Raw genomic sequence first — 139,633 nt, forward strand, 5'->3', positions numbered from 1 at the left:
ATCGTGCCCTGGGCCAAAGGCAGGCGCTAAACCGCTGCGCCACCCAGGGATCCCTAATTTTTATTTATTTATGATAGTCACACAGAGAGAGAGAGAGGCAGAGACATAGGCAGAGGGAGAAGCAGGCTCCATGCACCGGGAGCCCGATGTGGGATTCAATCCCGGGTCTCCAGGATCGCGCCCTGGGCCAAAGGCAGGCGCTAACCTGCTGCGCCACCCAGGGATCCCTAGAACCTGGAATTCTTGTAGGATTTCTCTGACTTCTGGCCAGCAGGTGTTTCACCAGGACACACAGGTTACTTCCACTTCTTTTTCAGCAGGTCCAATGAACAGAACATCCTCAGTAAATGAACCCATGAGACGTCCATCAGATGTGCAGGGAGTGAGGGCCCCGTGTGCCATATTGTAACAGCAAGGGAGAGCTCACCCAGCGCTAGGGCAGGACAGCAGTCTGGGCACACTCAACTGTCCATAGGCAGAGTGGGTGTAACACAGTGACTGGAGCAATCTGCACACCTAGAAGCAGAGGCTATCCTTGGCAGACACCCTTGCCGGCTCCAGGGCATTGGAGTTGCTGCCCTGTTCCGCTTACTGCCCTCCATCCGGTTTGTTCAAAGGCCGTGCCAGCGGCCTGAATGGGAATGTGAAGGGGGCACCACTCCCGAATTCTCTGTCTTTGAGGTTGGCGTTCGCATCTGTCCTTCAACCTGGAAGAAGTGTTTCCAAGTCACTGTCTCTGCTGGGGAATGAGGGCAGCTTCACACGGTGACTGGGCTTTCTCTACCACAGGGCACTCACCCCTCAGGATAGGAAACATGAGAGGACTCTGGCAGCTGCCAAATAAATCCACCATGAAGCAGGTGGGAACCAGGGAATGATCATAGGATGTGTCCACAAGCCTGCTGGATCGACTCTGAGGGGGACATGGGCCAGGACTCCATCCATCACTCGACATTCATAAGCCCTCGTACCACCTGGGGGCCAGTTTTGACATCTTGGGTCTCTTGGTACCACTGTCAACCCAGACCCTGTATCAAAAAGTCCTTCAACAGGACGCCTGGGTGGCTCAGCGGTTGAGTGTCTGCCTTTTGCTCAGGGCGTGATCCCGCGGTTCCGGGATTGAGTCCCGTATCAGGCTCTCTGCATGAAGCCTGCTTCTCCCTCTGCCTCTGAGAGTCTCTGCCCCTCTCGCTGTCTCTCATGAATGAATAAAACCTTTAAAAAAAAGTCCTTCAAAATTATGGGTATCTTTTGTCCAGAGTAGAGTTACTCCAGGGGAATGTGTGGCACATATGCGTGTGGGGTAGTGTGGAGCCCTTCCGTGAGGCGCTGGAACCTCTCTAAGCAACAGGGGTGTGGACTGGAATGCTGGTCCCTCCAGGAAGGAGTGTTGACATCAGCCTTGGACATCCCAGTGCTTGATTATCCTTGTTCATGCAAGTCAGGCGATGCCCTAGTTAGTTGCTCATCCGTCCACCCGGGGCTGCCAGGGTCTCTGAGCCAGCGCCACAGATTCCCACAGGCACCTGGCTTCCCTCTAGAGTCTCTTCCCATCACCATCACGGCCCCACCTTGACCCTGATCACGCACAGCCACACCCCTCCTGCTGCAGCTCTCATGGTGGCTTTCTACCTGTTACACTGGCCATTTGGATCAGCCCTGGCTGAGCTTCTTGGCAATGCTGGTACCCTTTCCTGTTACGTTAGTGGAAGGCATGTCTTCCAAGCCCCCTTGGGGACCCAGTAAGCTGCTGGTTCCCATGAACTCATCCCAATAGCCCCCCTCCTGGCCTTGGGCCCATACCTCACACTCTTCCAAAGATACTCTGGTGTTTCTGCCTCATATGTATTGGCCACCATCACGGCCCAGCTTCTGAGAGCCACCCCAAGTGTATTAAGGCTGGCTCCATCTGCGGAGATGTTAATGCTTAGTTGTAGGTGACTGCCCCTGTATCAGTACACTCTCCCCTGCCCAGCCTCAGATTCCATACACCCCCATCCAACAGTCTCCAGAGCTGCTCCCATGCTTGACCTCAGGTTCCTGCCAGTACCTAGTCAGGAGCTGCCTAGCCAGGAGCTGCAATCCCTCTGGGAGGAAGCTACTCCCTCCCATGAGGTACTCAACATCCCTGCTCAGACCAAGCCTGGTCCCAGCTACTGGTCTGGATGCAAAGAGGGAAGGCAGGGGCAGATTCTGGAGACAACAAGTATAATAGGTTGAAAGATGTGTTAAGTCCTCATCCCGGCACCTGTGAATGTGATGTTCTTTGGAAGTAGGGTCTCTGAAGATGTAATGAAGATGTAGGTTAGGATGAGGTCATGCTGGAAGGGGGTGGGTCCTTAAATCCAGCCACTGGTATCCTTATATGGGAGGACACACGGAGGGACACAGAAAAGAAGTTCGTGTGAAGACAGAGGCAGAGATTGAACTGACATGTCTATCAGCCAGGGAGCATCAAGGGTTGCCAGCAGCACCAGAAGCTGGGGAAAGGCCAGGAACAGATGGCCACTGGGGCCTCCAGAAGGACCCAGCCTGCTGGCACCTTGATCTCAGACTTGAGCCTCCAGCCTGGGACACAGTAAAGTTCTGTGGCTTTCAGTCCCACAGTCTGTGGTCATTGTTACAGCAGCCACCATGAACTCACACCACAAGTGTCATTTTGCAGAAGCTACAAATACCACATTTGGTAATTTTGAGTGGGGCATACAGGGCAAAAGACAGCAGGACCAGCTGGGTGCAAGCTTTCCTGTGTCTTCTTGTCTTTCCTTCTGGCTGGAAGTCCAGTGGAGCTCAAGAGGCCTGTGGTGGGTCTCTGCAAGCTCCCATCGGAAAGCGTCAAGGAAGGCCCCCTGGGATGGTGAGCAAATTCACCTGGGAGTTGTCCTCCCATTTCATGTCCCATTTGTTTCAGGAGAGGAAGCTTCTCTTGTCTGGAGTTGCAGAAAATACCTCACAATGACCCCAAACCAGGCCCAGGCTGGACACCTTCCCCTCAGGAACCTGTCAAGGCCACCCACCATTCTTCCCTGGGATTTCTCACTCATATGACTGTACCTGTGGCCTAATTTTCAGCACCACCTGCCCTCTGGCTGGAGGCAGCAAGGCTTCCTTAAATGCTGGGGAGAACTTCTTGGCTTTCACAGCATGCCATACATGGTTCTGCAGCCCACCACAGCGAGGGCTCTGCAGGCTGGTTACCATCCCACGTCCCACTGGCAGGCATCATACTCTGTCATCATACTAGTGGGTGACCTAACCCTACATACATACATACTCTGTCATCATACTAGTGGGTGACCTAACCCTACACTTGCATGGTACCTGAAGGCAGAGTTGGCCATGACTTCAGTTCCCGGTATCACCTGAGAAGGGCCCAGGAGGGAGCAGTGAGCCAGTGCAGAGAGATGGCAAGGAGGGAAAAGCCGTGGGGTCTGTGTTCCTGAGCTGGCTGGGTACTGGGGGCAGCTCACATGGATAGGGGTATTGTCTGCACCTCCCGGAGACCCCCTGAGGAGCCACGTAGAAACACCTTCTAAGGATGGATTGCCATACTCCAGGGCTTGACTGTTGCCCCCAGGGGTATTAACTTCCCACCCTTTCAGGCTGCCCTGGGCTGAGCAGGTCAGACACGGTCCTGGCGCAGGCCAGCGATGGGACAAGACAGGACACTGCCCGTGCGCTGGAGGACCACCTACCCCGCTGCTCTGAAATCAGAGGTGAGCCCAGGGATGTGGCACAGGGCACCAACAGCATCTCTGGCCAAGAAGTCAGGGATTTTCAGTAGAAGAGATGCAGCCGTCTGGGCAGGGTGACAGAAGAGCTTATCCCTTTCTTGGGCCTTCCTGGGTGGGACTTCCTCTTGAGAAGTCCTGTGATGCTCCTGCTGGCAGCGCAGGCTCTGGAGCCAGACTACCTGGCATGCTAGCACTTCTGTCTACCTAACCTCAGGCAAGGAACTCACCATCCTAGGACCTCAACATCCTCTTCTGTAGAATGGGGTCATGATGGTTCACAGTTGTGAGAACTGACTGGTCACATAGGTAATAAAAAGCACTTAGAGCAGAGCCTATAGTTCACGCCACTCAGTAAATGCTATTATTTTTTATGGGTCAGCTCAAGGCCCCCACCTGCCTGGTTTGGGGGTGATAAGCCTTGTTGAAGAAGAAATGAAAAAAGAAGGCTACTGTCAGTATTTGGGTTTAGATATTCAAGATAGGATTTGCAGCAAGAGTGTAACCTGGCAGTCCAGCTGTGCCTTGGACATTTCCTAAACACTTTCAGCTGCCATTGGGCTCAGGAGGGCGGTTCTAGGAGACTCAGACTTACTCCTCAGGGTGGCAGAGCACAGGCCTCAGGCCTGCTGTCCCAGGGGAGCAGCAGTGAGCCTGAGGAATGGGGAAGGCCAGGGGGCTGCAGGGAGAAGGCATTCAGAGTATGGAGGAGGCAGGGAAGGGTCATAGGCTCACGGGAGCTGACTGCTTGTCCAACCCCAGGGCCAGTGACTTGATACCATGGGATTTGGGAAACACTGTAATTGGGGCTTTGACTTTTCAGACAGCTGGTTTCCCAGGATGGCATGTGATGTGTGCTGTGCATGGAGGAGGGACATGCATCAGGGCACATTTGCTCCCATTCTCGGCTCAGTTCAGGGGGAAGTGTGCTGCGGACAGACAACAAGGACAGGACAGGCAGGTTGTGTGGCCTGCTCTCCTGAACCTCTGGGGTGCCTGCTCTGGGTCCACTGAGGCTGGAGCTCCACCTGAAAAGGCAGAGGTTTGGAAGAGCCAGCAAGGACCATAGAGAGGCCGCCCCTCCTGGGGTGTTGCTGGGACTTGCTGGGTCCAGAAGCAGCACCCCAAGTTCCTGCTGGGAGACAGTTTCCTGTCTCTGTTTCTGCACATCTTATTGGCAAGATGCCGACTGCCTCTTGCTCTGGACCATGTCTTCAAGGAGGTTTGTTGAATGAACAGTTTGGAATTATCTCCCCCCTGAGAAAGGGTGGGTTTTTTTTTTCCTGCCCAGATATTGTGATATACCTGGGTTCCCTGAGCTCGGGGTTCACTTCCTGTCACAGAACCCACTGCACACAGAGTATTCTCCTGTGGGGCTCGGGGGCAAGCAGGTTGAGGCAAATTCACTGTTCCCACTACTCTCTGTACTGAGAGCAATCAGGTTGTCTCTGAACCCGGACTCTCATGTCTTCTGATGTCTCTTCACAACGGCCTCATGATCCCAGAAAGTGCCTCAGCTGTGGGTGCAGATGGGATGGTGGGGTCAGAGCTGCCTACTCTTGCTCACTTTGCTCGCCACAGCCAGCCCAGCAAGGGTCTGACGGCCCCTCCTGCGACCGCCCGTGAGTTAGCAGCAGTCCCCTCCCACAGCACCCAGATGCGTCTTTGTAGGGGAGGCAAGTATAGAGATGAGGGAGCCCACGCAGAACCTAGGAGGCTGTTTGAATCAACGGTTCAGGTGAAAACTTGAGTCATTTTGTCATTCTGCCGCTGAGTGCACAGGCTTGGGAGGAAGGCCGGAGAAGACGGAGGTAAAGTTACAGAAGGTTAGGTGGCCTCTGATACCCACAGGAGAGGCTGAGAGCTGCCCCAGCACAGGGGGCTCCCTTGGGGCTGGTCGGCAGCCCCAGTCCTGCCTGGGACCTGGTGGCATCAACTGTGCATGTGTCTGTGCACAACATCAGCTCTCAAAGGTCATGTGGGGCCTGTGGTGGACTTTGCCTTTGTTCTGCAGCCAGCCATGTCACCTCCTGCCCCTGACCCTGCAAACATCAGGACAGCTGCCTGGGACTCATAGAGGTTTGCACACCCAGTTCTCTCCTTACAACGGATTTCCTGAACTGGAATGATGAGATCTAAAGGCTCTGGATGCACACTGTCACCTTGCTTTCTAGAAAGTGATCCCAGCTGCACCTTCCAGTCCCTTCCCAGGAAGGGGTTACTGGACACCATGGCAGCCTGGAAGCCTAACTCCAGAGCAGTTTACACATAATGCCAAGCTCTGTGGCCCGCTGGGGGGCCCCCATCTCAGTCTTTGAGTAAAAGGCAAAGAAGACAGTGGAGGGTGGGCTCGGCCAGGTGGAGTTACCAAGGCCCAGTGTGTCCCCTGCCCCCACAGCTGTGCATGGACAGGCTTCCACCTGGGCGGACAGACAAAGGGCTCGGCCAGGCAGCTGGAGGCCTGTCTCACTCTGTCATCGTGTCTCCCTGTGATGCTTCTAGTTAACTATGGTTTTCTTATGGCTAAAATAGCACCCATATGCAGCCCCCGTGGAGTGGCATTGCCATGGTGACCGTGGTTTTGGGTGCTGCCTCCTCAAATGCATGTCAGGCTTGCTTGGGGTTTTAAATATAATCCCAGGCAGCTGAGGGGATTAAAAGTGGGAGAGATTCCATTTCCCAGGAGGGGAAGGGCCTCACCCTCCGTGGTGCCCTGGCCCTGCTTGTCAGGGGCCCCAAGGAAAGTAGACACATCCAGCAGGAAAGGAGAGATGTGCAGTGTGCCCCCATTGGCCCAGGCTGTCCTGGCCCCACACCTTGCCAGCCCCACGACCATGGACAAAGCACTGGGACACCCAGACCCTCAAGTCCTCATTCAGAAAATGGACCTGTGATACCCACGTCCCAGGGACTGTCCCAGGCAGCACCCAGGGGTGCTGGTGCCTCAGTGTTCTTCGCTTGGATGATGGGACAATGTCAGCTGCAGGCCTCTGTGTGAGAGTTGGTTGGATGTAGGAGTGGCTGGCACAGTGGCATCCAGATCTCTGGAGCAGTCAGTGTCTCTGCAGCCCCTGGACCTAGGAACCCACCCTCCTAGCTGTTCTGCCTCAGCCAGACAATGTCTCTCCCAGCACCTGCACCAGTGCATGCACACTGAAACACACATGGTGCACAAGCACGCACACGCAGCACACACACACACACACACACACACACACGCAGACCATGCCCACCCAGGTCTAGCCAGTGACTGAACAGGGACCACTTGATACAATGGACAATGAAGCTGTGGACAGTGACTGCAGGTAGAGACAGGCCTAGCACCCTGGGGCTGAGGGGGCGCCTCTCCTCAGGCAGGAGTTGAGCTGTGTTCTGGGCCTGGGCGGGGGGGGGTGGGTGGGTGGGGGGTGGGTGGGTGTGTGTCAGGATGCCCTCAGCCCACACCCCGCCCACCTGCCCTGACCAGGCGGCACCCCTCCTCCGGCCGCGTCCCTCTGGCGCCCTCTGCTGGGACAGTGCAGCATCGCGCCGTGGTGGGAGGAGAGGGGCTGGCTGGGGCCGCCGCTGCACCTGCCGCGCTCAGGCTGGCCCCGCTGCGATGAACGGTCCTGCAGTGCCCGGAGCCAGAAACCCGCACCCTTGGCCCGAAGGAATGCCATCTATACTCACAGGTAGGAAATGGTGAACCTGGATCAGAGAAGTAATACATTGGTCCCTGGCACGTCGATGCACACCATTGCCTCGGACACATCCATACAGAAACACACAAATGCGATACACACTCTGCGTTAATAAGATACTCACACAATACACACAGACACACATGGAGACAGACACACACTCAGGCCCAGAAGCCCATAGAGATGAAGACACACCTCTCCCTCTCCCTCTGGCCAGGACCTTGCCCAGGGAACGGGGCAACCTTTTCTGGAAGCTCCCAGGGCTGCCACTGGCTCCCCCACTCTCCTTAACATGGTCCTAGAGGCCCCTCAGGGTCTGTTCCAGCAGCTTCTGCAGCCTTGCTTTGACACCTCCACACAACCGTGCTTCCTGGGGCCACAGAGCCTTTGCACGAGCCACCCAACCTGCCTGTCCTGCTCTCCTGCTTCACCGCACACATCCTCATCCCATTGTCACACTGTCTCCCAGGGACCTGGTCAGACTGGGCTCTCTCCAATAAACTGCCCTGTCATGTGACCAATGACAGTGGTCTGTCTCTCCACCAGTGTGCAGTTCCCATGACAGAGCCGCCATGTCTGCCTGAGTCCCCTCTGTATCCTGGCACCCAGTAGGCCCTTGGTCAACATCTGCTGAACAAATTAATGAGCCAGTGAAGTGAATGTTGTCTCTTGAACCAGTTTTTCCAAATCCCGTGATCTATGACAAAGAAAGGAAACACCTGCTGCCCTGCTCCTCCCACAGCTGTGCGCCAAGCACACACCCTGGGTTTCCTGAGACTCTGCTGTGGTCCTCACTGCCTGGGGCAGTGTCACACCTGGCAGGAGGACGAGGGGTCTCCACCCCACAGGCTCCCAGACATGCCAGCCCCTGATAGCCACCTCTTTCTGGGCAGTCCCAAGCTGGCACAAATGCAGTCCGTGAGCTCTGATGAGGAAGACAGACCTCTGGGGGGGTTCTGCAGGAAGGTCCCATTGGGAGGCACCCCATGGGAGGCCTTTGCTTGTGTCTGATGTGTCTCACGGAGCATACACTTCGCCTGGCTTTCACCCTTCCCCTAAAGCATCTCAATGTCATTTGAAAGCATTCTCATAAAGAACATTCACATTAGAAAATCAGGGTAAGCTAGCTGGGGCCTGGCCACCCTCTTCCCCCACCAGCACCGCACCTGCTCTGGGGTCCCAGTTGACAAGAGAGGGGACACCACCCCAGGGGAATCTGTTAGGAGAGGAGGGAGGTGGGGTAGCAGAGTTCTCCTGACACCCTTCTGTGATGTTGAAGCTTTCCAGCAAGCCTCTATCACTTTTATAATCCCTTTTAAAAAAACCACACCTTCGTATTTTTTCATTTTGGAAATAAATGTTTGTCATTTTGAAAGCACATGATGTGTTTGCAGGGAGATCTGGGAAACACAGAAGCTGCTGAGAGGTGGAAGGGACCTGCCCTCAGCCCCGGGGCCTTTGGCAGGTCTGTCCGTGGGCGACCAAGGCCACCTCCCTGCCTCACACTCCCCAGCTCCCTTACTTGGCAGACTGCAGAAGCAGGAACCCTGCCCAGTGCCCCTCAGAGCAGGGCCTGGCGTGGCAATTCTGAGGGTTCCCTGCCTACTCACTGCTTCACTCATTCATCCCACAATGTGCCAGACACCCAGGCCCTGTGGAGACACAGCAGTGGCCTATGCTGACTGGGTCCCAACCTCTGTCACGTGTGGAGTGGGGAGTGGTTGGAAAATTTGGGAACAAACAGCCTGTGTCTGCTGCCAGAGCACAAGGCCTGCACTACCACCTGCCTGCTGGTCAGGACCACACCCTCTAATGGTAGGGTGGGAAAGGATAGGGGCTTAGGGCAGGTGGCTGCCCACCGTCTGGAGATTGTCTACAGGCCTGGTGGGGAGGTGGGACCCCTTGTTTTGCAGAGCTGTTTGGTGAAGACAATGAAAATCCAAAGCCCTCCATGCTTGGGGGCAGTCCTGTGAGGTGTCTGGAGACCAGGTTAGTTTTCTGGGCATGGCAGATGACCCCTGTGCCCTCACCCCAGCCTGGGGCAGGATGTGTAAGAGACCAAAGAGTGGAGCCTTCCCCTGGCCCTCCCTCTGGAGTATGCCTCTCCCCACCCCCACCCTTACAGAGAACAGACACCCCAGCCTCCCGTATTCACCCTCCCCCACTCCTGGCCCTCAAGCTCAGCACCTCAGGCTCTCCTCCTGACTTCCCCCAAAAAGGATTGGGGGCAAGGCAGTACCAGACGCTGGTCCCAGCTGCCAGGATAGAGGTTCCACATGTCAGCTGGGATCTGCAGGTGAAGTCAGTTCCTTCACGGCTCCTACCCTAGCAAGAGCTTCCCTGGTGAGAAAGGACTCTGGGGCCAGACTTGGGCTGTCGTGTCTGGTGGGGCGTGTGGGAGAAATGGTCATGCAGTGGGATGGCTGTCCACCAAGAACTGCCTCCTTCCCTGCCTTAAGGGCAGGAGGTCAGAGTACCAGGGAGATGCTGTAGGGGATCAGAGGACCCCTCTCCATTCGGTGACAGCCTGTGCCCACTGAGATGTAACTGTGCTCATCTCCACCAGCCAGCCCTGCCTAGGGCACGTGCCAGGCTGGGCTCTGGACAGCTGTGGGGACGAGGCCACAGTGCTGGCCATGGGCTGCTTGGTGGGCCAGGCACAGGAAGAGGTGCCTCCCACACACTTGCCTTCTCTGGTCCTGCTCATCCCCATGAGCACCACACTGCTCCCCTGGCATGGCAAACCCTCATACTCCATTTCCCTTCATGCCCAACTGACAGCCAAGAGCTCTACATGCCCATGCTGGGGCTATGGAGGAATAACCAATGGGGTGGGATGGGGGAGCAGAGCAATACAGGCATCAGGGATATTAAGTGGAGACTCAAAGGAAGTGTGGGTCTGAGCAAAGGTGCTTCTGGGAGAGGGAACAACATGTGCAAAGGCCCTGAGGCAAGGGGAAGCAAAGTGGCTAGGTATCTGGAGGTGAGTGAGACAGGATGAGAATGGTGGGAGATAAAGGAATGGGGCCTCACATCTTGTAGGACCTATGATCTTTTCCTGAGAACAGTGGGAATCCCTGGGGGTCTTGAACCCCTGATAGATGGACATGGACTGACTTACATTTTTAAGGACATTGGGGGATTGCTGCAAAAATCCCTGCACAAAGGATATAGCAGGGACTAGGTGGTAGCAGCAGAGGTGGTGAGATGTGTAGGAATCTGGAAATACATGTGGGGTATAAGAGGGAGAGGAGGTTTTCTGAGTGAGCACCTAGAAAAGTGGGGTTGGCACTGACAGAGATGGGGAAGAACATGGCTGAGGGGCTTCTGCTGGGATGAGAGGTGTGTGTGTGGGGAATCAGGCTCAGGAGTCCAGGGGAGCAATTTAGCTTAGGTTGGTGTTGGGAGCAGCCCTAAGCAGGAGAGAGAAGCTGGGGCAGTAGGGGATTTGAGAGTGAGACCAGGAGGAAGCAGCGGAGGGAGACGTAGGAGAGAGCAGGGTGAAACAGCAGAAAGCAGCATCTTGGGGTCAGACCTTCTAGGAGGGGTCAGACCACTGCCAAGAGCCAATCAAGAAAAAGTCTTGAGAACTAACCATTGTATTTAAAACACAGGAGTCAGTGATGATGGTGTGTGTGTGTGTGTGTGTGTGTGTGTAGGGAGATTGTGGGGAGGTGCTCAAGAGAATGTGGCAGGGATGCTGGCTGCAGAGGCTCCTGGCAGTTTTGTTGTAAAGAGAGCAGAGAATGGACAGATGTGACCTGTAGAGCCCTTTGCTGTGTTTTACCAAGGGAGAGTTGACAGCATCCTAAGTAGGTGAGAGATGGGCTTTCAACAGGTTTCTCTGTGTCCATCCCTCTGGAGATGATGAGTTCCACGACCATAAATCACCGTCCACTTGGTTCTCCAGGCTCACCCCAGAGCCTAGTACCAAGGAGGTACCAGGAAGCCTCCGTGGAATGGGAGTGTGAGTACCCAGTACCAGAAGCCTGTCCAGGTGAGGAGTGAAGGCTTGGCGGGCCTGGAGTCCCAGGTCAGAGGTTGCCCCCTGGGTGGTGTGGGGAAGGGGAGGAGGGGGCTTGGCGGGGAGGAGCGAGTGCAGACCCGAATCTGGGGTGCCCACGTGGTGCCCAGGTGAGGTCCTACAAACAAACGCCGGTGTGGGCCACGTGGAGGCAACCAGGCAGCGACACGACCGCTGAGGAGCGGGCAGGGAGGGTGTTCAGAGGCGCTAATCCGGATCAAGTGCAGCAGTTATGACGACCCACGGAGGTGTGGACTCAAAAATGAAGATCGTGGGGCAGCCCGGGTGGCTCAGCGGTTTAGCGCCACCTTCGGCCCAGGGCCTGATCCTGGGGACCCGGGATCGAGTCCCACGTCGGGCTCCCTGCATGGAACCTGCTTCTCTCTCTGCCTGTGTCTCTGCCTCTCTCTCTCTCTCTCTCTCTCTCTCTGTCTCTCATGAGTAAATAAATAAAATCTTAAAACAAAAAACAAAACAAAAATGAAGATCGTGGGCGACGTGGGCAAACGCAGGGTCCTCGTCCCGGCCAAAGAGTCAACCGGAGCAGAGGCAACCGCCAGCTAGTGTAGACAGCGGGATCTTGGGTTCGGCACGGGGAGGAGGGCGGCCGGGGCCAGGGAACCAGCGGGGCCGGACCGTCCTCGTGACGCTGGCTCCGCGGCTCAAACCTCTCGGACTCGAGCTCGCCCCGGGTCCCGCAGCGCGCGTCCGCGCGGACTGCCGGAGTTTCGGTTGCGTGAGTCTGGGATGGGGCAGTCCCCACGGCCCGCCTTCGCAGCGGGCTCCCGGGCGCGGCGGCGGAGGGGCCCCCCCGGGGAGCGCGGCCCCGGGAGCCCACCTCGCCGAGGGGCCAGAGCGCGGGGCCCGCAGCGCGCCGCCTCCCGTTGCCGGGCAGAGCCGGGCCGCGCGCGCTTCCATTGGCCGCAGGTGGGCCGCGCCCCGCCCGACAGGTAGACCGCCCCGCGCCGAGCCATTGGGTCGCGGCCGCGGGGACCCCCGGGGATTGGCCCAGGTGGCGGCCCCGCCTCGCCCTCATTGGCCGCAGGTGCCACCGCCCCCGCCCCGGGACCGCCCGTCCCGCCGATTGGCCGCCCGCCGGGCCCCGGGTCGGCCATATTCGGACCCTCCGCACCCCCCGCCCCCGGGCCTGGCGCCGGGAGTCCGTGCGCTCCCGTCGCGCGCCCCCGCGGGCCGAGCCCCCCGCCCGCCCGCCGTCCAGGTTCCGCGGAGGTGGCCGGCCCCGCGCCCTGGGGCCCCGCGCCGCGCGCGCCCTTCCGCGTTCCGCCGCCGGCCCCATCCTGGCGCCCCGGCCGGCCGCCGGGTGCCCATGGCCCGCGCGCTGACGGCTGACGGCTGACGGCTGACCGCGGCCGGCCGAGCGCGCCATGCCCAGCAGGACCGGCCCCAAGATGCACGGGAGCGGCTGCCGCGTCCGCCTGAAGGCGCACCACAGCGGGTGAGCGCGCCCGCCGTCGGGGCCCGAGCGGCCGCCGCTGCGCGCGGGAGGGAGGGGGCGCCCCGGGCGGGCGGGGTCGCCGGTGGGGGCCGCGCCGGGCCCTCGCTCCCCGGGTCCGTGCGGCGCTGGCGCGGCGCTGCCACTGCCTCTGCGAAGGTGGCCGGACGTGAAGGCCACGGACCTGTGAGCACTGAAGTTTTTGTCACATGAAAACCGCCGGCCGAGCTGTAAAAATCCGGGTTTCCTAGGCGTTTCCCAGTTTACCCGGCCGGAGGGCTCGGCGGCACGATCCCGGGGAAGGTGAGGGGCACCGGGCAGCCCGCGGGCGCGCCCACTGGGGCGGGGCGGGGCGGGGCGGGGGCCCCCTAAGTCCCTAGGCGCCGCTCTGTTGGAGCCGATCTTTCGGACTCTGATCCGCTCCGCGCCCGCGCGGCGCCCTGGACTCGATGTGCCCGCGGTAAAATGGGGCGAGCGGGCACCGCTCAGGGGTCAGAGGCCGGGCGCGCCGGGCCACGCCCGGGAGCGCGCACCCTCCGCCGCCGCGGGGCAGCCCTGCTGGTGGTGCGGGGGGTGGCGCGGCGCCCGCGGCCCGGCCGGGATCCGGCCTCAGCCCCCAGCGCTCGGGGGCAGCGGAAACCCTGCTGCTGCGGCTGCTTGACGCCCGTGGTCTCCCCAGAGGTGCGCCTCCTGCTGCATCCTCCAGATTGAGGAGGAGCCTGGGGCTCTTGACTCGGTGAGGGCACCTCTTTTGGGGTCTCAGGTCACACCTGTCCTGTGCCTTCTGCCATGGTCATCTGGGTCACCTGGCAGAGTGGGTGACAGGGCTCTGGGGAGGAGTGATTTCTGGGGGGACCGTGGCCAGCCCACCTGAAGAGGTCTGCCTGTGGACTCATGCAGGGCCAGAACAGGTTGGCTCTCTGGCTGGTGAACCCGGTGGAAAGCCTGTCCCCATATCTGACAGTCCTCTTCCCAGCCAGGAACTGTGGGATTGAGCAATAAGCCACTTTGTGAAAAATCAGAGTTGGTCCTCAGGGTGAGGAAGTCCACACCCCAGCCGCTTGGCCCGGGGTGGGTGGAGATGGGACCCCCCACCCCCCAGCCCCCCAGCCTGCCCCCAGGCTGGGCTCAAGGAAGCAGTGTCAGGCACTGGGTGGAGGGGTGGGGGCAGGCAAAGTGGACTGGAGCCTGGGAGTTCTGGAGGGAGCCTGCTGCCCCCAGCCCTGCCCCCTACTTTGGCCCCTGGAGAGTGCTTTGGTTACTGCCAGTAATGTGACCTGTTGGGTTTGGTTCCTGGGCTGATGAGGCGTCCACTCATCCTGTTCTCTTCCTCATCCCCTCCCTCTTCCTCCTCCTCCTCCCACACTCTTCCTTTCTCCCTTGGTGGTAGGTAGTACCTGGACTGTACTGAGGTTCCTGCCTTACCCCTGCTCCCCACTCCCTCCTGCTGCCCCTGCCCTGGTCCCTCCCCCAAGGGGCTCACTTATCCAGGCCTCCAGGGTCCTGGTACTCCGGATGGACTATGCTGCCGCCTGGCTGCTGGGAGGTTGTTTTGGACAGCGGGGCCACAACAGAAGGTCAGACCCATTGAAGATGTCATTGTTAAAAATAGGGAGCCCCCAAGTTGGCCTTTGGAGGATGTGCCGTCACCAGGGTCTGAGTGGGGTCCAAGCAGGATGCAGCAGTACCGTGTTTTGAGGGTATTTCCAGGTAATGAATGTACCATGGAGGTGGAGACCCTGCTTTGCCAGATTGAGTCTCAGCCCTTGTCTAACTAAGCTCACAGAAACAACCACATGGGGGTCTTCCTCTTTCCAGCTCCAGTCTGGTCTGCTGTTCACACCATCAGCTTTGGGGGAAGGTCTGATGAAGCCAGTGGGCTTGAACTGGACGCACTGTCCACCCCACCTGTACCCCTCCTATGTGACCTTTTGAGTGGAATTTGAACTTGATGCCTGAGCAAGTGCTTGCCCGGCTTCCACAGTCCATGCTTTCTGATACCCCCACTTCTCCATCTAGGCACATCTAGGCACAGGATAGATCTTTCCTTTCTGTGCTGGGGCATCCATGAGACTGGTCAGTAGTTCTGTTGAGAGGCCTGTAATATTTTGTTTGCGAGAATTTTCATTTATGTAACCAATAACTCAATCAGTAGTATTTAATTTGATTTAAATGTGCTCCTTGGTGAAGCATGTCCATCCTCTTTGCCCTAGGGACATCCTGATCACCAGCCTAGATGCAGCAATGACCTTCGAGGAGCTCTGTGATGAAGTGCGAGAGATGTGCAGTCTCCGTCAGGGGCACCCGCTCACCCTTAAGTGGGTGGACAATGAAGGTAGGCCTGGGTCATGTGTCTGTCAGACTATAAATCTCTAAATCTTCTGTGTGGATGAAGTGAGATCAGCCCCCTTAAAATGATGGCATTAAGCTAGTTAACACCTGTCTTTGGGGTCAGGATGCTGGAAATCACTTATTGGAGTGGTTACTGGAAAGGAAGCTGTGTTTTCGGGGGTCGGGAGGGAGGAGAGTCCCCTGCAGGGCAGATGGGGAAGGGGCGGCAGAGGTCTCCCGGTCCCCCTGGGACCAGCTCTGGCCATCTTTCCCTGTTCTTCCGTTCTGTCCTGGGCTTTCCAGTGGCTGATTTGGAAGGATAAGTCTTTCTTATTTTCATCTTGTCAGGGAAAGGGGGAGGGTAAGTTGCTCGGGCGCCAGAGTCCTTCCCTCCCTGTCCAGCCTTCTCCCTCTAAGTCACACAGGCGTCTGAGAAGGCTGGGGATGGGAACACAGTCCAGCTGGCTGCAGACAGCATAGGGGAGCAGCAGTTGGGCCCTGGTGCAGGGGCTCTGTGTGTTTCTATGTTCCCATCCAGGATGGGGGCAGGGAGCCTTTCCTTTCATCTAGGACCAACCTAAGAACACCCTTATCCTTGCCCAAGCCGGGAAGATTGGCAGAGTTTAGCTCTCTAGGTGGACTTCTGGGGGCTCTGGGTGGACTCCTTCCCTCCTGCTGTGGGTCCCTGGAAGTCAGACGTACTTCCAGGCCCAGCCAGCTGTTCTTGGATTCCCCCAACTCTGCGGTGGGTGCCTGGCCGGGAGCAGCCAGGCTCTGCCCTTCCCTACTTGAATTGTACTCCTTTGCCTTAGGCCTCTGGCAGCCTCAGTGATGTCTCTTGCCCTACCTAGGTGACCCCTGCACTGTGTCCTCCCAAATGGAGCTGGAGGAGGCCTTCCGCCTGGCCTGTCAGCGCAGGGATGAAGGGCTCATCATTCACGGTCAGTGGTGGCTGGAGGGGAGGAGTGGTCTCCTTGTGGTCTGGGGAGATGGGAGATGGCCTGGGGACTGGAAGCTGCGTGGAAGATTGTGATTTAAAATCTTAGGATTCCAAAAAAATAAAATAAATAAATAAATAAATAAATAAGTAAATAAATAAATAAAAACAAAAATAAATAAATAAGTAAATAAATAAATAAACAAAAATAAGTAAATAAATAAATAAATAAAAATAAATAAATACATAAATAAGTAAATAAAATCTTAGGATTCCAGGGCAGCCCTGGTGGCCCAGAGGTTTAGTGCCGCCTTTGGCCCAGGGTGTGATCCTGGGGACCTGGGATGGAGTCCCACGTCAGGCTCCCTGCATGGAGCCTGCTTCTCCCTCTGCCTGTGTCTCTGCCTTTCTCTCTTTCTCTGTGTCTGTCGTGAATGAAAAATAAAATCTTTTTTAAAGAAAATCTTAGAATTCCAGATAATTTAATGATGTTGAATCTAGTGCAATTTGGGTTTGTTTTTGATCTTATATTTTATTGACCCAAATAGAAGTTGCTGTAGCTGATAAAGTCAGAAAGGCTCCTTCTCTCTGGAATACAGCGGCCTGGGTTCTGGGTGCTGGTCCTCGTCCCCATTCTCTGGAGGCTGGCTTCACTGGGTGCATCAGAAGCCTGGGCTCTCTCATTGGCTTCTGCCTTTTCAGAATGTGAAAGGGTCCCAATCCAGAGTGTATGAGGGCAGGCAGGGCAGGGGACTGTGCCTGGATCTGCACAGGGGTGGCCGTGACCCTGCTGTGTTGTCTCCTGGCTCACAACTGTCCTCAGCTTGTTAAGCTCAGAGCTGTGTCATAAATTGAGTCATGAGAAATAAGAATTGTTCTGATTTCAGTATAGTCTAAAAATTGGGAGTTTCAGCCTGCCCCCCAGCACTCGGGGTTCTGTAGGGTGTCTGAGTGTAGTTCTGACCAGTGATGTCTGCATTCACTCTTGTGCAGCCCAGGCTTGTGGCTGGGGGTAGGGTGAGTGGGCAGGGACGGACGATCCCAAGCACTTGACCAGAGCTCCAACCCAGTGGTTTTCTGCGGGCTCCTCATTTTCCCTGGTGCAGGGCTAGGAGTTGGTTACATTTCCAGCTTCTGTAGCTCTTTATGTAAATGTGGTTTACACTAAGGACCTAGCCTGGCCCCGCTCCTGATTATGGCAGTGAGTCTTTCAACACCAAAAGCTCTGATGCTTTAAAAACCCCGTTTTATTTTCTACATTAAGGGAATGGTTGCTTCAGCTAAGTTTTAATACTTTTTAAGCTTCTGTTTTAATAATCTGTTATGGAAGCCCAGGGTATATTTTAAGATACTTAATTTTGAACTCTACCTTGAGTGCGAAATGGAAGCTAATGTGCTTTCAGAAGTCCATTCTCCAGGTAGGTGCAGCTCCTGACTTCCCATGTTAATTTACTGCCCACAGAAGGAGCATTCTGGGGGCAGCTCTGCCATTGAGGTCCCCCGATGGCTTTTCCCCCTGTGTTTTTCACTGCATTTTGAAGTCCTTTAAAAGGAGATTTGACACCAGCTTCCTTGGGCTGCCAAAATTTTGCCACAGGGAGCATCTCCTGAGAGTAGGTGTATCAGCAGCAGAGTTTGTGTGACGGTTCATCGGGGTAGCCTGCCTGGCACAGGGCCTGGCACAAGGATGCACCAAATGACACACTGCTCTTTCTCCTCTATCCAGTGTTCCCTAGCACCCCTGAGCAGCCAGGCATGCCGTGTCCAGGAGAAGACAGTGAGTACTGCTGTTTTCCTATGACTCGTGTTGCATGTTATGGCTTGAATTCTGATCTGTTATGTTGGGAAGGTGGAGACGGGCACCTTTAGTGGCCATGGCTTAGGAGCGGTTATCCTTGCACAGAGACCAGAGGCAGAGCAGTAGTGGATAGTGTGACCTGACGTCGAGTTTTCATGGTGTGCTTGCCTCTGCCTGCGTGTGAGTGCATTCTGGTTAACAGATGCTGCCTTTGGGGCACTGGCTTGGTGCCTTGGCGCCGTCAGGAAAAGTCCCTGAGGAGGGAAGGGCCCAGTCTGGGACAACTGGATGCTGCTCCCAGGCATTTGCCGCGGCTATGGCCACCCCAGACCTGGTTGTACACTGGCTCCCAGGGACAAGGTAGGAGCCTCCACTCCATCTCCACGTGGGCCTGTTGTAGGGGCTGAAGTCCCAGGGGCCATCGGACCCCAAACAGGTCAGAGAAGTTTGTCCCCCTGTGTCCCCGAGGGCAGATCACCCAGATGGGGCTCACCAACCACCCGGACCCTCTGTTGGCCTGGTCCTGTGCTGTCTCTGTTGTGTGAGTAAGGACCTTGGGGCAAAGGTGGCTTCTTGCTCCGCCTGGGGGACCTGGCTCAGCCCCTTCTCAGCAGGTCCCTGGGATGGGCTCTGGGCTAGCCTCTTGTTACTGAGGCAGGTGCCTCTGCCTGGGAGCAGGTTCTGGCAGAGGCTGTGCCTAGTTCCTGTTGCTTACCAGGCCTGGGGGAGATGGTAGGTGGGCAGGTGTCTGTGCATGCATCTAGGGTTTAGGAAAGCAGTGTGGCTGAAGGTAGGTTTGGGGTTCCTCAGCAAAGAGAGAGCAACTGGCAGTTGGGGCCTGGCCTTGGGGCTCCCACAGAGAACAGGGGACCCTGAAGGGGCAGCCAGCAAGGCCATGAGAAACGTGGACTATAGACTCCTGGTGGGAGTCATACAAGGTGGTCTGAGGCTGGAGCTGCCCCCAGGCAGGCTGGACATGCTGCCGGGGTGAGCTGATGTGGTAGTGGACGTGAGGGGTGGTTTCGGGGGGAATGTAAGGAGGCACAGGGACTGGTGCTTCCCTCGGTGCTGCGCGGGCATTACAAGCCTGGGTAGGGTCAGTGGGAGCCCCTTGGGAGGAGATGACAGGCCAGACAGTGACAAATGCCGGGGTAGTGGGGGCAGAAGCTGCATTGAGCGGGTAGTGGGAGAAGAGCTGTCCATGGAGAATGTTCCAGCAATGGCGCCTCCCGGCTGTGGGGTCTAGACAGGTGCACCTGGGCCAGAGCAGTGGATACTTGTGTGCTTGTGTGGCTTTGCTGAGCGTGGGACCTGGGAGCTGCCAGGGTGTGGGTCCAGAGAGGTTTGTGGGGTGGGACATGCAGTGGGCTCCAGAATAGACAGGGTGGGCCAGCGAGGAGCAGACGTAATAAGAACTGCCTGCAGGGGCCTGGACTCACCATCACACCAGGCCTTCTGTGGGCTCATCAGCCTCTGCAATGCAGGAAGGGGTCTTGGGTCTCCGAGGCAGGTAGAAGGGGGAGTGGCCCGGCACCGATGGTGTCACTGTGGGGGAATGTCGGGAATGTGGTGAGCTTCACCAAAGTGCCATCCTGTCTTGGCCTGCAAGTGGGTCCTTGAGATGCTTACCAGGGGCCGCCCTGAGGCTTTCATGACTACTCAGTATTGTTGACCGTTCTCCCAGGCCCTCAGAGGTGGCAGGTCCTGGGGAGGGGCTGAGGGTGGTTGACAGGTGCTGTCACTCCCTGCCCACAGATCCCAAGCACCGTGCACACAGGGGAAGGGTGGCCTCATCTCACTGGCCAGGGGTGTGTGAGCAGAATGCCTTCCTCACGAGGGGGCTCCTGGGCTCTTTGTAGGTGTTCTCCCCAGTATTTTACTCTTGTGGCTTGATTTTAAGGCTAATCTTGGATGGTCAGGGTTAGTGTGTTCTGGTCACTGATGGCCATGGTGAACAGGCATGCTGTGTGGTCCATTTTTTGGCTTTGAGCAATGTGCCTGATGCCAGGGCAGTGAGAAGGATCAGACAGGTGCCATGTGAATGGTGCCCTTGACCTATATCAGGACCGTGTGAAGAGGGCTGGATGGGTTGATAGACTGGCCGGAGATGGACAGGCAGTAGAAATGCAGCCCCATGGTGGCACCTGGGCACGTCCACCTGTAAGGGCCACCTTGCACTATCTGGGCCTGTGTCTACTCTCAGCAAAACACCTTCCAGAACATTCTGCTCAGGTTGTGAATATGAATTTAATCGGTTTTATAGTTTTAAAAAATTGTATAAAGTGGGGTGCCTGGGTGGCTCAGTCAGTTGAGTGTATGACTCTTGGTTTCAGTTTGGGTCATGATCTTGGGGTCATGGGATCAAGACCCACCATAGGCTCTGTGCTCAGCAGGGAGTCTGCTTGGGGTTCTCTCTCTCCCTCTGCCCCTCCCTCGCGTGCATGTCTGTGTTGTATTCTGTCTGTCTCTGGAATAAATAAATCTTTAAAAAATTTGTGTAAAGTACACATAACAAAATTTAATATTTAACCACTGTAAAGTGAATGATTCTGTGGCACTTAGTATACTCATAGTGCTGTGCAACACCGCCTCTCCCTACTTCTGGAACATCTCTGGAGAGGAAACCTCACATCCATCAGCAGCCACTCCCCGTCCCGCCTCCACCCAACCCCCAACAGTCTCTGTGGGTTTACCTGGTTTGGATGCTTCCCATAATGGAACCCTAGGTGTCTTTTACTTAGCATGGTGTCTACGGAGTTTACACCTGTTTTAGCATGTGCCAAAACTAAATTCCTTTCTTTTCCAAATTTTTTACTGTGGTAAATTACATCTAACATAAAACTATCTTGACCATGTTTACATGTACAGTTTGTTGATATTAATTAACATTGTTGTGCAACCATCACTACCGTCCACCTCCAGAACTTCTCTCATCTTATAAAATTGCAGCTCTGCCCCCAATAAACACTAACTCCCAGCCCCTGGCTCCCACCCTCCCACCTTCTGTGCTGTGATTTTGACTACTCTGGGTACCTCATATAAACGGAATCAAACTGGATTTGTCCTTTTGTGACTGGTTCTTCTACTCAGCATAACGTTCTCTGGGTTCATCGATGTCGAAGTGTATGTCAGGATTTTCTTCTAGGGTTGAATAGTAAGTATTCCATTGTACATATAGACTACATCTGGTTTCTCCATTCTTCCGTGGATGGACACCTGGGTTGCTTCCCTGCTTTAGCTTTTGGGAATCATGCTGCTGTGAGCATGGGTGTGCAGATATCTCTTCGAGACCCTGCTTTCAACTTCTGAGGGGTATATACTCACAAGTGGAACTTCTGTATTGTGTGGTAGTTTTTTGTTTAAGTTTTGGAGGAGCCTTCCCACTGTCTCCCATAGTGGCTGCACCAATCTGCATTCCTACTAGCAGTGCATGGGTTCCTGATTTCCCCACGTCCTCATCCTCACTTGCAGTTTTCTGGCCATACTCAGGAGTGTGAGGTCATCTTTCCCCTGCAGTGCCAGTTTGCATCTCCCTGATGAAGAGGGATGTCAAGCATCTTTTCCTGTGCTTATTGGCCATCTGTATGTCTTCTTTGGAGAAATGTCTGTTCAAGTCCTTTGCTCATCTTGGAGCCGATTGTTAATTTTTTTTAATACTGGGTTTTGGGAGATTTCTTTATATTCTGGGGTTTTTGTTTTTTAAAATATTTTATTTATTTATTCATGAGAGACCCACAGAGAGAGAGGCAGAGACATAGGCAGAGGGAGAAGCAGGCTATTTGCAGGGAACCCAATGCGGGACTCGATCCTGGGTCTCCAGGATCATGCCTTGAGCTGAAGGCAGACCCTAAACTGCTGAGCCACCCAGGGATCCCTATATTCTGGGTTTTAATCCCCTATCAGTCATATGATTTGCAAATATTTTCTCCCATCCTGTGGGTTGCTGTTTTCCTCTGTGGATCATGTCTCTTGATGCACATAATTTTTAAGTTTTCAAGTCCCATTTGTGTGTTTTTGGTTTTGTTGCCTGTGCTGTCACATGCAGGAAATCATTGTCAAATACAATGTGGTGAAGTTTTATCCTATAGTTTCTTCTCAGAGTTTTATAATTTTAGGCCTTACATTTAGGTCTTTGATGGATTTTGGGTTCAGTTTTGTATATGGTGTGAGGTAGGGGTCCAACTTCATTCTTTTGCATATAGATATCCAGTTTTCTCAGTACCATTCGTTGAAAAGACCAGCCTTTCCCCCACTGAATGGGGGGGAATGATTTGAGTGCCCCCGTCAAAAATCATCTTACGGGGGTGCTGGGGAGGATTGGTTTCTGGGCTCTCTATTCTCTTGGACTTCATATGTTTGTTTTTATGCCAACTTCACATTTTTTTGGTTACTGTAGTAAGTTTTGAAATCATGGAGCGTGAGGCCTTTAGCTTTGTTCTTTTTCAAGATGGTTTGGCTGTTCTGGGTCCCTTGAGATGATTTTTAGGATGGGTATTTCTATTCCTGCAAAACATATCATTGGGATTTTGGGATTGCATGGAATCTGTAGGTTGGTTTGGGTGGTATTAACACCAAGACAGCATTATGCCTTCTAACCCATACACATGGGATATCTTACTTATTTTTGTCACATTTCATTTCTTTCAGCGTTTTTGTAGTTTTCAGTATGCACATCTTTCACCTCCTTGGTAGGTTTATTCTTAAGTATTTTATTCTCGATGCTATCGTAAATGGAACTGTTTTCTTAATTTCTTTTTTGGGTTGGGTTGTTACTGCTCTCGTATAAAAATGCAACTGATTTCTGTGTGTTGGCTTTGTGTCCTCTTTTGCTGGATTTATTAGTTCTGACAACTTTTTTGTGGAATCATGAGGGTTTTCTGTATCATCAGCAAACAGAGATCATTTTACTTATCCCTTTCTAATTTGTGCTCTTATTTTTTTTCTTGCCTAATTGCTCCTGCTAGAACTTCTACTACAATGTTGAATAGAAGAGTGAGCATCCTTGTCTTGTTTTCTAAGATCCTCCTGATCTTGGATGAAAAGCTTTCAGTCTTGCACCACTCAGTGAGATGTTTGCTGAGGGGTTTCATACATGGCTTTTACTCTGTTGAGGTAGTTTCCATTTGTGCTATAATGGGATGTGTATAGGGTTTTGTCCTCAGTTTCTGGCAGAGCTCCTAAATTCCCTGGAGTCTCTTGGGTGATGGGAGTGTCTTTTGTCATTCATTCAGAGTCCCTTTGGAACACACTTGTGTGTGTGCTGATAAGGTACTTTAGGGTGGGGCCTCTAGATAGCCTCAGGATGGGGTGGTGACCAGAAAGACCTTGTTGCCTGAGGATTGGAGGTGCCAGCCCTCCCCGCTGACCTGTGCGGAGAAGGGACAGGCTGCAGGTTGAATCAATCTTCCCTGCGAAAGAACCTCCCTAAAACCCCAAAAGGAGCGTTCACAGAACTTCTGGGTTCACGAACACATGGAGATGCGGGGAGAGTGGCTTGTCCGGAGAGCGTGGAAGCTCCATGCCCTTCCCCAGTACCTTTCCCTACATGGGTCTGTTCCTGAGTTAATCCAGCCACTCTAGCAAATTAATCACACCCAGAAAGGGGTTGTGGGAATGTCCAGTCTGTAGCCATTGTGTCAGAAACACAGGTGACAACCTGGATTGGTGACTGACCTCTGAAGTCTGGGAGGAGGGAAGGCCTTGAGCGTTCACCTGTGGGATTGGATTCTATCTCCAGGTAGAGGCCGGGACAGAACTGAGTTCATTGTGTGTTGGTATGAGGGGGAAGAGACACATAGTGACTTCTGTGCTTTGTTGAGTATTGTTTTTTGTTTTGAAAGTTGAGTAACTTTTTTATCAAAATGATATGGGACTACATTGTAGTCAGGAACTCTGCCATTTAGAAATTCTGTAGCAACTTTAGCCTTAGGTCTTCCAACACCTTTAGGCCTAAATAAAAGCTACTTATTTATGCATTTGTTTGTTTGCCTTTTTAAATTTTTATTTTAAAAATTAATTAATTTATTATTTTTTTAATTTAATTTACTTATTCATGACAGACACAGAGAGAGAGAGAGAGAGGCAGAGACACAGGCAGAAGGAGAAGCAGGCTCCATGCAGGGAGCCTGATGTGGGACTCGATCCCCGGTCTCTAAGATCACAGCCCGGGCTGAAGGCCGGTGCTAAACTGCTGGGCCACCCGGGCTGCCCAAATTAATTTACTTGACAGAGAGAGAGTGAGCACAAGCAGGGGGAGTGGCAGGGAGAGGCAGAAGGAGAAGCAGACTCCCCACTGAGCAAGGAGCCTGATGTGGGGTCCATTCCCAGGACCCTGGGATCATGACCTAAGCCAAAGGCAGGTACTTAACCACCTGAGCCACCCAGGTGCCCCTGCTTGTTTGTTTTTAGAGTACACGCATATGAGCAGTGGGGAGGAGCAGAGGGAGAAGGAGAATCCCAAGCAGGCTCCTTCCCCATCGCAGAGCCTGACTCAGGACTTGATCTCATGGTCCTGAGATTACAACCTGAGCTGAAATCTGGAATCACATGCCCAACCCGACTGAGGCATTGGACACCCGCAAAACTGCCTATTTAGATTGGAAATATTTGTACTATTTTTGTAACATGAATCTGTCTAAACCTAGACAGTGACTAGTCTGGTCTTCAATGACTAGAACTTGACATGCGTCTAAGAGAGACTGGAGAGGTTCAATGCTTGGCTGGAAGTCAGGGTGTGTGAAGGGTCCAGGTTCCTCAAGGAATTCCTTATTGGGATCCTTATTACTCCCTTACTTCTACGGCTTTGGGAATGATTTTTCTGCAAGTCACGAAGTTAGCTGTTCGTGACTGGTCGTGGTTCAGGTTGCAGTTTTGGAGTTGGCTGTCACAGCTGCATGCCCCTGGCCCATGACCCCTGCCCTGTGGCCCTAGACCCCAGAAGTTCTGATTGCTGTGCTTCTGGATTCATGTGTCTCTAAGTTTGCTTTATTTCCCCTGTGATTCCTCCTTTGATCCGTTGGTTGTTCAAGGCTGTGTTTAATTTGCAGACCCTGGTGACTTTTCTAGTTGTCCTTCTGTCATTCATGTCAGACTTCATCCTGTGGTGGTTGCAGAAGACACTTTGTATATTTATCTTTTAAAATCCAGTGAGACTTGTGGCCACTGGTGTGGGCTGTCCTGAGAATGGCCTGTGAGCTCTCGGGAAGAACATGTGTGCAGCTGTCCGGCCGTGTCAGTTTATTGTGCTGATGCCATTGTGTGGATTTCCTGCAGCTCGCTTATCCGTTTGTGTATCAATGGACCCTTGGCTGTCCCCATGTCCTAGATTGTGTTAATCATGCTGCTGTGGCAATCATGCAGGTTCGAGGGTTCGAAAGTACTAAACGAGTAGCCTGGTTTTGGCCACACCATAAAGTCTAATGGAGTTTGTCTATGTTGAGGCATCGCCAGGATAAACGATCAGTGGGGCCCCATGAGGCCAGTTTTGGGCCCACATGAGCTGACCTCAGCTGGCCATGTGCTGCCCATCAGGTGTGAGCGATGGAGGTGACCATGCGTGGAGATTCAGCTGGGAGGCCGGGATTCCTGCTATCAGCAGCAAGGGCCCCATCGGAGCTGGGAGACCCAGGAGGACCCCTCCCACCAAGTGGTAGTACATTTCCAGGCATGCCAGGACTGCACGTGTGACATGATAAGGAACTGAGAATCCTGGCAGTTTGGTGGGCCAATGACTCTGTGGGAACCCAAAGTGTGGCACACCTCTGGTGGCTCTAGGTGGTTGGCTGAAGCACAGGAGTAACATGGCAGCTCCAGTGTCTGCGGGAGGTGCACCTGCTGGCTCCAGGAGGAGTGTGCCAGGCAGCACAGAGGGCTTTGTGGCCTCATGGGTCCCCTCCAGGCCACGAGGGCCTTGGGCCTCACCCCCTGCCTTTACCCCCTGTGTGCACAGTCTGTTCCCAGCTGTGCCCATCCCCAGGCTGGCCATGCTCTTCGGGGGTCCTGGTGCACACTGCAGACATTTTCTTCCAAACCGCTTCTCTGTCACGTGCCTTTTAATGCCTCAGGTCACACGGAAATGTTAACGTTTGAGGTTTGCATGTTCAAATCTGTTAATATTTTCCTTTCTGGCTACCCCAAAGGGTAGAAAAAAAATGTTTCTTGCATTTTAGTCTGGAATGTGAGTCTGTGTCTGGGATAGTGTTGGCCTGGTGTCTGGTGTGACACAGTCTCTTTGTCTTGAGTGGTCAGAGCTCTTGGACTCCACATGCAGCAAACCCAAGACTATGTGTTCTGCCGGGCCCTGCAGGGAGCCTGCATCTCTTCACCTGTAAGATGCAGCAAATGCCTTACTTGGGGGCTGTGGGGAATTGATAATGCACTGCACACACCTGGGCCATGGCCCCCGAAACAAATAACAGAGCAGTCCCCTACACTGGTGGTGTCACTGGGTGGATGGGGTGGGGCTGGTCTTGTGAAGGAGAGACCCAGAGAAAGGTGGCACTTGGCAGTGAGAGGGGTCTGAGGTCTCTCCCTGACCTCAGTCTCTCCCTGACCGTGGTGTGGTTCCCTGACAGTGTCTACCCCTGGGTCTGTAGCAAAGGGCTGCAAGCTCAGAAGAGTGTTGCCCTGTCTCAGTCTGGAGGCGTTTGTCCTCTGATATAGGATGCCTTCCAATGCTCCGCTTCTGGTGGGGGACACAGGCCCCTGTTGGCACTTTGCTCCAACTCTCTTCTGCTCTGTCTTCACATGGCGCCTCCCACGTGTATGTCTGTGACTCCAATTCTTGCCTGCAAAATAGGAATAATGGGATCATGTATAAAATAGTGTTTGCAAGGGGGTGCTGGCGGGGCTCACTCAGTAAAGCACCCAACTCTTGATTTCAACTCAGGTCATGAGCTCAGGGTTGTGAGATTAAGCCCACCTGTGTCTTGACACTCAGCATGGAGTCTGCTTGAGATTCTCTCTCTCTCTCTCTCTTTGTCTTTCGCCCCTACTCATGCACACGCTGTCTCTCAAATACATAAATAAATATCTAGAAAAAATACTTTGCAAAAGCGCAGAGCAAATGGTTAATCAGTGTGTCTCTAAAGGGCAGCTGGTAGCACTTACAGGGTAGCAGACCTAATGCAATTAATAAGAGGGGTCCCCACCCTGGCAGTGAGAACGGCTCCTACTACCTGGTGCCTCCGTGATGGTCCTGAGGGGGCTTCCTGGAGGAGGAGTCTCACCTGCCGGCAGGACTTTCCACATGGAGCTGGATGCAGGCCCTGCAGCCAACTCTCCCTCATTAGTCCAGGCATCTCTGTGCCCCTTCTCCTAGGCTTCGGGAACCCTTGGTGGGTGGCTGCTGGCCCTGGCAGCCTGTGGTGGGGCAGGGTGGCCCCACCCCCTCAGCTAAGGCCCCCCCCTGGCCTCCCTGTGGCCTGTGGTGAAGACTCAAGGCACCTACCAGGGCAAGGGTAACTGTACAAAGGCTGAGCAGGGACAGTGGAGTTGGTCCTGAGAGTCCATGGAGAACATAGAAGTCGGGGGGGTTTGGTGGCAGCAGATCCTGTCTTCAAAGCAAGCAGTGTCCCAAAAGGCCATTGAAATCTGGCACATCCTGTGCTCTGTGGGCCTGATCCTGGCCTGTCTTCACACTTGGGTGACACAGATGCCCCTGGGTGGGCTGGTGGCTGTGGGATCAGCTCCCTCGGGAGAGGTGTCCCATGTTCTACTGCACTGGCAGCACCCAGCACACTACAGAGGCCTATCTGGTCACCCAGGATGGCTGTGGGGGTGGGTTCTGGGGCTGAGCCCAGCATCTGGGGAAGGATGACCCCAAGAAGTGGGCCTTCTCTAGCTGTGTGGTGTCAGGCAGGTGGGTGCGGCTCCCTGACTTCCCTTCCCTGTAGGGGGTCTGTGGTCATAGCCACTTCATGGGGCTATGTGGACATTAACAGCGTTTCCAAGGGCTCCAGGGACATGCTAAGCACCCAGTGAGGCCAGCTCACCCCCACCGCCAGCCGGGCAGGTGTGTTGAAGGGCCGGTGGTGTCATCTGCATGAGGAACGAAGCAGAGCTCTAGGGTATGTGGAGCTTGGCCTGGGGGCTGAAGCCCTCAGGGAGCATCCTCCAGGCCCCGGTGGGCGGGTTACCTTGGAATCCTCCTGAGATATGCCTATTTTTCCCTGGTATTTATAGGTATGTCTATTGTTTTATTTAAAATCTAGTTTCATTCAGCTTTGTCTCAAATTACTTGCAACAAACTGGAAAAGCTAGTTATCCACCCAAAATAGGCTTCCATTAAAATTAGCAATCTGCCAGTTTAGCCTGGGTTTTCTAGAGTTCTTTGAAACTGGTGTTTTGCTCTGCATTGGACGTGCATGCTCTTGGCTGGAGGTCAGGCTTGGGCCATAAAGCTCTTGGTGGGTGAGGCTTTATGGTGGACCTGGGAGGTGTTTGCCCTTCCCTTTGGGTGCCCTGGAGACATGGTGGTTCAGTTACTTTATGATTCTGAAGTCTCAGTCAGGGGTCTGCAGACATTCTGGAAAGGCCCAGGTAGTAAATGTGTGGTCTGTGCTGCAGCAGCTGCGCTGCCGTAGTCAAACAAATGGGCCATGATAAACTTTATTTCGGGCACTGAAATTTGTGAGATTTGTGTTTCGTGCGATTTCCACGTGTCTAAGAAATTACAAGCCATCCTTAGCGTGTTGCTCAGGGCACCAAGCCCTGCTGTTCTCCAGCCCTCGCTGCCAGTGGCAGAGCCTTGGGGCCCTCGGCCTCTACCTGTTATATTCTCAAGACACGGTGTGTGAAATGCCCTCGCACAGCTGGTTGGCTGCCGGGCAATTGGAGCTCTGAAGTGACTTTAGGCCCCGCTTCAAACAACTGAAGGAGCTGGAGCTTGAACCCAGAGCTTTGGCCTTGACTCTGTGCCATGCACAGGAGCGAGCACAGATCTGGGGGCCTGGCACCTGCTTATAGGTGATGCACAGTGGTGGTTCAGGCCAGGAATGTGCCTCTCCCTGGCCCATAGCAGGCGTATGCTGGAGGGTGGGGTAGCAGTTTTGCCTAACCTCCCAGGCACCCTGGACCACGTAGGGTCAGCATAGGTCTGGGACTCCAGGAGGCTGGACGAACTCCCCGGCCTAGGCTGCTGGCATCTCTTCCTTGGAATTGGAGGGAATTGGGTTTGGGCTCTCACCTAGCCACAGTGGCTAGAACCGTGGCTTCTCCCTCCCTCCCCTTCTGGGTCCCTGGCCCCCAGGCCTTGGAGCCCATGAGTCTTTGTGCCAGCCCCTTCTGGGCCTCTGTGGACACAGGCTGGAGGTCGCTTGCACTCAGTGGCCGCTGCTTCCCCACATCCCATGCGGGGGCCTGACCTGGCCCACTGGGGTCAGTCTCCATGGATCCTGCACTTGGAGGGCTCTGGGAATGAGCCGCCTCCTCTTGGCCGCTGCCCTACGTTCTCTTCCAGGACCGTCCTGATGCAGAGATGCTTGTTTTCGTGTGACGTCAGCTCCTCGGTATCCAGGCCGTGTTTTAGTTGCTGCCTCAGCTGCCGGCTCCCAGGGGAGCCGGGTACCACCCGGCCTGGAGACATGAGGAGGCAGGGATGTGAGAGGCGGGGGACGGGCCGGCCAGCCTTCCTTTAAATATCTGCTCCTCGCCTTTGAGCGCACCCTGCCCATTGTGGGTCCGAGGGGAGTGGAGGGCAGTGTCGGCTCACTAAAGGGAAGGAAGATGCCTCCCTGCACGCCCACCGCTCCGTAGAGCATAAAGAACCCTGTGCTGAGCAGGCGGGAGAAGAAAGCCCGGTGAGTAATGCACATCGCTCGTGCCTTCCTGCCTGGGTGCAGGCCGAGTATGAGTACGCGGCGGCGATGCTGCCTGGCTGCTGGGTCCAGGGCAGGGGCCTGGCCGCAGCCTCAGCGCCGCGTGGATGTGCTGCCAGCCGGGGGCAGGGATGCAGCCACGGGGCTCTGAGCCGCGGGGTGGGGGTGGGGGTGCAGAGCGGTGAGAGGCTCTTGTTTCTGAGGTGACAGATTTTTAGCAAAACAGGCCCCAGAGGAGCGAGCAGAGTAGCCGATGCGGGGGTGCCGGAAGGAAATGTGTCCCTGGGAAGCGAGGCCTGTCAGCGCGGCTGGGCAGCCGGGGGACACCAACCATCTCATGCTTATCCAGCAGCCGGGTGCGGGGGCTCTGGCTGAGGGCAGTGTGGCGGCGGCGCGTGCCGGTAGGGTGACTGGTCTGCCGTGGCCAGTGTGCACGCGCGTGTGCCCCGCTCGCTCCCTACTCTGCATTGCTGCAGGCAAGGGGTCCAACGAGCTGCGATGCTGCAGGCAGGAGCCCCCGGCCGCGAGGCTGGTGGCAGCAGCCCGCACCTGCTCCCCTGCACCGAGCTCCGCAGAGCTGCCGCCGCTCTGCGCGCCTCTGCTGGTCCTGGCCCCGTGTCTGCGTTGACGACAGCGTCGTGTTGGAGTCTGGGTGGCACGGCTGGTGTTGACGTGCCCGGCTCACTCCACCGGGGTCCACGGGTGTCGGTGATGAGCGTGGTGCCGGCGTCCGGTGTTCTATTCTGAGATGGTTGGAGGTAGACCCAGATGCGCCCGGGGGCTGCTTGGTGGCTGGTGGGGATGTGGGAATGTGGGTGTTTGGTGACGTCCATTTTGCAAGGTGTTTTTGTAAAAAAAACAACCACAGTAGACACCCCCCACCTTAGGCTGGCAGGCGGCTGATGCCCTGGGTGGACGGGCTGCCGGGATGGGTAGCCCCTGGTGTGGATGGTGCTGGGGTGACCCAGAGGCCTCTGAGCCAGCCTGCCCCTCCCCCAGGAGCAGGAGGGACAGTCGCTGCTCTCTGCCGCCAGCCCGGGTCGCAGGGCTAACGCGTTAGTTCTGGATCCTTGAATATTATGAAATCCAGGGTGTGCTGGTGGGTGCGTGGGAGAGGAGAGGAGCGGGGTGTCGGCTCACGTGTGTGCTTGCCAACGAGGAGAAATTAGCTGTGTCATAGTTTCTTGGGATGTCTGGGACATCTTGGCCTCTTTCCTTCCGTGTGGTCACGCGCTATGAGTGCGTGGCTGATGTGAACCCTCACGGTGCTGCTACGCTGCCGGGCTACCCTGAACACGGGCCTGGGCAGGTGGCTTCTGGGCCTCAGGGCTTCGGCAGGGCTTAGAGCCCCACGCGGGGACAGGTTGGGAGAGCGAATCCCCCAGAAAGCCCCACTGTGTGTTGCTGCTGTCAGGTGGGGCTGTGGCTGGGTGTCACCTGTGTCTGTGTCCCGGTCAGATCCACATGGAGTCTCCTCTTCCTCCTGTCCTAGGGCGTCAGCCACTGACAAGGTGCCGTCACAAACTTCAGAGCCGCTGACAGTTATGTAAGGAGTTGTATGTACTGTTTGCCCAACTCTGAGGTCCCGCTAACCTCCCAGACGTCACATCCAGGGCCGCCTGTCATCCTGTCGGTCACACGGAGCAGCTGAGGGCCTTGGACGGTCCCAGACCCCCAATGGATGCTGCCCTCAGCCCCTCCCATCGGGGTCAGCATGGTGGGAACACAGAGGTCATCTGTGGTCCTACCAGAGACTCCTGCCCCGAAGCACCCCCCAGAGGTCTGTTTGCTCCCTCTGGTGTAGATGTGGTGGCAAGGGCTGCATTGCATTTGGCATTTCTGACCACCCAGATGTGGCACAGTGCAGCCCATGGAGGTCAACGCATTGGGCCGAAGCTCAGGTCAGCAGGTGCCTGGGGTCAGGCTCCAAGATCCAAAGACGAGGCAGTGGCCGTTTCCTTGACTGACCAGAGGCTGTTTTGAGGCTGTGCAGGGGTAAGGGGGGCAGCCCTGAACGGCTGCTCTCCAGAACCGCACCAGGCCCGCTGAGGGTAAGCCTCCATGCCAGGTTTGATACGTCTTTGGTGTTTACATTCAGAGACCATAACCTCCTGTGTCTACCCCCCTTGTCTGTGGTGAATGAGGATTCTAGGGGCTGGGGTCTCTAATCCCTGCTGCCACTGGGCCTTTGCTTGTGCTGTTTCCTTCCTCTTGCAGGGTGAGTGGCCCTGAGGATCACTGCCCCCACAACCACTACTCCATGAGAGTTGGATGGCACGAAGCAGGCCCCCTGGACGTGTGTGGGGCTTTATGGGAGGAGCAGAAGGGCTTTCTCCGAAGCTGTCTGAACCAATTGCACATTCAATGTTCACATTGCTTTTGGTAATAAAGTTATGGCACAGAAGACAGCCCCACAAATCCCCCACAGGTGTATTTGGAATAGCAGTTTATTTTTAGGATTATCCTAAGTAGGTAGAGTAAGGCACCTCATCTATGACTGCTGTCTTTTCTGTTCAGTGTCTCTGTGGCTTCTGGGCTGACCTAGTCAATTCCATCCACCCCAGGTGACTGTGAGCCAGTGGACAGGTCTGCCGTCTCCCTGGGCGAAGTTCAGAGTCAGGCAAGGCAGGAATGCCACGTTGATAACTAATAAATCCTTTTTCGGAGGTTATTTCTAAGGTGCTGTAAGTGCAATCAGACAGATGTGCTTCACATTTGGTGCATGCACACTTACGGGGTGAATGGGAGATTGTACCCCAATGTCCGTGTGGGTGGAGGGGATCCTGAATTTATGTTTTATTTATTTATTTATTTTTTTGGTTGAATTTATGTTTTATTGCTCAGTTTGGTGGTTAGAATGTGTCTGAGGTTTTTTGTTGTTGTTGTTGTTGTTTTTTTAAGTTTGCTGCTTGTTTAAGCTTCTCCTAACGGGAAATTTAAAAACATCTGATTTGTAACAAGATGGAGCCTCGCGGTGTGTGCGTGTGTGAAGGGCCTTGGGTGGGAAGCGGGTGGTCAGCACCACATGGGCTGTCTGTTCGCTCAGCCCCACACAGCCCCGTGCCATGCCTCCGAGTACTCATCTGTGAGATGCAATTGTAGAGGAAACTGAATAAAGTCATGCTGAGCATGGACAGGCTGGGCATGCCTTGTCTTGGTCGGGAAACCATATCGTTACTGCTAAATGCTTATGTATCAAGTTTGCGTTGTACATTATTTTCAGATTTTGAATTTGATTTTGAGCTTGACATGTTTATGTTTTAAGGTATTGAATACTTCCATGTGGTTTACGAAGAGAGAACAGGTGTCCCTGCCCCTTCCTCCCCTCCAGGAGGGGCTCACTTCCCATCCGAGTGGCTCTTCTTGGCATTTCCAGATTTCTAAATAACGCACCTATGCTGCAGCTTCTAGACTTTCCTGTTTGGGATGTTACCTCTTCCCCTCTGTCTCTGGAATGGGTCAGCTCTCTTTTTCTGCTCCCAATATAGGGTTAGGTCAACTTTTATTGTTTAATCACTGAGTGTTTACATTATGGCGGATTGGAAAAATATTCACAAGCCATTAGCATTACATTTTTTTTTTCTTGTACAACTTTTAGTTTTTCTTGGGGATAATAATTGCCTTGCTTTCCCCACCCCTTCCTTGGCATTTCTAGAAGTCTTGTCTCAAATTTGCCCATAATTTTTCCAGGAGGGCAGCCCTTCCCCAATGTCTGCACCACATCCCTCCTGGTGCCCCCGGGCCTCAGCACAGTATATCCTGGGCCCTTGTGATAGTTTAGCTGGTTATAGAAGCCAGACTGGAAACAGTTTGCTCCCCCCACCCCGCTCCGAGCATTTTAAAAGGATTGTACCCATGTCCTCCAGCCTCCCAGAAGTCAGGGACCATTTTTATTTTTGTGTGTGCTTTATTTTCTCCTGAAAGTGTTCAGGATCTTTTTTTTTTTTTTTTTTTTGTCTTTATTGTTTTCAAGTTTCATTGTGATATGTCTTGCTGTGGCCTTTCTTGTCTCTTGTGCTGAGAAGTTACAGTGCAGGAACTGAAGACACTGGGCATGAGATGCTTTTGTTTCTTTTTTTTTTTTTAAAGATTTTATTATTTATTTATTTATTTATTATTTATTTATTTATTTGAGAGAGAGAGGCAGAGACACAGGCAGAGGGAGAACAGAGGGAGAAGCAGACCCCACGCAGGGTGTCCAATGCGGGACTTGATCCCGGGTCTCCAGGATCATGCCCTGGGCTGAAGGCGGCACTAAACCGCTAAGTCACTGGGGCTGCCCTGTTTCTTTCCTTGATGGTCCCTTACCCTACAGTTGTCACTTTCTAGAGCTACCATGAGTCATTTGTTGGCACCCCCCCTGACCGGCCTTTAATTTTCTTGTCTGTTTTCCACTTCTGTTTCTTTTATTTTCTAGGAGATATCTTACATTTTTCATGTCAAAACCATCTCTTATTTGTTGTCTTTTTCTTTGTTTTTCATTCTGAGAGCTCTTTCTTAGGCTTTAAAGGTTCCTTTTTAAAATAGTGGCTTGGGGGCCCCTGGGTGGCTCAGGCGTTTGAGTGTCTACCTTCATCTATCTCCAGGTTCTGGGATCAAGTCCCTTGTCAGGCTCCCTGCTCAGTGTGGAGTCTGCTTTTCCCTCTCTCTGCCATTCCCCTGGCTCATGCTCTCCCTCTTTCTAATGAATTAAAAAAAAAATAATAGTGACCTGCTCCTGTTTTAGAGGTGGGAGATCACACTGTTTCTTTGAGGTTATTAACTGTGGCAAGAGGCCCCATGATATAATGTAATTGTGCAAGTTCTTAAACACTTGTGGTTCAAGGCTCCCCACTTGTGAGCTGGTGTCACCCTCACTATGCCTGACGCAGGATGTACTGCTGTTGTCTCTGTCCAGTGGTGAGAATGGCACCTGAATCATGGAGAGGTCAAGCAGTTTTCCCAGATCATAGCCACGTGCTGTGGAGCTGGGGTTCACCCCCTGGGACCTGGGCTTGAGTCTGTGTTCTTTGGCACAGTGCACGGTCCCCACTCAGCCACTTACCAGCCATGTGACCTTGGTCACAGCCATGTCCACCCTGTGGTTCAGACCCTGGGAAGTGGGGTGCTGACCATGGGCATGGCTCCCATCACTGTGAGGACCATGGCATGGTCTGAACTCGGAGCAGCAGTGAAGAGGTTAGGCCATGCGGTAGTGCTGTGGAGTGAGTGGTAAAGTCATCTTCTTTGGTGTTTCCTTTGGCCCTTGACACGGCTCTGTTTCTACCGGAGTTCTTTTTCTCAGTGGGCTTTGGCCTAGGAGGATTTCCACAGCCTTGGGCAACCCTTGGTCATCTGCCTCTGTTGACACATGGGGCACCACAGAGCTGGTGTACATTGCAGTGTGGTGGCCAGGGGAGTGTTCTGCCTGGGAAGGGGCTGGGCTGTCCCAGCCCTGGGGAAGGGAACTGCTATCCCCCCAGGCTGAGTCTTCATGCCCCCAGCTGCACTGGGTGAGGTCAGGGCTGGGAGCCCACGCTGTGGGCACCTCACTTTCTGGTGCACAGAGCCTCTGACTCACCGGCCTTTGAGGGATCAGTGCTGCTCAGACCCCTGCAGACTGCCAGACCATCTGCTTTCCAGCTTCTGATGTGGTGCCGCTTGCTCTGTGCTTCTTTTCTCATTGGTGTTTGTCTCCCTCTGACTTTGGTCTTGGGAAGGAGTATGGACCAATAGTTGTGTTCTTGCTGCTGTGTTTATCTGGATACCATCTAGATTATACCTTCCCGAGGCTAAATTACGCAGGAGAAATGGCGCTAAGAAAGGTCTTCACAGGTGGACGTGGGCGTGCGTGGCTGTTGTGAATCAGCATGTCCTGAGGCCTCGTGTCACCGTGAGACCCGAGACTGAGGTTACAGCCTTAAGTAAAAAGGCTGTGACTCACTTTCTTTTGATGGCTAGTGGTGACCCTGGGGCATAGGGGGGATCTGGAAGGTGGAGCTGGGGGACCCACAGGTGCTTCGGCCATGGGTGTGTGTGTGTGAAAATAGACTTTATTTTTTAGAACAGTTTTGGGTTTTCAGAGAAGTTGGGAACATAGTACAGAATACCGCGGTCTCCTGGTTGTTAACGCCACGTTTGTGTCTATGTCAGTTATGACAAGCTAACCAGTGTCAGTGGTTACCATCAGCTGAAGTCCACACTTGACTCAGATTCTTGTAGATTTTCCCCGACGCCTTTGTTCTGTCCCAGGACCCCACACGACGACAGATGTTCAGTTGTCCCCTCTCCTTGGGCCCCTCTGGGCTGTGACAGTTTCTCAGACTTACCTGTTTGGGGATGACCATAGCGGATTTGAGAAGTGCTGGTCAGGTGTTTTGTAGAATTCCCCTCAGTTTGAGTTGCTCTGATGTTTGTCTCGTGGTTAGACTGGGGTGTGGGTTTCCGGGAGGAGACCCTGGAGGTGCAATGTTCTTTCATTGCACTGAATCCCTGGTCCCTGCTCCCAACACGGCCTGTTTCTGTGGTGTGACCTTGGGGTGTGTCTGCCACTGCCACTGCTGCCCCTGTAGAAGGACATTGCTGCACAGCCCACATTTGAGAAGAGGGAAGCATACTCCTCCCCTTTAAGGGGGCATCTTGAGTTCTGTGTGGGCGGATTCACCCCCCCCCCCACGTTCACCTGTATGGACTCTTGGATGTCAGCCTCCTACTTTGGGTTGCTCACATTGTTGCCACTGTGGTCTCTGTGGGTCAGCCCCAGGAGTGATGACAGCCTTCAGGGGAGGGGCTGGGAGGTGGGCCTGGAGCTCCCATGGGGAAGGCAAGGAGGGCAGTCTCTGTCCCCCCTTCCGGTCAGGCAGGAAGAAGAGCAGAGCATGGACCCACAGGCCCAGAATCGGTGCCCAGCTGCCCGACCCTGGACACAGGCTCTTCCTCACATCCCTTCATCTCTAGAGTTCTCTGGGAGTCTGAGAACAGTTGACAGAGGCAGAGAGAGCCCTGATCAGCTTCACAGAAGTTCCGTCATGTCAGCGCCAATCTCAGACGGGCAGCCTTCTGCTTCGTAGCCCCATTCATTTCTCTTGTATTTCCTAAGTCTGTTAAATGATGACATTGAAATAGGCTCGATCAAAGCTGTCAATGCATTTTCATACTGGACACTGTGTGGTGGCACCAGGTGCCCAAGCATCTTTTCACTCTGCTCTCCAGGCGGCCACCACCACAAAACTGCTGGAAGTGGCTCTATTTACTGTTGTAGGCCTGGTAGCAGCTCCCACCTACTGTGTTTGCCCCGGGTGCCTTGTCCCTGCCCTGGTGGGGTGTCTGGGGAGAGGGACCCAGCGCTGCCTGTCATGAGTCACAAGTATGCAGGGTCGGTTGGGGGGGACGGGACAGGTTGGCTAGCATGCATCTGTCAAGCATCCGTCAGACCATCTGCCGTAAGCCAAGGGGAGCAGAGCTGGTCCTGCTTTACTGAGCCCATGAGGAACGTGGATTTGCGTGGAGATGACGACTGATCATGTTGTGAATGGGAGGTTAATTAGTCCTGTGATCCAAGCTGTGGTGTGCTGCAAACGTTCAACAGCCGGCTGTCTGGGGAACAGGACAGACCTGGTTTGTCACTCTTGCCGGTTTCCCTGGTGTAGATACTCCCACCCCTGCTGCTCTCAGGTGAGCACCCCGATGTCGCTGAAGGCGGTGGTACTGGGAGATGCTCAGCTGGCTCTGGAGAGCTGGACATGAGGAGATCGGGAAGGTGACAGAGACCGGGGCCTGTTCACTTGGTCACTTCATCTCTGAAAAGGACACTTTTCTGATTGGCTCAGAAGGGGTTGCCCCCTTTTAGCATGGCGCCCATGACAATCCATAGTGAGCTGGGGACCTGAGGAACAAGGAGCCCCCAGGGCAGCAGACCCTGAAGGCGGCAGGTGGAGGGCCAGTGTGCTGCCTGGGGTGCCTCCTCGCATCCCCTCCTGCTCTCTCCTTCTCCTCTATCTTACTAGGGCTGCATGTGAAGTGACATTTAAGGCTGTTCTGCTATTGAACCTGTTTTATGTGCCTTCTTCCCACATCACCACATCTGGGTCTTGGACCAACCTCATGCCACACCCCTGGAGGGACAGGTGTTAGGGAGAAGGTGCTGCTCTGAGGGAGGTTGCTGCATTCATGCTGCAGACCCAGGCTGCTTGATGCCCATCTCCAGCACAGATCTCTGTCCCCTCTGGTCCCAGTCCAGCCTCCTTCAGCCTCCTCTAGCCTTCTCTAGCCTCCAGCTTCCTCCAACCTCCAGCCTCCAACCTCCTCCAGCCTCTGTCCTTGTTGGCCAGCCACTGCGGGATCCTCCCGACACTCCTGAAAATTACTGAGAACCTCACAGACCCTTTAGATTGTTTTTCATCTAGCGTTGACTGTATTTGAAACGTAAAATGGGAAGTATTAATTCATTCAAACATTTTAAGCCTGTTATGTGTTAACATAAGTCATGTTAGCAAAAATTTTAATGTACATTTAATTTTAATGAAAAATGACTCCTCTCCCCCCACAAAAATAAATAAATAAAGTGTGAGGGTGGCCATGTTGCTGCAGACCTCAGGGGTGTCTGCATAGGGCATGCGGCTGGACTACTCCATGCACCTCTGCATCAGCCCGTTGCAGCTCATTGTGTGCTATTGAAGTGTGAGGGAAACCATAGCATTTTTACATGTTAGTTGCCATGTAGACTCTGAAACTGTATCTTAGGTTCAACTCCTTCACTGTCTTATATTTGAATAGGTTTGTTTGTTTTTAAGGATTTTATTTATTTATTTATGAGAGACACACAGAGAGTGGCAGAGGGAGAAGCAGGCTCCTCACAGGGAGTCCGATGCAGGACTTGATCACTGGACCGCAGGATCACGCCCTGAGCCAGAGGCAGACGCTCAACCACTGAGCCACCCAGGCATCCCTTGAATAGGTTTGTTACCCACGCGTACTTTTGTGACCTCACATGCTGGTCATCTGGAAAATTTCACTGAGTTAACGCAAGTCTCCTAAAGATGTGCTGGGAAGCCCCCCTCCACTGTGGAGGCAGACTGTCTTACTGTGGGTATAGCTTGTAACCAGGGCTCTCCCACTGTGGTTCCCAGGACCCCGGGGTCCCCAGGCTTGCCGGGCTCAGCCAGCTACCCCTGTCCCCTTGCATAGGAGGACATATGTGGCTGGCCAGCCTGCAGCCCTGCTGTCTATGCTGGGGACATGTATGGGGAGGCGGGGTGCTGAGGATATCCAGGGTCCACTATCTGGGTGTCCCGCCACCCAGGCCACCCAGAGTTGGGCCTGCTCAGCCACACTCTATCAGCCAATGGGACCAGGCACTGGAGGGGGGTGAGTCACAGGTGTGCTCTTTGCACTCCACAGCTAGTCTGCTCCTGATTCTTCCCATCCCACCCCCTTATTCCCCTGGCAGGATGGGTTGGCTCTGTTGGCTGGGGATGAGAGGGGTTGTGTGCACAGACGTTCCCCCTGGTGTCTGAACCAGCTCAGGCAGGCACCTCGGCACAATGTGGAGCTGTAGCAGGAGGGCAGGAGCAGACTGGAGGGAGCGGTGGGCTGTTGTGGGAGCACACGAAGGGTCTGGGGTGTTGACAGAGCAGGTTAGGGTCTGCCATGGGTCCCACCAGCTAACCCTTAGTTCTGTGTCATTAAATTGCACTTCCTTGGGTGGTGGTGTTTCGTTCTAACAAAAGTTTATCAGGGGTATTTTCGATATTGTGTGTCCTTACTTGAAGATGAGGACAGGGAGTTGTTCTGTGTTCTCACAACACAGTTGTTCTGTGTTCTCACATGGGATTTTATCAGTTAGCCAACACCTGGGGCTGGATGAAGCTGGTGACACACAGGCGATGTGCCTGGATGGTAGGAATTGGGTACATTTGTGGTGGCATCTTACCAGATGTGTTCCCAGACCTTTATAACCGGGGCTTTGAGGGGTGGTCCTCTTGGGTCTCCCCTGTGGTCCCATGGCTGGTTGGCAGGGCCAAGCCTACATTCTCTGCCACGCTCTCTGCCACGGCGCCTGTAGCCTCCCATTTTTCCAGACTGTGCTTTTGTTTGTTGTATTGTTTTGAGATTCTTTTTATCTGAAGATGCCTCCTCCAAGCCGATACCACCAGTGATTTTTTCTTCATGCTCAGAGCATCTTACAGATGGTTTCTGCATTCACGAGTGGTTCTGCCAGACTCAGGCACTCCCATCGCAGTGCTAGGGTGTTGGGCGACCCTTGTCCAGCGTCAGTTGGTGATCAGTTGGCATCATGCCATAGGGAAGTATGTCCCTTCCCCCAACCTGTTTACAAAATCCATGCAATACCAATATGGACGAAGATTTCCTAAAACTTGAGTTTATTAAAAAAACACTTCTGTCATGATTGATGTTGAGGGTCTGTGAGCTCTGATGTTTCCAGCAGTTTTGAGCATTTCACCCCCGACCTGGTTGCCTCCAGGATTCCAGGCACATGAGGGCCAGCCTGGAGCCAGCTATTCCTTGGGGAGCCCCCTGTGCCACTCCCCCAGGACCAAAGAGCCCCTGTGCCTCCCCCCCACAAAGCACACATACCCCATGCACACATACCCCTCTTTACCCCCTAGGACCACAGAACCACCCCCCACACTGTTCCCCCCACCCCCTGGACTGTCCCCCACCCTCCATCCTGGACCACAGAGCCTCTCTCCCCTGAACAGCCCCAGGCAGCTCCCCCATGGAGGAGACAGTCACAATGAGTCCAGAACTGGCAACCAGAGCCGAGGTAGGGCCAGGGATTCTCTGCTTACTGGTCCTTGGACTTCTTCCATCTGTTGCCGGTTGGTGCATGTTTGGGCATTTCACTTGAATTCATCTCTTGTCATCTTCCAGTGGTGTTATCAGCGTAATGGTCAGTTGAGTTTATTTTCCTCTGTTTGCGTAATTTTAGGGTATTTCCCCATCCTTGTTTGTCTTGCTTATGGGCTGTATAAACACATTAACCTGATTCAGACTTAGAAACTACACGGAGAGATTGCTCAGACCCATTGAATCACTTCACCATCCTGCGTGTCATCTCGTAAACTTGGAAACAAGTGCATGTGTTAGCAATGCTTGTTGCCCAGAAAGTCTCCACATGTGTACACTCTTCTTAACATCTTACACGCATCCACATTTCTAATAACAGGAATACAGGTATGTATTTAGAATGAGAATAGAGATCAAAAGAAATGATGAATGTTTTTTGAAAGAGAGAGCATGAGTGATAGAACACAAGCAGGGGGAAGGGCAGAGGGAGAGGGAGAAGCAGATTCCTAGCTGAGCAGGAGGGAGCCCAACGCCACCCGATCCCAGGACCCCAGGATCATGACCTGAGCCAAAGGCAGATGCTTCATCAACTAAGCCACCCAGGTGCCCCAGAAATGATGAATTTTTAAATACTAACGAACACTACAAGCGCTGCAAAATCCAGAAAAATAACATGAATTACATTCCTCAGTAAACATCTGCTTGGCATGATCCTATAATACTTTCTCACCCGGATTTTCCAACTGTGAGCACTGGCAGTGTTCTCTATAGAGAGACCTCTGTGATGATCATCTCAGAGTTCCTGTGCCGTAGTTGACAAGATTTTACTTTCTGGTCACAAAATCCTTTTTTTTTCAGCCTCATAATTATTACTAATAAAGTCACATACATTTTTAGGATTGTCTCGGAATTCGGGGAGAATTTCCATTGCTTTCGTGTGAGGTAGGTAGACTTTATTATAGGACATTCCACATTTTCTTGCAGAGTGACTAGTCTTAAGCACTCTTTGGGATGACAATGCTGCATTGCTTTGTGGTCAAAGCCCTCGTGAGTGGCACACATTCTGTGAATTTTATGTTCTCTGCATTCATGTTGTAATGTTTTAGAGATGTGAGAAATGTAGGACCCAATTCGGTATTTTTGTGGAAATGCACTAAACAAAGCTCACCACGCGGAAGTGCCAGCTGCCTGTGGTCGTGCTGAAGACTGGTGCCCACCAGCATGGTGATCTGACGCATTCCAAGTCACACAGTTCTTTATTATCATTAACTATAATTTTTAAAAAGATTTTATGTATTTATTTAGAGAGAACAAGAGAGAGAGAGCACAGAGAGGGAGGCACAAGCAGACTCCCCACTGTACAGGGAGCCTGATGTGGAGCTTGATCCCAGGACCCCGAGATCATGACTTTACTTGAAGGCAGATGCTTAACCAACTGAACCATCCAGGCGCCCCTATTATTATTTCCAATTTTTATTCAAAATAACTACTTTTGCTTCAAAACTTGGAAGCCTATGATGGTAGTTGCTGGTCGTGTAAAACATCTTGGCTGAGAGTGAGCCCCCAGCATGTGTGATGCCCTACATCCAACCGCCCTCCTCACACATCTTCTTTGGTTGTTGTGGCTTTAAAAAAAAAAAATCACATAATATGAAATTTACCACTTAACTTTCCTTAAATGATTCCTTTGATTTAGTTTTTATTGTTTTTGGGCTATTTAGGTTCACAGCAAAATCGAGAGGAAGATGCAGAGATTTCCTCCATATCCCCAGCCACCATACACATGCAGTCTGCCCTATGATCTGCACCCCACAGAGGGTGTGTTCGTGGCAGTCGAGCCTGCCGTGAAGCATTGTCTTCCCCCAGGGTCCACGTTAACATTGGGGTCACTCGTGGTATTGTACAGTGTGTGGGTTTGGACAAGTAGCTTGCTGCCCTCCACCTGTGCATCCGTCCTCCCAACATTGGGAAACCACGGGGTTTCTTTCTTTTTCCTGTCTCCTAGTTTTGCCTGTTCCAGAAGATCAGGAGCTGAAATCCTACAGACCGGCTTCTTTCATTCAGTGATACGGACAAGTCTCTGTCTTTTCATGGCTCCATAGCTCATTTCCCTGTAGTGCTGAATACCCATTGTCTAAATATACCCCAGTTTACTCACCCATCAGCTGCTGAAGGACAACGTGGCTTTCTAGGTTTTAGCGGGTAGCGCTAAAGCTCAGTAAACACCTGTGTGCAGATTTCGGCGTGGACAGAAGTTTGCGGTTCCTTTGGATAAATGCCGAGGAGCATTGCCACAGAGCTGGGTCATATGGAAAGAGGATGTTTGGACCACTCCCCTGAGTGGCTGAGCCAGCAGTGATTGTGGGCTCATGCCACTCCATGTCCACCCAGCATCTGGTGTTGCCGGAGTTCTGGATTTGGGTCATTCTAATGGGTACATTTTTAACCATTTTAGTGTATGATTCAGAGACGTTAACTGTGTTTATTTTGTTGTGCTATAGACTTTAGAGTGCTTTCTTCCTATTGGCATGTCCACACAGAGCAACTCTGTAGGGAATGAGAAATAAAAGTAGATTTGGAGCATTGTGGCTTGCAGGGTAAGGCTTTGTCACGGGTACCGGTGTGGACAGCTGGGAAGGGGCCGCCACATGGAGACAGCTGGCCTGTCAGCACCTCTGAACCGTGTCCCGAAATGCCAGTGGCTCTTGTGGCGAATGTGCCTCTGGTGAAGTCTCTGCTTGTGGGGATCTCAACGATGCCCTTATTTTTGCAGTGCTTATTTAAGTCTTCTCCCATTGTCCAGAAAATTTTGGTGTTGTATTATCCAAGGAATAAAGTAAGATATCTGAGCATATATGTATCATGTCATCAAAAAGATGCATTGTGTAAGGAACAAATTAGTAACTCGGAGGTGCTTTCTTCTGGACTGGCATTTGGGAAAGGGGAAGGGTTTGCTGCCATGAGTGGTCTCCTTGGGACACACAGCTGACTGTTGGGAGTAGGGCAGGAAGCCCCATCCCACTGGGCCCCCAAGGGAGCCGGCACAGAGTGCCCTCCAGGTGGGGCCCAGGGACAGGCGTGCAGGGCAGGCTGCCTGGTGACTGGCACGTGTTGGCTGCCTGGACACATGGTGTGAAGGCGTCCTTTGTTTGGACCAGAGCAGGGCTGGTTCTGAATAGCTGCTTTCTCCGCCTGCCCTGTGGAGTGGCCAGGAGGGGCTCTGGCTTAGATGCCATCGGGTTGGCCTTTGGTTCTGCTGCTTCTCCCGTGTGACCTTAGCTGTTTCTTCCTCTACCTGGCCCCGGCTCTGCCATCCTCACCTGGATGACACACCTCTGCTGGCTGAAGGAGCCTGTAAACAGGAGTACTACTGGGCCTCGACCTCCCTGTGCCCCCCTCCCACTTCTCTCTGGTCAGCAGAGTCCCCTCACTGCCTTAGCCCTGCCTCCCTCTACCTGGAAACCTCATGCCTGGAGGTCTGCATGCCTCCCCTCTTCCCTGTCTTCTTTCCCTCCCCACTTCTAGCCCTCCCCCTCCTCTTCACCCATCCCCTTTCCTCCCTATCCCTCTACCCCCCCATCTCATCCCCTCTCCTCCCTCCCCCATCCCCCATCCACCTTCTGCCCATCCCTCTACCCCATCCCCCTTCCTCCCCATCCCCCACCACCCATCCCCTTCTCTCCTTGTCCTCTCTCCAGCCTCTGCTCCCAGGCCTCTCCCTTCATGAAGGTTTACCCCACCCCTACTCTGTGTGGCCTCTGCGAGGGTGTGTCCTCCGTGGACGTTTACTGAATATCTTTCAGTGAAGATGCTGCTCAGGACAGTGATGGATCTCATGACTCAACTCCCCCCTCCTCCCACTGGGGGTGTTCCCAAAGGGCTCCATATCCTGGAACTAGTCAGGGGTACACTCCGTTGGCACTGCCTGCTGCCTGGGTCAAATGTTACCTCTGCTCCATGGGTCCGGCTGGGTGAGACCGAGTAGCCTGGGTCATCTGTGCAGCTCCACTGCTTGGGAGCCTTCACGGCTGTGGTATCTTCACCCTGTGTCTTAGGAGGGACAGTGGTGACTGCAAGTGGACATGCTGGCAGTACCAGAAAGAAAGGACTTGGCACAGAGTGCTCCTCGGGGAGGCCCCTTGCACGGGTGGAAATGAAGCCTCGGCTTTCTGTTGCATTTCCCTCCCTGTTCCCACGTATGGTGCTGTGTGTGGGACCTGGTATAGCTGGCCTCTGAGCGACAGGGGAGGCTTCCGAGATCCAATCTGCCTGGGACTCCAGTGACCTGTTTGGGAGGGGAGATAGGAGAGGGGCTTCTCATTTTTCCCTATAAAGTGTAGTTTCTTTGCATTCAGACTTTTTTCCATACAAGTATTTTAATCATTTTAACTTCACTTTCTGTACAGTTTGCAGAATCTCATTTTTTTCTTAACTTTATGACCTAAGATATTGAATACACTTTGTGAATACCATCTTCAAACACTGCCAAATGTACACAATATGGATATATTTTAATAAAAGAGTCAGAAAACTATAGCCCACCATTGTTCTTTTTTTCTTTAATTGCTGCAAAATGCACATAATATGAAATATACTGTTTTAACTGTTTTTAAGTGTATGGTTCAGTAAAGTACATTCCCATGCTCGTGCAGCCATCATCACTGTCTCTAGAACTATCCATCTTCCCGAACTGAGACTCTGCACCCATGCAACACTACCTTCCCCTCCCCTACCCACCCCCAGTCTCCTCTGCATTCAAAGATTCAAGCACCTTACAGAAGCGGAATGACCAGTGTGTGTCCTTTTGTTACTGGTTTATTTCATTGAGCATCATGTCCTCAAGACTCATCAATGCTGTGGTCCAAGTCAGCCTCTCATTCCTTGTTAAGGCTGGATGATAGTTCAAGTCTGGTCATGCCACACTGGGTTTATTTGTTCACCTGTGGGTGGGCCCTTGGTCTGCTTGCACCTGGTGGTTGTTGTGAACACTGCTGCTATGAACACAGGGGTTCAGGTGTCCCAGCGAGACCTGCTCTCTGTTCTTTTGGGGACACACCCAGAAATGGGGTGCTGGATTGTATGGTAATTCTCATTTTAATTTTTGGAGGAGTTGCTGAATTCTTTCCCGCAGAGGCTGATGCATTTTGTGCTCCCACCACAGTGTACAGTGTTCTGGTTTCTTCATATTTCCATGCATACTCAGCTGTTGGCTGTTTTTTTTCTTTTCTTTATTAATTTTATTTATTTTGAAAGGCAGAGAGACAGCACAAGCCAGGGTGGATGGTGGAGCAGAGGGAGAGGGGGCAGAGAGCCCAGTGTGGGACTTGAACCCAGGACCCCAGGATCATTACCTGAGCCGAAGGCAAATGCCCAACCACTGAGCCATCAGGCACCCCTACTGTTTTTTCATAGTAGCCATTGTGATGGGTGTGAAGTGGTGTCTCTGCTTTGATTTGCATTTCCCTGATAATTAGTAACGTTGAGTATCTTTTTATGCTCTTATTGGCTATTTGTCTCTAATTTGAAGAAATGACTTTTCAAGTCCTTTGCCCATTTTAAAAAATAGGTTGTTTACTTTCTTTTTTTTTTTTTTTTTAAATTTATTTATGATAGTCACAGAGAGAGAAAGAGAGAGAGGCAGAGACATAGGCAGAGGGAGAAGCAGGCTCCATGAACCGGGAGCCCGATGTGGGATTCGATCCCGGGTCTCCAGGATCACGCCCTGGGCCAAAGGCAGGCGCCAAACCGCTGCGCCACCCAGGGATCCCGGTTGTTTACTTTCTTGTTGCTGGTTGTCCTGGTTGAGTCTTTTTTTTTTTTTTTAAGATTTATTTATTTATTTGTTCATGATAGACACAGAGAGAGAGAGAGAGAGAGAGAGGCAGAGACACAGGCAGAGGGAGTAGCAGGCTCCATGCCGGGAGCCTGACGCGGGACTCGATCCCAGGACTCCAGGATCGCTACCTGAGCCAAAGGCAGGCGCTAAATTGCTGAGCCACCCAGGGATCCCCCAGTCCTGGTTGAGTCTTAACAGCAGACTTTATGCCGTGCATGTGGATCTTTGCCTTTTCTGCTGGAACCCAGTGACTCCCACGTGGAGGCACCATCTTTGGGGGGAAGACAGGCAAGCCAGCCTCTGGTGTCCTTGAAGGAAGAAAACTTGTGTAGAGTAGAAACTATTGTGTGTGTGTGAAACCCTTCCTGCAGCCAGCAGTGCAGTGACTAGTTGGCAGGCCCTCCATCTCCCTCGCCTCCCCCAGTCCCCAGTGCTTGTTCCCCTGCGGGGTCTGGCCAGTACAGCTGCCCCACTGGGTCTGTGTCCTGCCCTCCCCAGGATGCTTACTCACTGCAGCCCCCTCCTACCCCCCAGCAAGATTTCCTGCATGAAGATGAATCCTAGTGAGAATAGGATGAGGTAGCCTAGCCCGGGACTCTGGCCCCCAGTGTGAGGGCAGCAGGGACAGTTCCCAGTGGTTCCTAGGGTAATGCACACAAGGGAGGACCCAGGTCAGCATGAAGAAAAGAGACACAGCCTAGGGCCCCCCTCAGCGGCCCTGCATGCTGGGCTCCCTGACACCCCATCCGGGAGCAAAGCAGAGTGGTCTGTGCTCTGGATGACCAGCCAGTACTCTGTTTGTCCCTATCCTTTCTGGCAGCACGTGCCTGGGCCCCTGTGAGCCAAGGGTCACAGGTATATGAAAACCACCTTCATTTTCCTAGCTTTTGGATTTTAAACCATTGGGTCAGGTGGACTGAAGCTCTGTGGATTTATTTATGTAAAGCTCCTTTGCATTGATGTTCTTGGAAGCAAACAAAACAAGCATAATTTATTCATGAATTTGAGCTGGTCTGCTTTTGTACAAAGGGAGCTTTTAAATTTATTTATTTATTTATTTTTAGTATTAAAAGATGGTTCATCTGAGGAAGTGGAGGCTTGGTTTCCAAGGTGCTCACACTGTGAGGACCCAGAGGAGGTGGGGGAGGGGCGGGGGGCTAGGGGTTTGTGAGGGAATTTGGAGGGGTTGCTGAATCTCAGTCTCAGCCAAGAATTAAACAGACCCAGTGTCTAAGGCCAGCGGACCTCAGATCTGTGCTTCTGATACACTTGCCTCCCTCGTGTGAGCAGAAGCCGCCTGCTACGCTCACTTCCCAGTGTAAGAACCCCAGCACTGCCCTGCTGCTCCAGTTACAGGCTGGCGCCTGGAGACCCAGGTTGGCACAGAAATGCATGATGGGTTCTTTTATCAGAAGCACAAGAGAAAATGCAGTGCCTGCCTGGGGGGATCCCGCCGTGAGAGAGGCTACAGCTGGAGCACAGACTCCTGGCATCCTCCTCAGTGGGACAGGCATGGACAGGCATGGTTGGTCATAGGGGCTGTGTGAACAGATGTGGACAGTGTGGGCAGGTGCACACAGGTGTAGATGGGTTCTACACCTGTAGATAGGCAGGTGGGTATGCACCACCATGTGGACAGGTGTAGGTGTGGATGGATGTAGTGTAGATGGGTATAGACAGTGTAGACAGGTGTGGATAGGTTCAGGTGGGTATGCACCACCATATAGACAGGTATAGGTGTGGATGGATGTAGTGTAGATGGGTATAGACAGTGTAGACAGGTGTGGATGGGCCAACTTGGCTGCCTCCTGGTCTCCTGTGTCCTCTTTGCTGCCCTGCAAGCACTCGGAGCCCAGCACCTCTTGGATCCTCCGGGTCCCTTGCGGGGGTTGAACCATCTATGGGGGGGCCTTGGGTGTAGGCCTGCATGAGAGCCCCACTTAGAGACTTGGGGCATGGGGGTGCCCTGGTCCCTGTGTTCATTCTCCCATTATAAGTTTGAGGTCATGTCTCTTCCTGGATGCCCCTGTACCCCCACCCCATCTGTCTTGTTGGGGCAGCTTCCTCCTGTGGTAACCCATGGGCCCTCTGGAACCTTCTGTCCCATGTAGTCGTGGAGTGCTTCTTCTTTGCCATCACCTCCCTCTGTTGCGAGCCACAGTCCCTGTCCTGACCCCACCTCTGGTGAGAGATGGAAGGAGCCTGGCTGCACCGTCAGTGGTGTGGCCTTGAGCCCTGTGGGGGTACGGTGATCACTGTGGCAGTCTCAGCTGGTGTCTCTCCCAAGGCTTCTGCTGCGCCTTCCTTCCTGTCCCCAGCAATCCCGCCACTTGGCTGTTCTTGGCTTCAAAGTAACTCCTGCTGCTGCGCTTGTGTTTCTGAAAGCTCTGTATCAGTCTCCTTCACTCTGCTATGAAAGGCTCTGTCCCGGTTCCCCCGTGCCCCTCACCTGTTGGTGTGGTGTCCCAGTGCCCCAACTTGGCCATGAGGTGGACACGGGTCATCTGCCTTTGCCTGCAGTGCTGGTGGGTGGGAGCTCTTGCTTCACAGTCTTGGGCTACTGGGCATGTGGGTCACCTAGGGGTCCATGCACATCATCCCCGGATTACAGGCCGCCTTGGCCTGCCCTGGCCATGCTAGCCCCAGGAGCATGCTGTGTGCTCTGCTGATCTTGTTTCATACACTGTGTGTCATGGTCTGCTTGACATCACTGTGCTTTCCAGAGACTTTCTGGTTCTGTGATGGTCCAGCTCTGAATTCTGAACTCAGCCATCTCGTTGACTTCCTTCTGCTTTTGTGGTGGGAGCCCTGAGGGTGTGTGGTCAGCTCTCTGGCCATGGATGGCCCTTTGGTGGTGTTGTGGCCACAGTAGCAGGCTGAGTGCTTTCAGGGGGAGGACATGTGCTTATAAAAGCTGTGTCTTGGTGCAGGAGGAGGTGCCCACTATGCGGCAATTGAGTATCTGATGCCCACTGCAGGCGTGTGAGAGTGGGGAGGCCACTTAAGGAAGAGAGAAAACACTCCTCCCAGAAGTGGCTGGCTTTCCAAGTGGCTCAGGAGATCCTGAGGAGGAGAAGGGAAATTCAGGGTTTGTGCCTCCCCCTCAGCATGTGCTTCTGTGCCACCTGCCCTGTGTCAGGGCTCAAGATGGCATCTGGTCCCCGGCTCCACAAGTCCTGCTACTCCCACCTGAGCCTCCCTGCTCCTGCTTCGCTTCTCCTGGCGCCCACATGGTCGGCATGTGTCCTGGGGCCCAGGCAGGGCCTAGCCCTCCCGCCCACAGGGTGAGTGGACACTAGAGCCAGCTCAGTCTTCTGGGCCATCTGGCCTCCAAGGCCCTTCCTCCCCGGGAGGCATTTGGTGGTCAAGTGGACAGCCGAGGACCCCGGCTGGTCCTGGGACAGGCCGAGAGGCACAGCACCTGTCCTGCTTGCATCTGACTCCCTGATGGGGTTCTCATGGTGGCTGTGGAGATGCTGCCCCGTGACTACTGCCCTCCGTCTGAGGCAGGTGGTTTCTGCGTGTGCCCCATAGACTTGTGTGGAAGTCTTAGGTCCTAGGCATCGGGCAGCACCAGAGGCACAGCCTTCTGGGAGCCCAGACCCCACTTCCTGTTCTGTGACCTTGACACATCACCTCTCTCCTTCTTGGACACAAGGAACTTTTTCATGTGGACTTTGAAAGGATTTAGTGCATCGGTGCAGGACGTGCTCAGCGCCGAGCTTGTCCCCTGTAGGTGCTCAGACTCGGTGTCCAGTACGTATCAGTGCTGGTAATGGACTTCTGCAAGGGTCAGGGAGGATCCCAGGAGGGAGGGCATGGCAGCTTGGGTGGTGCAGTTGCTCACGTGTGGATCCCATGAGAGTCAGGAGGAACCATCCTGGGCCGCAGTCGTGAGTCGGGGTGCAGGTCTGAGCATTTCCCAGGCTGAGGGTCAGGGACTGAACTCGTGAATCTTTGTCAACTCCTGGCTTCCCCTGTGGCAGAGACTCAGGGAGCATTGTGGGAGTGTTCATGGTGCCCACAGCCCAAGCGTCACCTCATGCTCACACCTGGGAACCTGGACGGGTTGTTTGCTAGCCTCTGGTGCAGGAAGCTATTGCTTACACTTGTGTTCTATGTTGCAGTGTTTTGGGGAAAAGAGCAATCAGAAGGGTTGATTGGCTAATATTGATGCAGAACGGGTTTGTGTGAGTTACCACAACAAAGGTGGGTGACAAAAGTGCTTGTCACCATGTACATCCTCTGACCTCATGTGGCAGCACCCTGACAGACTAGGCACCTATGTGCACAGAGCTGGCTCGGAACAGCCAGCCTCAGTGCGTGTCAGCTGGCATGGCGAGGAAGGGTGGCTTGAGGGTCCAGCCAAGGAGCAGCAGAGGGCTTGGTCAGGATGCTGCAGGCCCACGAGGGGAAGAACTGTCCCCAGGCCAGCGGAGCAGGAGGCGCTGACCTGGGGGCTGTGGCTTCTCTCCAGGGGAGAAAGCAGGTTTCTCTTCCTCCATTTTGACAGAGATCCTGAGCTCTGCCCTGACATCTGTTGCTCTTTCTGGGTCCTAAGCTGTCTCTGATCCTTTGCTGTGGGAGGGCTTGATGTCCTGACTGGCCCGGGCCTGGGGCGGACTTCGACCCGTCCTGGCACCCCAGTGCTGAAGCTGTCAGGTGGATACTGGGAAGAGGTGGCAGCACTGGCTGACATGGGCTGTGGGCTCTTACCCCCAAGGAACTGGTGGTTTTGGAAAAAGTTCTTGCCCTGTGGCCCTGGCTCCTGTTCATTCTGGAAGGGGCCAAGATTTCTGCTTCTCAGGATTGTGGAGACTCATGGGCAGCCCATGTCTAAACCTGTGTGCCAGGCATGTGGTGGCCCAGGAGGGCTGGGTTGTTTTATGTTCCGGTGTGACCGAGGGTCCTGGTGTGATCAAGGTTCTTTGGCCTCTCCATGGGACTTTGGAGAAGTCTGGGAAAAACTGGGCTCTTGGAGGATGTGGGATGTATGGCAGGTTCCCCACTCTGCCCCCCACAGTGGGGGTCCCCGGTGAGAGGAGGTCCCAGGGTCTTCACTGGCTGGCCTTGGGGACCCCAGGGTGTTCAGTGAGCAGCTTCCCACTGGGATGCAGCCCTGGGATGTATAGGCCTTCAGACCATTTCTCCAAACTCAAGAGATGCTTCAATTAAAGAAAAATACCTCTGGGGACATGTGAACATGAGGTGTACTAAATTTCAACATGGGCTGTGACCCCGACTCTTAATAGAGTAGGCCCTGGAGCCTTCTGTGTGCACAGGGGTGCTGGCAATGGGGCAGTTCTGTTTGCACCCAGATGGAGTGTCACAGCTCGTGGGGTGGCAATCGGGACTTGAGATGCTGTGCTACTTCTGAACCTTTCTGGGAGGACGAGTGGGCTGTATGTAAGAGGGGGTCGGCGATCAGCTTGAGAGCAGCTCCCCACTCCTACCCTTGGCGCCTCTGATGGGTCTGCTGCCAACTGGGGCTTTTCAGCTCAGCTCCATCCAAGCAAAAGTAGGACTACTGGTATCGGGCTGGTGATGGAGAACCATGGCTGTGCCTTCCAGCCTCCAGGAACGCATTCAGACAGCCTCCGTGCTGTTACTCCTAGGCCAGATAACACAACGACCTTCATGTGTGTTGTGATGTGGGGTTCTGTTAGAAACCTGCTCCTGAAGCCACACGGCTCTGTGATAGGAAGCTTCATGATCCCTGTTATGGCATGGGCAGGGATGCCTTTCTGCTGAGCTGCTGGGGTGGTGAGGCGGTGTAGTGCCAGATAGCAGCCAAGGGGGTCTTCTCTCCCTTTCTAAGATTATCCTCAGCATGGCATCCTGGAAGATCTTCCCAGAGCCCTATCATTCATTCATTCAGTAGTTTGTTCATTCATTCATTCATTTAATAGTTTATTCTCTTACACATTTCATGCACATTAACCGTGGTCCCTGCATGTCAGGGCTGGGCAGATGCTGGGTAGAGGCTGGGAGAGCACTGACCTGGAGGAGGCACTCCTAATCCCCACCCCCTCTCCCCCTTGTTAATGAGCAAACATTGCAGAAACAGCTAATTTAAAATTCTAAGTTATAATTAGTGTAAGTGGCCGCCACAGTGGAGCCAACACAGAAACACTGGGTGGGGCAGGCAGGCCCATGCACCCGGGACAGCCTGCAGAAGCCCGACTCGTGAGGTAAAGCTCCGTGGCAAGAGTGGGCGGGGGGTTCATTAGGTGTAGGGGCCCAGCACATGCAAAGGCCCTGTAAGCAGAACCCACTGGGCAGAGAGCGGCTTTGAGAGGCAAGGGTGGGGAGGCTGCACAAGGTCGGGGCCATCCGTTAGTGATGCATTTCATGAGCCTCTAAAGAGTTAATCCAACGAACCTGAAATGTGGGTATGACCTACTTCCTGCACCAATGAGATTAAACGTCCATTGTCCACGTCTGGCTAAAACAGACTTGCAAGGAGCAGAAACATCTTGAAATGTGTTTTCAAAGTAACGAAAGGGAGATTAGGGTGCCTTTTTTGTGGGAAAGAGAAACCTCAGTATTGAGCACCCAGGTGGTGACGAGCCATGTCCCCCGGCTTTGAGCCAGCTCACTGAAACTGTGAGCTACTTCTGTCTTCTCAGAGCCCGCTCCAACCCTATTGAATATTAACCATCCCTGTGTTCTCCTGACACAGTGACTGTCAACCTTTACAGCCTAGCCCAGAGGCAAACAAGGAGACACTCTGATTGACCCTCCTTCTCCTTTCATGACCTACAGTGCAGTCTTCCCTTGGTGCCATTTCATTTTTGTGGTGGTAGAGGTTGTTTGGCTAAAATTATTTCAAAACCTGCCACATGGAAAGCCCTGCCTGTCAGGGGCACCATCTGCAGGAGTGTGGATTCCACAGAAGCAGCAACTTCTGTGCTGGTGCGTCTCACCTTGTCCTCCTGCTCACCTGACTGTCACCAGCCGCCAGCCAGGACCTCTCCTCTGGCCCTGCCCCTGGTGGTCCCAACTGGCTGCCCCTTCCTTCTGGTCTTTGAGGTCTGGGTTTGGCTCCCAGGGCTGTGCCTCTGGATCTAAGAGCTATGTCCTGTCCTCTCCATGTCCCGTCCTCTCCAAGGACAGCCTCATCTGGACCCATGAAGGGAGCTCACGGGCAGTTTGCAAGGCAGGCTCCCTCTACTCGAGGACATGCTGTGTGGGACCTTCCCCAACCTAGGAGCCCGGACAGCTGCTTGGGGTAAAAGCAGGGGGAGGATAGAGGATGGGATGGAGCAGGAACAGGCATGCTGGCCATCTGCCCGTTAACATTGCCCTCTCCTCTGCCCTGTGACCTAGGTGCCCAGTGTGCATGACCAGGGCTTGCTCCAGCTCACCTGCTCTCATGCCCCCAAGAGAAACTGGGGCCACACTCAAGAGACAGGTGTCCTGGTCAGACTCCACCCTGCTAAGGAGGGAATCCTGGGTGGGGCCCGACCAATTGGGGTGCTATGGATAGCCTCCCTTCGGGCACCAACTCCGTCTCTCATGGGCCAGCAGATGTTACATGGCCTTTCCCTGCCCTGGTTTCCCACTCTGGGGTGACCTGCATGGGGCAGGAACTCCATCAGTTTGGGTGTGCAGTGGCCCCCTGGATGGAGGCCCTTCTCACCGAGAGCAGCTGGGGTCTGCAGAGGCCCCTGTGGCAGAGAGTTTGATCTGGAGGGAGTTTTGGGTCTTGCTAGAATTTTCATTAAATAAAGGATCACACTTTTGTCATCATGGAGACATGATCTTTTCCTTGCACCTTCCTTGGGGGACACGGGTGCTGCATGGTGCTGTCCCATCTTCTGGAGGCCAGGGGCCCTGGTGAGTTTGCCTTTCTTCCTTATGTCTGACTTTCTAAAATAAGCAGGATAATGAGGAAATAGTTACTTTATTTTGTAAAGGGATCCTGGGGGGCTCCTCTGGGCCTGGCCAGCCTCTTGAGGGATGGGAGGGGTGTTCTTTCTGACCTAGAGTCCCTCTAGCAATATGGAAATCCACCACCCACCCCAGTCTGATTTTAGTTTTGGCAACACTGGGCTTTACCCCCAGTAAATTCTTAAAACCTTTCCAAAGGCTTAATTTCTGGGAGAAACAGGTCCCTTTTGTGTGTTTAATTACTAAAGCCATTTGAATCTCAAACATAATTTAAGAATCTAAAACAATGTGCAGGCTAAGTCCTCTAGCTGGGGGAGGCTGGTGGGTCCCCTCCCTCCATGCTCTTCCTGGTGGGATCCTGGGTCCCCAGAGCAGTTGCTGTGGCCCCAGCCCCTTCCTTCCTTTGACCTTGTCGTAGAACCCCAGGGGTGACCTTCGGTGGAGGAGGCTCTGATGCTCATTTACCTGTTGTCTTTTTAGTTTGTCCTCCTTTTGCTTGCTTGCTTTCATTCATCCATTCATTTATTTAAGCTCAGCTGTGGTGACCATGAGCCAGGAGACTTCTGCTGCACCTGGCCTCTTGGCCACTGGCTGTGGGATCCAGAGCAAAGGACTTTAGGTTCCGGTCCTCAGTTTACCCCTCTCAGAAGCCAAGGTGGTAGGAGTAGTGCCTGCCTGTCAGGGCTGGCAGGTGGGGCTGAAGCAAGGGTCCAGGGCCTGGCTTCTGCACCTCAAACCCCTTCCCTGCTCTGTGCTGCTCCCTCACGAGGAGTGCTTAGGATTCCCTTGGAATCCCATTGGAACAGGCTCCAGGAAGGGACATACCCAGGGATGCACACCTGAGCCTCCGCCAGGCTCCTGGGATGTGCACATGTGTGCGGGTGCGTGTGTGTGCATGTGTGTGTGTGTGTGTGTGTGCGTGTATTCCTGCCGCTGTGTTGTTCTCATGTCTGTTGATGTTACTTCAAGGTTAAGGATCAGGCAGGCTTTAGAAATGCAGAAGTGACCCAAAGTCCAGGCAGGGCCTCTCTTGCCAGCCCTGCAGGCCTGCCTGGCAAACAGATGTCAACAGCTGCCTCCCAGGAGGCTTGTGACAGTGAAAAAATCCAGCTGTCCTCGTTCTGAAGGGCACATAACAGGCCCCTGGTGGACACTTAGTAGGTACACGAGAGACACATGGGAGATACATGACAGGTGTGTAGCAGATACGTAATAGATACGTAAGAGATACGTAGCAGGGGCGTGAGAGGTATATGGCAGGTATGTAGTAGATCTAGAGCAGAGATGCACATACATAATAGATCTATTAAAGTATGCCTCTGGCAGAGCTACATAATATAGCAGAGTGTGTGTGTCATAGATACACAGTAGGTACATAGCAGATACGAGTCCGTAGCAGAGATATGTGTATAACAGGTACATGGTAGATGTACAATCGACCTCGAACAACATGGGTTTGAGCAGCACTGTCTACTTATGCATGGGTCTTTTGATACAGTACAGCGCTGTTAAATGTATCTTCTGTATCATCTTAACATTTTCTTTTCTCTAGTTTACCTTATTGTAAGAATATAGTTTGTAATACACACAGCACATAAAATATGTGTTAATCGATTATCTGTTGTTGGTGAGGCTTCTTGGTCAATAGTAGACTATTAGTAATTAAGTTTTGGGGGAGTCAACAGTTAGACACATGGGTTTTTGTCTGTGGGGGGGTGGGCAGCGCCCTCAACCCTTCCCTGTGTGGTTCAAGGGTCGATGGGTGATGGGTGCGGAGCAGGGGTGCATATGATACAGAACAGGAGCCACACATGTAATGGGGGGTGGGGGTCATGCCACTCTGTGAAGATCCAGGCCCGTTATACCAGAAAAGAGTGTGCATGAGGGGTTGGGAAAACAGTGCAATTCATTTCCTTTCCCACTTTCTGTTTTACCAGACATAGAACGGCCACTCTTCTTGTCCCTGCTGGTGAGGGAGCATACGTTCTGAGGGAGCATAACATCAGGCAGAGTTTCAGGCTGAGGTGGTAGGTGGCCCCCGGAACCAGCCCTTTCCGTGACTCTGACCCCAGCCCTGCCCCAGACCCATCCCTTTGCTCTGCCTCAAGATTCACATGCATACCCTCCTGCCTCGCCTCGTCCAGGGTCTCATGTGGGTTTGTGAGTCCTACTTACAGGTTTTGTGGTGGTTCTGGTTTTGTTTGTTTGAGTCAACCATAGATTTCCTAGAAACTTCATGTCTTTTTTCTTTATTTCAACTTTATAGAAAAGTCTAAAAATGCAGCCCCCTGCCCCCACCTCACTGAGGGGTCCAAAAGCAGAAGTAATGGCTGATCATGGGGTCAGATGGCCCAGAAATGGCCCCACCATGGGACAGGTGTCATGGGACACCCCCTGCCTCCTCATTTTTTCTTGTATTTGTTTCTTCTCTGGGGGAGGGGCAGAGTTTCTCTTAGCAGGGGGAGTGCCCCTGCCCCCCACATGTGCAGGGTGTTTTGGACACAGCTGCCTCCCTAGCTGAGGGCCCGTTGCCCCAGCACTCTATCTAAACATGTCTTGAATTTGAATCACATTGATGTGATAAATAAATTTTTAATATTGTGACAATTATAAACCTTTCTCAGTGGGTGGAGCTATAGTTTGCTTTCTTGGGTCCCTTTTATCACAAGGTGAGTTATAAATACTTGAAAGTCAGCTGCTGTTTGTCTGTTTAATGCACGTTTATTGAGACCCATCCGGAGATGGAGATATGATGGAAGTCCTGCCCTCGGGGAACTCACGGCCCAGGAGCGAGGTCTGGCGGCAAAGTAGGTGACAGGCCGCATGGGTCGGGGATGGTGCATGAGCGCCAGCTGCTCCTCTTGGCCTTGTGTGAACTGGAGCTTCCTGGTATCTATCTTCCTGGGGCAGAAGGGCAAGACTCCCTTCCCCCGGCCATGCACCCATAGAGCATTTCTTGTCTACATAACAAGACTTTCTGGGACAGCACGGTGAGCTCAGGGCTGGCTCAAAATGGCTTGAGGTTTTGAGGAAAGACATTTGTTGGGGGTCTCCATGGTGGTCTGGGTGGGGCGGCAGGCAGGGCTGGCGCTGAAAGAGGGGACACTTGGGTTTTCTCACCAGCTTGCCCAGATGTAGGGAAAAGGGAAGGGAAGGTAGGGCTTAAGCTGCCAGCAGCTAAACATCACATATGGGGCCAGACTGTCAGGAGCTCAGCCCCTCTGAGCCCTAGGTGGGGGCTCTGGACCTGGGCACCTGCTCCTCAGAGCCTCCTGTGTGCAGGCACCCAGTGGCTGGGTCTGGACTGGGACGGCATCATTGCCCACACAGAGTTTATGTTCTAGAGGGAGGGAAAGAGCAGGCAGGTGAGTCTGCAGACACATCCAGCCATGCAGTGGTGGGCTGCTCCCTCCACGAGGAGGTACCCCCTGACTTCTAGGAGGAGCTGGCTCTGCCAGGTGAGAGGGAATGAGGCAGGACTGGAGGGAGCAGATGCCAAGGAACCTGCCATGGCTGCAGGTGGGTGGAGGGCAAGCCATGTGGTTGGACATGTGGTACAGGGGGTCTCTCAGTGCCAATGGGGCTGCTCACTGGGCCAACAGCAATAGCAGGAGAGGCCTGGGGGAGAGGGGCAGGTGTCGAGCACTGGGAGAATGTTGGCAGGACCGGGAAGGGCTGAGGCTGGGAGGCTAGCATGGGCTGGGGAACAAGAACCACTGGCGGGCAGCATGCAGCTTCAAGGGCAGGAGCCTCCTCAAGAGGGCATGGCCTCGAGGACCACAAATGTTTCCTCTTCCCCCACAGCCCATGTATTGGCAGACAGCTCTAGGTATTTTGTTTGGTTGAGGATGGCCAGCCACATCCGCAATAGCGCTCAACTGGCCCCTGGCTGGTCGGCATTCATCTGTGGCCACTCCAGAGCGCATCCAGACTTGGTAATGCTATTTTGGCAGGGATGCTTGAATACGCAATTCACAGAAAGTAATTTCTCATCACAACGCCAGTCCACTGTGCGCTAAGGCAGTTTCCCATCAAATGGCTTTGAAGCCCCATGTAGTTGTCATGACCCCACTGACCCTTCCCACCAGCTCCAGCCCCATGTCTACACTCGGAAAGGAGTCGGTGCTCTTGTCCTGTACTGGCACTTCAAGCCAAAAGATGACCTGGGACAAGGGGCCTGCAGGGTATTTGCATCCATGAACCCCAAAAGGGGCTGAAGGGGGTCATGACGTGATCAGGGCTCACTGTTAACAGAACGGGTCTGTTTCCTTCTGGTTGGTCTGGGAGTAACGTGAGGGCAGCGGTCCATTGTTCCAGTGTCTTGTTCAGTCTTTTTAAATGTCCAGGCAAACTGGATTTGGCTCTAGCTGAGAGCTTCGAAGAGGAGCCTGAGGGCCTCCTTTGGGGACTGTGTTCAGGCGGCTCTGGGGATGTCCAGTAGTCAGGATGTGAGTTGAGTTCTTCCTCCAGGAAGGACAGGGCAGTGTGTGGGGGCTGGAACAAGCCCCCAGGGGAGAGTGGTATCATTTGTACTTGGCTTGTTCCTGAGGCTAGAAGCTGCCAGCTCCCCTACTGTACCCCTTCCACTCCCCCATCCCCCAGCCCCGAGCTGACTCAGTAGCCTCATGAACACAGAGCCCTCTCCCCGCAGAGCCGGCTTGGGAGAAACTGGGGCTCCGGCTCAAAGTGTGTACAGAAACCAAAAAGTAGAAATGAGCTTCTTGGGTTTGTTTTATGTTTTTAATTTTTAATTTTTTAAAGATTTTATTTATTCATGAGACAGAGAGGCAGAGAAGGCAGAGGGAGAAGCAGGCTCCCTACGAGGAGCCCGATGTGGGATTTGATACCAGGACCCCAGGATCACGACCTGATCCAAAGGCAGATGCTCAACCACTGAGCCACCCAGGTGTCCCTCTTGGGTTTTTTTTTTTTTTTAAAGAAAATTTTTATTATGAAAAATTCCAAACCTCTACAAAAGCAGAGAGAACCGTGAAGACTTGTGCACTCCTTCTCCAGTTCCATCGGTAACTTCTGGCCAGCTAGTATCACGCCCTGTCCCCAGCCCACATCCTAGATGTCCTATCATCCATGGATAAATATTTTAGCAAATTCTCTATAAAACAGGCATCACTTAATAGCACTGTCTCACCAACACAAGAAAACATTTATTGTCACTTTTTACTATCACCAGATTGGTAGCCAGCATGCCAATTTCCTGAATTGCCTCCATTCTTTCAAGAGCATTTGCTGTTGAATCAGAACTATATCCAGTAAGACATGTACCTTGCAGCTGGAAGTTGGTGAGAACCGTAGAGGGTCATGCACCCTTTGCTCAGGCTCCTGTAGAGGGGGCCTGACTTCAGGCCAGTCCTGGGCCCTGCGTGAGGTAACCTCAGCTGGCCACATGTGCCTGTCAGGTGCACTTGATGGAGGTGACTGTGCCCTGGAGGTTTAGCTGGGAGGCCATTGTGCGTGTACAGTCCATGTCATTTATCACATGTGCAGAATGTTCAGTCTGCACCAGGGGCTCACCTGTGCTGGTCTGGTCCCCCACCGCCCCCCCCCCCCCCCCCCACCGTCCCTAACCCCTGCCAGCAGCAGCCCCGTGTGCTGTGAGTGGCATAAAGGTGGGATTGTTTAGCACGTGGTCTTTTGGGTTTGGCCTCTGGCACTCAGCGCTGTGGCTGGAGATTCTCCCCGGAGCGGTGTGTGTGTCTGTGTTGGCTCCTTTTCTTGCTGCCTGGCTCTTCATGGTGTGGCTGTAGCACACTCATCCGGCCACTCATTAGCAAGTGATGGATGGAAGTCATGTAGCAGATGCCCTTCACCCGCAGCGTGTCCTGTGGACCTTCCAAAGACAAGCTCCCCGCCCCGCACGGATGGACCCGTCAGCGGGGTCAGTGGGTCTTGGGGACCCTTTCAGTCTTTTTCTGCTGCAGGTAAACCCACAGCAGTGATCCTTGTGCACACCGCACTGGCTCTGCTTTTTGCACAGCTTCTTTGGGAATGATTCCCTCCATTGGGCCGGGCACTTCTGTGGAACTGGGCTGACTGGAGAGCTCATATAAGTAGCACTTCAGTGAAACAGGGCTCAAGGTAGACCCTCCTGTGAGTCCCTGTGTGGTCCCTTGGAGGGCCTGTGGTCCTCCTGGGCCTGCCTGAAGCCTGTGGTGAGCCTGCCTTTCATCCTGTCTTCTCTTTGCCTCCTCCTTAGAACTCAGCTCAAATATCTCCTCCTCTGGGAAGCCTGCCTGGCCGCTCCTGCCTATATGCTTTCCAACTAACTCAAGGTAGGGTACCCTCCATTCCAGGGACCCCACATTGACCTTGGTGGCTCCTGGAGGCCAGGCCATGCTGCTGCCACCTCTGGGCCCCTGGTCTTGGGCCCACCTTGCTATCACCTGTGGGTCCCTGGTCTTGGCAGAGCACCGTTGTGCTGTGGCATTCATGACAGTTGGAGCGGAGGAGATGAGGGAAATGGTGGTGGCTCTGGTGACCATGGTGAGGTGGAGGTGTCCACAGAGTTGGAGCCCCTGGGTGTGACCCTGTGCCAGAGTCTTTGGAACAAATATGGTGCTGAGAGGGCGGGGTGAGTGATGTCCCGCCCCAAGCACTTGCTTTGTCTCTCTGACTCTGCCACGCCCCCTCCCCTTCTTACAGGAACCTTGTGATGACGTTGGCCCACCCGGATAATCCAGGATCGTCCCCATCTCAGGGTCCTTAACTTAGTCACGTCAGCAGAGTCCCATTTGCCTTGTAAGGTGATGTGCTCACAGGTTCCAGGGTCTGGGATGGTGGCTGTCATTCTGGCGACCACAGGGGTTTCTAGATGTGTGGACATTGGAGGTTTCTGACCCCGCTGATGAGGTTCCTGGAGCGGGAGCCTAGGGGCCACCTCTAGCTATCCCTGGTGTGCCTTCGCCTTGGGTAGCCTCAGTTTACTCCTCTGCGAAGTGCAGTCCAGAGTACCTACCCCTTCCTCCTCACTGGGTCATTTTGATCAAATGGACTGTATGCCAAGTATGCTGTGTAAGTCCTGCACTGAGCTCTGCCAGGAGGCCAGTAGGTGGGGAGCCACATGGAACTGGACCCCTGGAGTGGGGGTCACTGGGACGGAAGAAAGGGCTAACAGCTGTGACCATGGTGGTGCATACTAGCTCACACTCAAGTGGTGTCAGGGGAGGTCCTGACACAGGCCTGCGGACGTGTGCGACTCCTGCTGGTGCCGGGAGCCTTGCGGGGAGGCTGCTGGTCAGGGCAGGCCAGAGGGGTGGGGGTGAGGGTGAGTCCAGAAGGTGTGGAGGCAGGATTGGTGGACTTGGTCACTGGCTGGGGTGCCGGGGAGTGTGGGTTTGCTGCCAAGGTGGCCCAGGGAGAAGGAAGAGCCCATCGAGACAGGGGCGTTTTATTCGGGACTCCCACGAGGGGTCTCCCATGACCAGGAACAGGAAGCAGATGGGCCCAAGCACAGAGATCTACTGACTTTGGCTCATCCTCAGGCTGCCAGCCCTAGTGGCCATGGAGGGGCTCCACCCTCAGTCTGGTGACTTCTCAGGTCCCATGGCTACTGGGTCACCCTTTCAGGGAGCGAATCAAGCCTCTGGCCTGGCACTGAAGTTCCACTGGCCCCTGGAGACCCTTGGTTCCTCAGGAACCCTTCAACCATTACTGGCCAGAAGTCCCTGTGTGGAGATGGGGAGGGCTGGGCCTGGGCCCAGCAGGGACTGGAGGTAGGCTGGGCTGGTGGGTGGGTGGAAGTGCACAGGGCCGGGGCTGTAAGCACCTGTTTGGGGTGCTGGAGGTCCAGAAGCTCAGACATGGCCATCTGGGTCCTCTCCTCAGGGTGCCAACCTGTCATCCTCACGAAGTTCGTGAGAGTGCCTGAGTCCCCCCCCAAACCCTGGACACCCCCGAGGGCAGATTCTGGACATATTTGCACTGCACCCTGGATTATGAGCAGTGGGCTGTTTTCATGCTGGCGTTCAGATGTCCATAAACGTGCATGGAATGGATGAGAGAGGGAGCCAGTGAGTTAGCAGGGCCAGACCATTCCAGAAGGCTCCAGACGTCATGCATGTGGGCCCTGGTGCCAAGCACAGACAGGCCTAGCCAGCATGGTTCAGCAGGGTGGATGGTGGGGAAACAGCTGACACACGCCAGGGGGACCAGAATCCTGATGAGGGCCTCACCTGTGCCAAGGCTGAGCGCTTAGGAAGTATCACTGCAGCTCGAATGCTTCTGCTTAGAGGAGGCGTCGGGAGGCTGTGGGGCCCCTGGCAGCCATAAATGTGTCCACAAGGAAGAAGCCTCCTCACCTAGGGGAGGCACCGCAGCAGGGGGTGACCCACCCACCCACCCTGCAGGGAGGTCCTGGTGTCTGTGGAGGTGGATTGGCCGGGTCAGAGCCCGGCACAGGCCGGGCTGCTAGGCTGGGCATGGAGGCTTGTGGAGGGGGGTTAGATGGGGAGCAGCTGAGACTGAGGAGGCAGCGGGGCTGTCCTGGTCAGCTCGGTGGCCCTAACAGCGCAGACCAGGACTTAACACAGGTGTTTCTTTCTCACCCCTGGAGATGAGGTCTGAGAGCAGGGGGCCTGCACGGCAGGTCCCGATGGGTCTTAGTGGTCTGGTGAGTGCGCCCTTCCCTCTAGTGGGGCAGAGAGCTCCGAGCTCTTCCTCTTGTAGGGTGCTGATCCCATCAGGGGCCACCCTCCCTCCCAGCACCATCACAGGGGGGTGCCACGCTCAGCACAGAATCTGGGGGATAGACCTGCGGCCCCAGCAGTGGGTGTGGTGGGGAAAGACTAGGTATTTTGGGAGGCTGTATGGGGAAGGTGAGGAGACTAGGCAGTTGCCAAGAAGCCAGGGTGGGGACTGAGGGACCTGCCCTGGGCACTGTAGGTGCCCCTTGGGGCCTGAGGAGACACTGGGTTCTGGGGTGCAGGAGGCGCTGAGGAGGGGCTGGGATTAGGGAGATGGGTGTGGCTGGAGCTGTCTTGTCTAGGGTGAGAATGAGGGAGGGAGGGAGGGGGAGGTGGAGAGGCATCCGTTGCATCAGGAGCCCTTCCCCCCACCGCCTCTGTCTTGGCTTTCAGATGGGCTCCTCAGGGCACAGAACACCCTCTTAACCCTGCTGCTGTCACTGCTAGCCAGCCTGGATTCTGGGGACACTCACGCTCCTGCTCTGGCCCCCCTGGAGTCACCGTGGACCTCAGGCCTGCCTGGGACAGAGCCCACCCTTGCCAGACCCTGTCTGAGCTCCTGGTCCAGAGGGTCCAGATCCTTTTCCCAAAACCTTTCTTATGATTTGGTCCTCAAACACAGAATTTACAAAAATTTGGCACATGTGTGCATCCAGCCCCCATCCCACCATCTGTCCATCGAGGTTTGCAAATTTCCACCCGAGAGGAGGAGACCAGCATCGATTTTCTCCTAGAAGAGCTGGCAGCAGACCCCAGCTGGTGTCCCCACAGCTCTGGGACAAACCTCTCATGTCCTAGCATCCCTGAGACTAGGGTGCGTCTTCAGGTCCGTGGGTCCTGGTTTCCTTGGCAATGGTTTTGTCTTTCTTTGGTGGCACGCACAATAATTGTGTTTCTAGTCGCTGTCCTCTTAGATTTGATGAGGAGTGCCGAGGAAGTAGACTGGCATCTAGGGCAGAGGGGTGGGCTGGGTGTGGGCACAGGATGCAGGCACAGAGGGGCTTGTGGTCCAGTCCCAGCAGGTCGGGTGATTCTGAGGGATGGCAGGTCTGTGGGGTGGCCAAGGTGAGGAAGGTTGAGGTCATCAATGTTGAGAGAATGGAGGAGACCCAGTGCTCAGATCTCTGAGGGTAGGGAGAGGACAGATGCAGAAGGGGAGGGGAGTGGCTGAGGGGCAGCCCACCCACCATCTGAGGCCCTGCAGCTGGACACCCAGTTGAGGGCCCATGGGGCTAGCTTTGTGGAGAGAGGCACTATCACTGTGGTGCCGAAAGGGCTGGCAGGTTGTGTGCAGTGAAGCACACGATCAGGGCACTGCAGGATGTGGTGCTGTTTGTTGGAGAGCTGGAGACATCAGGCAGAGAGCGGTCCGCCCCAGCCCCTTGTGATGAGGACATTGCCCAGCAGGAGTGGTGTGGATGACAGGAAGGGCATGCTCTGGGGCCGCTGGACCAGGCTTGTTGACCGAGGTGTGCCCCAGAGATGTGGGGAATGGGAGTGGGAGCAGCATTTGTTGTGTGTGTGTTTACTGTGTGCTTCCCGGGCTTCTGTGCTAATCAAAGTGACATCAGTGTGCTGTCTGGTGAGCGAAGAAACATTTGGAACAAAAGAAATGCCTATTTCATTGCACAAAAAGAATACAGTAGACATTGGTTCTTTTTTTTTCCCTAAGATTTTACTTATTTACTTGAGACACAGAGAGAGCAGGAGTGAGAGGAGGGGCAGAGGGAGAAGCAGACCCCTCGCCGAGCAGGGAGCCCATGCAGGACTTGACCCCAGGATCATGACCTGAGTCCAAGACAGATGCTTCACCTACGGAGCTACCCAGGTGCCCGACATTAGCTCTTTTTAGAAGTGCTTTTATTTGATACAACTTACAAGGGTAATGAAATAAGAGATTAAGTTTTTTGTTTTTTTTTTTTTTAATTTTTTATTTTTTATTTATGATAGGCACACAGTGAGAGAGAGAGGCAGAGACATAGGCAGAGGGAGAAGCAGGCTCCATGCACTGGGAGCCCGACGTGGGATTCGATCCCGGGTCTCCAGGACCGCGCCCTGGGCCAAAGGCAGGCGCCAAACCGCTGCACCACCCAGGGATCCCCGAGATTAAGTTTTGAATATGGGCCCCAAACGTTAATCTCAGAGAGCAAATTTTTAGAAACAATAAGCCAAAGTTACGAAGGCATCTCCTAGGTCTGCCCCGATATTGGGGGCTTTAGCTTTTCTTTATGGAGGGATATTATGATCTGGTGCCTGCAGTCTCTGGTCCCATATTCTTTCTTAATTATTTTTAACTGAAATAAAACCATTCCAGAAAACCATAAACTCTAGAGTGAGGAACTGGATGATTTTTTACAGAGGAACCCCAGAGCCTCCAGCTGTTCAGGGGGCTCCCCTCACCTGTGCTCAGCATCCCCTTCACAGCCCCAGGTCACCTGCCCTCCCCCTCCCCACCTCCAGGCAGCCTCTATTCTGTCCTTAGCCACAACAGTTTTGCTTGTTTTTGAACTTTCTGTCCTGGAATCCTCCAGGATCTCAGTCAGCATCCTGTTGTGAGACTTTCCTATGGTGTCAGGCATGGTTCTGGTTGATCATTCCCTTTGCTGGGTGGGTTTCGTTGTGTGAATTCATTGCACCTTTCTCTGCTGTCCCCTTAAATAAGGTTGCGGTTTCCAGCTCCTGATGAGGGTGCTGCTGCCCTCTGGTGTGGCTGCATACTGAGCCCCAGCTTCGTGCCTGTTCCGCTGTCTTTCTGAAGCTGCTGCACCAGTGCACAGCCTGACTGCAGCAATGTCACTTGCGGGGATTTCCCATACCAGCACCAGGTGTGACCCCAACTGGGTGTCTTGCAGTTTAACTCAATTCTGACATGTCTGCCTGGGGTCAGCGCAGACCCCACAGGTTGAGGGCTGATGCCCCGGCTCAGACACCTGTCCTACCACCAACTGGCCTCCACTCCTAACCGACGTTGGTAGATCAGGTGTCCCAAGACCCCTGCTCAGGCTCACAAAACTCAGAGAAACACTGACATCTACCAGTTTCAGAGAGGAGACGTGAAGGGCAGGATTTGGGTGGGGGGCTGTGGACCTCCAGGCTCCCTCTAGGTCCAGTGCCTGGAAGCTCTACCTGGTTAGCCTAGGGACTTTTGCAGAGATTGCCATTACAAAGGTGTGGGTGAAATCACCGGCCAGCCTCCAGCCCTGCTCCTGTCCCCAAGGTTGGGCATGGGGCTGAGATAACCAGCCCCCCAATCATGCCTTGGTCTTATGGTGGCCAGCCCCCATCCTGAAGTTGCCCAGGGCCCAGGCCCTGAGTCACATCACTCCGGAGGGGTGAGGGCTTCAGGTGGTGTGTGCTAGGAACACATCTGTGATAAACATGCTGCATCATACCCCCTCCAGGCTGTGGGGAATTCCTCCTTCACACCTTTCCCAGAACATGAGGTTGTTGGCAGTTCCTCATTTGTGCCAACAGAGTCAATGTAAAGTGACATCAAATTCTGGCCTTGATTTGTATTTCCTCATCTCCCGGAGGAATGCTTATGGGGTTACCTTCTTTTTTTAATTTTTTTTTCTTTTTCTTTCTTTCCTTTTTTTTAAGTATTTTTTTTAAATTTTTATTTATTTATGATAGTCACAGAGAGAGAGAGAGAGAGAGAGGCAGAGACACAGGCAGAGGGAGAAGCAGGCTCCATGCACCGGGAGCCCGACATGGGATTCGATCCCGGGTCTCCAGGATCGCGCCCTGGGCCAAAGACAGGCGCTAAACCGCTGCGCCACCCAGGGATCCCTAATTTTTTTTTCTTTTAAGATTTATTTATTTGTTCATGAGAGAAAGAGAGAAGTAGAGATACAGGCAGAGGGAGAAGCAGGACTTGATCTCAGGACCCTGAGATCACGCCCTGAGCTGAAGGCAGATGCTCAATCACTGAGCCACCAGGGGACCCCTGGGCTAACCTTCAGACCATGGTACTTTTTTTTTTTTTTAAAGATTTTTATTTAATTTTATGAGATAGAGAAAAAGAGAGAGCATGAGTAAGGGGAAGGGCAGGGGGAGAGGGAGAAGCAGACTCCCCACTGATGGTGGAGCCCCTCATGCAGCTCAATCCCGGGGCTTCCTCTTCATTCTTTTGCTGAAGAAAATGGAATCTTACCTTGCCATTAGTGCTTTTTTTTTTTTTTTTTTTTTTTAAGATTTTATTTCATTCATGAGAAACACACAGAGAGAGGCAAAGACATAGTCAGAGGGAGAAGAAAGGCTCCCTGTAGGGAGCCTGTGGCGGGACTTGATCCCAGAACCCTGGGATCACACCCTGAGCTGAAGGCAGACACTCAATCAGTGACATACCCAGGCACCCCACAATTAGTGCTTTTTGTACTGTGTTGAAGAAATGCCTCTTCACCCCAAGGGGCTGAACATTCCATCTCTTGCCAAGATTGCAAGCTTTTATTATTCCTACGACTCCTGGGAGTGGACTTTATGTACAGTGTAGGGTCCAGGTCTTTTGCATCCTTGCTGATGACAAGTTGATCTAGGACCATTTCTTGAAAAGCCCATCCCTTCCCCACCACCTCTCAGTGGCATCCTTGTCATAAATTAGGTGACGGTTTGTGTGGGGACCTGTTTCTGGGACTTCTGTCCCATTGATCTCTTGTACCAACATCACACTGTCTTAATTCAGCTTTAATAACTGTTGATACAATGCGTTGTAAATCCTCCAGTGTTGTTTTCCCTCAAGATTATTGTGATGGTTCTCTGCCTTTTTCATTTCTGTACAGATTTTACAAGTGGCTTATAAATTCCCAAAAACCCAGTGGGGCTTTTTGTTTGTTTTTAGTTTGGGTTGCGTTTGAATGCATAGATTAATGTCTTTACAGTAGTGAGGCTTCCGACCCAAGAGTACTTGCTTACCCCTTTTTCCCATTTTCTCAGTAACATTTTATATAGCCTTTTTTTGTTAGAGCACTTCACTGGTATTTAATTTCTTATGCTGTTTTAAACAGTGTTACTTTTATAGTTTTCTATTTGTTGATAGAAATGCAATTAACTGTTTTATATTGTCTTGTCCAGCAACCATGTTAAATTCACATATTTATCCCAGCTCTTTAGGTGCAGACTCCCGTGAATTTCCGAGACTAGCATTCCTCCATGAATGGGCTCTATTTCTACCTCTCCAACCCGACATCTGCTGCCTTGCAGCACTGGCACTGTTTATCTTTCCAAACCAATGTGGAACAGAAGTGGTGACTCAAAAGCTTCACCATTAAGGATGTTTGTGGAATGATTTTTTTTTTTTTCTTTTGTAAGTTCCCACCATCAAATTAAGGAGGTTCTATCTTATTTCTAGTTGAGAGTTTTTGTCCTGAATTGTACTGGATTTTATCACATGCTTCTTTTCTTTGTCTGTTGACATGTTTTTCTCTTTTATTCTATTAATAAGGTAAATTAGGGGTTCCTGGGTGGCTTAGTTGGCTGAGCGTCCAACTCTTGATTTCAGCTCAGGTCATGATCTCAGGGTCATGGAATTGAGCCCCGAGTCAGGGCCCCATGCTCAGTGGCGAACCTGCTTCTCCCTCTCCCTCTGCCCCTCCTCCTGCTCGTGCACGCTCTCTCTTTCTCTCTCTCTCTAAAATAAATAAAATCTTTTTTTAAAACAGTGAATTAACTGATTGACTTTGAACATTAACCAACCCCAGATCCCCTTCATGCACTCCGTTTGGTTGTAATGCATTTATTACCTTTTGTATATTTCACCAAATTCAATTTGCTAATATTTTGTTTGGTGTTTTTGCAACTATATTTGTGAGAGAGATTGGCCTGTTTTCCTATTTAGTAATGTCACTGTCAGAATTTAGCGTGGAGGTATATTAGCATTATACAATTAAATGAGTTTTTTTTTTTAATTCTTGAGAAGATTTTACATAAAATTGATATTATTTCTAACTTAATTATTGGAGGAATTCACCAGTTAAGCCCTATGGATCTGGAGTTTTCTTTGTGGGAATGTTTTAAATTCTATGTTTAATTTTTATTTATTTTATTTTATTTTTTTATTTTTAAAGACTTATTTATTCATGAGAGACACAGAGGGAGAGATGGAGAGAGAGAGAGATAGGCAAAGACACAGGCAGAAGGAGAAGCAGTCTTCATGCAGGAAGCCTGATGTGGGACTCCATCCTGGGACTCTAGGATCATGCCCTGGGCCGAAGGCAGGCACTAAACCGCTGAGGCACCCAGGGATTCCCCTATATTTAATTTTTAAAATAGAAATTAACTATTGAGATTTTTGTATTTCTTCTCTTGTTATCTTTAGTCAAGTTGTTTGTTTTTTGTTTTTTTTTTTAGATTTTTAAAATTATTTATTTGAGAGAGGAGGTGTGAGCATCAGCAGGGGGAGGGGCATAGGGAGAGTATATCCCAGCAGACTCCTGCTGAGTGTGGAACCCAATGTGGGGCTTGATCCCATGACCCCAAGATCGGGATCCGACGTGATATCTGGGGTTGCACATTACACTGACTGAGCCACCCAGGTGCCTCAAGTTAAGTTGTGCTTTTAAGGACTCCAAAAGTCTAAATAATACTTATTGACATAGTTCATATCTTTATTGTGTTTTAAAATATCTTTATTTTAAAAATTTTTATCAGGATTTTTATTTATTTGAGAAAGAGAGAACATGAGCAGGGGAAGGGGCAGAGGGAGAAGCAGACTCCTTGCTGAGTAGGGAGCCCGATGTGGGCCTTGTCCTGGGATCAAGACCTGAGCTGAAATTAGATGCTTAACCAACTGACCCACCCAGGAGATCCTAAAATATCCTTCATATCTATAGATCTCATCAAATTATTAGGGATTTATCTTTCTCTTTTTAATTTTGTTACTTTTGTATTATGTGTTTTGTGCTATAATAGGTGCATACAAATTTAGGATCATGATACTTGCTTTTTGGATTGATGCTCTTATCACCATGAAATGTTGCTTTTTAAAAAAAAATAAAGATTTTATTTATTTATTTGACAAGGGAGAGAGAGAGAGCACAAGCAGGGGCAGTGGCAGGTAGAGGGGGTTGGAGAAGCAGACTCCCCACTGAGCAGGGAACCCAATGCAGGACTTGATCCCAGGACCGTAGGATCATGACCTGAGCTGAAGGCAGATGCTTTACCAACTGAGCCACCCAGATGCCTCACTCCTATGAATTTTTATGTTATTATTATGTGTAAATATCACATATATTTTAAACCTCACAAATCATCATTTACATTGTTTTACGGGTGCCTAGTGGCTTGTGGATTGAGTGTCTGACTCTGGATTACTCAGGTCATAATCTCAGGGTTGTGGGATCAAGCCCTGCATCAGGTTCCACGTTTAGTGCAGAGTCTGCTGAGGATTCTCCTTTCTCTGCCCCTCCGCCTCCAACTCTCTCTCTCAAAAATAAATAAATCTTAAAAATTATATATATATATATATATTACTTTAATGGTACCCATTCCAATTTACCTGTTTATTTAACCTTCTGATGTACTTCATTTCTTCCTGTCATGATCAAGCTTCTGTTTCCGTTTTTCTTCTCTCTGAAATACTTCCTTTAGTATCTCAGCACAGATTTGCTGACAGTTAATTGGTTCTTGTTTGTGTGAAAATGTGCTTCTTTTGCGTTCATTTTTGAGGGATATTTTTCACCAGATGCACAAGTGTAGGCAGTAAGTATTGTTCCTTCAGCACTTCTGTACGTTGTTTTCGGCCGCTCTTGTTCCTGCTGGAAAGTCACCTGTCGATCTTGTTCCCTGAAAGTAATGCTTCTTTCTCCCTCCCTCTCCCTCCCTCTCCCTCCCTCTCCCTCCTTCTCCCTCCTTTCTCCCTCCTTCTCCCTCCTTCTCCATCCTTCCCTCCCTCTTTTCTTTCTGGCTGCTTTTAAAATGGTCCTTGTTCTTCAATCTCAGCAGCCCCGTGAAGGAGAGGGAAGTATTGAATTTATTCCAACTGAGGACTGTAAAGCTTTTGGATCTGGGGCATAATGTCTTTTGTCTTTTTGGAAGGTGTCAGTGGTGTCTTCTCAAAGGCTGCCCTGTTGGCTCTGCCTTCTTCCTCCAGTACTCCCACCATCTCCCATATGTGTCTTATGCTCTTTTCTATACTTTATTCCATCCTGGTTTTCTTTACCTTCTGTGCCTCAATCTGGATATTTTCTTTTTTTTTTTTTTTTTTAATCTGGATATTTTCTATTGATGGGTCTTGTTTTGTCTAATCTGCTCTTAAATCTTTCTCCTGAATTACTGATTCCAATGACTCTTTTTGGTTTTAAATTTCTGAAATCCTAGGGTATTGAGGGCTTCTCTCTTTTTTCTGTAGGTCTAGTTCAGTGGTGAAATCTTTTCATCTCATCTTTCTAAATACATTTAGATGTCTGAATCACCTGAGTCTGATTCTGTTGACTCTTTGGTATGCTTCCGTCTCTTAGCCTGCCTGGATATTTGTGATCAAATATCAGATACTGTGCTAGAAACACTGTAGGTGTAGGCCTCCGAATGATGTTATTTTCCTCATGAGAACATTTAATTTTATCCTGGCAGGTGGAATGTGGATGAATTACCTGGATTCAGCTCAGGCCTGTCCATTTCTCATTTTCCTTAAGTGTCTTCCAGTAGTGTCAACCCAGAAGGTCTGAGGGTTCCCCAGGATCCCGATGTCTACCTCTTATCTCCCTGGCACCATGAGTCAGCCCTAGTCTCTACCTGAACTGGCTTTTTTTTTTTTTTAATCTAGCAGCTGCTTCTTGGCCTCTCACCTTGAACTTTGGAAGCTCAGGGCCCAGCAGATACCTTGAAGGGAAACCACATGCCAGGCTACAGGGTCACTTCTTCATGGCTCCCTTTTCTAGAGTCTTGAGAGATCCTCCCAGCAAGGGCACTACCGCCCCACCCCCACCCCCAGGGGGCCTGGAGGGCAGAGCTTCAGCCCAGAGGGGATTAGATTTGCCTTGCTGAGTTGTGGGTTCCCTCGGGAACCATCCCCTTGCCTGCTTTCCTGTGGTTCCCTTTTGGAATGGTAATAGCCATCCAAGGCCTGTCTGGGCCTTGTATTTTAGAAGCACGTATCTTGTTTGGCTTCACAGATTCACAGAACAGGAATTTTGTCTCTGGGTAAATGGTACCTAGAGTCTGACCTATGCCTGATTAAATCAGACTGTGCACGTCAGAGCTGATGCCGGAGTTAGTTAAGACTTTGGGGGCTGTTGGGATGGAATGAGCGTATTCTGCTTGTGAGAAGGACATGGATTTGGGGCGGGAGACTGGGGTAGAGTGTTATGGACTGAACATGTCCCCTCAGAACTCCTGTGCTAAGTCCCTGACCCCTAACATGACGGTATTTGGAAATGAGGCCTTGGGGAGGTGATAGTTGAGGTCAGAGGGGCGGGACCCACGTGACGAGACCGGTGTCCTTAAAAGAGCCAGAGATCTGTCTCTGTCCTCTGAATGCATCGTGACAAGGCTGTCTTCAAGCCAGGAGGAGTCCTCGCTCGTCCGGCCCTGCGGGCACCCTGATCTCAGGCTGCCAGCCTCCAGACGGTGAGAGCTCTCTTGCACCCCCATCTCCCAGCACCCCAGGTCAACAAACACCCTTAGGCAAAGGGTTGTCTTGGGCATCATAAGTCCCCGTTTCCATCTCCAGATGGATGCCCATGAGCTGCATGCAGGTCTTGCTTTCTGTTTGGCCCCCAAGAACTCCCAACACAGCGTGAGGACATGAGGTCGCCCTGGTGACACATCTCTCCCCCTCTGGCATCATCTACTCTCCTAGTCACACGTCTGCTAGTGACGCCCTGGCACATTTTCCTTCATGTTGTGGCTTTGTTCTTGGAGATGGAATTAGATTCAGGCCCATTGGTTCCTGGGGCCAGCCCACATCATCAGGGCCCATTTTGCTGGTCAAGCTGCCCCCTCCTCCCCAGCAGCAGGTGCCTGCGGTACTCTTGTGGACCTGGCTCTGCACTCTGTGCCCAGGCGCTGCCCTCCATCATGGGAGAGGTGGCCGGTCCTGCTGCGGCCCCATGGGCTCTGGGCAGCTCCAAGCACTCTGCATTTTAAGCGAGTCCATACAGGAAACCCTCCACACAGAAATGAGTTGTGTTCAGTATGAAGTTATTGGTCATAGCTTACTTGGAAGTTGATATACGTTTTTCCATAGAATCTTTGTGAGATATTGGTCAGCCATTAAATTAAAACTTGATTTGTGCCCTGAAAACTTAAGATATTTGTGACAAAATTATTAGAAAATTGAACAATTATAATCCACCCCCCTCTTAAAACATCTTTTAAGATTGGTTTTCTTAACAAGTACTGACAGTATTTGGTGACGAAGGGACAGCTCTCTGAAGAGCCCCTGGCAGGGCTGTGACCCCCTCTTCCTGGGCAGTAAAGGGGTTACACCCCCGCTGTGGTGCTCTGTCACTGGCCACCCCATGTGCAGCGTGCTGCCAGCCCCTCCAAGCCCCCAACTTCCCTCTCAGGTAGCAGGCTTTCTTGACGTGAGCATTTCTTATTTTCAAAAATCCGCAACCTGATCATAGACATGCGCCTGTGTACGCCTGCTTGCTCACTAGGTTTCTCAGTGACAGTGAATCAGATAGGTCTCCCAACAGGTGACCTGTTAACACAGGCCCTCTCCAGGCCATCAGCACGTCTCTGTCCTCTTCCCACCACGAAGAGAGCCTTGCATCTCCTTCCCTGACCACTGACCCAGCTCCTCTGTGATGCGTTAGCCCCTCGTCCATCCATGGAATCCTGCTGTCCCCCAACTCGCTTTTGTGGCCTCGTGGAGCATGTGCTGGATGCTGCCTGTGGCCACCAGGGCAGGGAGAGTGGCGGGAAGCTCCTGGGGGTGCTGGTGAGTCCCAGGGACCATGTCCCAGCTACTGGCACGTGGGCACCATGTGGGGAGAAGCTTGGAAGGATGGCTGGTCACCAGACACAGAGACACAGGAGCGGGGTGCCGTCTCTTGTCCCCCTCTGCAGAGAGGCTGACCATCGTGTGGCCTTTACACGATTTCAGCTTGAAACCACAGTCTGCCAGCAGGTGTGGCCCTGGGGCTGCCTCAGTGCTGCCGGGTGGCAGTGCTGGCACATGCTCTGGGAGACCACCATGGCTGCAGCAGACAGGCAGCTTGCCCCAGTGATGCCCCGACATGTGTCTGGAGGAGGTGGTGCCTGGGTGGATCCAGCTGAGCCAAGGCCAGGCTCACTCTGTCTGCCTTCCTCCTCAGCACGTGGATGCTGCCCCCATCCTGTCCATCCAGCCAGCAGGGACTGAGCCTGGTGCCCCTGCTCCCAGGGGAGAAGGGCCATCCGGCCTGGGAGGGAAGTCCCTCTCTGCAGTCTGGTAGGGCCATTTCAGTCATGTAACTGCCTTGGACTAATGATATCACTAGGGTCACCCTGCTCCGATTGCTTTAGAGCAGGTGAGGTCAGCGCCCCACCCCCAGCAATGCCAAGGTTTTTGGGGGGTGATGCCAGGACCACGGGAGGAGGGGCAGGCAGGTGTCAGGGGCAGCTCCAAACAGGTGGGAAGAAGCCTAGTTGATGTTTGCTTCCAGTGAGAAAGGCCAGGGCATCCAGTGACAAGTGCCTTGCATGCACCCTGGGCAGTGAAGTCTTGCTGCATGTCACCACCGCTTGGGGGGCCCAGCCAAGGACTCTGACCATGTGGTTGATTAGGCCACACCCCCTGGGGCATCATTGTCCTGACTTGCACTTCCCTCCAGTGCTCCGCCAATTACATATTCATCGTGTTTCCCATCAGTTCTAAGAGGACAGGCACTTCTGCCCATTTTCTCTGTGTCCCTCATGCCTGCCAAGGGTGCAGGCTGGGATCCAGAGATGAGCAAGTGTGGGCAAGTGGGACGGGGTGCCAGGACGGAGGTTGGCAGAGCTTCGCTTCCGTACCGGCCAGTCGAGCACCTTTGTCATCTTCTGCGTACTTACCTAGATTTTTGTGGTATTGTGACAAAGGCCATGTTCTGTGGGGAGGACGGGGCCCTGCAGTGCCGGCAGGAGCCAGCCGAGCGTGCCACTTCCATGGGAGCAAGGGCTGTGGCTGATGTGACCCGAGGCGGCCACCCGCCTCCCATGCCTTGCGGCTTCCTGCTGTGTGGCCCCAGACCTTTCCCAGGCCCACTGCAGTTACTGCGGTTCTTCCTCACTCACCTTTCAAAGCCCAGCATACTTTGACACTTTCAGCAGGGAAACAAATGATGGTGAGAAGCAGGCTTGTGATCAGGGACATCCCTCCGTGGAAGAGGCCTGTGCCCTGGCTGTGGGGCCTGTCCTGCTCTGCATCCTGCTCCTTGCAGCCTTGGAGCAGGGGCCACAGCTGGGTCCTCCTGTCACTGTGACCATATATCTGTCCATACTCCCCATGGTCCCTCAGAACCTCCCAGCCCAGTGCCTGCTAGGCTTCACAGCAGCACCAAATGTTGGCCCTGCAGCCAGGCTGATGTCCTGCTTGAAACCCCAAATGGCTGGTTTCAGAGGGTCACGTGGCAGCGTGTAGTAGGAGCCTTTAGTGGTGAGAACAGGGAGTCCTGGGGGAAATGTATGGTGAACCCAGATGCTGGTGGGGTGATGTGATACAGAGGACAGCCATGTGGGGCCTCCAGCTGCCCGCCTTTTTGCCTACATGCACATCTCTGCACACGTCCTGGATGCGCATGACCAGGACATCTTAGTTGTCTTCACCCAGGAAATGTGTTCTTTATCATTACTGTTTTGCATCAGATGTTTGCCCAGCATGAGACAGGGCTGGACCTTGTACTGGAGAGACCTGGTGAGTGACAGGGTCCCTGCCTTCGAGGGCACAGCGTCCAGTTAGGGTTGCTCCCCTAGGAGGGAGCTGGGTCTGCCCTGAGCCAGCTGTACTCTGCTTCCCGCCCTATGGCCCGAGGCCACCTCACCAGCATCTTGGCCCTGCTTGGGACCAGGTCCCTCAGCTGGGATGCCCCCCTGGGGCGGGGCAGGGACATTCATCTGTAGTCATGCCGTGTGCCTGTGCCTGGTGTGGGAGCACTCCCTGCCTGGCTCTGAGGTGCCGCGGGGCCATCCATGCAGTGTGGCTGTGCCGATCACTCTGGACTGTGGCCCATTTCCTGTGAACAGCAAGAGAGGTCTGCACGCCTTGCTGCCCTGCCCCGGAAATTCAGCACAGCCCACACTTGTCCCTGTATCTGCGGGACATGGGGTTGGTTTCACACTGTCGCTCCACGCACAGTTCTTGTCAGCCCTCAAGACACTGGATTGCCATAGAAACTGAGCTCGTTAAAATTCCCTGCAGCCTCCTAATTATAGAATTTCAAAGACAAGCAAAAGATCTTCTGAGGGTTGGAGTCAAGGCTGAGTTGGGGGCGGGGGAGCAGCCCACGCGTGCTGCATGCCGCTGGGAGCTGGCCGGGCTTCTCTGCGGGCACTGGGAAGGGCCCCCGGCAGACACCCCCTGATCGCACCGCCGGGCAGAGCCCTCTGACCCACAAGAACTTGGGGCAGGTGCTGGGTGAGCGGAGGCCCTTTCTGCCGCCCAACTTGTCTGCGGGTCCCTTGTTTGTGGGGGACTGAGATCAGCGAGGATGAGGTGGATACCCAGTGGGGGCGCAGGGCAGCTTCATTCCCAGAGCCCATCCCTCCACACACATGTTCTCTGAGGACACGCGCTCTTTTCTTCCTTTTTACAGTACGGCTGTCACTTCTGATCAGGAATAGGGGCTGTGACTTTCCAGGCAGAAACCCAGAATCTACAAACGTGACCGTTGTTGGAGCCAGGGGCCCACGAGGCTGACAGCCCTGGCCTCTGAGTGCAGGGGACGGCTGGGCCCACACTGCCTCCATGGTAACCTCTGAGCTCAGGGGCTCAGGAAGGCGCAGTGGGTACCATCCAGCTGCCTCCAGCCCTGCGCTTGGGGAACCTTCTAGTAAAGAGGCTGAGGCTTGAAAATTTGGGGGGGTTTTGGGGGCTGCCATGGTAGGAATGTGGGTTTTTCAGGAAAGGTGCTCAGTTGATTTAGAAGTTAGGGAGGTAAGGGGCGCCTGGGGGGCTCTGTCGGTGAAGCGTCTGCCTTGGGCTCGGGTCATGATCCAAGGTCCTGGGATCAGCCCTGTATCAGGCTCCCTGCTCAGCAGAGAGTCTGCTTCTTCCTCTCCCTGTGCTACTCCCCCTTTTCCCTCTCTCGTTCTTGCTCTCTGTCAAGTAAATAAATAAAATCTTTAAAAAAAATTAAGGAGGTGGTAATCCCAGTGCAGTCTTGAGAGAAACACCCACAAACCCCAGGAGAGGGGCATTGGACACAGCATCTGACCTGCGCGCCTCACTGCCTGCGGGGTCGTCGAGAGCAGGGACAGTGGGCAAAGTGTAGGACATGCAGTGTGGGATTCTGGGTGGCATCAGAACGAGGGCCTCGGGGAGAAGCCAAGGAAACCTGAATAGAGATGATGATTGCTTCATTAGTTGGAACAAACGTGCCGCACACTTGCACGACGTTAGCCAGAGGACGCCCTGTGGGCTCCTGTGCTGTCTCTGCGGTTTTCCCCCAGAGTCTATGCTAAAACAGGAAGGGTATTGAGAAGGAAGCTGAGGAGTTGCCAGCTAAAGCTGGAGTTTAGGAAATAGCACTGGTGCTCGTGTCGGTGTTGATGAGAGCGTCTGAGGGAAGTTGGGTGCTGAGCAGCAGGGCAGCTGCAGGCAGGTGTGTGGGAGCTCCCCATACTGACCTTCAACTTTCTGTAAATCTGAAATAAACTATGTGTATGTAAGTGAAGAATGTCCTGCTGTCCCTGTGGTTCGTTACAACTCACCTGACCACTGCTTTTCCACTGTGTAGCCTGGGCATGGAGGACTCCCCAGGGGCTCCCCTGCCTTTTCTGAGGTGGTGCCAAGCACCCAGCACCCCTCCAGGGTCCACAGCGCCAGGGGCCCTGGAAACGCCTCCCTGTCTCTGCATGGGATGGGGGTGATGGTAAATTCCATCCTGTGGACCTTATGTGGATCCAGGTTCTGCAGAGAAACAGATCCAATAGGATGTGCGTCAAGTGAAGAGGAGCACTGTTGTAAGGAACTGGCCCGTGCAGGTAGGAAGGTGGGCAAGTCCAGACTCTGCAGGACAGGCGGGCAGGCTGCAGACCCAGTTTGGGCCTAATAAGCTTCTGTTTGAATCCAAAGTCTGGCTGCTGCGGGATTCCCTCTTGCTCAGAGGATGCTGGTCCCCTTCCACTGATTAGATGGGGCCCACCCGCATCACAGAGGCCAACCTGCCTCATTCACAACCCAAGGATTGAAATGGCGGTCTCATCCAAAACCACTTGTGGGGCTGCCTGGGTTCCCCAGTGGCTTAAGTGTCTGACTCTTGATCTCAGCTTAGATCTTGATCTCAGGGTTGTGAGTTCGAGCCTTGCCTTGGGCTCCAGGCTGGACGGAGAGCCTACTTAAAAAACAAATAAAACAAAAAAAAGAAATGAAACAGGGACACCTGGGTGGCTCAGTGGTTGGGCATCTACCTTTGGCTCAGGGAGTGATCCTGGAGATCTAGGATCAAGTCCCTCTTTGGGCTCCCTGTGAGGAGCCTGCTTCTCCCTCTGCCAATGTCTCTGACTCTCTCTTCTCTGTGTCTCTCATGAATAAATAAAATCCTAAAAAAAAAAAAAAAGAAACAAAACAAAACAAACACCCTATGGAAACATCCAGAGTAACGTTTGACTACATATCCATGCACCCCGGCCCAGTCCAGCTAACATACAAGATGAACCACCATGTCCTACCCCAGGCCAGGGGGCACCCGTACACATTTTCCGAAACCATACCAGTTAAAGACAGCAGCAAGACCGTGCTACTGCCTCACATGAACTGGCAGGTGGGCAGCAGTGGTGGGCGAGGGCATGGCAGGACATGGACTCGGGTATACATCCCGTGTCACTTCCTAGGGGCAGCAGTGGCAGGGGTGGGGGCCGCCTCTGGGAGGGCTGGCAGCTGGGGACAGGGCCTTTCTTTGCCTACTTAGAGCTTTGTTTCATTTTTTAAAATTTGATATACTTTATTTAAATAAAATTCAGCACCTGTTCCCCTCTGCACCCCCAAAAAAACATTTAAATTGAATCCTTAAAGAAAAATTGAGATGGAATGATTTGAATATGAGTTGGAAGGAAATACCTGAAAAGTTTGTAGCCATACCATTGTTGCTACCTCTGGTCCTTCCCCCTGTTTTTACTCTTTTAATTGTTTATGGTTTTGTTTTGTTGGTTTTTTTTAAGATTTTATTTGCTTGAGAGAGAGTGAACGGAAGCAGGGGGAGGGACAGAGGGAGAGGGAGAAGCACTTTACACTGAGCGGGATGCGGGACTTGATCCCAGGACCCCGGGATCACGACCTTGGCTGAAGGCAGATGCTTCACTGACTGAGCCCAGGCGTCCCTGCCTGTGGTCAGAGTGGCATTCAGGTGCCCGAGGAACACGTTTCTCACGTACTCACAGAGTGTACGGTGTAGCGGACAAGTGTGCCCCTAGCAACCGGCAGGATAGAACTTAACCAGTACCTGCCCGCCATGGACTGTCGGCTGGAGGCCACTCTGTCTCGAACTTGGCTTTGGTCTTTCACATACTAGAAGATTTCATGTCACAACTGTGCTTCCTGTAACAATTAGCCCCCCTCTGGGAGAAAAAGCAATCTCTAGTTGCTCTACATTTGGGGTTACAGAGATTAATCCTGGCCAATCAGTCAGGTTTCTCAGATTCTTCTGGTCATTCTCACTGCCTTTCTTCTGTGAAACATCTTTTCTTTGTTATTTGTACAAGTCCTGTATGCATCCTGAATTATTGATTCTTGTTGCTCTGTGTGCCGATCCTTTACATTGATCATCTTTTGCTGTCATGATGGCCTCTGGATGGACAGACACCCTCGCTTCAATGCACTCAGATGCACCTGCCACTTTTTCTAGTATTTTTATGTTTTCAGAATTCTTCATATTATTAAGGTCTTCTCCTACATTTCCTTCTAAAATTTGCCATCATTTTACTTATGTTTAAGTTCTAATTTTTGGAGGGGGCAAATTTGTGTGTGGAGTGAGGCAGGTGTCATAGTCTGCTGGGGCTTCCAGACGGGCTGCAAGAAGCAGGAACTTACTTCCCTGCATTCTGGGTCAGGGTGCTGTCAGGGCAGATTCCTGGCTTCCAGATAGCCCCTGCCCCGAGGTCTGCACAGGGTGGCATGAGCTCTGGGATCTCTCCCTTTCCTGATAGGGCACTAATCCCAGCGTGGGACCCCACCTCTGAATGTGGCCCCTGGGGGTTAGGGCTTCAGTGGATGAATTGGGGGTCAGGCAGACAGTCCAGCTACAGGCATTGGGTGTTTCTCACTGTGGAGAAGGGGCGGCCATTACTTGTACTCTGGGCCTGTGGGGGCCACGTGTACCCCTTGGTTTTGCCCTCTCATGCTATGCAGTCCTTCACACCCCTTGGCCTCTGCTAAGGCATCTTGATGTGTCTTATTTCCAGCGACTTTAGCCAAATGTAAAGGGAGTATTTGTAGATTTCTGTGTGGTGGGCACAAGAAAACCAGCGGGCCAGCTGGCTCCTTCTGCATCTCTGTGTCCCCTCATCTGGATCGGACATTCAGTACCTTCTCTCTGCAGGACAGCTGGGGGTTGTGAATGCTACCTGCAGTGAGGGTTGGGGGCACACGTGGGGACCTGGGAACAGTCAGTCCTGTGGACATTAGCATGGACCTGCCCTGGCCAGGCTTCCCCCAAACCGAGCCCAGTAGGCTGGAAGGGCTTGATATGGCAAGACACACCCTGTTGTACAGGCAAAGGCCCTGAGGATCACCAGGACTCCTTAGAGCCTAGGGGCAGGTAGGCCTGAGGGTGGCACTTGCGTCCCGTGGACCCTAGGCCTGATGCCCAGTGTGAACTTGCAGATGGGGGAGCGGGAGGGGAAGGCTGGTGTGGCCTCCCCTCTGGCCCCCCAGGCCCTGCTCTCGTCTGGCCATCAGCTGAAGAGTCTGTGGCAGGAAAACTTGGAGGGGTCCTGGGCGATGCATGGGCGTCTGCCAAACCTCAGCTGCCCAGCAGCTGTGGGGCTCCTGCCCGGAAGAATCTGGACTTCCTGTTTCTCACCCCATCTTTCACTGAAAGGGAGAGAAGTGGGCTCTGCAGAGGCTATGACCTGATGTCAGCGGTCCAGACAGAGCTGGTAATTTGCTTGTTTTAAAAACATTTCGTTAGTTTCCACATTGGTGTATATCCGTGGCACTTCCATGACTCATGAAAGTGGCTTTCACTACGAAACTTTATAAAAGCACAAAGCTTCCCGTTGTATCCTGAGTATTTTGTTTGTACCAGCATTTGGTTCGGAGAATTTGAAAGGAGCGCAGCTACGAACCTTTTTAGGGAAGAATGAAACTAACAGTTCTAGTTACACATCGAGCTCTGGCATTTTTTATTAGCAGCGTCCTTCTTACAAGTTTGGATTATTGAATGCAGTTTTTGAAAGCGACATGTTTGGTAACCCTTGACTCAGCATAAGTACTCAGTGTGTCTGCCTCACCTCTGCCCTGAGATCTACCAGCACGGGGGCGCACAACACCGAGCGGGGGTGTCTCCTGTCCAGGTGGGCAGGATGCCTGGCCGCAGGCTGCGTTTTGGGAGGACCATGGACTCCACGTGGCAGCCGCTGCCCCTCCTTGGATCGTGAGGCGTGAGCTCACAGCCTGTGCAAACCGCACCCGAGTGGAAATGGGGCCTGGTTTCCATGCCTGGGGGGAAGGACGGTGGAAAGGAAAACAGGGAGGCGGTCTGGAAGTGTGTTGGCCTCCAATGACTTCCTGGCCGGACCCTCTGGGGGATGCTTAGTTGTTGTCGCTCCGGGGCAGCCCATCCCTGTGGGCACCTTGGGTGGGGAGTGGTGGGGCTGGCAGGCCGCAGGGCTATTTCTTTACCCCTCTCTCCTGTCCCCCCTAGAATCCATCTACCGCCGCGGAGCCAGAAGATGGAGGAAGCTGTACCGCGCCAACGGCCATCTCTTCCAGGCCAAGCGCTTTAACAGGGTGAGTGCTACCATCTTGGCCCCCAGCACCCCCCAGCCTGTCCCCGCCCAGCCTGTGATGCCCTCACCAGTGAAGAGAAAGGTGGGGACACTTCCTCTGAGAGTGGACCAGGCTTCAGAGACCTCAGAAGGCCATTCTGCATGTGGTGGCTGCCTGGCAATGCAGCGTGTACGTCTTCGTGTCTGTGCTGGCCAGGGTCAGGCAGCTCTTGCTGGAGCACAGTGGCTCTGAGATCTTGCCCTGCTTGCATCCAGAAGTGGGTCTGCAGATTTGACCAATGACGCTGGCGTGCATATTGTGCTGCTCAGTGTGTCCTCCTGGCCGCAGGCGTCTCTTATGTGCCCTGGGAACCCCAGGCAGCTCCGTGTCTGCCGCCCACACGGCCCCACTGCCTGGCTCACCTGTTCCATCCTTTCTCTTCAGGATGTACTTATTTTCTCTGAAAGTGTTGTGATTCAGGTGCCTACAGGTATCCTGCAGGCCAAGGACCTTTATTGTCCTGGAACTGCCAGAACCAAGCCCCATAGTCTGGGGACTTCAGGCAGAAACTCACTCTCTCCTGGTCCTGGAGCCAGAGGTCCAAACCCTGTGTGCAGGGCCATGCTGTCTCAGCTCTAGAGGATCGTCCTTCCTGTGTCTTTGCTGCTCCTAGGGGCTGCTGGCAATCCTCAGTTTGTAGCTGCAAGGACCCCACTTATGCTCTGTACTCACATGACCTGTCCTCTCTCCCAAGGACACCAGGCAGGATTAGGGCCGGCCCACTCCAGTATGACTTCATTTTAACTTAACTATACATCTACAAAAATTATTTTTCCAAGGGAGGTCACATTTGGAGATTCTAAGGGAACGTGAATTTGGGGGACACTATTCACATGCTTCGCTGAGGGCCTTTGCATGTGCTGTGTACTCCACCCTGCCCACCCACCCCCACGTGCTCAGAGCTCATGCTCTGCTGTACTTTCTGTCTTGGCTCAGACAGTTATCCCTGCAGCCCTTTCCCTGTGGCCCCCGTTCACATATACACCTGGTGTTCCCCACAACTCTGCGTCTGCTGCCTCCCCATTGGGCGCAGGGACTCCCGACACCGATTTGTTGCTATAGTGATTGGAGGAGTCAGCTAGGGAGACCTAGGGGCACTGAGTTAGGGAAAGAATGGGGCATGTCTGTCTGGAATGAGAACCCAGGGTGCAGGAGAACATAGGGTGACTTGGGGGGTCAGGCATCACCTAGCGAGGTGGGTGTGTGAGAGGACCCTGCTGGAGCAGTAGGACAGGGGTGGGGATGCATAGATGATGGACCTCTCTCGTATCTCTGGATGGACTGATGCGGTGTGGACGGGAGATGCTGTGGTGAGCCAACCAGAAGCGATGCACCCTGGCTGCTAACGGTCTAAACACATGGAAAGGCCCAAACCCCAGGGTGCAAGGCACCCGCTGCCCCCACCTCATGTTTATTTTACCAGCCAGCTCTGTGGCCAGGTGGCTTCTCTTTCTGCATATCTGGGCCCTGGCTTGGTCCTGTACAGAGAGGGGTTTTGGCCAGATGGGACTGGCCACCTTTGGAATATCAGACAGAGGGTTCTAGGAGCCCCGCCCCACTCCCACACATGTCGACTTTCAGGGAAATGCTCTTTCCTTTATTACAGCTGACATTGGTCCAAGATGAAGCCCACCCACCCAGCAAGACAGGCTGGGGCCCAGGGAGTACAGAGGAATCTGGCTTCTGCTACCCTGCAGATTTTAGGAGAAAAACCCATTTCTCTGGTTGCAGGGTACAGACCCTCACACTCTCCCCCTGCCTGCCCTCTCCCCAGAGTCAGTGAGAAAGGGCTTTTCCTCCCCAAGGAGAAGTAGGGACTCCTACCAGCCCATTCCCACCCTATTATACATGTCTAGCTACCCCTAGAGCACCAAAAGTTGCTTTTCACAAACACAGGGAGGATGAGAAGGGAGCCAGTGCAAAGACCCTCAACTCTTAGATTGTTTAGTTGCTCACAGAATGAGGCGGCAGACAGGCCTGCAATTAGTTGCCAGTTTTGATCCTCCCCAATTGCCCTTGGTTCTAAGACCCATGTCTTATCAGACCCTGGAGGCTGGCTCTGAACCATTCACTGTGTTAATCACAGGATCGTGCAGTTCACCTCCACCTATCACTTGAAAGGATGTTTTAAGAGCCACACACTTGGTTCTACAGGAATCAGCAAGACTTCTGGGCAGTAAAACCCACAAGAGATCATTTTTCATATTCTTCATTTGGTGACCCAAGGGCAGAAAGTGAGTGGGCATCATACGACTGAAGTTCCCAACCTAGATCTGTATTTGCCCTTCACAGGACTTTTCTTTTTTTTTTTTTTAATTTTTTTTAAATTTATTTATGATAGTCAGAGAGAGAGAGAGGAGAGAGAGAGAGAGAGAGAGAGAGAGAGAGAGAGAGAAGCAGGCTCCATGCACCGGGAGCCCAACGTGGGATTCGATCCCAGGTCTCCAGGATCGCACCCTGGGCCAAAGGCAGGCGCTAAACCGCTGCGCCACCCAGGGATCCCCAGGACTTTTCTTTTAGAACAGTGAGAAAAAGTTCCACTGGTGAATCAAAGGGAGAGATCCAGTGAGTTTCTGGAGAAGAAATGAAGACCTCTACCCTAGAAAAAGAGACACCAGTGACATAGATGGGCGGGGGGTGGGGGGGGAGTGGAGGCACAAGGGCGAGGTCAGAGTGGAACCCCCAGGCATGAGCATTTCCTGTAGATGCTGGTCAGGGGTTTCTCCCAAGCTTTTTGGCCCAAGCAGCTAGAAAAAGAAAAAAAAGAAAGAAAGAAAACGTTGGAGGAACGAGGCTACCCTCCCACCACAGGTGGAGCAGTAGCTTCTTATACCTTGTATGATGAGGTAGGAATGCTTGGAGAATCCGAAGCCTCAAGCTGGACTCCCGATCTGCTTGTGGCACTGATCCACAGCTTAACAGGCTGGCCCAGGAGGGCCCCCAGGGGCGCTGGTTCTCAGCAGTGCACCCGACCCCACAGAGGAACCTGAGCTCCTGGGTGGCTCAGTGGTTGAGCAACTGCCTTTGGCTCAGGACATGATCCTGGAGTCCCAGGATCAAATCCTGCATTGGGTTTCCTACATGGAGCCTGTTTCTCCCTCTGCCTATGTCTCTGTCTCTCTGTGTCTCTCATGAGTAAATAAAAATTCTCCAAAAAAAAAAAAAAAAGGGAACCTGAGCTCACAGTCAGAAGCGCTGAGGACAGTGGAAACAGGGCATCCGAGCAAGAACCAGCAGAAGCCCTGACCAAAGCGGGACTGAAAAGGAGAATATGTGATGAAAATATGAGCAAGGAACTGAGTCGGCAGCATGGAAGGAGACTTAAAAATATTTTCACCCCATTAATTTATTCATTCATGTGGATTTCAAAGTGTTGAAGCTTGGGGTTTAGGTTTTTTTTTTTTTTTTTAAGATTTTATTTATTCATGAGAGGCACAGAGAGAGAGGCAGAGACACAGGCAGAGGGAGAAGCAGCTCCATGCAGGCTTCATGCTGGGCCGAAGGGAGGCACTAAACAGCTGAGCCACCCAGGCATCCCAAGGCATTTAGATTTTATTTTATTTTTTAGCGTCATGTTTCCTGAGGTGCTAATAGTTCGAACAGAGGTCTGAGATCAAGAGCCTTTGACAGTGCTGTGGCAGCCTCTGCTGAGCAGCATGGACACTTGAATCCCACGTCCTTTCCTGATCCCTGGTGCGGAGCCTGGTGAGGCCACGCTGCTCCTAACCAGCTAGTCGCTGGCCCCTGCTTATCTCTGGGAAGGAATCTGTGAATTTGTAAAGGCAGCTGGGAATTTGCCCCTAACAGGGCCCAAGCATCGCAGATCAGTCATGAAGCAGGGACTGTGGGAAAGCTAAACATGTTAGCATATCGTATAGGAAAGGTGAATTGTTCTAAATGGCTTCACAAATGTTGTTTGACAGCAGAACACACAGAAGGGAATGAAAACAGGTCTTCATACTTGAAGCTTTCCTTTGAATTCCGAAGTCAGGCGTTCAGCAGTTGCCCTGCTTGGTCAATGCTGGCATGACACGACAGTGGCTGGGGTTGGAGGCCTTTGGAGAGGTGCCCCAGCGGCCACCCCCCTAGCTGACCCTCACCACTGCCTGCTGCACTTTGGCCCATTCCTTGACAGGGCCACACAGTCTGCATTTGGCTGCTCGTGGGATGGATGCTTTAGGCCACACGGAGGATTTGCAATAAATGCTTTTCTTTCCTGTTTCCAAAGTTAAAAGTAACAGGGTATGTGTGTGTTTACCTGACGTTAGGAACATGTATTGGGTACGCACGGTGTGCCGGGCACTGCCCCAGGCCTGACTGCAAGACCAGAAGCTCAGTGGTGGGGACCAGCCTCCTTGGGCGCTGCTTCCCTGCTTGGCGCTTCAAGGATGAGGAATCAGCTTCTCGGTGCCCATGGCTGTGAGCTCCAGACACGTGGCCAGTCTGTGCCCCCCACACACGCACCACAGCTGCTGTAAATGAACTCTGTTCAGAACAGTTATGGTCCTTTTTATTGTTCTCAGGAGTAATTAGACTCTCTCAAAAGAATGAAATTTGTTAAACATGGCACAAGGCAGCTAAAACATGCATAGGATTACGGCTGGAAAAAAGATGCTCACGGGACCCCGGCGCTACTGACATGCAGGTGCACCCGCTGCCGCATGTGACCAGATTTCTGAACACATTCATCTTCGCGCATGTTGTAACAGTCAGAAATTAGGAAAATGGGGCGTTTGGGGGGCTCAGTCAGTGAAGCGTCTGCTTTCAGCTCAGGTCATGATCCTGGTGTCCTGGGATTGAGTCCCAGGTCAGGCTCCCTGCTCTGCGGGGAGTCTGCTTCTCCCTCTGTCTGCTCCTCCCCCTGCTCCTGCTCTCGCATATTCACTCTCTCTCTCTCATTCTAATAAATTAATAAAATCTTTTTTAAAAATTAGGAAAACCATCAAACAAGCTGATAGTTATCATTAATTTCAGATGTTTAGAACCTTGAAGAGCAAAGATTGTAAAAATACCACAAAAATACCCACCCCAAGATAATCATAGACTGCTCCTAGCAGTTCAGTGTTTCGACACAACAAACGCCAGGCAGATTCTCTGTCTCTTTGGTCACACGGATGAGAATCTGGACATACCCCTGCCTGTCTCAGCCTAGGGGGGTCTCTGCTGCGATCCCCCTCCAGCCCCTGGAAGCAGGGGGGCCTTGCCCCAGGAGGGGTCTCATCACTCCTGCATGAGTGGAGTCCCAGCCCCCTCCTTGGGGTCCTTGGTTCCCCCAACCTTGGGATGGACCCCAGTGGGAGCTCTTTAGCTTGGACAGAGCCTGGTGTCCAGATGTGACCAGTGATCAGGGCACCTCTTGTCCTAGATCCCTGTCATCTTTTGAGGGAGTCAACTGCAAGATGCAACAAGCCCCAGTGCGTAGCAGGGTCTCCAGTGTAGCATGGGCATCAGAGGATACACAGGACCTCGGCTTAATGGCTGTGTTCTTGCCTGCAGAGAGCGTACTGTGGCCAGTGCAGCGAAAGGATATGGGGTCTCGCAAGGCAGGGCTACAGGTGCATCAACTGCAAGCTGCTAGTCCATAAACGCTGCCACGTGCTCGTCCCGCTGACCTGCAACAGGCATATGGTGAGTATGGGTCAGATGGGCCCAGGGCTGTGAGGGGGACAGCCTCAGGCTCATTGTCCATGCTGACCCCCGTGACCCTACATCTCCCTCTGTCCTAATAGGACCCTGCCACCAATGAGATAAAGGGAAGGGGTGACTGTGGGTTGCAGAGCCATGACCCAGACTGGCACCTGGGATGGGCCCTTCTTCCGAAGCCCTGTGAGCCCCCAGCTTGCATGGGGGCCTCTAGAGGGGCCTCCAGTGCCCTCGGCCGCCCTGGGGTGAAGATATGGGAGAGGAGGGGGCTCGTCTGTGCTGCTCTGCAAGTCAGAAGATGTGGCCCCTATGTACCCCTGCCCACAAGGCTGGCCCTTTTTTTGTTTCCCTACTGAGCATCCAGGCTGGGTTGTGCTCGTGGAACTGCTGAGCGGGAGACTGACCCGAACGTTGGATTCCTCCTGGGCCTCTGGCAGGCATGAGTCTGAGAGGCTTGGCTCCTCTGAGCACTACACGGGCTGCTGTGGGGGAATGGGCACTGTCTTCCTAAAGTCCTTTTACCCTCGGCTGCCAAAACCCACAAAGGTGCACATGCCGTCTGACCCCATGGGTCCACAACAGCCTAAACACTAAGGCCACCCCCAGAGATGCAGTCAGTCAGGGGCTGAGGGAGCTTCGTGCCAGCCAATAGGGGGCTGCCTCTGCTGTGACATCAGCTCCCCAGCCTCTGTGATGCAGCACTGCGAGGGGGGAGGCTACCTAGCTTCATGCACAAATGCCCCATTTTTAAAGCACCGCTGGAAAGGTCAGAGCCTGAGGTGCCCTACCACAGGAGATGTTCCTGTGGACCCTCCTGTCTCCAGTGCAATCCGGTTAGAGGGCGCATTCTTGAAATACATGGTAGGACATGTGCCACAATGTGTACGTCCCAAGGGGCGGTTCTAGAAAGTCACAGTGTCTCCAGAAGCCACATGGTAATACCTGCTGGTCCCTTTGTCACCCGTGTCTCTGCAGGATACTGTCATGCCTTCCCAAGAACCTGCAGTAGATGACAAGGACGATGTGGATCTTCCTTCTGAGGACACCCATGGAAGTAGGGGCTGCTTTCTTCCTGCCGGTGGCACCCGGGCTTTCTGCCTGCTGCTTGCCCCCTCTCTCTGACCACCAACCCCTTCTAGCCCCCATCGCTCTCCGAGGGTCAATATCAGCCAGCGCGCACCTCCCTGTGGGGTCAGGGACGTCTCGGGCCTCCCATCACCCCCCAGGCAGAGCCGGCAGGGCGGGGCAGCCTTCCCTAGGCGCTCACATCTCACAGCGTGGCTGCCGCAGGAGTCCAGGACGGGCATTCTCCCTCACACCAACTTTGGGAGTTCTGGAAGGCCCTGCCTGGGGTGGCCAGCACGGCCAGGCCCTCCCATGGGTGGGCTGCTGCCTAGGCTGGTCTCCATGGAAAGGCATGCTGTCAAATTGTTTCTTCAGTTTCTGTGAGATTTTTTTGGTGAGGAAGAGACTTTTTTTTTTAACGCTCAGAAGCATTTGGAGAAAGATTCTGAATACTAGTTGGACCAATAGCCCCACTCTGAGCTCCCAAAGCGTGTGCACTATTCAGAGCCTGAGCCCTCACATGGTCAGTGTGACCTGTGTGCCCTGAGAGCCCTTGAAGGATGAAATGAGACCGCAGAACATAAATCACTTAGCACAGTACCTCACACAAAGGAGGCTCCTAAGAAACAACAAGCCACCCACGTATCCACTCATCCATCCACCCATGCATCCATCCTTCCATCCATCCCCTCTCCCACCCACCTGCACACACTGAGAACAACATCTGGAAGGCTAGACACTGAAATCTGGTGAATAATTACTTCCAGGTGAATCACTGAGGAAAACCCGTCACAATCACAGGTTCCCAAGCTCTGCCCCAGAGGTGTACAGTCAGATGTGGGTGGGACCAAGAAGCACGTTTCCTGAGGCCTCTGGGTGAGGTGTGGCTGCCCGTGGTCCAGCCTGAGCGCGGCTGGCCTAGCTGGGCTGCTGGTGTCTGTGACCAGTGAGGGGCCTCAGGATCCCTGTGTCTCAGGCTGCAGTCCTGACAATGCCTGCAATGTCCACTTTCTTTCTCTCCTCACTAGTTGCTTACATTTCTTCAACCCGGAAACACGACAACATTAAAGATGATTCTGAGGTGAGTCTATGAAATGGCTCATTAGTTTCCAATTTTTTTTTAGAAGTTTGTTAGCTCATTTTTGAGGAAATTATGGAAATTTCAGTATAAACAAGGCAGGTTTGAGAGTTGTCACTCACTGCAGGTGAGGGTGTGGTCTGTGGACCTCAGGTGGCACCGGCCAAGACTTCAGGGCCGAGTGGCACGGAGTCTCCAATATTTAATGCAGAAGGACTCTCCAAGCTATTAGGTGTGGCAGACCTGAGCTGTTGCTGCATCTTAGGTGTGAGGACACAATGTCCGTTGTACTGTTCCTGGCTCTGTACAATTGGAAGATGCAGTGTCCTGGGGCAGGGGACTCACTGACCTCAGAATCTGCTTTTGTCAAGTTGGATAATGACCACACCTTTCTGTGAGTGTACAGAGAGTGTTTGTGTGCATGCCCAGCCACACCTGGCACATAGGGAGCCCTCCGCAACACCCATGGTCGGTGTGGCTCTTCCCACATCAGCACAGGGTGGCCTGGGCTCCCCAGGGGGCTGCAAGGAGAGCCCCGCTTATGTGCTTCGAGAACAGGTAATGAGGCTGCTCCCTGGGGAGTGGGTCACTTGCTTTTTATTGTCTTAATCTCTTGCTTGGCTGCAAGCGTCTGCAGGGCTCCGTGTGGAGGGATCACCTGTCATAGTCTGGCCTTTGTCCTGAGTCGGGCAGGTTTATGGCCAGGTGGGCCAGGGTCAGAGGTATATTGGTGGATGCTCACCAGATTTGCTAGTAACTTGATTCTCCACTCACTCCCAAGGCTCAAATGCCTCCATTTTCTCCAACTACTTTTTGTATCCTGTCACAGGAGGAGTGTCCCATCCCTGGGAAGTTGGTACCTCATGAAGCAACAGGATGCTGCTCCCGCGGTCACTGCCCACCCGGGCCACAGGGCCCTCTAGCTTTGGTGGATGGGGTGTGCAGTATGGAGAGCTTGGTCTGTTGGGGGCAAAGAGGAGAGGGGTATGTGCAGCCCAGGACCTGGCTGCAGAAGGATGGGCTGCTGCCTTGTCGTAGCTCAGTCTTGCTTGGGGCACATCCTCTATGAATCTTCCAGAGGCTGCTCTCTGGGGCCCGGCTGTGGCACCATATCTGCTGTGGGTTTGGTTTCCCCAGCACCCCCTCTGCCCAGATGGTGGAGTGGGTCCAGAGCTGACTCTTGAGCTGCAATTTTTGTGAAATTTTATTTGCATAAAACCCTTCCTTTATTTGTCTTTTGTGCTTTTTCCACATCACTAAGCAATTCTCCAGTGCTTGGGGAACACTGGTCAGGTGCCCTGCAATTCCAGTCAGTCCTGACGCCAACTACCTGGAGCTGGCATTGCTCCCACAGGAGCCTCTCAAGGGCTCAGGCCCATGAGACTGCCCCCCTTCAGGTGCCACTTGCAGGCCAAGTGGTCACCTGTGCTTCTGACCAACCAGCTGTAAATCAGGTTCACATGACCCTTTCAGTGGGTTCTTTTAGTTTGCTTGAGCAACTCACAGAACTCAGAGAAACATCTTGCTTAATAGATTTCTGGTTTATGATAAAAGGATGTAGCTCAGAAAGAACCCAAAGGAAGAGCTGCACAGGGCCAGGGATGGGAAAGGGGACAGAGCTGCTGTACCCTGTCCAGGCTTACCTCCACACGTTCACCCACCTGAAGCTCTCCAGATACTGTCCTTGGGGATTTGTTAGGAGACTTCATAATAGGAGCATGATTGGTTTAGTCATTGGATGGTAGAGAATGGGCTCAATCCCCAGCCCCTCTCGCATCCCTGGAGGTCAGCGGGTGAGACTGAGTTCCAAGCTTCTCACCCTGCAGTTGGTCCCCCTGGCAACCCCTGAGAACCTATCCCCGTCTTTAGGTGGCCTGGAGCTTCTCCAAAGTTGTCTCGTTAAGCATAAACCCTGGGATCGTGATTTGCTCCTTCTGTTCTGGGAAAGCCCTCTGCTGCCTGTTTGTCTTCTTCCCCAGATTTGGACCAAGAGGTTCAGTTTGGCCTTGAATGTGTGGCCAGCTCTGGGTGACAAGTGAGGCATATGAGATTGTTCTCTTGAGTGAGGAAGTCCCACCAGCTGGAGTTTGCAGCCTCTGTCCAGAACTTCAGAACAGCCCTACCTTGCAAGGGCCAAAGCTTTCCCAGAGTAACTGACAAATGTCCCCTGGCTTTTCTACCTGGCCATTCTGTGTCTGGGACATGTCAGCACTTAGTTACCTCCTGCCCACACGAGAAATAGCCTTACTGGAAATAATCCATAGGAGGGAAGCTCCTTTTCCTAATTGGATCATCTTTCTCTTTCATTTTGTGTTTCCAGTAGCCCTTGCTCAGGGCATGGCCAGGCTTTGCAGACATCAGCTATCTAAACTCCATAGCCCCCAGGAGAGCCCTGGGTGGATGGGAGGTTGGCCCTGGGCACCCACCTGCTCATGGAGTGGCCAGGGTCTGAGAATGGTGGGTGTGGGGTGGCTGTGGGGTCAGGGCCGTGAGCAGAACTGCACTCTGAGCTCCAGGGCCCACTCGGGGACATCAGCCTCGCCTGGGAGGAGTCTTGTTATTTTGCACTTTCTCTCCTGTCCTCAGGACCTCAAGCCAGTTATCGATGGGATGGATGGAATCAAAATATCTCAGGGGCTCGGGCTGCAGGATTTTGACCTGATCAGGGTCATTGGGCGTGGGAGCTACGCCAAAGTCCTCCTGGTCCGACTGAAGAAGAACGACCAGATGTATGCCATGAAGGTGGTAAAGAAGGAGCTGGTGCACGATGATGAGGTGAGTGCAGGCGCCGGCTCGAGCTTCCTCTCTGGGGTCTTCATCCTGGCTTCCAGTGCTTCTTTCTTCCAATAGAAGTAAAATGCACGTAACAAAACTCATCATTTTAACCATATTAAACTTCACGTCCATGTGGCCTTTGGTATCTCATTCCAGATACCTTCATCCCCCGAGAGGGAAACACCATGTCCATGAGCACTCAGCCCCTGGCACTGCTCATCTGCCCTCTGTCCCTGGACTTGGCTTTTCTCGACATTTTGTGTAGACAGAATCACATGCCAGGTGGCCTTTTGTTTCCAGCTTCTCACTGAGCATCGTGTTTCTGAGGTTCAGCCCCATCGTGACTTGAATCAGAACTTCATTGCTTTTTATGCCTGAATAATATCCCATTTGATGAACAGCCCACATTTGGCTTCTCTGTTCATCTGTCAATAGAGATTTGAGTTGCTCCCACCCTTGGTGCCTGTGAGCCATGCCGCCATGAATGTTCACGTGTGAATATTTGTTCAAGTCCCTGTTTCCGGTTCTTGGGGGATTTATCCAGGAGTGGAACTACTGGGCCACAGGGTCATTTATGCTTACTATTTGAGGAACCACTGAGTGGACAGCAGCTGCTTGTTCACATTCCTGCCATTAGTGCAAGGGCCCCAGTTCGGTGCACCCTTTCTTTCCAGGCAGGGCTGGCTTTTTTCTTCTTGTGATTATCACTCTTGTGGTGGGTATGATCTGCCCTCATTGTGGTTTGATCCACATTTCTGTGCTGACTAGGGTTGTTGAGCTGCTCTTCCTGGGCTCCTTGGCTTCGTGTACTTTTGGTCTTTTTCTTTCTCAGTTGAATGCAGATTCTCTCTCTTAGAAGCAGAGGAAGGACTGACACATAGATAGCAGTAATGCTCTTACATTCAGGCCCCTGTAGCACATGAGGCAACTTGATGTCCGTGGGCCCAGCAGACCACAGGAGGGTTTCTGGCCTTGGCCCAGGTTTATGGTTTGGAAGGAAGAGCTGGCGCTGAACTAGAGCTTTTACTTGCCCTACCAGCAGGATGCATTTGTGCAGTGCACAGACTGCCCAAATGGCCCCTGAGTGCTGAACTCATAAGTAAGTGGTGGTACCCATGCCTCATAGCTGAGGAGACTGAAGCTCAAGAGGCAGTGGCTTGCTCATCTTCAATGCGGGTCAGCAGTACTTCAAGATGATTCCAGACTCCCATACTGGGACCCTGGCCAGCTGGAAAATTAGTACAGTGTCAAGTTTGTAAAACTGAAAGAAAAGGCGTTCAGGAGACACTGCTTTGGTTCATACTTGGCATCTTCAGATTGTCCCCTGTGGGCCAAGATGTGGAGGTGGGACTTTTAGGTGATCTCTCAAGAAAAGTGTGACTCTGGGAGTCAGTGAGTGGGAGTTTGTATGTGTGTGTGTGCGTGTGTGTGTGCACACATGCATGCACATGTCTGATCGTGTTGTGTACATGTCCATGTGTGTATCTGTGAGACCCCGGTGTCTGTGGCCATAAGTCTGGGCCATGGACAGGCTGTAGGGGCACTGCAAAAATATATGTCCACATCCTAACCCCAGGAACCTTTGAATCTGAATTTATTTGGAAATGGGGTCCTTGCAGATTATAAATGAGGATCTTGGGGAGATCATCTTGGATTATGTGTGTGGGCTCTGAGTCCAATGAGAGGTATCCTTTTAGAGAAAGGCAGAGGGGGTGCCTGGGTTCAGTCCGTAAAGTATCTGCCTTTGGCTCAGGAAGAGAGAAAGACAGAGAGTTGAGACAGATGCACAGGGAAACCATCGTGCTGATGGAGGCCCAGAAGAGGCAGATTGTCCCCCCTTGGGGCTTCAGAGGGGGCGTGGCCCTGCCGGCACCCCAGTTGCAGGCGTCTGGCTCAGAACAGTGAGAGAACAAGTTTGGATGTTCTCGGGCCCCAGTCTATGGTACTTTGTTAAAACAGCCCTGGGAGCCTAGCTGGCAGGAAGGAACAACTACGTGCAAACAGGTGACCCTGGTGGCATGACTCTGTGTGGGAGGGGAGGGAAGTCTCAGCCACCCACCAGGGTTTTCACCTGAGTGCCTGGGTTCACAGGTGGCGGAGGCTGGCTGGAAGCCCTGTTGAAGGCTGTCTGTGCCATGCAGGATGCCCCGTGGGGCTACCAACCGGCCATTGCATGAGCTCGGAGTCAAGAGATCAGGGAGAGGCAAGGCTGGGAGTCCTCTGCATGGATGGATGGCTCTGAAGCTGGCCCACCCAAGGGGTGTCTTGGGGGGTACAGGGGGCTCCTGAATGAGCCCACAGAGGACGAACCCCACTGAAACCTGTGTATTTGTTCCTGGACACCTTCAGAGGCAGGCAGCACTTCTCCAGATACACCCCTTTCACTCTTGCTTCTCCACCCCTGGGAGGAGCCATTTAACTCATTCAGCTCTGCTTTCTGGGTTGGAATGGAATCAAAGCTGTGGAATCATGACTCTAAAGTGACTTGAATTTGCAGCTTTCCCCAAATTCCAGCACCGATTGGGAGGGAGACAGCCCTGTGGTAGGACTGGTGCTCTAGAGATGGGCACGGGACATGGAGAAATCTGCTTAAGCATCTGTCCCGTTTCCTTGTGTCTTAAGTGGAGGTGATACCAGCCCCAAGGCTGCCACAGGGAGCACATGAGACAGTACATGGAGAGCCTGTAGCTCAGAGGCCAGCACACAGCTAGTGATGGTGATGGAGACAGTGACAGATGGCGTTGGTGTTGGTGGTGGTGATGGTGGTAATGGTGGTAATGGTGATGATGGCGATGACAATGATGTTGGTGATGGTATTGGTGTTGGTGGTAATGATGATGATGGTGGTGATGGCAATGATTGTGATGGTGATGAACGTGATAGTGAGGATGGTGATAGAGATGGGGATGGTGGTGATGATGTATTTCTTAATGGGCACTTTCCTTTTCCTGTCTGCATTGTCTGCTTACAAGCAGAGGTGAGAGACATTTCTCTCTTGCCTCTCCTTCTCGAGGATGAAGAGTATTCAGGAGCCTCATTAACACGCCCTGGTTTCTATTTCAGGATATTGACTGGGTACAGACAGAGAAGCATGTGTTTGAGCAGGCATCTAGCAACCCTTTCCTGGTCGGCTTACACTCCTGCTTCCAGACAACAAGTCGGTAAGAAAAAGAGCATGTGTCTAAGATTCTGCTGGTTTCTGAATTGAACTGCACGGAAGCTGAGTAGGCATGAGGTTTCCACCATCATAGCAGGGTTCTCTCAGTTGCAAGTATGGGGTTTTTTTTTTGGCTCATCAAACTAACTTTGTTGTTCTCATCAGCTGATGTTACATCAAGAAAATTTTATGGATTTGAACCTAAATTATTTCATTGCATTTATAAAATATTTATTGAAAACATCCTACTGAGTACAGGCATAGAAGCCTTGGGTTAGGTGTTGGGATGCCACGGTGGGCAAGAGGTGGATTTCTGTGTTCATGGATCTTAACCAGTAAGCAGAATAAATTAAAAAATACCAACAACCTCACTTAATAAAACTTTATATATATTGGAATCCTACTGTTTTAAAAGGCTTGAAAACTACTGGTTTAGGATAGTCCATATATATTCTGTTTAGAATTCTTTTCACCCAGTTGACTTGAACTCACCCAGTTTGCTTATTTAAAAAAAAAATACCAACTATATTCAGTGTTGAGGTCCTCAAGACCACCCCCAGGTTCAGTGATTTAGCAGGAGAACGCATAGGACCAGCACATAGTAGAACTCAAGGTTAAGATTTCTTGCCGTGAAAGGGTATGAAGCAAAATTGGCAACGGGAAGAGGCTCATGGGGTGAAGCTGGGGAGAAACAAGGTGGGAGCTTCCAAGAGTAGCTCAGCTCAGCTGTAAATCATCCCCACGTCCACCCTCAACTCCCTCCTGACCTTCATCCCCTCGCCCACCCGTACTGGCTGCCACCTGTGTGGCACAAGCACCAAGGGATAAATGGCCTTTCCCCCAAACCTGTAGATGTTCCTTCCACTGAGCTCACTGATACTACCTCCCTGATGTGTTTCAGGTTCCTCCCTCCTCTCTGGTCAGAACCCTGGCCACAGCCTCTCGGGGGGCATCCAGTCCCTGGGACTCCCCAGGCTGCCAGATCCCCCGTGTTACAGTTAAGCCATTTTGAAAACACAGATCAAAAGTATCTTTCTCTCGCTTCGAAGCTCCTCTGATTACTTTCCCCATTGCTTCTGGGATACGATCTGGGCTCCCAGGCATGTGGACGAGGTTGCTGTGACCAGGCTCTACCCTGGTGCCTCTGCTCTGCCCACCTTTGTCATGCCATCAGGTGGGCTCTGCTCCTCCTTCCTCCTCTCCTGCTTCAGAGATCCCGGAAAGGTCTGGCAGTCACATTCTCTCCATGCCTCTGTTTAGTGCTGACCACTGTCCCTGGGAATTATGAATACACCCAAGGGAAGACAACCCATCCCAGCCCCTACTTCCTGAATGGTGAGATTCCAAAAGACTTGATTTTCCTGGATGAATTCATGGGGGTCTGGATGGAGAGGCATCAGACTTTCGGCCTCATTCCCATCTGCCTTGTCTAGAGCACACTTTCTGCACCCGGAGATGGACTACATATCATGTTCCCAGCTTTGTTAAATAGAACCTAAAAAAAGTGGGTCTATCCGTTGTTTCTGTGTGATCCCTATGACACAACCACAGGCCACTCTGCTTTTCCAAGCAATCGTTTTAGAAGATTGGTTTACGATGCTCATGAGGAGAGTCCACGTCCCAGAAACAGCTAACATAGACACCAAGTTTCTCTTTTCACAGGATCTGTCTTCTAGAAGCACCGAACACCTGGTTAGTCAAGATAGGGCACCTCTCCTGGGCCTGTTTGACCCCAGCTATGTGTGTGTCTGTCTCCCCAACCTGGTGTGGGCTCCAGGTGTCTTGTGCCATGAGCATTTGGTTAATACCTGACACCTTGTAAGCAGTCACGCTGTTTAAAGAATGTTTTTTTAAGGTACAAGTCTGTCCTTGGTACAAGTAAAAGGGAATTCATGTCATATTTTATGTGACTCATTAATCAGTGAGGGCTGCAGATGTTACAAGCAGCTGGGAGGAGCCCAGGAGCCCAGACACACATGCATGGCGGGGAGAGCCGGCTGCAGGGCTGGGGCTGGGAGCCATGATGTCCTTTGGCAGATGGGCTCTACTGCTCGTCTGTGGACAGGTGTCCTTGGCGTGGCTACTTACAGAGTCGGGAAGTCTGAACAGCCCACGGAAATGGCAGGGAGGGGCTTGTGCATGCAGCCCCTGGTTCTTCCTGACAGCAGCACAGCAGAGGGTCAGGGCCACCTCTGGGGTGCAGATCCCAGCCCTTCTCTTGTCAGCTGCACGACCTCAGGGTGACCCGTGCACACCCCAGTCTCCTGGAAACAGGGAGCAGCAGGGACACCACCTCATAGGGTCACTGCAGGGATTAGTAAGACATTAAAATGTTGACAGCAAGGCCCAGCTCGTGGCGAACTGTTGATAGACATGTGAGGGCCTCTCTCTGTGTTGGTGCCAGGCCTTTGAACAGGTGAATCGCTGGCACTGTATCTGGGCCCCAGGGACCAGGAACATCCCCCACCACAGCCGGGTGGTAGTTAGCACTGCGCCCACCAGCCCTCACAGCCAGCAGGATACCCACAGGGATTCAAGTCCTGAAACATGACGAGGCCTTGGCAAGCAGGGGTGGTGCAGCAGGTGCTGGGACAGGATACCTGGAGCCCCGACTGCCAGGGGTGCACGCGGCCACTACATAGGCTGCTGGGCTGTGGGAGGCGCTGCAGACTCTGTCTGGAGTGCATCACCCCAAGGGGCTAACCACAGGCCTGATGCCAGGGTCGGGGAGCCCATCCTGCAGAGCCTGCAGACACCACGAGACCAACAACTGTGGAGCTGGGCCTGTTGCACAGGGGTGGCTTTGGGTAGATGTCTGCAGAGCTTGCTGTGAGCACGGTCACTGGCAGGGGCCTTGGGGTGAGGAGAAAGAAAGATTTTTCTCCCCGCTTCAAATCCAGGGCCCACCGGGGTTGGCCACATTCTGTGCTCTTGGCTACATAGACTCCCCAAGTTTTATGGCTCAGTACTAATGTCATCACAAACAGCACAGAACAAGTGCAGTGGTGTTTTTATCACAGAATCCACATCTGTGCCCTGGAAGAACCATCCTTCGCAGCTACACAGCCCATGGTTCCAAACAATGGCCGCAATTAAAATTAACTACAGAATTGCCAAAATGGAAACTGCATCTGTTTGAGCTATTCTGGGGAAAATGGGCTACAGGTTGTAGCTGAAATGACTATTTTTAGCATGCACACCCCCACCCTCACCCCCACTAAATTGTAGTTTGGGGACATTTTTTGCACTTAGCGTGACCTCAGATCACAGATGAGCAAGCTGCCGTTAAAATGGTTAGCTTACTCCTCTGAAATACAGCCTTTTAACTGTGCCTCGATTTATCGTATTACAGTGATTTCGGGTGGAATGTGCACTCACTCTCTCAAAAAGAACAAACCTGTTACGCCCTTGTTTGTTTATGGGAGAGCTTCACGGGCTGCCTGTGACTTGGACACAAGTGCTTTGTTCTCGGTTCAAAGTGGTGTCTAGACACTAAATGCCCCTTTGCCAGTGCTATCCTGTGTTCTCCTTTATGAATTGTACCTGAAGACTTGACTGCAGCCCCGTAGAGACTTCACCGGGACCCAGTAGTGGTAAGCGGTCATCCTGAAGCTACCCATGACCGTTCAGGAAGCAGGGGAGCTGAGGCCACAGTGGTATTCTGCTGGGGACGCCTACTGCCCAGCCCCTAGGAGGGTTGGCAGGGTAGGGTCAGAGCATGGGCACCCCCCCACCCCCCACCCCCGCCATCAAGCCTGGAAGGAAGCCTCAGAGCAAAGCTGAAGATGGTGTGTGTTGCCGGGTGGCAGGACTCACCAAGCAACATCGAGGTGGGGGTGCTGGGGGCGGAGGTGGGGGTCTGTGCACAAGATCCAGGGGATGCTGGGGTCAGCGGTCAGCACGTGTCCGGTGGGGGGTTATGGATATGGTGGCCACCGGAGGAGGTCAGGCCTCAAGTGGAGTGATGGTTAACGTGCTGAGAGGCAGGTGAGCAGAGCCACAGCCAGGTTGATCCCCCAGCAAGCTGCGCCCTGGGGGGCTCAGTGGGAGGGCACGCATGCGCTAGAACCATTGGAGACCTTGGGAGGACCAGTGCCCGCCCCTTTGAGCACATGAGTCACTGCACTTTCACAACACAGTAAATTTGTTAGTCATAATTTAATTGAAGCCCAGAATAGAAGGAGCAGACATTGAGTGACAGGCAGCAGAGTGAAGGGGAGGGCAGGGGGAGTCACCTGCAGGCTTCATTCTCCCAACAGGGGAGTGGTGGCCGCTCCAGAGCCCCCAACTTGCCCACGTTTCATCAGGATCGCCTAGAGGGCTAAGATTCAGTCCCAGCCCTCAGGCTCCATCAGACAGCTCAGCGTGGGGGGCATTGTGGGGCTGTAAGATTCTCTGTCCCGAGGGGCCTGTGACTCCTGAGGCAATTAGGAGATTTCAGGGGGTTCACTTTACTTTCGCAAGTACTGGTCGACCACGCTGCACTTAGAAATGCTATGGGTGGCCCTGAGTAGTGGCGAACGCCCGAGGACTGGCCTCCTGTTGCTGGGGACCATACACCACTCCTGAGTGCAAGCAGGAGGTTGTGTCATCCTCATCCAGAGGTGACTGACTGCCATGGAGTCAGGACAAGTGGGGGCAGGCACGTTACTGCCGTGTGCTTGGAATGGAAGAGCATAGGTGCGGCCATGCTGCACAGTGTCCTGGGGCTGTCCCTATAGCACATGGTGCCCCCTCTTCCTCACCCAGGACAGGCCTCTGGCCGGGGTCACACCCCAATGAATCCTGCAGCTCCTTTTTTCGAGGAAACTGTCAGGGCAGAACTGAAATTGTGCTTTTGCTGACTATTATGGGACCTCAGAAAACACATAAAAGAATAGCTTTTTTAAAGAACTTTAGGCCAGGGATGCCTGGGTGGCTCAGCCGTTGAGCATCTGCCTTCAGCTCAGGGCGTGATCCCGGGGTCCCAGGATCGAGTCCCACATCAAGTTCCTCGCAGGGAGCCTGCTTCTCCCTCTTCCTGTGTCTCTGCCTCTCTCTGTCTCTCATGAATAAATAAAATCTTAAAAAAACAAATAAAAATTAAAAATAAAAAAACCTTTAGGCAATTTTATTTCTATTCTTATTTATTTTAAGCAATTTCTATGCCCAATGTGGGGCTCACATGACCCCAAGATCAAGTATCTCACATTCCTCTGACCAAGCTGGCCAAGTGTTCCTGCTCAATTTTCAAATCAGGGAAATGCCAAGGAAGAGGTACCTCTGTGGACACCCAATGCCCCGGGTTATTACTGTCACCATTTTGCTTCTTGTTTCTTTTTGCTCTTTACTTTTTGACGTGGGTAAAGTTTTCATCATGCAGGGTCTTTACTTCCTACCGTAATGTCTGTCTCATTTCCATGTGCGGTCCTTCCTCCCAGCAGGGTGACCAGCAGCACACATGTGGCTCCTACATCAGCCTGGTGCCTTGGTGCCTCGTGAACTGGGAGGCAGTTCTCCTGGGTTTTTGGACGTGCAGTTAGAATGTCTATAGGCAGGAGGTTACCCCTCCCTTCCTGCTCACTTGTCTCTCTGATGACATGGCCCGTGCCTACCTTGTGTGGATAGTGGGTGGTAGTGGGTAAGCCTGGCCTCTCCCTGACCTCGTGGGAACATTCTGGTGTTTGCACTGTGAATGCACCACCGGCTGCTGTGGGCAAAGCAGAACCACATGGCCCTCTGAGTTTTAGGCAGCACTGGCATTTGCCATGTGCAAGAGGTTGTGGGAGGCTGGGGACAGCAGAGACCAGGGTCCCCAACGATGGTCCTGTAGCCATCGCTCTAGGTTCTGGATTCACCTTCCTCATCAGGTACCAGATCTGACAGTGACTGTGATCCTGACAAAGTCATTTATATACACGGTGCATCCATTTTCCAATCTGTAAGACAGGGAAACACTAGACCTTCTCTTACGATTACAAGGTTAAACATTAATGAACAGAAGTGCTGAGTATATGGCCTGAGGTGTAGTGAGGGCTGCAGAGGCTGCTGTTTTCATTTTGTGTATTGTGGTCAGCACTTTTCCTCAAAGGACCAGAGAATAAATATTTTCACCTTTGAAGACCACACAGCTTGTGTCAGAAGTGTTTACTGTGGTGCACAGGCAGCTGTACACAGTTATATAAAGATGGACATGTGCAGTGTTCCAATAAAACTTTATTTACAAACACAGGTAACAGGCTGGACATGGCCAGCTCTGAGTTTATAGTATCACCTCTCGATCTGAGCATGCTCTGTCTACAGCATCAGTTTTTCCCTCTGAGCCAACGTGTGGAGGAGGGTGTTGTAGGTCCTTGGTGCTGGGAAGCAAGTCCACACACGGGTCTCAGGCTGCGGTTCTGTGGGTGCCCTCCTCTGCTTGCGATTACTTCTCCCGTCTGGGTGACCAGGGTCAGGGCAGGGTCAGAAGTGACCTGCTCCACAGCTGGGGTTCCTCACTTCCTGGTGTGACGTACAAGCGACTATGGGAGAATCTGGCCAAGTCTGGCCATCTGAGTGTTAGGGGCAGCCCCGGGCCTCTGCTGGACCCGCCACTGCCTCCATCTGTATTGGGCGTGGCCATATGAGCCGGGGATCTGTGGGTGAAAGGACACGCCCACGCCCACACCATGCCATGAGCTGCTCACGTGCCAGGCACCCATGAGCAGGGGGTGGTCGCCGCGCACATGGCAGCCAGTGCTGAGTCACAAAGCAGCGGCATCACGTGGCTCTGGTGCAGTTTTGCTCTGAAGAAATGTCAAAAGTAGTCTTAAGGTTTATCTGTAGACCAAAAAAAAAAGGAAAGAAAGAAAAACCCCCAAAAGCCATACATCTGTAGCTGCCATGGAAAGAAAACTGAACTCGTCCACTGTGACTGGGGCTTGATCACCTTCTCAAAGTGAGCAAGTCCTTTGATGAGTGAATTCCCTGGGACTGAGAACTGGTCTGGCTATGCCTCCACCTGCATTCCCACCATGGGTTCTTCCCCTGGGTAGAAGATGACACTAGCTTTGCTTTTTCAATGTTCCCTTAATGTCTTAGCTCCCTAATGCTATGGATATTTCCCCCCAAAATCAGTGTGTTTTGTTATTTTCTCTGGAACTGGCGTCGGATTTGTCCCTGATATGGAAAGGCCCTGTCCCCTGATGTCACCACAGCTGGGCCAGCACCCCGTAGGTGATTCCCCAGGAGTGTGGCGTCAGGGTGCACAGTTCTCCCCTGGGGGAGCAGGTTCTGGTAGCTGTGCTGACTGGGGGCCTGATTCCTGGTCATCGTGGAAAACCTTTGTCTTGTACTTTGAGGTCACCCTAAGGGTTATAAGTAATTGCCTTTTTTTTAAAAAACACTTTAACTCTTGGTTAAAGAGTTAACCAAGGTCCCTTCACAGGGCTGGGGTGACCCCATACCTCCCACCAACAGAATTGGATGTGCTGTCGAGGGCAGATGATAAATGTTTTCTATCTCACGTCTGCTATGGCAGGAACGCCGCCACGCACAGCAAGCATGTGAATGGGCATGGCTCTGTGCTCTGAAGCTACAGATGCAGGTGAATCTGAGGGGAGGTCGAGTTTTCTGCACCCTTCCGCACATACCTTCTAGAGACAGGAGCAGAGGCAGGGCCAGGGGGTCGCAGCTGGTCGCCTGGGGTCCAGTTCTGTGTGTCGACAGATTACAGGTTGTTGCCTGTGTAAACATGTATGTGAACCTCCGTGAGTGAGCACGGCACCTGTGACCCACAAGCCATCCCCATGAGCTGCCTCCAACAGCGTATTTCTAGAAGATCATGTGTGAATTTAGTTGAAAATGGCATCTTAATGAACACGAGAAAGATGTCATGCAGAAGGATCCACGTGGTAGAGTGTTTGGAGACTGGGCTCGCGTGTGGTCCCAGTTCCTTAGGCACAGGGGTCATGCAGGGTCACGCTGGCCTGCTCTGGGCCCAGCCGCCCCGCCTTCCCCTTGCCTCCAAGTCACCCCTGCACCGGGACCATCAGTCCAGGCTCTAGCCCCCCACCTTCTTTCGGCCCCCGATGTCCGGACCTCTGTAAGCTTAAGGCAGTCCTCAGCGCCACAGCCCCCTCCAGGTCCCCTGGGGTCCATCCAGACTCAGCATCTGGAGCAGTCACTCGTTAGACATGGCCACCCCCTCACCTGGCCTGTGCACCCGTGCACCTGCCCCCCCCCCCCAGGGCCCTTGGACTCCAGGGTGGTCCCCACAGCTCTGTGTCCTGCCCCCACCTCTGCCTCCATGGGGACAGCACTTGCTCCTGTGCTGGATGACATGAGTGGCCCAATGGGAGTTGTCCTGCGTTCTGTCAGTTTCCCCACATGGGGATCAGAAGTGAGCACACCCGGCCATGGGCAGGGTCTCTTGACATCCCCAGCAACCTGGGTTGTGGAGCCTGACTTTTCAGTCAGGGCTGTTTTCCTCGCCGGCCTGGGACGGATCAGGTGACCCCAGTTTGGCCTCATAGGAGGAGAGCTGACCTGCCAGCAGCCGAGCACGGTGGTTCCTGGTTGTGGGGCTGCACAGAGTCTCAGCCCCCACTGCCCTCTCTCCCTTCAGGCTGTTCCTGGTCATAGAGTACGTCAATGGCGGGGACCTCATGTTCCACATGCAGAGACAGAGGAAGCTTCCGGAGGAGCATGCCAGGTGGGTGCTGGGCTGCTAGGCGGGCAGTGCAGGCTGGGTTGGCAGGTCCCCTCCTGGGAGGCTGGCAGTGAGCTGGAAGAGAGATGGAGTCTGGGGGCCATGGCAAGGATGCCTCTGACCCCTGCAGCGTGGCCAACTCCAGAGCAGCTCAGGGTCCTACGATTTGCGGGTCCCCTGAGTTACGGGGTCTCAGAAACGGCCTTCCTCGGCCCCCAGAGCAGGATGACGTGTTGCCCAGAGAAGTGGGTGCTTCCTGGGAGGGTGTGCACAGCGGCACTGCACATGGTTCTGCCTTTTCCCTGTTTCCAAATGAGAGCAGCGGTGGCAGAGGGGGGCACCCATTCGGATTCCCCTGCGGAGCATTGGGGCTGCCATTTCTGGTTCTGGTCACACAGGCAGAGCAAGACACAGGCTCTCTGAGAGGAATGGCCTGTTTGTGTTTAAGCGCCACCGCCTCCAAGGCCCCAAGTGGTGACTACCACTCTGCTCCTTCCTGCTCCCCATGCTTTTCCCTGCTCCTCCCCTCCTCACTTAAAACAAGTTCATGCAGTTTTTTGAGTCACCCTAGATCGTCTCAGGGGAAGGCAGAGCTCACTCCCCACATGCTAGCGCTTTCTTTTTTATTGTGGCAAAATGGACAGAATACAAAATTCTCCATGCTAGCCATCGACGAGTGCACAGCTCAGCGGCACAAAGCACATTCACACCATTGTGCAGCCATCCCCACCGTCTGTTTCCAGAACTTTCCATCTCCCCAGACTGATGCTCTGCCCATGAAACACCTCCCCCACCTCCCAGCCCCTCTGGGGACCTCCTGAGTGGAATCCTACAGCATCTGTCCTTCTGGGACTGGGTCATGTCATCGAGTGGAACATCCTCATGGTCCACCCATGTCACAGCAGGGCTCAGTAATACCCCATCATGTGTAGGGACCGTGCTTTGCTTTTCCGTCCAATCTACTGATGGGCACTGGGGCGGTCTCCACCTTTGGCTACAGTGAATGGTGCAGACATATCCTCACGACCCTAGATCACATGTTATTTCTGTGTTTAACTTTCTGAGGCACCTCCACACTGTCCCCATAGTGGCTGCATCCCTTTGCACTCCCAGCGGGGCACACTTGCACCAGCTTCCCCATGTCCTCACCAGCACGTCCCATGGTCCATCTGTCTGTGAGTGGCCACCCTAGTAGGTGTGAGGCAGTCTTGATTTCCATCTCCCTGGCGATGAGGATGCTGAGCGTCTCCCATGCTTGTTGGTCCCACATGCTTGGCAGCAGAGGACAGCGGGGCGTCTTCTGGGAGGGCCTGGGCTGGTGGTGTCCCCCCAGTTCTGCCCACACGGGCCTCCCATCCATGCTCCTCCTGGGTTCTTTCTGCTGCCCCCAGATTCTATGCTGCTGAGATCTGTATCGCTCTCAACTTCTTACATGAGAGAGGGATCATCTACCGGGATCTGAAGCTGGACAATGTTCTCCTTGACGCCGACGGCCACATCAAGTTAACGGACTACGGCATGTGCAAGGCGAGCGCCCTGGCCCTGAGCAGGGGCCCGAGTGGTCAGAGGTGCTGCCACCCGGTGGCGCCATGGCTCGCGGGGTGGGGGCAGGTAACCAGAGATTATCTTCCCTCCTGGTAACGAACTTTATCCCCACAGGAAGGCCTGGGCCCTGGTGACACGACCAGCACTTTCTGCGGAACCCCAAATTATATCGCCCCTGAAATCCTGCGGGGGGAGGAGTACGGTGAGTGGGGTGAGCGGGGCTATCCGGCAGGTGGGGGCTACTTGCTGGCAGAGCAGTTGGATGGGCTTGAGGACGACCATGACCCCTGGAGGCATTGTCTTCTCAGGAATGCGGTTGCCCCAGAGCACAGGGGGCCAGGTGGACCTGCCTGGGGCTGACCCTGCCTGGGGTCCTGGCCCAGTCATCAGAGTGGTTTTATTGACCGAATTACACCTCAAATACACCGAATTACACCTCACACCCCTGACTTTGTTCCCAGCCCATCACCATCTGCCTCAGCCCCCATCTGTCCTCCTGGGTGTCTGCTCAGGCATCGCCTGGTGGAGGACGCAGGGTAGGATTCCTTTGATCAAGGAGCCCTAAGGGGTTGATAAGGAGGGAGAGGCATGCGAGGCCCCTGAGTCTGGGTGTGCCCATTTGATGTGCTGCCGGGAGAGACCAGGCAGTAAAATAAGCAGGCAGGCGTAGGTTAACCCATCTGCAGCCCCTGCAGACAGTGGACAGTGCTTCTAGTTCTTTGCTTTCTTTGGGTCTGAAACGAAAATGAGATTACTGTGTGTGCACGTGTATGTGGTGTGCATTTGACACGTGTGTGGGGGGTGCATATTTGTATGTGCTTGTGCATGTGTGCTGTAGTGTGTGTGGTCCATTGCATGAGTGTGAAGTGCGATGTGTGATGCATGCCTGTGCATGTGTTTGCACATGTAATATATGTAATGCATGTATGATGCATGTTTGTACATGTGTCCACTGGGTGATGTGCATGTGTGCAGGCATGTGGTGTGGGGTGTGTGTGATATGTGTTTGTACATGTGTGCACTGGGTGGTGTGCATGTCTGCAGGCGTGTGATGCATATTTGTACATGTGTGCACACCCCACATACTCTTGTGTCCTAGTGATTTCAGTGAAGCATGTCACAAACACACCACCAAATATTTTTAAACATTTTCTTTGCCATTAAAGTGGAGACTGGTTAGGCAGGTAGGTCACTTGCCCTCTCGGGTCAGAGGTGCCCGTGAAGCTGCTATCCCAAAGTCACTGAGGAGCCAGATGAGGAAAGACAGGTGGCAGATGGCAGACCAGGCTCAAGCGTCTAGTAGCTTGCTTGGGATGAGATTTCCCATGCAGGATGGGGGTGACTGTTCCAGAAGGCCTGAGGGGCTGCAGATACGACTGCAGCCAGGACCTCCCACCCCTGTGTGCAATAAAATACACCCCAAAACTGTGAAGGCAGGAAAATCTGGGAAGGAATGTTTACAGCCTTGGAGAAAGGGATTTTCAAGCTTAGCCAAAGGAGAATGAAAAGAATGGTTGCCCAACAAGCTCACTCAGCTTCGCGGTTCTGCGCCGTCAGAGGTACCACAAGCAGGATTAAGAGGCCAAATGACAATCTGGAAAACCAGCAAAGTGCCAGCAAGAGGGTTAAAGGCCCTGATGTGAAAACAGCTGTGCAAGCAGTCAAGATAAAAAAGACAAGGGCCCTGCGACGGTGGGCAGAGGGGAGGCCAGGCTGTGGGGGGATGTCAGGGTGCCTAGCCCAGCACTGGCCAGAGCTGTGCCGGTGGCTGCATCCCCCTGCCTCCCCACTGAGGCCAAAGCGGGCTTGCCCTATGGCCGAGCCCTTGCCGACTGCCCGCGGGCCGGGCCTGTGCCATCCCTCCAGGATTCAGCGTGGACTGGTGGGCACTGGGCGTTCTGATGTTTGAGATGATGGCTGGGCGCTCCCCGTTTGACATCATCACTGACAACCCCGACATGAACACAGAGGACTACCTTTTCCAAGGTGCGTGGGCCACTAGGCATCTCCCCCAGGCTCAGGTGCCACCACCACCCCCACCCCACCGCTGGGCAGGGTTGTGGATGGAAGGAACCTAGGCTGGTCCCTGCATTGCTGCAACCGCCTATCCCCCGGGGCAAGGTCAGCCAGCTCTCAGGGAGGCAAAGTCTGGGCTAGGACAATGGGAGCTGCCGCGACATGGGAGCGGATTCCTCTGGGTCACCAGGAGTCACCAGGAAATCCAGCCTGTCTGATTCACCCAGACTCCTTCCTGCCCCTGCCAGCTATATGCCCTGGAGGCCGGGTGGGCGGGGGCCACCTGCCAGCACGAAACCCCTGCTCCGGGGCCAGAATTCACCGCCTCTGGGACACTGGTGCCCAGGACACGGTGGTCCCCTCGGCGCCCTCTGGTGGTCATGTGCGGAAGCGCCCTCGTACGTGAGGATGCTGCTGGCTCACCTGTGATTCTGAGCACGTGTGAGCACGTGCCCATCGGTGGGTGGGGGACCCTCTGTGGGGGAGACCCTGCTGGATGGAGAGAAGAGAGGCCAGGGCACTAAAAGCGCCCTGGCCGCTCCTGCTCAGAAAGGGTCTCGAGAACCCTGCAGACCGCCCAGCTCCTTCAGCGGCTGGGCAGAGCAAATGCAGCGGGAAGCGTCCAGAAGCGACGAGACTTCTCACCAGGGCCCCAATCCTTGCAGTAATCCTAGAGAAACCCATCCGGATCCCCCGATTCCTCTCCGTGAAAGCCTCCCACGTCTTGAAAGGATTTTTAAACAAGGTACACCTGTAGCCGCCGTGAGGGCCGTCCCGCGTGTGACTACCTGGGCTGACCAGGGTGGGTGTTTCCAAGGTCCCCTAGGGGACACCTGGGAATGGGGGTCACTCTGCCTTCCTATTTGATGTCTGTCCTGTGAATCGTCAGTCTTTAATCATATTTGCTAAAATGTGAGAAATTAAAGAGAAATTTAATAAATTTGGCTCATGGAGGGAAGGAAAGCTGGGTATCCTCTTGCTGTGAATTGGGGCTTCTTTGTTGCATACTGACTGGTCCCTGTTTGAACTTTGATCCCTAGGACCCCAAAGAGAGGCTTGGCTGCCGGCCACAGACAGGATTTTCTGATATCAAGTCTCACGCATTCTTCCGCAGCATAGACTGGGACCTGGTAAAGCACGGGAGACCCCGAGGGAGGGCTGGGAGTGAAGGTATGGTGGGTACTGCCCTCTGCCCCTGGGGGTGACCGGGAGACTCCCCTGTGATTGATGGGAGCGTGAGGGGCTGTGAGGAGGCCCTGGGGAAGGTGATCCTGCGAGAAGCCCTGCCTGGGTGTCCCTGACCATATGGTCCGGTGGGGACATCCTTGATCTGTGACCACATCGCCTGGTTGATTCTGTGCAAAATCCACTGGTGGGAGCTAGCCTTAGGTGTCATGGTTGGTTTTCCAAACCTGCCCTCCTTGGGCCTGTCTGGGGACGTGGCTAAGCGTGAGGTATACCAACCCTTCCTGCTGCAGCACCTGCTTCCTGGTACTAAAACAAGATTGAACTGAATTGGTTTCAAAATATGTAAATGGTTGCAGAGTTCCTGAAATATAACCTTTAAAATGTGCTCCCCTGGGAAAAAGGAGATTAGCTAGCTAATTAAGTAAATGTTGGACTTTAGCTCAAAGGAGATCAAGACAAAGCCCCACTCGGGCAGTGTTGCGTCTCCCTCCCCGGCCCCGTGGGCAGAGCAGCTCTCATCCATTCCCCCTGGCCACTGTCACTTCCCACCACAGGACTGTCACCTGTGCATCTGTGGGGACCCAGGGCCCTGGTCAGGGCCAGGAGGGTCCTCAGACCATGCGCCCACCCCACCTACACTCAACCCCATCCAGGCTCCTGCTGGGTTATTTCAAAACAGTCCAGCATCCTGTCCCTTGGAGTTATTAGAATAACATTCAGACCACAGGTACTTTTTAATTAAGAAAAAGATTTTGAGTGGCTCCTGGTCACCTGGTTGTCTCCATCCATGGAGCGTTGGCTCTTGGTCTCCGTGACCTGAGTTCAAGCCCTATGTTGTGTTTAGAGCTTACTTCAAAAAAAAAAAAAAAAAGAGAAGAGAAACTGATCTTGGTCCACTCGCCTAAGAGAGACGAAATCTAGATCTTGGCTGGCTTCTGTTACCTGTACAGTTTGGGACACCTGCCCTGGAGGAACCCCAGGAGGCCCATACTGAGCCTCAGTGGTTCACACATTGACTGACTGAGCCCGTGGCAATGCATAGTGTCCTCTTCCTCCCCACCCCTGCAGATTTAGGGCTCTGCACGTTGCAGCCCTGGCACCAGCTAGGCAGGTGTTGAGCTGGACAAGGCCTTTGTAGATGCTGTGCCCACCACCCTGGGGCTACAACCTGATGTCAGTTCTCAGGGAGCCCTCAGTGGCCTGGGGTGCCATGTCCCGTGGGCAGCATCTGGTCACTTCCAGTCTCCATGCATCCCTGCCAAAAACCTTGTTCTCAAGTGAGGCCTGTTTCCTCTGATCAGAAGAGGAAGGATGATGGCATGGGTATGAAATGATAACGTTACTCTTTTACGGGCAGTGTCCACATTGATGAGCCATATCTAGACCCTATTGGGCCAAGGGAGGTGCAGGTAGTCTCCAGGGGCCTGGGGGTGTGTGAGTCCACCCTTGGCTCCGCCAAGTGACATCCTGCTCAGCAGCTGCCGTTGGCCATGGGAAGATGTGCCTGAGCAGAAGCATGTGTGCCATGTGGAGGCATGTGGGGTCCAGAGCCCAGTGCCCAACACTGCTTGAGGGGTGGCTGTCTTCAGTGAGAGGGATGTGCAGATAGTGGAGGGGAAGAAGCGCTTTGATAAAACAGGTGCTGGGGGCCCTCTGCCCTCACAGGGCCCCACAGGGTGGCTTCTGGGATTCCTTCCCCACCGCCACAGCCAGGAAAGCTGAGTCCAGACACTCTGCTTTGCACACGTCCTGTCGGGCTTCATCACCCAGAGCTGGGGAAACAGGGACTAGTGAGTATGAGAAGCCCTGCTCAGAGACACTGCAGCCACTTGTTACCACCAGGCTGGGGCTCAGGCCCTGGGGTCATCCTGGACCCTGCTCTGTGTCCCCCACCCAGTCCTCAGGGACTCGGCCTCCAGGGCCTGGCCTCTCCCGCTCCCAGGACAGGACCTGCTTCTGCCTTGCCAGTGGTGGCCTCCTCTGTCCAGGGACCTCCTGCCTCCTCTCAGGCTTCACTGAGCCCCCAGTGCCCCCAACACACTGCAGGGCTGCCCTCCCGCCCCCTTCAGGCCCACCCTGGCTGCCATGCTGAGGCCCTCCCAGTATCCTCTTTCCACGCACACTGGCATGGCCAAGCGGTGGCATGTCCCCCCAGCGGTGCTCCAGGTGACACTGTTCTCATTCACTGTTTTGACTGAGGAAAGGAGAGGACTCGTGAGACATGAGATGTGCTCAACGGAGGCTGAGCAGCCTCTCGCCCTTAGGCCAGAGGACAGGCCGAGGGATGAGGGGTGGGCCTGGAGGAACCCAGGGAGCACCAGCTCTGCTTGCCACTTGGTCTGCTGGGACTTGATATTTAAATCAAGATAGGGAAATAGTTTAAGAGATGCCCTCCCTTCCCCCTTTTTATCAGAAAACATTTTATGCAAAAGAAACGGGTAATTGAGTATAAAAGGTGAGAAGCAACAGAGACGGATCCTCAGTCCCCATGCACACGGGTGACCCAGCTCTGTCTGCAGGAACAGCCCGTCCTCACCACCACATTCCCCTTCTGACTCCCCTCAGGGATGGTCTCTGCCCAGTGACCAGCTACCAGGCGGCCCATGTCCCTGTGCACATCGGGTGGCTGGCAAGAAGGACCCCGTGTCCTCTGCATGTCCAAGTGGGGTCCATACGTATCACATTCCACTCCCACTCTCCTCCTATTGTTGTAACTGAAGTCATCACGTTGGCCCTGGATAGTTCCATGGCTTGTACAGAGATGTGCAGAAGCCCCATGTGGGCAGGCATTTCCGGCCCTGCAAGCAAAGGGGTACCCCGAGGGGGGGCTGGACTGCTGGCCTCACACCCCTCCTCACACTCCCTGGCCTCAGGTGTGGCTGCATGGCAGGCGGAGGTGGGGGACCCGTGTCCCTCACTTACAGCTCAGGGTTAGTTCCTGGGAACGTGCCTGGGCCAACAGTGCAGGGCATAGAGCTGGGGAAGGATAGGGGGGAGGCTTGAGTGTCACAGGAATGGAACTAGCAAGCCCTCACCATCCTCACCTGGGTGACATGCCGCCAGGGGATCTCTGTCCCCTATGCGGTGAGGTGGAGATCGCAGTCTGGATCCCGAGAAGCCCGTTTCCTGCCTGATAAGCATCCCCTTGTGATTAGAAACAGGCTCAGTTAGCGTTTTCAGGGAGGAAGGTCTTGGTGGGATGGAATCTCAGCCAGCACTGGCATGGGCAACGGCGCCCCTGCCGAGTCCAAGCTCCGTTATGACCAGGCTCCAAATTCTAAGAAAGAAAATCTCTTGAGACCATGAGACCAGCCTCGTTGGGTGTTGGGGCATGGTTGCGGGGTGCAGGGTGCGAACCCCAGTACAGCTCTGTCCCAGGTATGGGCCTATGCAGCCAGTGCTGCCAACATTTATAAACTCAGGGTTGTTTTTTTTTTTTTTTTTTAAGATTTATGTATTTGTTCATGAGAGACACAGAGAGAGAGAGAGGCAGAAACACACAGGCAGAGGGAGAAACAGGCTCCATGCAGGGAGCCTGACTCAGGACTCCATCCTGGAAGTCCGGGATCACACCCTGAGCCAAAGGCAGGCGCTAAACCGCTGAGCCAACCAGGGATCCCCTAAACTCAGGGTTTTACTGGCTTCAGATACATTTTCCTAAACTTTGTGTTTAAGGGAAAAGAAAACTGTCTCCAAATACACCGAGTGTGTTCTTATTCCATTCTGTGACTTAAGTTCCTGCAAAAACCCAGATCCCGTGGAGAGGACAGCCAGCACCACCTGACTTCTTGCCTTTTCTTCCCAGTTGGAGAAGAAGCAGGCCCTCCCGCCATTCCAGCCCCAAATAACCGACGAGTACGGTCTGGACAACTTCGACACCCAGTTCACCAGCGAGCCCGTGCAGCTGACCCCAGATGACGAGTAAGGCCTGCCGGGGGCGGGCCGGGGGTTGGGACACCCCGTCTGCCGTTTGCCCTATCCAGGGTCTGACCCCACTCCCCATGCTCTGCCTGTGCACAGGGACGTCATAAAAAGGATCGACCAGTCCGAGTTTGAAGGTTTTGAGTACATCAACCCGTTACTGCTGTCCACCGAGGAGTCCGTGTGAGGCCGTCTTCTCTGTCATGGACACGTCTGTGAATGACCCCTTCACTCTATCCTTAACTACAGCGCATGCATGCCAGGCTGGGCGCAAGGCTCCAAGTGCGGCCAGGGAGGGATACTTGCCGCCGACCCCGTGGACGGGGGCGCCAAGCGGGCGCTTCTCATAGCGGAACAGTCTTGCGTCTGGGCCCGCGCGGCCAGCTTTGTGCTGGAGGAATTTGCTTCTTGTGCCTGCGCCGCGGACAACCCGCGGTGACCGTGTCCAAGGGAGAAACTGCCCCACGATTTCGAAGGTGCACACTTTCCACAGAAACAGAACTGACCTGCTCCGCCAGGAGAGTTAGCCTGTAATGTCCTGAGGAATAAAATGTGCCCATGATGTCGAAGCCGTCCTGGTGCCTTTTTTCCGCGTGCGGCACCCACCCAGCGTTGCAGGCGACAGCCACATGGGAGGAGCCCGAGTGGGCGGGGTTGTGCGCTGAGTCGAGGCTGGGAACGGGAGTCCGAGTGCCCACAGAGAGGCACTGCGGTGGAGAATTGACAAATTTGGGACATTTTCTCAATCCCAGTAAGTTCCCACGTTTGTAGTTAGCATGTATGTCACACCAGTGCATCTGCAGCCCCCACAGTGTCACCGACCATGAGGAGACCCAATCCTGGATTCTAATGCTGCTCACTGAAGCACCCGGATACCAAATAAAGTAAGAAATTGGAAGACGAAATCTGCACAAAATATCTCTGAAAACACTAAGCGGGGCAGCCTATGTGACCTCTTGTGTTATGTATTAAATCTTCGAAAAAATATTTTTATTGGTAATAATGATGCTCAGAATTAGAAAATTTACAAAGATCTGTGTATGAGTGTCCCAGCCTTAATAATCAATCTAGAATACCACAGACACCCTGCATGCATGTTCCTGACTGCACACTTCCTGCTTCCCGCAAGCAGCACAGGGGACACACATCACTCCGTCACCCTCCTTGCATCAATGCCCAACCACAGGTTTTCTGATTCTCTAACCCACTAGGTGTAGCTCGAGCAGCAGGCAGAGTGCAGATCCCAGCAGCAGGACCTGGGATCACACTCCTAAGCCAAAGTCAGATGCTCAACCGCTGAGCCACCCAGGTGTCCCTAACGACTTATTTCTAATAAAAGTAGGTGTTTTTGGGAAGCAGCAGTTTTGGAAAGCGTTTTTAAAAAACAGGTTTTATTTAGAGCAGTCTTAGGTTCCCACCAAAATTGTGGGGCCACTGCAGAGATTTCCCATGTGCCCATACCCCCATGTACCACCACCCTCACCGCCAGCCTCCCCTCCCAAAGCTATGTGTGACCCTGGATGAACCCCAAGGACACAGCATCCCCAGGGCACGAGCCTCACATCTTGGTGGCTGCAGTGCGTGGGTTTAGACAAAATGACATATATTCACCCTGTAGATCATGCAGAGTGGCTTCACCTTCCCAAAGGCCCCGTGCCCCATCCTCCAGTGACCACTGCCCTCTCCCTGTCTCTATAGTTCTGCCTCTTCCAGAAGCCCCTATGGCAAGAGTCTCTTCAGACCACATCTCTCACTTGGTCACATGCAGTTAGGTTCCCCCATGGTCCTTTCGTGGCTTTGTGACCCGCTCCCTGTGCCAGTGCTCACGGCCAAGGTGGCTGGGGTGGAGATGGGGACATTGCCAAAGCCCAGCTCTTCCAGAATCCAAGGGCTGTCAGCGCTGGAAGGAAAACTAGCTATAGACACTCTTGTGCCCCACTTTCCACTTGCCCTGGAAGCCCAAACACACGGCTGACGCAGAATGTTCTGGCAGATGGGCCTGCCCACTGCAGATGGCACCTGGCCCATTCCCTCCCGGTCAGTCCCGGCTGGAGAAGACGCTGCGCTGCGACCCTCGCCCGTCTGTGAGGTACTAGGGCACTTCGCAGTGGCAGCGTCTACGGGGGAGGGGGGGGGGGCGGGGGGGGGGGCCTGAACCATGTGGCCAGCAGGTTCACCGGGAGAATTGAAACGCGGAGCAAGCGGAGTCTGCAGAGGCAGGAAAGTGCACTCTGCCCGCCTGTCCACTTGTCCGTAGATGTGGCCAGTCCTGCTCGAGATCGTCTCAGCTCACCTGCCCGGGCTTGGGTCTGTCTGCCAAGCGGCTGCCAGATTCTGACTGCAGCAGAGCACTCTGCTTAGCTAAGCCAAAAAGGAAAAGGATCCTGTGTTTTGGTCCCGACATAGACAGACATGTGACACCAGTAGTCTACACAGACATTTTAATAAGCAGCTTTCAAAGCAGAGGATGTGGCTCTGGCAGGTGGGGCCAAGCCTCTGCTCCGGCTGTCTGCTCACCACACCACGTCTTCCGTACTTTCTGCCAAGCACTGGGCAAGGTGGCTGTCGATGTCTAGCTGGGCCAGCCTGCAAGAGGGAGGGGATGGTCACTCATGTAAGGGGACACGCCGACCACACACCACCTGCCACCACACCCACCACACTTTCACACCACTCCCTGTACTAACAACACCCAAGTCAGCCAGAGAAACCAGTGATCATCTCCATAGCTGGTCAGAAATGAGGGAAAGGTCCAGGAGGGCCATGCCAACCGGAAAAGGCCTCTGCCAATCCCGTGCCTTAGGGATATTTGTCTGGGCCACGTGCTCAGTGCACCTGGATGTGCAGCATCAGGACACCTGTCAGACACACACCCTGGGCTCGACCAGCCTCCTCCTGTGTCTCAATGAGCCTCCAGGGGATTCTGGAATCCACTCAGCTTAAGGACCTCACGGATCTGGGTGGACTGCTTGTCCTGGGGCCTGAAAGGCTACCCACAGATGAAGGGGCTTGGCAGAGACTCAGGACAGCATCAGAGGGTCCCTGCCTGCCCGTGCCAGGGGCTCCTGCAGGGGGTTCTGTATCAACAAACACCCAGAACATCACTTCCTCTTATGAAAGCTGCCCCACGTGGCACCCCCAAAACAAAAAGCACACAGCTGGGCCCCAGGAGCACGATCACTGTCCTCTACAAGAGGTGGGAAAACAGAAGCAGGTAAAGGTGGCTGTGTCGCTCGGATCTGTCTGCTCACTGTGGAGGACTAAGACCCCTAGGGAGGGAGGGCAGCAAACTTCCTGCCAGCCTACAGCGCTGGGGGCTCCACAGCCTGCGGGATGGCCTCTCAGCATCCCGTGGGCATGTGGGGAGGGGCCTGGATTTGTGTCATGGAGCAGACACCTTCCACTCCCGACCTCATCTCACCCCATCTGGGCAGGCGGGCCAGGCAGGACCACCCCCCACGCACTGGAGCCAGGGACAGTCAGCTTCCAGCTGTGCCCCCAGACAGCAGCAGGCCTGCGGCAAGACACACCCTAGGGGGGGGCTGGGCCCACCAGCTGCGAACAGTAGCACTCTCTGTGCCCCCTGCAGCCTGGGGTTATCCTGTCTGCCAACCTGCCCACAGCTCCTGCAGTTCTTCTTATGCTCCAGGCAGGCCCAGTCACCCCGTGTCTCCCTCGGCTCAGCAGCACATGTGATGACCCCCGAAGCCTCAGCACAGGTCATGGTGGCCGGGACCCCACCACACCTCCCAGACTGGAACACACCACATCCTGCTGGTACACCCTGGGTCTCTACTAGCAGCTGGCAGCGTGGACACTTCATCCATCGCCAGGAGTTCCGCCTGGCCCTCTGGACACGCCTCTACACCATGGCTTCTGCAGTAGTCTGCCCAGATGGCTTCTCTCTACTTGGGAGACCCCCCAAGATGCGACCTTTCCTCCACCCATACCTAGAGCCATCCTGGTCAGCTGGCCAAGTTCACTGGCCAGAGTGGAAAGGCCCTTCCCTGGAGCATCACAGCAAGATGCTGAGGGCCACAGCACCACCTCACCCTGTTGCTCTGGGAGCCTGTGCCCATTCTGGTGGCCATCAGCTGCCCTCTCAGACTTTGTGGGGCTGGTCAGTGTGCTCTCAAGTCCCTGGGGCCCCCGCATGCTCTAAGGCTGCCAGAAGATTCTAAGATCTGGACCAGGTCACCTTGTCTGGGGTTTCCAGGAGGTATCCCTCGGGTGGGGGGCACCCTTTGGGACCCTTGAGACCTCCTCCTCATTAAGAAAGCTTGGTCTTCGCCAGCCTCATCCTGCACGCCAAGCTTTTGCAGCAGCTGCCCCAAGACAGGCCAACCTCACTGTCTCATTGAGGCCCAGTTTGTGGACGATGCGTGCAGCTGCAGAAGAGGACACTCCGTCCAAGACTCTACTGACTCCTGCGTCCAAGGGGGCTCAGTGTCCAGCAGCATGAGGGGCCTCGGAGCTGGTAAAACACCAACAACTGAGGTTCTCATTGTATATGTGGGACACAACCCAACTTCTGGGTTCCACATCTTTGTGGCCAGTGGCCCGTGGTAACCCATCTCCCCAGGTGCCCTTGTGACTTGCAGGATCAGAGATCATACAGGACACCTGAGCACAGCAGTGCGCAGATCTTAGGGGCACAGGGTCTCACACCCCATCAGTCAAATTCGCCATACAATCATCTATCACGTTAAAGAATAAAACTGTTCTCTGAGTCACTTGAGCCGGCTATGGCTTTGAGAAGAATCATGAGCTCATCCCACAGCACTGTGCCCCCAAAGCACACCCTCCACAAGCATCACTCGGGTTAGAAGTCGCCCCTGAGGTCCAACACCACCTCCCCTGCTATCAGAAGAGCAGTGCTCGAGGCTTCAGTCTCTGGTTAAGAAATTTCCCAAGTGGGGCAACTCGCTGGCTCAGTCAGTAAAGCACGTGACCCTTGACCTCGGGGGCTGTGAGTTCAAGCCCCACATTAAGTGTAGAGTTTACTTAAAAATATTTTTTTTAAGTAGAACAGATTATACATAACAAAAACTTTCCCCAAGAATCCCTAAGAGCTGATACTGTTCTAGGGAGAGTCACAAGACAACTTGACAGCTTACTGTGCACCTGCTGAACTGGACCCCCCCCCCCCCCCCCCCCCCCCCCCCCGCAGCCCAAGCTGTCTCCTTGCCCCAGGGTCCTGAGCATCCCAGGAGAGTGTGGGCCTTTGTTTTCAGTGACCTGTGGTCTCCGCACTCACTGTTACCACCTGAGGGGTGTGTTCTGCCCCAGAGCTCTCCCCTTTGTAGTCAAGTGGAAGAATGTGCTACAAGCATTTCAGAGAAGCATTTCAGAGAAGCGTGCGCGCGGAGGACTGGACCCCACTGTACTGACACCCACTTTGGAAAAAATGAGGCACTCTGCCAAGCTTTAATTTAACTGCTTAAAAAACTCAAAGCTGGAACTTTTTTCTCCCTAACATCTCTGTCATTAGAAGTCTTTTTTTAGACTGTGTAGAAATGCCAGCATTCCAAGAACAGAAAGCCCCTTCTGGAACAGGAGAAAAGGTGGGGCACCCAGACAGCATTAAATATCTTAACAGCTTCTACCAAGAAAAGAATTTCTCTCTGGGGCTTCCAGCAATGTCCTCTGCCCCTGGGTTTCTCAGACAAGGGATGAATCAAGACCAACCGCTATTTTTAAAAAGTGTTTGCTGCATTAGCAGAATTGGCAAGCCAGTCAGTATTTGCAACTCACAAGTGTCCTAAAACTTGAGTACAGGCAAAAGGCAGTGCTGGAGGTGCTGGCTCTGGAAACATTTTGCAAATTCCCTGGTGCTTGTAGGAGAGCCAGGGCATCTTCGGTGGACCACCAGGCGACCCCCTCCAGGCCCTGCTTGTGGCTCCACCTGCTGGGGCTTCACCGGCAGCACAGCCCCTGACACTAGTCCCTGTCCGTCGGGGTCCAGAACATCCACCACCTTGCCCAAACCAGCCACTCTCCTCTCACCAGCCCTGGGCTGTGCAGGCACCTTAAGGAGATAAGCATGAGGGTACTGGGCTCACCCCAATACCAGCTCTCAAAGGCTTGTTCTGATACAAAAATGCAGACTAGAGGAGCCCAAAGAGTTGACCACTAATAGAAACATCACATCTCTGAATAAAAAGTAGCATCTAAAGATCTTGGTGTGCAGGCTGTTTACCTGAACCAGTGGCTTGATGGTGTTTGTTTTGCTGTCAGTTCCATTGCCCTCACTGTCCAGGATGGTGTTTGCTTCTGGGGGACCAGGGATGTGGCCTGTGACTTGCACACCATCTGCCAGCCACACGAAATCTGGAGCTGGTCCACTTACTGAAACCTACTGTTCTTTCACTTCATCTGACCAAATTCCTTTTGACAGTCTTGACCCCTAAAACCGTAGCACCTGTGTCCTCAGCTGTGTGACACGTGGCCCACAAGCTGGGCAGTCAGAGCTTAACATCTTAGCAAACCTAAAGTCCAGTCCCCTTATTCAAAAAAAGATATAAAGAGAGGTGCCAGGGGAGCTCCATCGGTTAAGCATCCAACTTTTGGCTCAGATCGTGATCTTGGGATCCTGAGATTGAGCCCTGCATCCTCAACAGGGAGACTCCTTGTGTCTCTCTCCCTCTGCCCCTCCACCACACCCCCCTCACTCATGCATGCTCCTTCTCTCTTCCTCTCTAACATAAATAATCTTTAAAAAAAAAATAAAAACATACATTGAGCTTTTAAAGCAAAACAGCATCTCTCAGCACAAACAACCTTCATTTTTTTTTTTTTTAAGATTTATTTATTCACGAGAGCACATACACAGAGAGAGAGAGAGATGCAGAAACACAGGCAGAGGAAGAAGCAGGCCCCTCACAGGGAGCCCGATGCGGGACTCGATCCCAGATCCTGAGTTCAGGACCTGAGCCAAACACAGGCACCCAACCGCTGAGCCACCCAGGCGTCCCAACAACCTTCATTTTTAAAACCTACTCCTATGTAGGTACTGGTGGGACTGCTTGGTGACCCACAGCCTGGCCTGGCCCCAGAGGTGGCCTCAGCCAGGGTATGGCGGTCCCCACCAGGTTCCCTGTGTTAGGGTGGGCTGTCAGGTGTGGGGAGAGGTGCCCTGCTTTCCTGCTGCACAGTCTGTCCCAGGGAGACTGCGGCCTGTGCGCAGGGCTCCAAGGGATGAGTGAGCAGGGGACCCCCAGCGTCCCCAACCCCGACCAGCGGCCTCTAGCTACCTGGACTTCAGCAACTCAACATGCACTGACCTGAGGTGGCCAAACCGAGCTCGGGCACTTCCTGGCCCTCTAAACACGGCTGTGCGTGCCAAGCAGGGCTGAGTCAGAGAGGGGGACAGAGGCCCCAGCCCGGCGCACTCACCTGGGGGCGAAGTCGACCTGGCACATGGGGCAGCTCCGCAGGCTGGGCGAGGCCTCCCACAGCTGCTCCGGGGCACCGGGCGTCCCTCGGGGCTCAGGCGAGGCGCATCGCTGCGGGGACCGGGCCCGAAGGGGCACTCGGTGGGGAGGGCCCAAGCCCCCGCCTCCTCTCGGGGCCGGCGGGAAGGGCGTCCAGGAAAAGGTCCGGGCTCCCACGGTGAACTCCTCGGGGGACGCGGTGCGCTTGGGACGGCGGCCGGGATCCTGCCAAACCGCGTCGTCCGTCGGGCCGCGCCCTGGCGCCCCCCCCCCCCGTCCAGGACCCCCATCCCGCTCGCACCCCGGCATTCCCCGGGGGCCCCGCACGCACCGGGCCGGGGAAGGCGGGCAGCGGCGGCAGCTCTCCGTCGGGGCTCAGATCAGCTATCCCCGCGCGCAGCAGGTCCGCCCACGGCCGCGCGCACTCGCCGACCCCCGGGACGGGCCCCCCGCGGCCGCTGAGGGCGCGGAGAGAACTCAGGAGGAGACGCCCGGCGGGGGAGGGCGGGGAGGGCGGGGAAGGCGCGGCTCCGAGGGGGCGGCCCGGCGCGGCGGCTCCGGGAAGCACGTGGGCGCGCGGCCACCGCGCCGGAGCGGCCGGGGGACGCGGGCCCCCTTCCTCCCCCCACCCGCCACCCCCCACCCCACCCTAGCCCCCGGCCCCCGACCTCACCCGCCCCCAGGGGACGGCCTCCGCCGGCGCAAACTCGGCCGCGGCCTCCGCGCCGCCTCCATCCGCCCCCAGCCCAGCGTCCGCCGGAAGTGAGCGGCCCGCCGGAGACCCCGCCCCCGACCAGGCCCCGCCTCCGGCCCTGACCCCATCCCCCGCACGGACCCAGCTCCGACAGAGACCCCGCCCCGAGCAGGCCCCGCCCCTCGAGGGACCCCGCCCCCCGACCAGGCCCCGCCCCTCGAGGGACCCCGCCCCCGACCAGGCCCCGCCCCTCGAGGGACCCCGCCCCCGACCAGGCCCCGCCCCTCGAGGGACCCCGCCCCTGACCAGGCCCCGCCCCTCGAGGGACCCCGCCCCGACCAGGCCCCGCCTCCGGCCCTGACCCCATCCCCCGCACGGACCCAGCTCCGACAGAGACCCCGCCCCGAGCAGGCCCCGCCCCTCGAGGGACCCCGCCCCCGAGCAGGTCCCGCCCCTCGAGGGACCCCGCCCCGAGCAGGCCCCGCCCCTCGAGGGACCCCGCCCCCGACCAGGCCCCGCCCCTCGAGGGACCCCGCCCCGACCAGGCCCCGCCCCTCGAGGGACCCCGCCCCCGACCAGGCCCCGCCCCTCGAGGGACCCCGCCCCCGACCAGGCCCCGCCCCTCGCCATCTGCCGGGGACCCAGACACCCTCGTCGACCTCCTCCTGCCTGAAGCGCGCTGTGGACCTGGTCCCCCACCCCTGGCCCCCATCCCGACCCCACAGCCTGCTCTGCGGTCCTGAGGCAGCCCCCCAAAACCCCGGGACACTGTCGGAGAGGAAGGTGTTCCGACCTCGACACCGGGAGAGACAGGTCACGGTCCCTTCTGCCAGAGGAGCTCAGGGGAGCTGACTGCCCACTGAGGAAGACATGGAGGCCGGGATGGGGGGCCCATTTCACGCGGTTCCCCACCCGCAGGCTTGTGGCCTGCAGAGGCTTGGGAGGGGGGACTGGACCCGTGGTCAGGCCAGGGACCCCTTCCCCAGTTGCCACCTGCCCAGTGGCCAGACCTGCCCTGCTCCCCACCTCCTGCGGGGGCACAGCTCTGAGCCTGTTTCCAGCTCTGCGGAAGAGGATACAGCCTGTCTTCCTCGGGGCGGTTGTGTTTTCCTCCTAAAGGGAGGAACTTGGTTTTCGGAGTTAAGAAAAAAAGAAGAGGCAACAAAGTGCAAGTAGCCAGCCAAGACCAGGGGTGCTGGGCCAGGGGCAGGCGTGGGGGGATCCTCCCTCATGGGGCTCTCCCCAAGACTCAGGGCCCAGAGCTCCTGCCCAGCGACCACTCAATCCACCACTTGGTGGCAGCAGATGCCCAGGCACTCTCCGTGGCTCCTGCTCCCGTAGAGCCCCAAGCCCTGAGGGCCTCAGGAGCCCCTGGGTGACCCCCACCCTCACGGGGGCTGAAGTATGCAGGGGGCTGGGTGGCAGGAAATCCCTTCAACAGACAAGCAGAAGTCACGGGGGGTGCTGGGACTCCTTCGCTCTCCCCAACCCCAGCAGCTTTGTCAGGGATTGTTCTAGATCCTGGAGACCTCCAAGGAAACAAGGCAGGGTCTTTGCCCTCAGAACCTGCCAACCAATAGGAAACAGACCCCACATGCACAAACAAGCAGAGTCACCAAGCTCGGTGGTCCCGGGGGTCCCTGAAGGAGGCTGCAGCTGGACCTGCTCCCAGGTGAGGGAAGGCCAGACATGAGGGCTCCCAGGCATGGCTCCATGAAGGTGTCCAGCAGCCCCGGGACTACCACACACCTGGTGCTGGGGGTTCCCATGCACAGTCCCGTGGGTCCTGGCTGCAGCTTCTGCAGATCCAAAGCCCTTGCTGGGAGTACCACCACACTTCCACCAACTGGCCATGGGGAGCCTCAGAAGGAATGATGCCAGGCCTCTCCAAGGTACAGGGGGGCACAGCCAGGCCTCTCCGAGGCACAGGGGGATACAGCCAAGCTTCCCCAGGCACAGGGGGCACAGCCAGGTCTTAGAGAGTCAGTATACACTCAGTTCTCTGGCCATGCTGGGACTTCTGTATGAGCAGCTGCTGCCCCTAGACAGGGCCTTGGGAACCGTACACCAGGGTCTTCGACATCCCAACCACTCCTGCCCCTTCCAGTCCCTTTCTCTACAGTCTCTACAGAGCTCACATGGCCCAGTCCCCTGACCAAGAAGGGCAGAGCAGGGCATTGGCAGGGACGGGTCTCAGACAGACCCTGGCTACGGCCCTGGCCTGAGGGCAGGTGCCCCGAGTAAGGCTGGCTCAGGGAAACTGTCACGGCCTGGCTGGCCCAAGCCACACGAGGTGGGCAACACCCACTCTCCTTGGCCGGAGCCAGCCCAGGGGGCCTAGTTTGCCCTTGGCTGCCGAGGGAGAAGTCCGGGACCTCTGGCTGGGGGCCAGGCCAGCACCGCCGGGCAGAACAGAGACCCTCGGAGCCCGGCCCTCCTGGGGGCGCAGAGCCAGAGCAACATGCACACGTGGTCCTCCTGGGGGCTTCTCCTCTCTGGTTTCATGCGGCTGCTGGGGATTAAGTCCCCCATTGCTGCTGGCACCTACAGCCTGCAACACTTCCTCGGAGAACAGAGCAGGGGTGACCAGCCAGGCAGGTGCTGGTGCCCCTCAGGAAGCCCTGCCCCCGTCCCCGCCACCCCTGCCCCTGCTGGCGCAAGCACCTTCCCGAGGCCGAGTGGAAGCTCAGAGCACCCAACAGACCCACCTTGGCGCAGCTGCCTGGGCGTCACTAGCAAGACGCAGTGGCGGTGGTAGGACTGGAGGTTGAACAGTTGAACTTGATTAAAAGACTCTCATCTCGTTTTTAAGCCACCTGTTGCTGGTGACAGTGACTGGGGCTGCCCTGGAAAATAATCTCTGATTAGGACTGATGCTGGCACTGCAGAAAGGGATTTTCTATGAGCCAAAATTCATGTTTACAAAGACTATTTCAGTGATTTCTAAGAGGCGCCCCTAGGGAGAGGTGGCAAGGGCTCAAGGGGCCGGTGTGTGGGAGCCCTGGCCTGCAGTCTGCTCCCTGCTCTCCCCGGCTTCCTCCACAGGGCAATGAGGACACTGCGGCTGATGAACCAGAGCCCCTCCCTCCAAGGTGCCTGTCCCAGCATTGGACACATGTGGCCAGCCAGGCAGGGGCCTCTCCATCCCCAACCCTTCCACTACCAAGGAGCAAATGTCTCAGCTCCTGCTGTTCTCAGAGCCAAGATGGCCACGGGTTCCTCCCTCCCACTGGGAGAGCAAGACTTGCGTCTGCCCAGTGCTGCTGCCCCCAGAAGCCCAACGGGGCTCCTTACCAGGCAGGGCTTGAGCCAGGGGCTACCTGCTGCTAGCCAGATCCCTGCCTGGAACCAGCCCAAGCGCTCCAAGCCCTGCTTAGCATCTCTGCACCGTCCTTGGATTTGGGGGGGACTGGTCCTGCTGTCAGGCTATTGTGCAGATGAGGTCAAGATGGCATGGATGGGCAGAGCAGGGATGGAAGCTGGCAGGAATGACCCAGAAAGCCCTAGAAATCAGAGTGTTCTTCCAACTTCTGGGTGACGCTGGTAGCAGGCAGCGCATGTGCTCACAGCAAGGGCTGCTACCTCGCTTCCCGTGTGGCAGGACAGCATGGCACCCACTCAGGGTGCCTTGGCAGTGCCCACTCCCCAGGTGAGGATGGCCTTGAATGCAGGGCTGCCTCCCCACCAGAGCCTGGCCTTCTGACGGAGCCAGGCTGGAGGCTATGTTAGGCCGCACCTGCCAGCCGGTGTGTGCCAGGCAGGCAGGCCTGCTTGTAGACAGGCAGCGGCGTTCGTGGGTGTGCAGAGCGCCAGGCAGACAGGCCAGATTGGAACAGTTGCCTGGGAAACATGGTAGGACCCATCGGGCAGGAGAGTGGGTGTATGGGGCCCACTCACCACTCGGGGCCAAGGGCTTCTGCAGCCTCCTCAAGGCACCTCCTCCCCACAGGGGCCAGGCATCCATGGCCGAGGCCCACTGCACTTGGCGGGCTCAGGCCACAGGCTAGCACAGCGTCCAACCCCCTACCCCAGAGCCCTGTCTCCAAGCCTCCATCCCAGCTACTGCCTCTCTCCTGGACACCCCCCCACTACGACGGTCCTTTAGAAATTTGCCACTACCACGGGGTCCCCCATGCCCTGCTGCCCGGCCACACTGGCCCTTCCTCGGTGCTGAGCTCCACCACTCAGGCTTCTGCCCTCACCAGTTCGCTTGTGAGTGAACTTGGGCTCTGCTCCAGTGTCCCCTGAGCAGAGAGGCCTTCACCACCCTTCGGCAGCTTCTCCGCCTGGTGGGTGCTGCTGGATTTTTCCGCGCCACAAGTGGGAGCTGCAGGCTGGGGTGCTGTCTGCCTTCCCAGGAGGATGAGCCTACACCTGCCCCTGAGTGTCCCCAGAACCTCAGGGGGTGCCAGCCCAGCCTAAGGGCGAGCCAGGGGTGGGGTAGGGGGACATGTCAGGCACCCCTCTTGCGGGGAGGGCAAGTCAAGCAGAGACCAAGCTTTGGGGGTACTGGGAGTTAAAGGATACGGTAGCAAACACCATGTCTGCTGGGAGCCTATGAACGTGAGCCCATTTGGAAGGCAGGTGTTTGCAGATGGAATCCAGGTAAGATGAGGCAGTCCTGGTCTCGGTGGGCTTGATACAGCCTGACTGGTGCCGTCTGAGGAGAGGGAGCTTGCACACAGGAGGCAGGGCTGGAGCCATGCAGGGCAGCCCGGAGCCCAGAGGGCTGGAAGGGGCCACACAGATCCTCCTGGGGCCTTCAGAGATAGGTGGCCCTGCCCACACCTTGGGTTTGGCCTTCTAGCCCCCAGAGCCATGAGTGAACGGTTTCCTACAGTTTCAAGTGGCCAATTCCTGGTCATTTGTGCAGCAGCCCCAGGACACTCTCCAAGCTGCCAACACCAAGTATGACTAGCCGGGGCATCTGGGTACCCTGAAGCCTCCTATCACCCCCTGGGGCCCACCAAACACCCCGAGAGGCGGAGGAAGTCGGTGCTGAGAGTGTGGCCCAGAGCAGAGCCAGCTCTCAGCTTCAACCCCATGCATCTCCTAGAAGGGCAGAGGATGGCACCCCTGGGCCAGAGTCCCTCTGGGGAAGGCCCAGCCTCTCTGCTTCCCCAGGAACAGCTCTGCCCATCGAGCCTTGCTTAGGGCCCCTCTGGTGGCTGGGGCCTCGCCTTCCTGAGATGCCAGCAGGTTCCTGTGCCTTCCAGGCCCCAGACAGGACCTCAGCCACCACCAGCCCCAGCTCTGTCACTCCCGTGTCTGTGTGAGACAGCTCTGACCCATGAAGCCCTCATCTCCTCCTCGGGGGTGGCCCATGGTGCAGGGGGTTGTCTGCCGGAGGAGCTTCTGGGCCCCAGTGGTCCATCCTCCCCTCCATCTCCTTCCCCACCCCACTTCCCCCCTCTCCTCTCCCTCACCACCTCTTTTCTCCCCTCTGTCTCCTTCCTCCCCTTCTCTTCCTTCCCACTGTGTTCCTTTCCCTCCTCCTCCCCATCCTCCCTTCCCCCTAACCCTCCTCCTCTGCACCCCTTCTCTGTTTGAGGCCACAGGGCCTGAGCCCTGAGTGGAGACACAGAGGCAGGGGTGGGGGTCAGCGGATGACCTCCCTGGCAATAACAGGTAAAGGTCTGTGGGGGCAAGGGTGGGAGAGCTAGGCAGAGAGAGCCGCTTGTCCACTATGCCACCCCCAGGGGCCATGGACCCAGGGTCATTTCCCTGCCTTGGAGTCTTACTGGAGCCCTTTGGCCAACCAGAGAGCCAGGCTGCAACCAGGGGTCACAGGGTCATCAGCCTGCATCACAGTGAGGGATGTGGTTCCCAGGAGAGAGACTGTGTCCACCTTTCAACTTGCCAAGTTCAGGGCAGGAAGCTGGTAAGGACACAGCTGGTTTTCATCTGGCCCGGGGAGCATCCTGACCTGAGACCGGTGGCTTCACTGTCCAGGAGGTGGGAGCAGTGGGAGAGCCCAGGCCACCTATCTAGGTCCTGTTCTGCCTCTGCTGCCTAGACCTTCCAGGGCCCGGACCATCCCCCAGGCCATAGGGCAGGAGGGTCCCCTTGAAGCCTGCAGGATGTTTGGCTAGCGGGAGCCCTGACACACCGGCCTGGGGAATCACTTGTCTGAACCAGCCACACACCTGCCAGCAGCCCAAGCAAGCCCCCTTGGGCCACAGAGATGGGCAGGCCCTCCCCTCCTGCTGCCTCAGTCTAGGATGCTTGACTGGGGGGGGGGTCTGGCCAGAGCAGCAGCCCCCCAGCCTCTGAGGTACCTCCAGGCCGGGCCGACCACTCAGAAGTAGGATGATGGGGTGGTTGCCAGTCAGAAAACCTGGGGGCGGGGGGAATCTGGAACACATTCTTGGGAACACAGGATGGCACAGTTGGCACCCCCACTCTGCTCTGTGGAGTCCTGTCCCCCACTAGGGGCAGAGCTAGAGGGACAGAGGAACCAGCTGAGTGACCACAGAGCTCGGCCAGCACTGCTCCTCCCACACTGCCTATCACTTCCCACAGGGAATGCAGGGGATTTTGTGTGGTCCACCCTCTCCCAAGTCACAGGCCGGGCAGGTCTCTGTGACTGCTTGCCCCCCGCTGCCACCCCGAGCAGCCCCGGCCCACGTGGGTCACCCTTGCTGGGCCCGGCCCGCCCCAGTCATTCCCTGTCAGTCCACCCCTTCAGGGAGTGTAGGGTGGGCAGCTGGTCTCTGAGCAGCCCCTGGCCTTCCAGCTGCAGGACTGGAGGCCCCCAGGCCCCACCCGGGGTGAAGGGAGGGACGGGTCCCTACTCTCTCAGAGAGGCAGCAGGTTGCAGAGCACAAGGCTGTGTCAGGGGTGGTGGGGCAGGGGAAGGGGGAGCTGCTGGGCCTCTCCCCTCTGAGCTTCTTTCCCTCACCCTGCCCCGGTGAACAGCCCCACTCCAGGCCCACAGGCCTGGGGCCACAGGCCACGCTCTCACACCCAAGGAACCAGCCCTGCAATGGAGGTGCTATTGCTCTGCCCCATTTACAGACAGCCCTTCTGTGGCCCAGAGCACCCGTCCCTTTGTCCTTGAACCCCCCACCCCCACCCCTGCTGCCTGGGCTCTGGGTTTCCCTGACTGTGGCAGCCACTGGCCTTGCATAGGAAGGGTTGAGGTCACAGCGTGAAGTGAAGTGCAGGGTGTTTTGAGTCTCCAGGGGACCCAGCCCAAGGCCAGGCAGACCACAGGGCCTACCCCTCCTGTTTGGGGGCTCCTGAACTCTGGAGAGCCCCCAGCCACCTCCACCCTTAGGGAGAACACAGTCCTGCCCCTGCTCTGGGCCCACACCAGCTGCCCCTGGTCTGCGGCAGTCAGCCTCCTGAGGCCCACATTCCGCCTCCCCAACCGCCCGTGGTCCCCTGCCTTGCAGCAGACGGTCCTTGTACTTGGGATCAGGGTGCATCCCTCCTGCCTTTGTAGTGAGCCTGTCCTGGCTCCGGCGGCAGTCTGCAACAGAAGACGACACTGGAAGGAGCTGAGGTGGTACAGGCTCCCCCGGATCTCTTTCTTGGGGGCCTGTCGCCTGCTGGGATGTGCACAGTATGGTCAGCTCCCCCTAGGAGCAGCTTCTTTTCCCTAGGGAATGAGAGCATCTGGCTCCGGGGGGTGGGCAGTACATGGAATAAGCCACCAAGCCAAGTGGTCCAGGTGGCCAGGTCAGACACAGGATGGTCAGGGCAGACACAGGGTGGATGCTGCTGAGGTCCTAGCCACTGGGCTTTAGGCCATGGGGCTGCCCACGGGCACAAAGAGAAGCCTCGATGCCTGTCACTGCCCAGCCACCTTCACTGAGGCCACAGTCCCAGGCTCCTTGGCCACCCAGTGGGCCCATGAGTGATAGCTGGGGTGGGTCCCAGCTGCACTTGTCCCCACTGCCCAGCTCTTTTGGGAATAGGGGGCCACGGACCTGTACACAACTGTCCACTGATGCCCCTGGAATGGAGTCTGTGCAACCGACCTGGGCTGCACCACTGCTGCTGGCCTCTGCTGCTGTCACCTGCAGGCAGTGTCCTCTCTCTCCTGGTCGGTTGTCCTGAGCTGCCTTCCCACGCACCCCTTCTCAGACCTGCCCTTGCCATCCCGGCCTTTGTTGCCGTGTTGGCCTCTCCTCCCAGGTTGTCCCAGGAAAAGGTGAAAGAAGGCCAGTGCAATTAATTGTAATAATGTGTCATTTTAACCAACATACCTAAAACATTGCGTTTCCACGAGGAAGCCACATATAAGGCACCTCCTGTTGGGTTCACGCTAGATGTCTGGAATTTAGCGTGTGCTCCGTGTGCGGAGTGTGGCTCCCATCGGCTGCGTGGCAGATGCTCAGGGGCCATGCCTGGTGGGGGTGGCCGTGGACTGGGGGGCAGGGGTAGGGGGAGCCTGAGGAGGCTCTTGCCACATGTCCATTGGAGCCCAGACTCCCCCTAGGGCATTCCTGCCACATGGAGGCTGCAAGTTCCAACAAGGGTCTCCTGACTGTCTTCCAAATACCATATTGTGTGGGGCCGCACTGCAAAGCCAGTAGGAGCCTCGGATGCTTGCCACCCAACCTGGGCCTTCTGTCCCCCTGCCCCCCCTCCGATGGTGGGCCTGGGCCCTAGAAACAGCCTCTGACGAGAAAGGCGGGGGAATTCTGCTGGCCTCTGTTCGTCCAGACCTCCTCAGCCTGGCCTGAGAGCTGGTACCACTGGCAGGACTGCAGAGCCCCACCACCCCAGTGTGGGTTGCTATCTCAGAGCACCGCAGACTGGGGTGGCAGGGGTGGGTGCTTGTGCCCCATGGAAATGTCTTCCTCATGGTTCCAGAGTCTGAAAGTCTGAGACCAGAGTGCTGGTGGGGTTGGGTTCTGGTGAGGACCCTCTCCCGGGCAACAGCAGACGGGCTCCTGGGTGTGTCCTCAGGTGGAAGAAGGGGCGAGGGAACTCTCTGGGGTCCCTTCTATATAGGTGCTAATCCCAGCACAGGGCTCCCTTCTTGTAATCTCTTCACCTCCCAAAGTCCCCACTTGCCTGGTTGGGGGCTAGGCTTCAACATATATATTTTAGGGGGTGCACACATGCAGACCACATAGCACCTGCATGGCTCTCAGGTACTCGGCCGATCACCACTCAGGTGGGAGCAGGCGCCCCCAGATCCAGGCTTTGATGCTCAATCGCACACACATTGCGGAAGGAATATCCTTATTCTGTCCGGGCCCTCTGCCAAACTCACAAGACAGGTCATGAATTCAGAATTCTCAAGGAGAAAGTTCAAAGCGAAAGTGTTTATCTTTAGTGAAAGGACAGTGGCCGGGGTGGGGAAGGGGCTTCCTCCGAGCAGATTCCATTAGCCGGTGTGACTCAGGGAGGGCAAGCCCCGTGGTCCACCTGGTGCTGGGGGGCCCACCCAGCAGGGGTTTAGGTCCCCCAGGGGTCAAGCCAACCAGGAGACACTCCCAGGTTGGACAGGGGTGCATTTTTCCCTGGGAAAATGCATGTTTGTGGAAAACACATGGTCTTCAATTTGCTGAATTGGCGAGGGGTGGGGATGGCAGCGTGCCTGGTGTGACGGAAGTGGGCCTGGAGCTCAGGGCAGGGTTCTGGGGGGAAACCCGGGCAGACCCCACGTGGCCCAGACACGCAGGGTGGCCTCTCCCCTGGGTCATCGGGAGTAGAGCCCTCCCCAGCACCCCTTAGCCTTCTCAGGTGTGGCTGGTGGAGGGCTGGAGCTGGGTGCAGGCAGGACAGGTGCTCGGTGCCCCAAGTGCCCAGATCACCGCCGCCGTGGGTCCTTTCACACCCGGCTGAGCTCCATCCTGCTCCCTTGTGTGCACGCCTCAGCCCCATGGGGGCTGTTCTGCCTGCAGCCTGTGTTCCTGGTTGTGTGCGTGTTCATATGTTTGCATGGATGTGTGTTCACGTGTATCTGTGTTCATGTATGTGTTGTGGTTTGCCTACGTCAGTATAAGCATGCGTTGTTTGTGTCTGCATGTGTGATGTGTGCGTATATATCTGTGCTCTCTTCCCCAGAGCTGGATCCCAAGGCTCCACCTGGCCAGGCTGTTTCCCACGGGGGAAACTGAGGCTGGACGGGCTCAGTATGTGTCCTCCAGCCGTTTGGTCTCCAAGCTCCCATTCCCTGGGGAGGGCACTGTGCAGGATCCCAGGCTCATAGGGGAGGCCCCCAGGGTGGGTGCAGCCTCTGCAGCCCTGCCTCCCTGGTGAGAGCCAGCCTCCCAGACCTGCCTCCAGCCCCCCTTCCCACCGCCAACTGTACCCTCTCTCCCTCTACTCGTCCTGGAAGCAGATTGCAATCCGAACTTGTTGTTAACTTCTCCCCTGCAGCCCTTCCAAGTTAAACATTACTCACAGAGATGAGAGCCGCTGGGCAGCATTCGGTCTGTGGAAGGCGCTGGGCAGAGGCCAATGCCAGGCCTGTGGCCACGGGCCCCTCCCTGTAGTGTCTGTGAGGCCAGGGGGCAGCCTGCACCCATACCCAGGTCCCTCCAGCCTCACGCCCAGCTTGTAAGGTCAGGGGCAGGGTGGCGGGCAGGGGGTCCCTGGACAGGGACCCTAGAGGGGCTTGGGCCAGGTGAGGGCCTTGCTCTTGGCTGTTACCCCAGCCCAGTGCCAGGCTAGGGGCAGGACTGGGAACAGAACGTTCGGAAGAGCAGTGTCAGCTGTGCCGAATCGACTCTCCCTACCTAGGCCTCAGTGTTTACAGCAGCGAAGTGGGGGCAAGGGGTGCTGTATGCTGAACTCCCCTCCCATTCACCCTACCCAGCAGCTGTTCTACCCTAGCCTGTCAACGATGGGCTCAGAGCAGTACCCTCAAGCCCCCGTCCCCTGGGGGAGCTAGGCTGGAGGTGAACAGCAGGCTCACTGTCATCTGCCCACCCTCTCCCCCCAATCCCTCCTCCTCAGTACCCTGCCCTGCCCCTCCCACATGGACCCCAAACCAAGTTCCTGCCTCAGGGCCTTTGCACCTGCTATTCTCTGCCCAGAATGCTCACCTCTTAACCCATTTTAGGACTGTGCTAAGGTGGACCTTGTAAGGAGTTTCCCCTTGACTCAGCCTCCTACCCACCTCACTCTGGCCTATTCTTTGTAAGAAGACATGTCTCATCTCATATAGAACATACAAAAATTTCATTTTTTATTGTCTCCCATGAAACTGTATGCATCTGAGAGCAAGAAGTTTCTCCAGGGGCAGCCCAGGTGGCTCAGCAGTTTAGCATCGCCTTCAGCCCAGGGCCTGATCCTGGAGACCCGGGATCGAGTCCCACGTCGGGCTCCCTGCATGGAGCCTGCTTCTCCCTCTGCCTGTGTCTCTGTGTGTGTGTGTGTGTGTGTCTCCCATGAATAAATAAATAAAGTCTTAAAAAAATAAAAAAGAACTTTCTCCTGCTTCTCTTCCAATAAATATAGGTCCTCGGTAAACTTGGTGGAAGAAGGGATGCCTAGGTGGCTCAGCAGTTGAGCATCTGCCTTTGGCTCAGGTCATTATCCTGGGATCCGGGATGGAGTCCCACATCGGGCTCCCTGTGAGGAGCCTGCTTCTCCCTCGGCCTATGTCTCTGCCTCTCTCTCTCAGTCTGTATCTCTCATGAATAAATAAATAAATCTTAAAAAAAAAAAAAAACCTTGGTGGAAGAAGTCAATCCCACATTCACACCTGGTGTGTGGCCTCCTCGTGGGCACCACTACCTCTCACACCGGAGCCCCCTGACCTACACCTGGATCTCAGCCTGTGCAAGACATGGTGGGCTGACCAGAGCTCAGACCAGGGGCTTCCCGGGGGATCTGGCAGGGGTCCAAATGGTCGGGTCAGGAGGAAAGGGCAGGGGCCAAGGCAGCCTTAGGAGCCTGCGCTGTTACATAAAAGCTGAGAGGAAGGATAGAGAGGCAGAGCCACCCAAAGTGCGGGCATGGCTGCCTGTGGGTGCTGGGGGTGCCCTCACCCCGCCCATTCCAGGGCCATGAGCTGTTCATCCTCACACTTCACGTGGAGCCTGGTCTCCCTCCCACCCCGTCCTGCAGCTCCCCAGACCCAGCGTCCCCTTCCAGTCTTCTGTCTGGATAGAGCCCGTGGAAATAGCTGTTTAATGGGATGAGCCTTGTCCCCCTCCCGCAGGGGCCACCCCCTTCAGGAGGCTCAGCTGTCTCCCAAGGCTCCCAGCACCTGCAGGGCCTTCCCCCAACCCTGTCCCTGGACACCACCGTGCCCCGGACACCACCCGGGGCCAGCAGGGCTCCTGAGGGTGGGGCTGCTCCAAAGGCTTGCCCGGGGCTGCAGCTTCTCTGCACACCTCCCATGAATGCGTCTGTGCGGGGCTCCGGAGACAGGGCCGCCCACCTGCCTGCCTCGTGCCCAGGCCTGCGAGTGTGCCTGCCCACGTCAGACAGAGGCGAGTTGGGGCTTCGTACCTCAAATGGAGCAGGAGGACAGGAATGTGAGCCTCGAAACCACCTTCTTTCAAGGCCGTTTCTGGGAGCAGAGACGGCAGCTAACAACATAGCGTCTAAGCATCTTCTTTGTCCTATTGGATACTGCAGGATGGAGTGTGGCCCTGATTCCCCGGCTGGCCTGGGCCAGGGCCTATGCCCCCCCATGTCCCCTCTGGCTTGCCTGCTCCACACCCTCCTTGAATGCCGAGTTCAGTGTCTGCTCTCAGAGAAGGGGGGGCTGCGGGGGGTAGGGCCTGGGTTTATTTCATTGTCGCTCCTTGGGGTGATGGGGAGGAGCAAACTCCACTTGCTCCCAGGAGGCACCGCAGTGGGCCTGAGCAAGCCCATGGCCTGCTGGCCCCCATCGGAGTGCGACGCTCCCCCCAGCTGCATTTCCTACCCTGCAAGCCACCAAGGATACTTCTCAGCCACTTTGGGGAAAGTGAGTCCACAGCACAAAGGGAGCAAGCCCCCAGGGTGAGGTGTTCCTCCGGGGTGGGGGAGTAGGTCAGGTCACTGGTAGCCCACACTCCCACCCCATCCCCATCAAACGCGGATGGCCGCCCAGCCCCAGGTGTCCTCGTACTTGGTCGGGACTGAGTTCAGACCTCAGGCTGGGTAGAGAGTGGTCCAGACAGCTCCAGCCTGTGGACTGACCATAGGGGACCTGGGCCCCGCACCAGGCCACTGCCATGCAGTTCAGCTGTCTGCTCAGGACCAAGGTGCTGAGCTTGTGGCCCAGGACAGGCCTGGACAGGGCCACCACTGAGCAGGAGGGGGCCAGATGCCCATGGGCACAGCAGCAGGGGCTCGGCAGCCCCTCCAGGCCCTCCAGCCACCTCCGAGGCCCTCTGCCATGGTCACCGGTTTCTGATGAGGAAGCCACAGGGGCTTCCCAGGCCAGACAGGCGGCTGCCCCGGCAGCCAGCAAGGCCTGGCGCCGGCCTGCCCCTGCCTCCCCAGCCGCTAGGCCTGCGGCAGCTCCCACAGGGCAGCCAGCATGGCAGGGATCCCGGAGCTGGAGGGAGGGCCGCCCCTGGGCCTGTGCCCTCTGCCACGGGGCTCCAGCACAGCCGCTCTGAGGGGAGGGAGAGGGCCTCGGCCGCTGCAGGCACAGCTGCCTGGGCCAGCAGGGGACACGAGCAGCCCCAGCACGCCTGCGGCCCCTAGATGGGGGGAACAGGGGACAAGAGCAGCCAGCCCCTGGGTGAGGGGGTGGAGGACAGGAGTGGCCCCTGGGTGGGGAGGGACTGGAGCAGTCCCTGGGTTGAGGGGGAGACAGGAGCGGCCCCTGGTGGGGGGCGCTCAGCCTGGGACACCCGGGAGGCAGGAGGCGTGAAATGGGGTCCAGCGCGGCAGGGCCTGGGGGCCTGGGCGGCAGGAAGGGGAAAGGTGACGTCATTGCCGCCTGGAATCTGCTGTTTGGAGGCGTCGCCATGGAGACCGGAAGGCTGGGGCGGGTAAAAATAGCAAACCCAAGAGGGTGTGCGTTCCAAGAACTCGAGTCTCTGAAAAGAAAGAAGCCGTGGTCTTGTTTCTCGCGGGGACAGAGGCCCCCGGGCGGGGGCCGGGGAGGGGCCGCGGCGTTTCCGGCTCCCGGTGTCCCCGCAGCCCCGGGAGCTTTGTCCCCAAGCAGGGCGCGGTGAGCCCTGGCCTGGCAGAGCCGTCTGGAAGTCCCAAGCACGGGCACCTTGGGCGGGGGCAGGGGACCATTAGCTTGGGACTCGCTCGGCTGGGTTTCCTCCCGCCTTTGCCTTCAAGGCAAGAGGAAACTGAGGGCCTCCCACCCCGTCCAGGCCCACGGCCGCCCCCACCCAGGGGCAGGGAGGCCCCCAGCCCCTAGCCACCAGTTCTCCTCCCAAGCGGGGCAGTGCCCTGCCCTGCCCCTCACCGCCCCGCTATGCCCCGCACCCCCTGCCTGGGTGTCCCTTCAGCCGTGTCCTCTGCGGGTCACCCTCAGTCCCCTTCCCAGAAATGAGGTAGGGGGTCCAAGGTCCCTGGGCCCCTGTCCTCCAACGGTGGAAGACAGAGAGTCGGGAGGAGCCCCTGCAGCCGTGATGGGCTCCCCAGGCTGGTGCCCACGTCCAGGAAACCTGACTGTACCCATGGGGGCTCCTGTCCTCCAGGTGGCCCTCACTGGGGGCAGAGGCTGGGCACTCTGTTCTGACCAAAGTGAAATGTAGCTACTGTTCCTCCCAAGAGCACAAGTCCTGGTTGAACTGTCTTTGGGCTTGGGGCCCATGGATGACCCAGGTGTCCTTAAGGGAGCCAAGAGCACAGAGTGATGGGTACCTGTGGGGGTGACTCCCAATCCCGGGAGAGAGGAGAGAGAGCCTGTGCTCTACCTGGGGTGATGACCTTAGGGGCAGCAAGCACTCTTGCCCTGGGGAAATCCCTTCCTTTATTCCTGCGGCGGGGGTGGGGCTGAGTGAGGATGCCCTGCAGGATGCTTCTCCTACTGCCCAAGGACCCACAGTCCCTGGTCTTCGGAAGATGTCTGGTTCTTAGAGGGGTAGGGGCTGGGGCCTGGGCTGAGCAGCTCCTCTCCCTGCATCAGGCGAGAAGGCCCTGGGAACATGAGGGTCTCGCCTCTTAGGCCCAGATCCCCTTGGCTGCTGGTGGCTGGTGGTTGGAGCAGGAGGGGGAAATAAGCCCCGTGCAGGGGGAGCTCATTCCCCCAAGAAATAGCTCACATGCCTTATGTAATGAGTGAGCTCACTCACAGGCCTGCCAGGAATGACGGCAGGAGGCAGGAGGGCGGGAGGGGGCCTGCTCGGGGAACCAAGTGTGTCTCTGATTTACAATTTACAATTTTCAGGGAGAGGAGCCTGCGGCCTTGCCTCCTGGAGAGAGGGGCCTGGGCTCTGGGCCCAGGGTGGGAGATGACAGGCCTGGGTCCTCCTGGTGCGGGAGAGGGCCCGGGAGGGGCCTGGTGCTGTGGCCAGGCCCTAGTATGCAGTCCTGGCTACCTCCACCAGCCAGGTGCTGAGAGAACCTCCATAAATCATCCAACGTTTTCTAGGGAGCACCTCAGGGAGCCTCGGAGGAATGGGCACTCTGCCCCTCACCCTCCTGCGCTACCTCCGCCTCATGGGACTCTCAGGATGTCTTCCCCTCTGTCCTTTCCCTGTCCCCTGCCTGGTCCGTCACCGTTGGGGTGTGCGATGCCCCTCCCCACCCCAGGAGGCTCAAACCCTAGACCCAGCCCTGTCACTCTGTCTCCTGGAGGAGCTGCCTTGGGCCCAGAGGGGTGGGGGCCATAAGACAGCTGCCATAGGGACATGGCAGTTCTCATGGCTTGGGGGTCATGAGGGCAGTGCCTCTCAGCCAAGACAGCCATCTCCCCAAGCACCTGGGGATACCTAGTCACACCACTGGCTGGGCCTGGGGCCAAGTGCCTCATCTCATTGGACCTCTGTCAGTGGGTCAGTTGATTCACCACTCACTGCTAGAGTGACAGAGCCTCTGACGGGGAAGGGTGGGTGACAAGCAGAGTGCAGATAGCACAGGGGAGAGGAGGTTGGCCTCAGAGCCCAGGTTGGAGCATAGGGGGGCTGAGGACAGAGCTGGGGCCAGGAAGTATGGCCAGAAGGACAGAAAGGGGGCAGCTGGAAGGGCTGTGGGCCTGAGAGGAAAGATGAGGCTGCCCTGAGGCTGTGGGGAGGGGCAGATGGGAGGGCAGCACTGGTGGGTGTGAGGCCAGGAGGTGGGACTCCCTCCACATGAAGGTAAGGCGGACCCGTGCCTTACCCAGGTGCTGGGAAGTAAAGTGGATGTCTGGAGCGAGCCTCCTCGCAGGAGCTCCTTGCTGCCCCTCCCCAAGTGTGGGATCACTGGGGTCTGGCCCTTGAGTGCCCACTGGCCCCAGTCTGCTCACCACAGCCTACCTGTCCAAACCCCACAGCAGGCGCCCACCCCCTTCCCACATGGCACCCTGGGCGGCTCCTGGGTGGCCCTGACACTTGTCCTGCTCTGCTTTGACTCAGGGATGATAGCGTCACCCCCCTCACCACCTCAAGGGAGCGACACTCATAGTGTGCTCACAGCCACTAGCACCCAGATCCCACTTCTGACCTCATGGCTTTCCCGTTGTAACTGGCTGCGTGAAGCTCCAGCCCCTGGAGGACTATCTTTGGACGGTGCTGATGAAAAACTTCATGTAGGCAAAACTTGGCCTTCTTGCCCCCATCAGGTCCCCCACACCCACCTGGTGGCACTCAGGTCTGTAGGACAAAGAGATAGTGGGGTGGAGGACACGGGGGAGAGGGTCCTTGAGGAACACTGGGGAGTCCTGGCCCTGGGCTGGCTGGCCCTGGCTTCCCCTCTGCTCTGCAGCTCTGTGCCCCACCTGTCATGGTTTACAGGGAGGACCGAGGCTCTGACTGTGGGGCCCCCACCGGCCCAGGGCTGCAGGGCACAGGCATGAGGCGGCCACCCTGTGATCAGTGGGGTTTGGCCAGAGCCCTGGGCAGGCCATGTCCAGCAAGGTGCACATTCCAGAGCGGCACAGAATGCTTCGGGGGACAGGGTTCTGTGGGCGGAGGTGGGGCCGCAGGGCAGACTGCCCACACAGGCTCTCTATGCAACCCCCCAGGCTGAGTTGTGTCTAGAGTGCCCCACCAACTGAGGACACATCCCCAGATCCAGGCCAGCAGGCCCCTGCGCTCTGAGCCCTGGCAGGGGGTGGGAAGGTGTCTGTCCTCCCACCCCCTGCCATTCCTGCGCTATCTACTCTCCTGCTGCTAGCTGAGATGTTTCTCTCAGGGGAGGGGGTTCCAGAACCAGCCTTGCCTCTCCAACCTGGGCCCTGGGACCCAGGCCAGGCCCCCTCCCCCTGGGTGTGAGCCCAGAGGTGGGACCTAAAAACCACCTGGCTCCCAGGCAGGACTGCCCAATGCCCTGCCCAGGCTCCCAGAGCTGGGAAGCAACAATGTTGCCCCATCCAGCTCTATCCAATTGCTGAGGCCCAGCCTGTCATAGCAGGGGGCTGCCAAGCTGGCAGTGCCATGGAGTTATGGGGTGGTTGGTTGGCGTGGGAAAGGGTACCCCACTTTTCCCTCCTCCCACTTCCAGGAAGGCAAGGGTAGCTCCTGGGCAGGGGACAGGTGCATGGGGGTGTTGTGCACAAAGGGAAACAAGCAAGATTTAGGGGCATAGGGTGAAGCAGTCAGCCCTTGGAGCAGGATGCTGGGCTCACCTTCTCATTCCCAGTGGCAACCAGAGTAGGACTCCCATGTCCCATGGTTAAGTGCTCTGTTCGGTTTCCCAGGTGTTACCATGGTTGACCCCCACAAGGCCGGTCTTAACTGCATGCTGGATGTTGGGATCCATGTGTGGCCTTGCACAGACCCTGACCCCCAACCATCCCAGGGAAGGCAGATACACACCCTCAGCCATGTGGGATGAATGGGCCATCAGGCTGGTCCCACAGAAGGTCCTACAGAGGATGGGGGGGGGGGTCCTTTCTTGCCAGAATGGTCCAGAAGACACAATAGGGAAGGTCAACAAAGCCAAAAGTGGCTTCTTTGGAAAACCAGAAAGTGCAGGTCAGGACACAGAAGAAAATTAAAATATCCATAATTCCCTCACTTGGCAAAAACCACAATCTTGTTTTCTGATGTAGGAACTGAAGGCTATAAAAGTTTAAGTGCCATGTCAGCTGCATCCAGGAATTTTGATTGACACTGTTTTCATTATCATTTTGCTTTGAAATATTTTGTAATTCACATTTTAATTCCTTCTTTAATCAATGACTTATTCAAAGTATATTCTTTAATGTTCCAAACTGTGGCATTTTGTGGTGGCAATGTCAGTTCATTTTTCATTGTGATTTATTTTTAGTTTAGAGTTCTGGTTTGTTTGTTTTAATTCTTACCAAAGAAAGACAGATACATAGATAGAAAGAACAGAAAGAA

General features: G+C 54.6%; 3 protein-coding genes and 2 long non-coding RNA genes across 16 annotated transcripts in view; 2 read left to right on the forward strand and 3 right to left on the reverse strand.

The window, feature by feature from the left end:
* GABRD (gamma-aminobutyric acid type A receptor subunit delta) overlaps window positions 1-1,166 on the forward strand; it is a 15,623-nt gene extending 14,457 nt beyond the window's left edge. Inside the window, exon 12 of one of the 4 annotated variants that reach the window (XR_005359792.1) lies at window positions 790-1,166. The gene's annotated coding sequence lies outside the window, so the exon portion shown is untranslated. The remainder of the gene's footprint in view (window positions 1-789) is intronic. The other 3 variants (XR_005359793.1, XR_005359791.1, XM_038537670.1) reach the window with 3 other exon arrangements.
* An 11,589-nt stretch (window positions 1,167-12,755) lies between these two features.
* On the forward strand, window positions 12,756-114,134 carry PRKCZ (protein kinase C zeta). 8 transcript variants are annotated; one of them, XM_038537676.1, is made up of 18 exons: window positions 12,756-12,891; window positions 15,102-15,223; window positions 16,071-16,160; window positions 17,883-17,933; window positions 81,967-82,052; window positions 87,588-87,719; window positions 88,710-88,788; window positions 89,828-89,880; window positions 92,464-92,652; window positions 95,716-95,813; window positions 104,394-104,480; window positions 105,869-106,004; window positions 106,137-106,224; window positions 107,889-108,008; window positions 108,704-108,783; window positions 109,079-109,168; window positions 113,032-113,147; window positions 113,247-114,134. In XM_038537676.1, exons 1-18 carry the CDS (start codon window positions 12,821-12,823, stop codon window positions 113,332-113,334), a joined length of 1,776 nt encoding a protein of 591 aa, XP_038393604.1. In that variant the 5' UTR covers window positions 12,756-12,820; the 3' UTR covers window positions 113,335-114,134. The 8 variants fall into 8 exon arrangements, with proteins under 8 accessions (XP_038393604.1, XP_038393606.1, XP_038393605.1 ...); XM_038537678.1 differs by lacking the exon at window positions 12,756-12,891 and adding an exon at window positions 13,053-13,191; XM_038537677.1 differs by lacking the exon at window positions 12,756-12,891 and adding an exon at window positions 14,389-14,465.
* On the reverse strand, window positions 84,485-88,380 carry LOC111095963. 2 transcript variants are annotated; one of them, XR_005359795.1, is made up of 3 exons: window positions 88,139-88,380; window positions 86,381-87,703; window positions 84,485-84,838 (listed from the first exon to the last, which is right to left on the reverse strand). It is a non-coding gene; the product is annotated as an uncharacterized LOC111095963 (long non-coding RNA). The 2 variants fall into 2 exon arrangements; XR_005359794.1 differs by having other exon boundaries at window positions 86,350-87,703.
* LOC119871893 lies at window positions 101,987-104,370 on the reverse strand. The gene is made up of 3 exons (XR_005359796.1): window positions 104,315-104,370; window positions 103,420-103,510; window positions 101,987-102,607 (listed from the first exon to the last, which is right to left on the reverse strand). It is a non-coding gene; the product is annotated as an uncharacterized LOC119871893 (long non-coding RNA).
* A 1,437-nt stretch (window positions 114,135-115,571) lies between the features above and the next one.
* Window positions 115,572-121,315, reverse strand: FAAP20 (FA core complex associated protein 20). Its single transcript, XM_038538814.1, has 4 exons — window positions 121,258-121,315; window positions 120,912-121,135; window positions 120,543-120,805; window positions 115,572-115,733 (listed from the first exon to the last, which is right to left on the reverse strand). The coding sequence occupies exons 1-4, from the start codon at window positions 121,313-121,315 to the stop codon at window positions 115,661-115,663; spliced, it is 618 nt and encodes a 205-aa protein (XP_038394742.1). The 3' UTR covers window positions 115,572-115,660.
* Between the last annotated feature and the right edge of the window lie 18,318 nt (window positions 121,316-139,633).

The sequence above is a fragment of the Canis lupus genome, chromosome 5 (assembly GCF_011100685.1).
Source record: "Canis lupus familiaris isolate Mischka breed German Shepherd chromosome 5, alternate assembly UU_Cfam_GSD_1.0, whole genome shotgun sequence".
NCBI classification, from domain to species: domain Eukaryota; kingdom Metazoa; phylum Chordata; class Mammalia; order Carnivora; family Canidae; genus Canis; species Canis lupus.

Excerpts from the sequence above, each read along its gene's own strand:
- FAAP20 (XM_038538814.1), bottom strand. The coding sequence starts at position 121,315 with ATGGAGGCGGCGCGGAGGCCGCGGCCGAGTTTGCGCCGGCGGAGGCCG. Across the intron at positions 121,136-121,257 it reads GCGGAGGCCGTCCCCTGGGG|CCGCCGCGCCGGGCCGCCCC; the intron begins GCGGGTGAGGTC and ends TGCTTCCCGGAG. Across the intron at positions 115,734-120,542 it reads CAGGTCGACTTCGCCCCCAG|GCTGGCCCAGCTAGACATCG; the intron begins GTGAGTGCGCCG and ends TCCCTCTTGCAG.
- PRKCZ (XM_038537676.1), top strand. The coding sequence starts at position 12,821 with ATGCCCAGCAGGACCGGCCCCAAGATGCACGGGAGCGGCTGCCGCGTC. Across the intron at positions 12,892-15,101 it reads CTGAAGGCGCACCACAGCGG|GGACATCCTGATCACCAGCC; the intron begins GTGAGCGCGCCC and ends TCTTTGCCCTAG. Across the intron at positions 17,934-81,966 it reads GCCGTGTCCAGGAGAAGACA|AATCCATCTACCGCCGCGGA; the intron begins GTGAGTACTGCT and ends TGTCCCCCCTAG.